Source organism: Stegodyphus dumicola, chromosome 5 (genome assembly GCF_044657685.1).
Source record: "Stegodyphus dumicola isolate Sdum_Otavi_A_Nest chromosome 5, ASM4465768v1".
Classification (NCBI taxonomy): Eukaryota; Metazoa; Arthropoda; class Arachnida; order Araneae; family Eresidae; genus Stegodyphus; species Stegodyphus dumicola.
The window spans coordinates 3775485-3919663 of record NC_140772.1 but is presented as its reverse complement, the minus strand read 5'-3'; positions in this window follow the sequence as shown (position 1 = coordinate 3919663).

Here is a 144179-nt window from a genome sequence, read left to right as displayed (position 1 = left end):
CTAATACCTTCAACGGAAAAGCCTCTGTGGTGTCCTCCCTGGAGCAGTTGGAACTACATTTCAGAACAGCAAAAACCTATTGCCTGTAACACTGGCGCCCGAACTAAAAGGTGTTTGTACAATAATTGGGTAGCTTCTTCGAAAGGTTTGTGATGTCCTCTGTAGAGCAGTTGGAAATACATTTCATATATCAAAACAGTAAAAACCTATTGACTCTAACACTGGCGCCCGAACTAAAAGGTTGTGGATACAATTGGGCTAATACCTTCAACGAAAAAGCCTCTGTGGTGTCCTCCCTGGAGCAGTTGGAACTACATTTCAGAACAGCAAAAACCTATTGCCTCTAAAACTGGCGCCCGAACTAAAAGGGTTTGTTTAATAATTGGGTAGCTTCTTCGAAAGTTTTGTGATGTCCTCTGTAGAGTAGTTGGAAATACATTTCATATATCAAAACAGTAAAAATCTTTTGACTCTAACACTGGCGCCCGAACTAAAAGGTTGTGTACAATTGGGCTAATACCTTCAACGGAAAAGTCTCTGTGGTGTCCTCACTGGAGCAATTGGAACTACATTTCAGAACAGCAAAAACCTACTGCCTCTAACACTGGCGCCCGAACTAAAAGGGTTTGTATAATAATTGGGTAGCTTCTTCGAAAGGTTTGTGATGTCCTCTGTGGAGCAGTTGGAAATACATTTCATATATCAAAACAGTAAAAACCTTTTGACTCTAACACTGGCGCCCGAACTAAAAGGTTGTGGATACAATTGGGCTAATACCTTCAACGGAAAAGCCTCTGTGGTGTTCTCCCTGGAGCAGTTGGAACTACATTTCAGAACAGCAAAACCTATTGCCTCTAACACCGGCGGCCGAACTAAAGGGGTTTGTATAATGATTGGGAAGCATCTTCGAAAGTTTTGTGATGTCCTCTGTGGAGCAGCGCCCGAACTAAAAGGTTGTGGATGCAATTGGGCTAATACCTTCAACGGAAAAGCTTCTGTGGTGTCCTCCCTGGAGCAGTTGGAACTACATTTCAGAACAGCAAAAACCTATTGCCTCTAACACTGGCGCCCGATCTAAAAGGGTTTGTATAATAATTGGGTAGATTCTTCGAAAGGTTTGTGATGTCCTCTGTGGAGCAGTTGGAAATACATTTCATATATCAAAACAATAAAAACCTAATGACTCTAACACTGGCGCCCGAACTAAAAGGTTGTGTGTACAATTGGGCTAATACCTTCAACGGAAAAGCCTCTGTGGTGTCCTCGCTGGAGCAGTTGGAACTACATTTCAGAACAGCAAAAACTCACTGCCTCTAAAACTGGCGCCCGAACTAAAAGGGTTTGTATAATAATTGGGTAGATTCTTCGAAAGGTTGGTGATGTCCTCTGTGGAGCAGTTGGAAATACATTTCATATATTAAAACAGTAAAAACCTATTGACTCTAACACTGGCGCTCGAACTAAAAGGTTGTGTGTACAATTGGGCTAATACCTTCAACGGAAAAGCCTCTGTGGTGTCCTCGCTGGAGCAGTTGGAACTACATTTCAGAACAGCAAAAACCTACTGCCTCTAACACTGGCGCCCGAACTAAAAGGGTTTGTATAATAATTGGGTAGCTTCTTCGAAAGGTTTGTGATGTCCTCTGTAGAGTAGTTGGAAATACATTTCATATATCAAAACAGTAAAAATCTTTTGACTCTAACACTGGCGCCCGAACTAAAAGGTTGTGTACAATTGGGCTAATACCTTCAACGGAAAAGCCTCTGTGGTGTCCTCATTGGAGCAATTGGAACTACATTTCAGAACAGCAAAAACCTACTGCCTCTAACACTGGCGCCCGAACTAAAAGGGTTTGTATAATAATTGGGTAGATTCTTCGAAAGGTTTGTGATGTCCTCTGTGGAGCAGTTGGAAATACATTTCATATATCAAAACAGTAAAAACCTATTGACTCTAACACTGGCGCCCGAAATAAAAGGTTGTGGATACAATTGGGCTAATACCTTCAACGGAAAAGCCTCTGTGGTGTCCTCCCTGGAGCAGTTGGAACTACATTTCAGAACAGCAAGAACCTATTGCCTGTAACACTGGCGCCCGAACTAAAAGGGTTTGTACAATAATTAGGTAGCTTCTTCGAAAGGTTTGTGATGTCTTCTGTAGAGCAGTTGGAAATACATTTCATATATCAAAACAGTAAAAACCTATTGACTCTAACACTGGCGCCCGAACTAAAAGGTTGTGGATACAATTGGGCTAATACCTTCAACGAAAAAGCCTCTGTGGTGTCCTCCCTGGAGCAGTTGGAACTACATTTCAGAACAGCAAAAACCTATTGCCTCTAAAACTGGCGCCCGAACTAAAAGGGTTTGTATAATAATTGGGTAGCTTCTTCGAAAGGTTTGTGATGTCCTCTGTAGAGTAGTTGGAAATACATTTCATATATCAAAACAGTAAAAACCTTTTGACTCTAACACTGGCGCCCGAACTAAAAGGTTGTGGATACAATTGGGCTAATACCTTCAACGGAAAAGCCTCTGTGGTGTCCTCCCTGGAGCAGTTGGAACTACATTTCTGAACAGCAAAACCTATTGCCTCTAACACCGGCGGCCGAACTAAAGGGGTTTGTATAATGATTGGGAAGCATCTTCGAAAGTTTTGTGATGTCCTCTGTGGAGCAGCGCCCGAACTAAAAGGTTGTGGATACAATTGGGCTAATACCTTCAACGGAAAAGCTTCTGTGGTGTCCACCCTGGAGCAGTTGGAACTACATTTCAGAACAGCAAAAACCTATTGCCTCTAACACTGGCGCCCGATCTAAAAGGGTTTGTATAATAATTGGGTAGATTCTTCGAAAGGTTTGTGATGTCATCTGTGGAGCAGTTGGAAATACATTTCATATATCAAAACAGTAAAAAACCTATTGAATCTAACACTGGCGCCCGAACTAAAAGGTTGTGGATACAATTGGGCTAATACCTTCAACGGAAAAGCCTCTGTGGTGTCCTCCCTGGAGCAGTTGGAACTACATTTCAGAACAGCAAAACCTATTGCCTCTAACACCGGCGGCCGAACTAAAGGGGTTTGTATAATGATTGGGAAGCATCTTCGAAAGTTTTGTGATGTCCTCTGTGGAGCAGCGCCCGAACTAAAAGGTTGTGGATGCAATTGGGCTAATACCTTCAACGGAAAAGCTTCTGTGGTGTCCTCCCTGGAGCAGTTGGAACTACATTTCAGAACAGCAAAAACCTATTGCCTCTAACACTGGCGCCCGATCTAAAAGGGTTTGTATAATAATTGGGTAGATTCTTCGAAAGGTTTGTGATGTCCTCTGTGGAGCAGTTGAAATACATTTCATATATCAAAACAATAAAAACCTATTGACTCTAACACTGGCGCCCGAACTAAAAGGTTGTGTGTACAATTGGGCTAATACCTTCAACGGAAAAGCCTCTGTGGTGTCCTCGCTGGAGCAGTTGGAAGTACATTTCAGAACAGCAAAAACCTACTGCCTCTAAAACTGGCGCCCGAACTAAAAGGGTTTGTATAATAATTGGGTAGATTCTTCGAAAGGTTGGTGATGTCCTCTGTGGAGCAGTTGGAAATACATTTCATATATTAAAACAGTAAAAACCTATTGACTCTAACACTGGCGCCCGAACTAAAAGGTTGTGTGTACAATTGGGCTAATACCTTCAACGGAAAAGCCTCTGTGGTGTCCTCGCTGGAGCAGTTGGAACTACATTTCAGAACAGCAAAAACCTACTGCCTCTAACACTGGCGCCCGAACTAAAAGGGTTTGTATAATAATTGGGTAGCTTCTTCGAAAGGTTTGTGATGTCCTCTGTAGAGTAGTTGGAAATACATTTCATATATCAAAACAGTAAAAATCTTTTGACTCTAACACTGGCGCCCGAACTAAAAGGTTGTGTACAATTGGGCTAATACCTTCAACGGAAAAGCCTCTGTGGTGTCCTCACTGGAGCAATTGGAACTACATTTCAGAACAGCAAAAACCTACTGCCTCTAACACTGGCGCCCGAACTAAAAGGGTTTGTATAATAATTGGGTAGCTTCTTCGAAAGGTTTGTGATGTCCTCTGTGGAGCAGTTGGAAATACATTTCATATATCAAAACAGTAAAAACCTATTGACTCTAACACTGGCGCCCGAACTAAAAGGTTGTGTGTACAATTGGGCTAATACCTTCAACGGAAAAGCCTCTGTGGTGTCCTCGGTGGAGCAGTTGGAACTACATTTCAGAACAGCAAAAACCTACTGCCTCTAACACAGGCGCCCGAACTAAAAGGGTTTGTATAATAATTGGGTAGGTTCTTCGAAAGGTTTGTTATGTCCTCTGTGGAGCAGTTGGAAATACATTTCATATATCAAAACAGTAAAAACCTATTGACTCTAACACTGGTGCCCGAACTAAAAGGTTGTGTGTACAATTGGGCTAATACTCTCAACGGAAAAGCCTCTGTGGTGTCCTCGCTGGAGCAGTTGGAACTACATTTCAGAACAGCAAAAACCTACTGCCTCTAACACTGGCGCCCGAACTAAAAGGGTTTGTATAATAATTGGGTAGCTTCTTCGAAAGGTTTGTGATGTCCTCTGTAGAGCAGTTGGAAATACATTTCATATATCAAAACAGTAAAAACCTTTTGACTCTAACATTGGCGCCCGAACTAAAAGGTTGTGTACAATTGGGCTAATACCTTCAACGGAAAAGCCTCTGTGGTGTCCTCACTGGAGCAATTGGAACTACATTTCAGAACAGCAAAAACCTACTGCCTCTAACACTGGCGCCCGAACTAAAAGGGTTTGTATAATAATTGGGTAGCTTCTTCGAAAGGTTTGTGATGTCCTCTGTGGAGCAGTTGGAAATACATTTCATATATCAAAACAGTAAATACCTATTGACTCTAACACTGGCGCCCGAACTAAAAGGTTGTGTGTACAATTGGGCTAATACCTTCAACGGAAAAGCCTCTGTGTTGTCCTCGCTGGAGCAGTTGGAACTACATTTCAGAACAGCAAAAACCTATTGCCTCTAACACTGGCGCCCGATCTAAAAGGGTTTGTATAATAATTGGGTAGATTCTTCGAAAGGTTTGTGATGTCCTCTGTGGAGCAGTTGAAATACATTTCATATATCAAAACAATAAAAACCTATTGACTCTAACACTGGCGCCCGAACTAAAAGGTTGTGTGTACAATTGGGCTAATACCTTCAACGGAAAAGCCTCTGTGGTGTCCTCGCTGGAGCAGTTGGAACTACATTTCAGAACAGCAAAAACCTACTGCCTCTAAAACTGGCGCCCGAACTAAAAGGGTTTGTATAATAATTGGGTAGATTCTTCGAAAGGTTGGTGATGTCCTCTGTGGAGCAGTTGGAAATACATTTCATATATTAAAACAGTAAAAACCTATTGACTCTAACACTGGCGCCCGAACTAAAAGGTTGTGTGTACAATTGGGCTAATACCTTCAACGGAAAAGCCTCTGTGGTGTCCTCGCTGGAGCAGTTGGAACTACATTTCAGAACAGCAAAAACCTACTGCCTCTAACACTGGCGCCCGAACTAAAAGGGTTTGTATAATAATTGGGTAGCTTCTTCGAAAGGTTTGTGATGTCCTCTGTAGAGTAGTTGGAAATACATTTCATATATCAAAACAGTAAAAATCTTTTGACTCTAACACTGGCGCCCGAACTAAAAGGTTGTGTACAATTGGGCTAATACCTTCAACGGAAAAGCCTCTGTGGTGTCCTCACTGGAGCAATTGGAACTACATTTCAGAACAGCAAAAACCTACTGCCTCTAACACTGGCGCCCGAACTAAAAGGGTTTGTATAATAATTGGGTAGCTTCTTCGAAAGGTTTGTGATGTCCTCTGTGGAGCAGTTGGAAATACATTTCATATATCAAAACAGTAAAAACCTATTGACTCTAACACTGGCGCCCGAACTAAAAGGTTGTGTGTACAATTGGGCTAATACCTTCAACGGAAATGCCTCTGTGGTGTCCTCGGTGGAGCAGTTGGAACTACATTTCAGAACAGCAAAAACCTACTGCCTCTAACACAGGCGCCCGAACTAAAAGGGTTTGTATAATAATTGGGTAGGTTCTTCGAAAGGTTTGTTATGTCCTCTGTGGAGCAGTTGGAAATACATTTCATATATCAAAACAGTAAAAACCTATTGACTCTAACACTGGTGCCCGAACTAAAAGGTTGTGTGTACAATTGGGCTAATACTCTCAACGGAAAAGCCTCTGTGGTGTCCTCGCTGGAGCAGTTGGAACTACATTTCAGAACAGCAAAAACCTACTGCCTCTAACACTGGCGCCCGAACTAAAAGGGTTTGTATAATAATTGGGTAGCTTCTTCGAAAGGTTTGTGATGTCCTCTGTAGAGCAGTTGGAAATACATTTCATATATCAAAACAGTAAAAACCTTTTGACTCTAACATTGGCGCCCGAACTAAAAGGTTGTGTACAATTGGGCTAATACCTTCAACGGAAAAGCCTCTGTGGTGTCCTCACTGGAGCAATTGGAACTACATTTCAGAACAGCAAAAACCTACTGCCTCTAACACTGGCGCCCGAACTAAAAGGGTTTGTATAATAATTGGGTAGCTTCTTCGAAAGGTTTGTGATGTCCTCTGTGGAGCAGTTGGAAATACATTTCATATATCAAAACAGTAAATACCTATTGACTCTAACACTGGCGCCCGAACTAAAAGGTTGTGTGTACAATTGGGCTAATACCTTCAACGGAAAAGCCTCTGTGTTGTCCTCGCTGGAGCAGTTGGAACTACATTTCAGAACAGCAAAAACCTACTGCCTCTAACACTGGCGCCCGAACTAAAAGCGTTTGTATAATAATTGGGTAGATTCTTCGAAAGGTTTGTTATGTCCTCTGTGGAGCAGTTGGAAATACATTTCATATATCAAAACAGTAAAAACCTTTTGACTCTAACACTGGCGCCCGAACTAAAAGGTTGTGTGTACAATTGGGCTAATACCTTCAACGGAAAAGCCTCTGTGGTGTCCTCACTGGAGCAGTTGGAACTACATTTCAGAACAGCAAAAACCTACTGCCTCTAACACTGGCGCCCGAACTAAAAGGGTTTGTATAATAATTGGGTAGCTTCTTCGAAAGATTTGTGATGTCCTCTGTGGAGCAGATGGAAATACATTTCATATATCGAAAGAGTAAAAACCTATTGACTCTAACACTGGCGCCCGAACTAAAAGGTTGTGGATACAATTGGGCTAATACCTTCAACGGAAAAGCCTCTGTGGTGTCCTCCCTGGAGCAGTTGGAACTACATTTCAGAACAGCAAAAACCTATTGCCTCTAAACCTGGCGCCCGAACTAAAGGGGTTTGTATAATAATTGGGTAGATTCTTCGAAAGGTTTGTGATGTCCTCTGTGGAGCAGTTGGAAATACATTTCATATATCAAAACAGTAAAAACCTATTGAATCTAACACTGGCGCCCGAACTAAAAGGTTGTGGATACAATTAGGCTAATACCTTCAACGGAAAAGCCTCTCTGGTGTCCTCCCTGGAGCAGTTGGAACTACATTTCAGAACAGGAAAAACCTATTACCTCTAACACTGGCGCCCGAACTAAAAGGGTTTGTAAAATAATTGGGTAGCTTCTTGGAAAGATTTGTGATGTCCTCTGTGGAGCAGTTGGAAATACATTTCATATATCAAAACAGTAAAAAACCTATTGACTCTAACACTGGCGCCCGAACTAAAAGGATTTGTATAATAATTGGGTAGCTTCTTCGAAAGGTTTGTGATGTCCTCTATGGAGCAGTTGGAAATACATTTCATATATCAAAACAGTAAAAAACCTATTGACTATAACACTGGCGCCCGAACTAAAAGGGTTTGTATAATAATTGGGTAGCTTCTTCGAAAGGTTTGTGATGTCCTCTGTGGAGCAGTTGGAAATACATTTCATATATCAAAACAGTAGAAAACCTATTGACTATAACACTGGCGCCCGAACTAAAAGGGTTTGTATAATAATTGGGTAGCTTCTTCGAAAGGTTTGTGATGTCCTCTGTGGAGCAGTTGGAAATACATTTCATATATCAAAACAGTAAAAACCTACTGCCTCTAACACTGGCGCCCGAACTAAAAGGGTTTGTATAATAATTGTGTAGATTCTTCGAAAGGTTTGTGATGTCCTCTGTGGAGCAGTTGGAAATACATTTCATATATCAAAACAGTAAAACCTATTGACTCTAACACTGGCGCCCGAACTAAAAGGTTGTGGATACAATTGGGCTAATACCTTCAACGGAAAAGCCTCTGTGGTGTCCTCCCTGGAGCAGTTGGAACTACATTTCAGAACAGCAAAAACCTATTGCCTGTAACACTGGCGCCCGAACTAAAAGGGTTTGTACAATAATTGGGTAGCTTCTTCGAAAGGTTTGTGATGTCTTCTGTAGAGCAGTTGGAAATACATTTCATATATCAAAACAGTAAAAACCTATTGACTCTAACACTGGCGCCCGAACTAAAAGGTTGTGGATACAATTGGGCTAATACCTTCAACGAAAAAGCCTCTGTGGTGTCCTCCCTGGAGCAGTTGGAACTACATTTCAGAACAGCAAAAACCTATTGCCTCTAAAACTGGCGCCCGATCTAAAAGGGTTTGTATAATAATTGGGTAGCTTCTTCGAAAGGTTTGTGATGTCCTCTGTAGAGTAGTTGGAAATACATTTCATATATCAAAACAGTAAAAACCTTTTGACTCTAACACTGGCGCCCGAACTAAAAGGTTGTGGATACAATTGGGCTAATACCTTCAACGGAAAAGCCTCTGTGGTGTCCTCCTTGGAGCAGTTGGAACTACATTTCTGAACAGCAAAACCTATTGCCTGTAACACCGGCGGCCGAACTAAAGGGGTTTGTATAATGATTGGGAAGCATCTTCGAAAGTTTTGTGATGTCCTCTGTGGAGCAGCGCCCGAACTAAAAGGTTGTGGATACAATTGGGCTAATACCTTCAACGGAAAAGCTTCTGTGGTGTCCACCCTGGAGCAGTTGGAACTACATTTCAGAACAGCAAAAACCTATTGCCTCTAACACTGGCGCCCGATCTAAAAGGGTTTGTATAATAATTTGGTAGATTCTTCGAAAGGTTTGTGATGTCATCTGTGGAGCAGTTGGAAATACATTTCATATATCAAAACAGTAAAAAACCTATTGAATCTAACACTGGCGCCCGAACTAAAAGGTTGTGGATACAATTGGGCTAATACCTTCAACGGAAAAGCTTCTGTGGTGTCCTCCCTGGAGCAGTTGAAACTACATTTCAGAACAGCAAAAACCTATTGCCTCTAACACTGGCGCCCGATCTAAAAGCGTTTGTATAATAATTGGGTAGATTCTTCGAAAGGTTTGTGATGTTCTCTGTGGAGCAGTTGGAAATACATTTCATATATCAAAACAGTAAAAACCTATTGACACTAACACTGGCGCCCGAACTAAAAGTTTGTGTGTACAATTGGGCTAATACCTTCAACGGAAAAGCCTCTGTGTGTCCTCGCTGGAGCAGTTGGAACTACATTTCAGAACAGCAAAAACCTACTGCCTCTAAAACTGGCGCCCGAACTAAAAGGGTTTGTATAATAATTGGGTAGATTCTTCGAAAGGTTTGTGATGTCCTCTGTGGAGCAGTTGGAAATACATTTCATATATTAAAACAGTAAAAACCTATTGACTCTAACACTGGCGCCCGAACTAAAAGGTTGTGTGTACAATTGGGCTAATACCTTCAACGGAAAAGCCTCTGTGGTGTCCTCCGTGGAGCAGTTGGAACTACATTTCAGAACAGCAAAAACCTATTGCCTGTAACACTGGCGCCCGAACTAAAAGGTGTTTGTACAATAATTGGGTAGCTTCTTCGAAAGGTTTGTGATGTCCTCTGTAGAGCAGTTGGAAATACATTTCATATATCAAAACAGTAAAAACCTATTGACTCTAACACTCGCGCCCGAACTAAAAGGTTGTGGATACAATTGGGCTAATACCTTCAACGAAAAAGCCTCTGTGGTGTCCTCCCTGGAGCAGTTGGAACTACATTTCAGAACAGCAAAAACCTATTGCCTCTAAAACTGGCGCCCGAACTAAAAGGGTTTGTATAATAATTGGGTAGCTTCTTCGAAAGGTTTGTGATGTCCTCTGTAGAGTAGTTGGAAATACATTTCATATATCAAAACAGTAAAAACCTTTTGACTCTAACACTGGCGCCCGAACTAAAAGGTTGTGAATACAATTGGGCTAATACCTTCAACGGAAAAGCCTCTGTGGTGTCCTCCCTGGAGCAGTTGGAACTACATTTCTGAACAGCAAAACCTATTGCCTCTAACACCGGCGGCCGAACTAAAGGGGTTTGTATAATGATTGGGAAGCATCTTCGAAAGTTTTGTGATGTCCTCTGTGGAGCAGCGCCCGAACTAAAAGGTTGTGGATACAATTGGGCTAATACCTTCAACGGAAAAGCTTCTGTGGTGTCCACCCTGGAGCAGTTGGAACTACATTTCAGAACAGCAAAAACCTATTGCCTCTAACACTGGCGCCCGATCTAAAAGGGTTTGTATAATAATTGGGTAGATTCTTCGAAAGGTTTGTGATGTCATCTGTGGAGCAGTTGGAAATACATTTCATATATCAAAACAGTAAAAAACCTATTGAATCTAACACTGGCGCCCGAACTAAAAGGTTGTGGATACAATTGGGCTAATACCTTCAACGGAAAAGCTTCTGTGGTGTCCTCCCTGGAGCAGTTGAAACTACATTTCAGAACAGCAAAAACCTATTGCCTCTAACACTGGCGCCCGATCTAAAAGGGTTTGTATAATAATTGGGTAGATTCTTCGAAAGGTTTGTGATGTCCTCTGTGGAGCAGTTGGAAATACATTTCATATATCAAAACAATAAAAACCTATTGACTCTAACACTGGCGCCCGAACTAAAAGGTTGTGTGTACAATTGGGCTAATACCTTCAACGGAAAAGCCTCTGTGGTGTCCTCGCTGGAGCAGTTGGAACTACATTTCAGAACAGCAAAAACCTACTGCCTCTAAAACTGGCGCCCGAACTAAAAGGGTTTGTATAATAATTGGGTAGATTCTTCGAAAGGTTTGTGATGTCCTCTGTGGAGCAGTTGGAAATACATTTCATATATTAAAACAGTAAAAACCTATTGACTCTAACACTGGCGCCCGAACTAAAAGGTTGTGTGTACAATTGGGCTAATACCTTCAACGGAAAAGCCTCTGTGGTGTCCTCGCTGGAGCAGTTGGAACTACATTTCAGAACAGCAAAAACCTACTGCCTCTAAAACTGGCGCCCGAACTAAAAGGGTTTGTATAATAATTGGGTAGATTCTTCGAAAGGTTTGTGATGTCCTCTGTGGAGCAGTTGGAAATACATTTCATATATTAAAACAGTAAAAACCTATTGACTCTAACACTGGCGCCCGAACTAAAAGGTTGTGTGTACAATTGGGCTAATACCTTCAACGGAAAAGCCTCTGTGGTGTCCTCGCTGGAGCAGTTGGAACTACATTTCAGAACAGCAAAAACCTACTGCCTCTAACACTGGCGCCCGAACTAAAAGGGTTTGTATAATAATTGGGTAGTTTCTTCGAAAGGTTTGTGATGTCCTCTGTAGAGTAGTTGGAAATAAATTTCATATATCAAAACAGTAAAAATCTTTTGACTCTAACACTGGCGCCCGAACTAAAAGGTTGTGTACAATTGGGCTAATACCTTCAACGGAAAAGCCTCTGTGGTGTCCTCACTGGAGCAATTGGAACTACATTTCAGAACAGCAAAAACCTACTGCCTCTAACACTGGCGCCCGAACTTAAAGGGTTTGTATAATAATTGGGTAGCTTCTTCGAAAGGTTTGTGATGTCCTCTGTGGAGCAGTTGGGAATACATTTCATATATCAAAACAGTAAAAACCTTTTGAATCTAACACTGGCGCCCGAACTAAAAGGTTGTGGATACAATTGGGCTAATACCTTCAACGGAAAAGCCTCTGTGGTGTCCTCCCTGGAGCAGTTGGAACTACATTTCAGAACAGCAAAACCTATTGCCTCTAACACCGGCGGCCGAACTAAAGGGGTTTGTATAATGATTGGGAAGCATCTTCGAAAGTTTTGTGATGTCCTCTGTGGAGCAGCGCCCGAACTAAAAGGTTGTGGATGCAATTGGGCTAATACCTTCAACGGAAAAGCTTCTGTGGTGTCCTCCCTGGAGCAGTTGGAACTACATTTCAGAACAGCAAAAACCTATTGCCTCTAACACTGGCGCCCGATCTAAAAGGGTTTGTATAATAATTGGGTAGATTCTTCGAAAGGTTTGTGATGTCCTCTGTGGAGCAGTTGAAATACATTTCATATATCAAAACAATAAAAACCTATTGACTCTAACACTGGCGCCCGAACTAAAAGGTTGTGTGTACAATTGGGCTAATACCTTCAACGGAAAAGCCTCTGTGGTGTCCTCGCTGGAGCAGTTGGAACTACATTTCAGAACAGCAAAAACCTACTGCCTCTAAAACTGGCGCCCGAACTAAAAGGGTTTGTATAATAATTGGGTAGATTCTTCGAAAGGTTGGTGATGTCCTCTGTGGAGCAGTTGGAAATACATTTCATATATTAAAACAGTAAAAACCTATTGACTCTAACACTGGCGCCCGAACTAAAAGGTTGTGTGTACAATTGGGCTAATACCTTCAACGGAAAAGCCTCTGTGGTGTCCTCGCTGGAGCAGTTGGAACTACATTTCAGAACAGCAAAAACCTACTGCCTCTAACACTGGCGCCCGAACTAAAAGGGTTTGTATAATAATTGGGTAGCTTCTTCGAAAGGTTTGTGATGTCCTCTGTAGAGTAGTTGGAAATACATTTCATATATCAAAACAGTAAAAATCTTTTGACTCTAACACTGGCGCCCGAACTAAAAGGTTGTGTACAATTGGGCTAATACCTTCAACGGAAAAGCCTCTGTGGTGTCCTCACTGGAGCAATTGGAACTACATTTCAGAACAGCAAAAACCTACTGCCTCTAACACTGGCGCCCGAACTAAAAGGGTTTGTATAATAATTGGGTAGCTTCTTCGAAAGGTTTGTGATGTCCTCTGTGGAGCAGTTGGAAATACATTTCATATATCAAAACAGTAAAAACCTATTGACTCTAACACTGGCGCCCGAACTAAAAGGTTGTGTGTACAATTGGGCTAATACCTTCAACGGAAAAGCCTCTGTGGTGTCCTCGGTGGAGCAGTTGGAACTACATTTCAGAACAGCAAAAACCTACTGCCTCTAACACAGGCGCCCGAACTAAAAGGGTTTGTATAATAATTGGGTAGGTTCTTCGAAAGGTTTGTTATGTCCTCTGTGGAGCAGTTGGAAATACATTTCATATATCAAAACAGTAAAAACCTATTGACTCTAACACTGGTGCCCAAACTAAAAGTTTGTGTGTACAATTGGGCTAATACTCTCAACGGAAAAGCCTCTGTGGTGTCCTCGCTGGAGCAGTTGGAACTACATTTCAGAACAGCAAAAACCTACTGCCTCTAACACTGGCGCCCGAACTAAAAGGGTTTGTATAATAATTGGGTAGCTTCTTCGAAAGGTTTGTGATGTCCTCTGTAGAGCAGTTGGAAATACATTTCATATATCAAAACAGTAAAAACCTTTTGACTCTAACATTGGCGCCCGAACTAAAAGGTTGTGTACAATTGGGCTAATACCTTCAACTGAAAAGCCTCTGTGGTGTCCTCACTGGAGCAATTGGAACTACATTTCAGAACAGCAAAAACCTACTGCCTCTAACACTGGCGCCCGAACTAAAAGGGTTTGTATAATGATTGGGTAGCTTCTTCGAAAGGTTTGTGATGTCCTCTGTGGAGCAGTTGGAAATACATTTCATATATCAAAACAGTAAATACCTATTGACTCTAACACTGGCGCCCGAACTAAAAGGTTGTGTGTACAATTGGGCTAATACCTTCAACGGAAAAGCCTCTGTGTTGTCCTCGCTGGAGCAGTTGGAACTACATTTCAGAACAGCAAAAACCTACTGCCTCTAACACTGGCGCCCGAACTAAAAGCGTTTGTATAATAATTGGGTAGATTCTTCGAAAGGTTTGTTATGTCCTCTGTGGAGCAGTTGGAAATACATTTCATATATCAAAACAGTAAAAACCTTTTGACTCTAACACTGGCGCCCGAACTAAAAGGTTGTGTGTACAATTGGGCTAATACCTTCAACGGAAAAGCCTCTGTGGTGTCCTCACTGGAGCAGTTGGAACTACATTTCAGAACAGCAAAAACCTACTGCCTCTAACACTGGCGCCCGAACTAAAAGGGTTTGTATAATAATTGGGTAGCTTCTTCGAAAGATTTGTGATGTCCTCTGTGGAGCAGATGGAAATACATTTCATATATCGAAAGAGTAAAAACCTATTGACTCTAACACTGGCGCCCGAACTAAAAGGTTGTGGATACAATTGGGCTAATACCTTCAACGGAAAAGCCTCTGTGGTGTCCTCCCTGGAGCAGTTGGAACTACATTTCAGAACAGCAAAAACCTATTGCCTCTAAACCTGGCGCCCGAACTAAAGGGGTTTGTATAATAATTGGGTAGATTCTTCGAAAGGTTTGTGATGTCCTCTGTGGAGCAGTTGGAAATACATTTCATATATCAAAACAGTAAAAACCTATTGAATCTAACACTGGCGCCCGAACTAAAAGGTTGTGGATACAATTAGGCTAATACCTTCAACGGAAAAGCCTCTCTGGTGTCCTCCCTGGAGCAGTTGGAACTACATTTCAGAACAGGAAAAACCTATTACCTCTAACACTGGCGCCCGAACTAAAAGGGTTTGTAAAATAATTGGGTAGCTTCTTGGAAAGATTTGTGATGTCCTCTGTGGAGCAGTTGGAAATACATTTCATATATCAAAACAGTAAAAAACCTATTGACTCTAACACTGGCGCCCGAACTAAAAGGATTTGTATAATAATTGGGTAGCTTCTTCGAAAGGTTTGTGATGTCCTCTATGGAGCAGTTGGAAATACATTTCATATATCAAAACAGTAAAAAACCTATTGACTATAACACTGGCGCCCGAACTAAAAGGGTTTGTATAATAATTGGGTAGCTTCTTCGAAAGGTTTGTGATGTCCTCTGTGGAGCAGTTGGAAATACATTTCATATATCAAAACAGTAGAAAACCTATTGACTATAACACTGGCGCCCGAACTAAAAGGGTTTGTATAATAATTGGGTAGCTTCTTCGAAAGGTTTGTGATGTCCTCTGTGGAGCAGTTGGAAATACATTTCATATATCAAAACAGTAAAAACCTACTGCCTCTAACACTGGCGCCCGAACTAAAAGGGTTTGTATAATAATTGTGTAGATTCTTCGAAAGGTTTGTGATGTCCTCTGTGGAGCAGTTGGAAATACATTTCATATATCAAAACAGTAAAACCTATTGACTCTAACACTGGCGCCCGAACTAAAAGGTTGTGGATACAATTGGGCTAATACCTTCAACGGAAAAGCCTCTGTGGTGTCCTCCCTGGAGCAGTTGGAACTACATTTCAGAACAGCAAAAACCTATTGCCTGTAACACTGGCGCCCGAACTAAAAGGGTTTGTACAATAATTGGGTAGCTTCTTCGAAAGGTTTGTGATGTCTTCTGTAGAGCAGTTGGAAATACATTTCATATATCAAAACAGTAAAAACCTATTGACTCTAACACTGGCGCCCGAACTAAAAGGTTGTGGATACAATTGGGCTAATACTTTCAACGAAAATGCCTCTGTGGTGTCCTCCCTGGAGCAGTTGGAACTACATTTCAGAACAGCAAAAACCTATTGCCTCTAAAACTGGCGCCCGATCTAAAAGGGTTTGTATAATAATTGGGTAGCTTCTTCGAAAGGTTTGTGATGTCCTCTGTAGAGTAGTTGGAAATACATTTCATATATCAAAACAGTAAAAACCTTTTGACTCTAACACTGGCGCCCGAACTAAAAGGTTGTGGATACAATTGGGCTAATACCTTCAACGGAAAAGCCTCTGTGGTGTCCTCCTTGGAGCAGTTGGAACTACATTTCTGAACAGCAAAACCTATTGCCTGTAACACCGGCGGCCGAACTAAAGGGGTTTGTATAATGATTGGGAAGCATCTTCGAAAGTTTTGTGATGTCCTCTGTGGAGCAGCGCCCGAACTAAAAGGTTGTGGATACAATTGGGCTAATACCTTCAACGGAAAAGCTTCTGTGGTGTCCACCCTGGAGCAGTTGGAACTACATTTCAGAACAGCAAAAACCTATTGCCTCTAACACTGGCGCCCGATCTAAAAGGGTTTGTATAATAATTTGGTAGATTCTTCGAAAGGTTTGTGATGTCATCTGTGGAGCAGTTGGAAATACATTTCATATATCAAAACAGTAAAAAACCTATTGAATCTAACACTGGCGCCCGAACTAAAAGGTTGTGGATACAATTGGGCTAATACCTTCAACGGAAAAGCTTCTGTGGTGTCCTCCCTGGAGCAGTTGAAACTACATTTCAGAACAGCAAAAACCTATTGCCTCTAACACTGGCGCCCGATCTAAAAGCGTTTGTATAATAATTGGGTAGATTCTTCGAAAGGTTTGTGATGTTCTCTGTGGAGCAGTTGGAAATACATTTCATATATCAAAACAGTAAAAACCTATTGACACTAACACTGGCGCCCGAACTAAAAGTTTGTGTGTACAATTGGGCTAATACCTTCAACGGAAAAGCCTCTGTGTGTCCTCGCTGGAGCAGTTGGAACTACATTTCAGAACAGCAAAAACCTACTGCCTCTAAAACTGGCGCCCGAACTAAAAGGGTTTGTATAATAATTGGGTAGATTCTTCGAAAGGTTTGTGATGTCCTCTGTGGAGCAGTTGGAAATACATTTCATATATTAAAACAGTAAAAACCTATTGACTCTAACACTGGCGCCCGAACTAAAAGGTTGTGTGTACAATTGGGCTAATACCTTCAACGGAAAAGCCTCTGTGGTGTCCTCGGTTGAGCAGTTGGAACTACATTTCAGAACAGCAAAAACCTACTGCCTCTAACACAGGCGCCCGAACTAAAAGGGTTTGTACAGTAATTGGGTAGCTTCTTCGAAAGGTTTGTGATGTCCTCTGTAGAGCAGTTGGAAATACATTTCATATATCAAAACAGTAAAAACCTATTGACTCTAACACTGGCGCCCGAACTAAAAGGTTGTGGATACAATTGGGCTAATACCTTCAACGAAAAAGCCTCTGTGGTGTCCTCCCTGGAGCAGTTGGAACTACATTTCAGAACAGCAAAAACCTATTGCCTCTAAAACTGGCGCCCGAACTAAAAGGGTTTGTATAATAATTGGGTAGCTTCTTCGAAAGGTTTGTGATGTCCTCTGTAGAGTAGTTGGAAATACATTTCATATATCAAAACAGTAAAAACCTTTTGACTCTAACACTGGCGCCCGAACTAAAAGGTTGTGGATACAATTGGGCTAATACCTTCAACGGAAAAGCCTCTGTGGTGTCCTCCCTGGAGCAGTTGGAACTACATTTCTGAACAGCAAAACCTATTGCCTCTAACACCGGCGGCCGAACTAAAGGGGTTTGTATAATGATTGGGAAGCATCTTCGAAAGTTTTGTGATGTCCTCTGTGGAGCAGCGCCCGAACTAAAAGGTTGTGGATACAATTGGGCTAATACCTTCAACGGAAAAGCTTCTGTGGTGTCCACCCTGGAGCAGTTGGAACTACATTTCAGAACAGCAAAAACCTATTGCCTCTAACACTGGCGCCCGATCTAAAAGGGTTTGTATAATAATTGGGTAGATTCTTCGAAAGGTTTGTGATGTCATCTGTGGAGCAGTTGGAAATACATTTCATATATCAAAACAGTAAAAAACCTATTGAATCTAACACTGGCGCCCGAACTAAAAGGTTGTGGATACAATTGGGCTAATACCTTCAACGGAAAAGCTTCTGTGGTGTCCTCCCTGGAGCAGTTGAAACTACATTTCAGAACAGCAAAAACCTATTGCCTCTAACACTGGCGCCCGATCTAAAAGGGTTTGTATAATAATTGGGTAGATTCTTCGAAAGGTTTGTGATGTCCTCTGTGGAGCAGTTGGAAATACATTTCATATATCAAAACAATAAAAACCTATTGACTCTAACACTGGCGCCCGAACTAAAAGGTTGTGTGTACAATTGGGCTAATACCTTCAACGGAAAAGCCTCTGTGGTGTCCTCGCTGGAGCAGTTGGAACTACATTTCAGAACAGCAAAAACCTACTGCCTCTAAAACTGGCGCCCGAACTAAAAGGGTTTGTATAATAATTGGGTAGATTCTTCGAAATGTTTGTGATGTCCTCTGTGGAGCAGTTGGAAATACATTTCATATATTAAAACAGTAAAAACCTATTGACTCTAACACTGGCGCGCGAACTAAAAGGTTGTGTGTACAATTGGGCTAATACCTTCAACGGAAAAGCCTCTGTGGTGTCCTCGCTGGAGCAGTTGGAACTACATTTCAGAACAGCAAAAACCTACTGCCTCTAACACTGGCGCCCGAACTAAAAGGGTTTGTATAATAATTGGGTAGTTTCTTCGAAAGGTTTGTGATGTCCTCTGTAGAGTAGTTGGAAATAAATTTCATATATCAAAACAGTAAAAATCTTTTGACTCTAACACTGGCGCCCGAACTAAAAGGTTGTGTACAATTGGGCTAATACCTTCAACGGAAAAGCCTCTGTGGTGTCCTCACTGGAGCAATTGGAACTACATTTCAGAACAGCAAAAACCTACTGCCTCTAACACTGGCGCCCGAACTTAAAGGGTTTGTATAATAATTGGGTAGCTTCTTCGAAAGGTTTGTGATGTCCTCTGTGGAGCAGTTGGAAATAAATTTCATATATCAAAACAGTAAAAACCTTTTGAATCTAACACTGGCGCCCGAACTAAAAGGTTGTGGATACAATTGGGCTAATACCTTCAACGGAAAAGCCTCTGTGGTGTCCTCCCTGGAGCAGTTGGAACTACATTTCTGAACAGCAAAACCTATTGCCTCTAACACCGGCGGCCGAACTAAAGGGGTTTGTATAATGATTGGGAAGCATCTTCGAAAGTTTTGTGATGTCCTCTGTGGAGCAGCGCCCGAACTAAAAGGTTGTGGATACAATTGGGCTAATACCTTCAACGGAAAAGCTTCTGTGGTGTCCACCCTGGAGCAGTTGGAACTACATTTCAGAACAGCAAAACCTATTGCCTCTAACACCGGCGGCCGAACTAAAGGGGTTTGTATAATGATTGGGAAGCATCTTCGAAAGTTTTGTGATGTCCTCTGTGGAGCAGCGCCCGAACTAAAAGGTTGTGGATGCAATTGGGCTAATACCTTCAACGGAAAAGCTTCTGTGGTGTCCTCCCTGGAGCAGTTGGAACTACATTTCAGAACAGCAAAAACCTATTGCCTCTAACACTGGCGCCCGATCTAAAAGGGTTTGTATAATAATTGGGTAGATTCTTCGAAAGGTTTGTGATGTCCTCTGTGGAGCAGTTGAAATACATTTCATATATCAAAACAATAAAAACCTATTGACTCTAACACTGGCGCCCGAACTAAAAGGTTGTGTGTACAATTGGGCTAATACCTTCAACGGAAAAGCCTCTGTGGTGTCCTCGCTGGAGCAGTTGGAACTACATTTCAGAACAGCAAAAACCTACTGCCTCTAAAACTGGCGCCCGAACTAAAAGGGTTTGTATAATAATTGGGTAGATTCTTCGAAAGGTTGGTGATGTCCTCTGTGGAGCAGTTGGAAATACATTTCATATATTAAAACAGTAAAAACCTATTGACTCTAACACTGGCGCCCGAACTAAAAGGTTGTGTGTACAATTGGGCTAATACCATCAACGGAAAAGCCTCTGTGGTGTCCTCGCTGGAGCAGTTGGAACTACATTTCAGAACAGCAAAAACCTACTGCCTCTAACACTGGCGCCCGAACTAAAAGGGTTTGTATAATAATTGGGTAGCTTCTTCGAAAGGTTTGTGATGTCCTCTGTAGAGTAGTTGGAAATACATTTCATATATCAAAACAGTAAAAATCTTTTGACTCTAACACTGGCGCCCGAACTAAAAGGTTGTGTACAATTGGGCTAATACCTTCAACGGAAAAGTCTCTGTGGTGTTCTCACTGGAGCAATTGGAACTACATTTCAGAACAGCAAAAACCTACTGCCTCTAACACTGGCGCCCGAACTAAAAGGGTTTGTATAATAATTGGGTAGCTTCTTCGAAAGGTTTGTGATGTCCTCTGTGGAGCAGTTGGAAATACATTTCATATATCAAAACAGTAAAAACCTATTGACTCTAACACTGGCGCCCGAACTAAAAGGTTGTGTGTACAATTGGGCTAATACCTTCAACGGAAAAGCCTCTGTGGTGTCCTCGGTTGAGCAGTTGGAACTACATTTCAGAACAGCAAAAACCTACTGCCTCTAACACAGGCGCCCGAACTAAAAGGGTTTGTATAATAATTGGGTAGGTTCTTCGAAAGGTTTGTTATGTCCTCTGTGGAGCAGTTGGAAATACATTTCATATATCAAAACAGTAAAAACCTATTGACTCTAACACTGGTGCCCGAACTAAAAGGTTGTGTGTACAATTGGGCTAATACTCTCAACGGAAAAGCCTCTGTGGTGTCCTCGCTGGAGCAGTTGGAACTACATTTCAGAACAGCAAAAACCTACTGCCTCTAACACTGGCGCCCGAACTAAAAGGGTTTGTATAATAATTGGGTAGCTTCTTCGAAAGGTTTGTGATGTCCTCTGTAGAGCAGTTGGAAATAAATTTCATATATCAAAACAGTAAAAACCTTTTGACTCTAACATTGGCGCCCGAACTAAAAGGTTGTGTACAATTGGGCTAATACCTTCAACGGAAAAGCCTCTGTGGTGTCCTCACTGGAGCAATTGGAACTACATTTCAGAACAGCAAAAACCTACTGCCTCTAACACTGGCGCCCGAACTAAAAGGGTTTGTATAATAATTGGGTAGCTTCTTCGAAAGGTTTGTGATGTCCTCTGTGGAGCAGTTGGAAATACATTTCATATATCAAAACAGTAAATACCTATTGACTCTAACACTGGCGCCCGAACTAAAAGGTTGTGTGTACAATTGGGCTAATACCTTCAACGGAAAAGCCTCTGTGTTGTCCTCGCTGGAGCAGTTGGAACTACATTTCAGAACAGCAAAAACCTACTGCCTCTAACACTGGCGCCCGAACTAAAAGCGTTTGTATAATAATTGGGTAGATTCTTCGAAAGGTTTGTTATGTCCTCTGTGGAGCAGTTGGAAATACATTTCATATATCAAAACAGTAAAAACCTTTTGACTCTAACACTGGCGCCCGAACTAAAAGGTTGTGTGTACAATTGGGCTAATACCTTCAACGGAAAAGCCTCTGTGGTGTCCTCACTGGAGCAGTTGGAACTACATTTCAGAACAGCAAAAACCTACTGCCTCTAACACTGGCGCCCGAACTAAAAGGGTTTGTATAATAATTGGGTAGCTTCTTCGAAAGATTTGTGATGTCCTCTGTGGAGCAGATGGAAATACATTTCATATATCGAAAGAGTAAAAACCTATTGACTCTAACACTGGCGCCCGAACTAAAAGGTTGTGGATACAATTGGGCTAATACCTTCAACGGAAAAGCCTCTGTGGTGTCCTCCCTGGAGCAGTTGGAACTACATTTCAGAACAGCAAAAACCTATTGCCTCTAAACCTGGCGCCCGAACTAAAGGGGTTTGTATAATAATTGGGTAGATTCTTCGAAAGGTTTGTGATGTCCTCTGTGGAGCAGTTGGAAATACATTTCATATATCAAAACAGTAAAAACCTATTGAATCTAACACTGGCGCCCGAACTAAAAGGTTGTGGATACAATTAGGCTAATACCTTCAACGGAAAAGCCTCTCTGGTGTCCTCCCTGGAGCAGTTGGAACTACATTTCAGAACAGGAAAAACCTATTACCTCTAACACTGGCGCCCGAACTAAAAGGGTTTGTAAAATAATTGGGTAGCTTCTTGGAAAGATTTGTGATGTCCTCTGTGGAGCAGTTGGAAATACATTTCATATATCAAAACAGTAAAAAACCTATTGACTCTAACACTGGCGCCCGAACTAAAAGGATTTGTATAATAATTGGGTAGCTTCTTCGAAAGGTTTGTGATGTCCTCTATGGAGCAGTTGGAAATACATTTCATATATCAAAACAGTAAAAAACCTATTGACTATAACACTGGCGCCCAAACTAAAAGGGTTTGTATAATAATTGGGTAGCTTCTTCGAAAGGTTTGTGATGTCCTCTGTGGAGCAGTTGGAAATACATTTCATATATCAAAACAGTAGAAAACCTATTGACTATAACACTGGCGCCCGAACTAAAAGGGTTTGTATAATAATTGGGTAGCTTCTTCGAAAGGTTTGTGATGTACTCTGTGGAGCAGTTGGAAATACATTTCATATATCAAAACAGTAAAAACCTACTGCCTCTAACACTGGCGCCCGAACTAAAAGGGTTTGTATAATAATTGTGTAGATTCTTCGAAAGGTTTGTGATGTCCTCTGTGGAGCAGTTGGAAATACATTTCATATATCAAAACAGTAAAACCTATTGACTCTAACACTGGCGCCCGAACTAAAAGGTTGTGGATACAATTGGGCTAATACCTTCAACGGAAAAGCCTCTGTGGTGTCCTCCCTGGAGCAGTTGGAACTACATTTCAGAACAGCAAAAACCTATTGCCTGTAACACTGGCGCCCGAACTAAAAGGGTTTGTACAATAATTGGGTAGCTTCTTCGAAAGGTTTGTGATGTCTTCTGTAGAGCAGTTGGAAATACATTTCATATATCAAAACAGTAAAAACCTATTGACTCTAACACTGGCGCCCGAACTAAAAGGTTGTGGATACAATTGGGCTAATACCTTCAACGAAAAAGCCTCTGTGGTGTCCTCCCTGGAGCAGTTGGAACTACATTTCAGAACAGCAAAAACCTATTGCCTCTAAAACTGGCGCCCGATCTAAAAGGGTTTGTATAATAATTGGGTAGCTTCTTCGAAAGGTTTGTGATGTCCTCTGTAGAGTAGTTGGAAATACATTTCATATATCAAAACAGTAAAAACCTTTTGACTCTAACACTGGCGCCCGAACTAAAAGGTTGTGGATACAATTGGGCTAATACCTTCAACGGAAAAGCCTCTGTGGTGTCCTCCTTGGAGCAGTTGGAACTACATTTCTGAACAGCAAAACCTATTGCCTGTAACACCGGCGGCCGAACTAAAGGGGTTTGTATAATGATTGGGAAGCATCTTCGAAAGTTTTGTGATGTCCTCTGTGGAGCAGTTGGAAATACATTTCATATATCAAAACAGTAAAAAACCTATTGAATCTAACACTGGCGCCCGAACTAAAAGGTTGTGGATACAATTGGGCTAATACCTTCAACGGAAAAGCTTCTGTGGTGTCCTCCCTGGAGCAGTTGAAACTACATTTCAGAACAGCAAAAACCTATTGCCTCTAACACTGGCGCCCGATCTAAAAGCGTTTGTATAATAATTGGGTAGATTCTTCGAAAGGTTTGTGATGTTCTCTGTGGAGCAGTTGGAAATACATTTCATATATCAAAACAGTAAAAACCTATTGACACTAACACTGGCGCCCGAACTAAAAGTTTGTGTGTACAATTGGGCTAATACCTTCAACGGAAAAGCCTCTGTGTGTCCTCGCTGGAGCAGTTGGAACTACATTTCAGAACAGCAAAAACCTACTGCCTCTAAAACTGGCGCCCGAACTAAAAGGGTTTGTATAATAATTGGGTAGATTCTTCGAAAGGTTTGTGATGTCCTCTGTGGAGCAGTTTAAAATACATTTCATATATTAAAACAGTAAAAACCTATTGACTCTAACACTGGCGCCCGAACTAAAAGGTTGTGTGTACAATTGGGCTAATACCTTCAACGGAAAAGCCTCTGTGGTGTCCTCCGTGGAGCAGTTGGAACTACATTTCAGAACAGCAAAAACCTATTGCCTGTAACACTGGCGCCCGAACTAAAAGGTGTTTGTACAATAATTGGGTAGCTTCTTCGAAAGGTTTGTGATGTCCTCTGTAGAGCAGTTGGAAATACATTTCATATATCAAAACAGTAAAAACCTATTGACTCTAACACTGGCGCCCGAACTAAAAGGTTGTGGATACAATTGGGCTAATACCTTCAACGAAAAAGCCTCTGTGGTGTCCTCCCTGGAGCAGTTGGAACTACATTTCAGAACAGCAAAAACCTATTGCCTCTAAAACTGGCGCCCGAACTAAAAGGGTTTGTATAATAATTGGGTAGCTTCTTCGAAAGGTTTGTGATGTCCTCTGTAGAGTAGTTGGAAATACATTTCATATATCAAAACAGTAAAAACCTTTTGACTCTAACACTGGCGCCCGAACTAAAAGGTTGTGGATACAATTGGGCTAATACCTTCAACGGAAAAGCCTCTGTGGTGTCCTCCCTGGAGCAGTTGGAACTACATTTCTGAACAGCAAAACCTATTGCCTCTAACACCGGCGGCCGAACTAAAGGGGTTTGTATAATGATTGGGAAGCATCTTCGAAAGTTTTGTGATGTCCTCTGTGGAGCAGCGCCCGAACTAAAAGGTTGTGGATACAATTGGGCTAATACCTTCAACGGAAAAGCTTCTGTGGTGTCCACCCTGGAGCAGTTGGAACTACATTTCAGAACAGCAAAAACCTATTGCCTCTAACACTGGCGCCCGATCTAAAAGGGTTTGTATAATAATTGGGTAGATTCTTCGAAAGGTTTGTGATGTCATCTGTGGAGCAGTTGGAAATACATTTCATATATCAAAACAGTAAAAAACCTATTGAATCTAACACTGGCGCCCGAACTAAAAGGTTGTGGATACAATTGGGCTAATACCTTCAACGGAAAAGCTTCTGTGGTGTCCTCCCTGGAGCAGTTGAAACTACATTTCAGAACAGCAAAAACCTATTGCCTCTAACACTGGCGCCCGATCTAAAAGGGTTTGTATAATAATTGGGTAGATTCTTCGAAAGGTTTGTGATGTCCTCTGTGGAGCAGTTGGAAATACATTTCATATATCAAAACAATAAAAACCTATTGACTCTAACACTGGCGCCCGAACTAAAAGGTTGTGTGTACAATTGGGCTAATACCTTCAACGGAAAAGCCTCTGTGGTGTCCTCGCTGGAGCAGTTGGAACTACATTTCAGAACAGCAAAAACCTACTGCCTCTAAAACTGGCGCCCGAACTAAAAGGGTTTGTATAATAATTGGGTAGATTCTTCGAAAGGTTTGTGATGTCCTCTGTGGAGCAGTTGGAAATACATTTCATATATTAAAACAGTAAAAACCTATTGACTCTAACACTGGCGCCCGAACTAAAAGGTTGTGTGTACAATTGGGCTAATACCTTCAACGGAAAAGCCTCTGTGGTGTCCTCGCTGGAGCAGTTGGAACTACATTTCAGAACAGCAAAAACCTACTGCCTCTAACACTGGCGCCCGAACTAAAAGGGTTTGTATAATAATTGGGTAGATTCTTCGAAAGGTTTGTGATGTCCTCTGTAGAGTAGTTGGAAATAAATTTCATATATCAAAACAGTAAAAATCTTTTGACTCTAACACTGGCGCCCGAACTAAAAGGTTGTGTACAATTGGGCTAATACCTTCAACGGAAAAGCCTCTGTGGTGTCCTCACTGGAGCAATTGGAACTACATTTCAGAACAGCAAAAACCTACTGCCTCTAACACTGGCGCCCGAACTTAAAGGGTTTGTATAATAATTGGGTAGCTTCTTCGAAAGGTTTGTGATGTCCTCTGTGGAGCAGTTGGAAATACATTTCATATATCAAAACAGTAAAAACCTTTTGAATCTAACACTGGCGCCCGAACTAAAAGGTTGTGGATACAATTGGGCTAATACCTTCAACGGAAAAGCCTCTGTGGTGTCCTCCCTGGAGCAGTTGGAACTACATTTCAGAACAGCAAAACCTATTGCCTCTAACACCGGCGGCCGAACTAAAGGGGTTTGTATAATGATTGGGAAGCATCTTCGAAAGTTTTGTGATGTCCTCTGTGGAGCAGCGCCCGAACTAAAAGGTTGTGGATGCAATTGGGCTAATACCTTCAACGGAAAAGCTTCTGTGGTGTCCTCCCTGGAGCAGTTGGAACTACATTTCAGAACAGCAAAAACCTATTGCCTCTAACACTGGCGCCCGATCTAAAAGGGTTTGTATAATAATTGGGTAGATTCTTCGAAAGGTTTGTGATGTCATCTGTGGAGCAGTTGAAATACATTTCATATATCAAAACAATAAAAACCTATTGACTCTAACACTGGCGCCCGAACTAAAAGGTTGTGTGTACAATTGGGCTAATACCTTCAACGGAAAAGCCTCTGTGGTGTCCTCGCTGGAGCAGGTGGAACTACATTTCAGAACAGCAAAAACCTACTGCCTCTAACACTGGCGCCCGAACTAAAAGGGTTTGTATAATAATTGGGTAGCTTCTTCGAAAGGTTTGTGATGTCCTCTGTAGAGTAGTTGGAAATACATTTCATATATCAAAACAGTAAAAATCTTTTGACTCTAACACTGGCGCCCGAACTAAAAGGTTGTGGATACAATTGGGCTAATACCTTCAACGGAAAAGCCTCTGTGGTGTCCTCCCTGGAGCAGTTGGAACTACATTTCTGAACAGCAAAACCTATTGCCTCTAACACCGGCGGCCGAACTAAAGGGGTTTGTATAATGATTGGGAAGCATCTTCGAAAGTTTTGTGATGTCCTCTGTGGAGCAGCGCCCGAACTAAAAGGTTGTGGATACAATTGGGCTAATACCTTCAACGGAAAAGCTTCTGTGGTGTCCACCCTGGAGCAGTTGGAACTACATTTCAGAACAGCAAAAACCTATTGCCTCTAACACTGGCGCCCGATCTAAAAGGGTTTGTATAATAATTGGGTAGATTCTTCGAAAGGTTTGTGATGTCATCTGTGGAGCAGTTGGAAATACATTTCATATATCAAAACAGTAAAAAACCTATTGAATCTAACACTGGCGCCCGAACTAAAAGGTTGTGGATACAATTGGGCTAATACCTTCAACGGAAAAGCTTCTGTGGTGTCCTCCCTGGAGCAGTTGAAACTACATTTCAGAACAGCAAAAACCTATTGCCTCTAACACTGGCGCCCGATCTAAAAGGGTTTGTATAATAATTGGGTAGATTCTTCGAAAGGTTTGTGATGTCCTCTGTGGAGCAGTTGGAAATACATTTCATATATCAAAACAATAAAAACCTATTGACTCTAACACTGGCGCCCGAACTAAAAGGTTGTGTGTACAATTGGGCTAATACCTTCAACGGAAAAGCCTCTGTGGTGTCCTCGCTGGAGCAGTTGGAACTACATTTCAGAACAGCAAAAACCTACTGCCTCTAAAACTGGCGCCCGAACTAAAAGGGTTTGTATAATAATTGGGTAGATTCTTCGAAAGGTTTGTGATGTCCTCTGTGGAGCAGTTGGAAATACATTTCATATATTAAAACAGTAAAAACCTATTGACTCTAACACTGGCGCCCGAACTAAAAGGTTGTGTGTACAATTGGGCTAATACCTTCAACGGAAAAGCCTCTGTGGTGTCCTCGCTGGAGCAGTTGGAACTACATTTCAGAACAGCAAAAACCTACTGCCTCTAACACTGGCGCCCGAACAAAAAGGGTTTGTAAAATAATTGGGTAGTTTCTTCGAAAGGTTTGTGATGTCCTCTGTAGAGTAGTTGGAAATAAATTTCATATATCAAAACAGTAAAAATCTTTTGACTCTAACACTGGCGCCCGAACTAAAAGGTTGTGTACAATTGGGCTAATACCTTCAACGGAAAAGCCTCTGTGGTGTCCTCACTGGAGCAATTGGAACTACATTTCAGAACAGCAAAAACCTACTGCCTCTAACACTGGCGCCCGAACTTAAAGGGTTTGTATAATAATTGGGTAGCTTCTTCGAAAGGTTTGTGATGTCCTCTGTGGAGCAGTTGGAAATACATTTCATATATCAAAACAGTAAAAACCTTTTGAATCTAACACTGGCGCCCGAACTAAAAGGTTGTGGATACAATTGGGCTAATACCTTCAACGGAAAAGCCTCTGTGGTGTCCTCCCTGGAGCAGTTGGAACTACATTTCAGAACAGCAAAACCTATTGCCTCTAACACCGGCGGCCGAACTAAAGGGGTTTGTATAATGATTGGGAAACATCTTCGAAAGTTTTGTGATGTCCTCTGTGGAGCAGCGCCCGAACTAAAAGGTTGTGGATGCAATTGGGCTAATACCTTCAACGGAAAAGCTTCTGTGGTGTCCTCCCTGGAGCAGTTGGAACTACATTTCAGAACAGCAAAAACCTATTGCCTCTAACACTGGCGCCCGATCTAAAAGGGTTTGTATAATAATTGGGTAGATTCTTCGAAAGGTTTGTGATGTCCTCTGTGGAGCAGTTGAAATACATTTCATATATCAAAACAATAAAAACCTATTGACTCTAACACTGGCGCCCGAACTAAAAGGTTGTGTGTACAATTGGGCTAATACCTTCAACGGAAAAGCATCTGTGGTGTCCTCGCTGGAGCAGTTGGAACTACATTTCAGAACAGCAAAAACCTACTGCCTCTAAAACTGGCGCCCGAACTAAAAGGGTTTGTATAATAATTGGGTAGATTCTTCGAAAGGTTGGTGATGTCCTCTGTGGAGCAGTTGGAAATACATTTCATATATTAAAACAGTAAAAACCTATTGACTCTAACACTGGCGCCCGAACTAAAAGGTTGTGTGTACAATTGGGCTAATACCTTCAACGGAAAAGCCTCTGTGGTGTCCTCGCTGGAGCAGTTGGAACTACATTTCAGAACAGCAAAAACCTACTGCCTCTAACACTGGCGCCCGAACTAAAAGGGTTTGTATAATAATTGGGTAGCTTCTTCGAAAGGTTTGTGATGTCCTCTGTAGAGTAGTTGGAAATACATTTCATATATCAAAACAGTAAAAATCTTTTGACTCTAACACTGGCGCCCGAACTAAAAGGTTGTGTACAATTGGGCTAATACCTTCAACGGAAAAGCCTCTGTGGTGTCCTCACTGGAGCAATTGGAACTACATTTCAGAACAGCAAAAACCTACTGCCTCTAACACTGGCGCCCGAACTAAAAGGGTTTGTATAATAATTGGGTAGCTTCTTCGAAAGGTTTGTGATGTCCTCTGTGGAGCAGTTGGAAATACATTTCATATATCAAAACAGTAAAAACCTATTGACTCTAACACTGGCGCCCGAACTAAAAGGTTGTGTGTACAATTGGGCTAATACCTTCAACGGAAAAGCCTCTGTGGTGTCCTCGGTGGAGCAGTTGGAACTACATTTCAGAACAGCAAAAACCTACTGCCTCTAACACAGGCGCCCGAACTAAAAGGGTTTGTATAATAATTGGGTAGGTTCTTCGAAAGGTTTGTTATGTCCTCTGTGGAGCAGTTGGAAATACATTTCATATATCAAAACAGTAAAAACCTATTGACTCTAACACTGGTGCCCGAACTAAAAGGTTGTGTGTACAATTGGGCTAATACTCTCAACGGAAAAGCCTCTGTGGTGTCCTCGCTGGAGCAGTTGGAACTACATTTCAGAACAGCAAAAACCTACTGCCTCTAACACTGGCGCCCGAACTAAAAGGGTTTGTATAATAATTGGGTAGCTTCTTCGAAAGGTTTGTGATGTCCTCTGTAGAGCAGTTGGAAATACATTTCATATATCAAAACAGTAAAAACCTTTTGACTCTAACATTGGCGCCCGAACTAAAAGGTTGTGTACAATTGGGCTAATACCTTCAACGGAAAAGCCTCTGTGGTGTCCTCACTGGAGCAATTGGAACTACATTTCAGAACAGCAAAAACCTACTGCCTCTAACACTGGCGCCCGAACTAAAAGGGTTTGTATAATAATTGGGTAGCTTCTTCGAAAGGTTTGTGATGTCCTCTGTGGAGCAGTTGGAAATACATTTCATATATCAAAACAGTAAATACCTATTGACTCTAACACTGGCGCCCGAACTAAAAGGTTGTGTGTACAATTGGGCTAATACCTTCAACGGAAAAGCCTCTGTGTTGTCCTCGCTGGAGCAGTTGGAACTACATTTCAGAACAGCAAAAACCTACTGCCTCTAACACTGGCGCCCGAACTAAAAGCGTTTGTATAATAATTGGGTAGATTCTTCGAAAGGTTTGTTATGTCCTCTGTGGAGCAGTTGGAAATACATTTCATATATCAAAACAATAAAAACCTATTGACTCTAACACTGGCGCCCGAACTAAGAGGTTGTGTGTACAATTGGGCTAATACCTTCAACGGAAAAGCCTCTGTGGTGTCCTCGCTGGAGCAGTTGGAACTACATTTCAGAACAGCAAAAACCTACTGCCTCTAAAACTGGCGCCCGAACTAAAAGGGTTTGTATAATAATTGGGTAGATTCTTCGAAAGGTTTGTGATGTCCTCTGTGGAGCAGTTGGAAATACATTTCATATATTAAAACAGTAAAAACCTATTGACTCTAACACTGGCGCCCGAACTAAAAGGTTGTGTGTACAATTGGGCTAATACCTTCAACGGAAAAGCCTCTGTGGTGTCCTCGCTGGAGCAGTTGGAACTACATTTCAGAACAGCAAAAACCTACTGCCTCTAACACTGGCGCCCGAACAAAAAGGGTTTGTATAATAATTGGGTAGTTTCTTCGAAAGGTTTGTGATGTCCTCTGTAGAGTAGTTGGAAATAAATTTCATATATCAAAACAGTAAAAATCTTTTGACTCTAACACTGGCGCCCGAACTAAAAGGTTGTGTACAATTGGGCTAATACCTTCAACGGAAAAGCCTCTGTGGTGTCCTCACTGGAGCAATTGGAACTACATTTCAGAACAGCAAAAACCTACTGCCTCTAACACTGGCGCCCGAACTTAAAGGGTTTGTATAATAACTGGGTAGCTTCTTCGAAAGGTTTGTGATGTCCTCTGTGGAGCAGTTGGAAATACATTTCATATATCAAAACAGTAAAAACCTTTTGAATCTAACACTGGCGCCCGAACTAAAAGGTTGTGGATACAATTGGGCTAATACCTTCAACGGAAAAGCCTCTGTGGTGTCCTCCCTGGAGCAGTTGGAACTACATTTCAGAACAGCAAAACCTATTGCCTCTAACACCGGCGGCCGAACTAAAGGGGTTTGTATAATGATTGGGAAGCATCTTCGAAAGTTTTGTGATGTCCTCTGTGGAGCAGCGCCCGAACTAAAAGGTTGTGGATGCAATTGGGCTAATACCTTCAACGGAAAAGCTTCTGTGGTGTCCTCCCTGGAGCAGTTGGAACTACATTTCAGAACAGCAAAAACCTATTGCCTCTAACACTGGCGCCCGATCTAAAAGGGTTTGTATAATAATTGGGTAGATTCTTCGAAAGGTTTGTGATGTCCTCTGTGGAGCAGTTGAAATACATTTCATATATCAAAACAATAAAAACCTATTGACTCTAACACTGGCGCCCGAACTAAAAGGTTGTGTGTACAATTGGGCTAATACCTTCAACGGAAAAGCCTCTGTGGTGTCCTCGCTGGAGCAGTTGGAACTACATTTCAGAACAGCAAAAACCTACTGCCTCTAAAACTGGCGCCCGAACTAAAAGGGTTTGTATAATAATTGGGTAGATTCTTCGAAAGGTTGGTGATGTCCTCTGTGGAGCAGTTGGAAATACATTTCATATATTAAAACAGTAAAAACCTATTGACTCTAACACTGGCGCCCGAACTAAAAGGTTGTGTGTACAATTGGGCTAATACCTTCAACGGAAAATCCTCTGTGGTGTCCTCGCTGGAGCAGTTGGAACTACATTTCAGAACAGCAAAAACCTACTGCCTCTAACACTGGCGCCCGAACTAAAAGGGTTTGTATAATAATTGGGTAGCTTCTTCGAAAGGTTTGTGATGTCCTCTGTAGAGTAGTTGGAAATACATTTCATATATCAAAACAGTAAAAATCTTTTGACTCTAACACTGGCGCCCGAACTAAAAGGTTGTGGATACAATTGGGCTAATACCTTCAACGGAAAAGCCTCTGTGGTGTCCTCAAAGGAGCAGTTGGAACTACATTTCTGAACAGCAAAACCTATTGCCTCTAACACCGGCGGCCGAACTAAAGGGGTTTGTATAATGATTGGGAAGCATCTTCGAAAGTTTTGTGATGTCCTCTGTGGAGCAGCGCCCGAACTAAAAGGTTGTGGATACAATTGGGCTAATACCTTCAACGGAAAAGCTTCTGTGGTGTCCACCCTGGAGCAGTTGGAACTACATTTCAGAACAGCAAAAACCTATTGCCTCTAACACTGGCGCCCGATCTAAAAGGGTTTGTATAATAATTGGGTAGATTCTTCGAAAGGTTTGTGATGTCATCTGTGGAGCAGTTGGAAATACATTTCATATATCAAAACAGTAAAAAACCTATTGAATCTAACACTGGCGCCCGAACTAAAAGGTTGTGGATACAATTGGGCTAATACCTTCAACGGAAAAGCTTCTGTGGTGTCCTCCCTGGAGCAGTTGAAACTACATTTCAGAACAGCAAAAACCTATTGCCTCTAACACTGGCGCCCGATCTAAAAGGGTTTGTATAATAATTGGGTAGATTCTTCGAAAGGTTTGTGATGTCCTCTGTGGAGCAGTTGGAAATACATTTCATATATCAAAACAATAAAAACCTATTGACTCTAACACTGGCGCCCGAACTAAAAGGTTGTGTGTACAATTGGGCTAATACCTTCAACGGAAAAGCCTCTGTGGTGTCCTCGCTGGAGCAGTTGGAACTACATTTCAGAACAGCAAAAACCTACTGCCTCTAAAACTGGCGCCCGAACTAAAAGGGTTTGTATAATAATTGGGTAGATTCTTCGAAAGGTTTGTGATGTCCTCTGTGGAGCAGTTGGAAATACATTTCATATATTAAAACAGTAAAAACCTATTGACTCTAACACTGGCGCCCGAACTAAAAGGTTGTGTGTACAATTGGGCTAATACCTTCAACGGAAAAGCCTCTGTGGTGTCCTCGCTGGAGCAGTTGGAACTACATTTCAGAACAGCAAAAACCTACTGCCTCTAACACTGGCGCCCGAACTAAAAGGGTTTGTATAATAATTGGGTAGTTTCTTCGAAAGTTTTGTGATGTCCTCTGTAGAGTAGTTGGAAATAAATTTCATATATCAAAACAGTAAAAATCTTTTGACTCTAACACTGGCGCCCGAACTAAAAGGTTGTGTACAATTGGGCTAATACCTTCAACGGAAAAGCCTCTGTGGTGTCCTCACTGGAGCAATTGGAACTACATTTCAGAACAGCAAAAACCTACTGCCTCTAACACTGGCGCCCGAACTTAAAGGGTTTGTATAATAATTGGGTAGCTTCTTCGAAAGGTTTGTGATGTCCTCTGTGGAGCAGTTGGAAATACATTTCATATATCAAAACAGTAAAAACCTTTTGAATCTAACACTGGCGCCCGAACTAAAAGGTTGTGGATACAATTGGGCTAATACCTTCAACGGAAAAGCCTCTGTGGTGTCCTCCCTGGAGCAGTTGGAACTACATATCAGAACAGCAAAACCTATTGCCTCTAACACCGGCGGCCGAACTAAAGGGGTTTGTATAATGATTGGGAAGCATCTTCGAAAGTTTTGTGATGTCCTCTGTGGAGCAGCGCCCGAACTAAAAGGTTGTGGATGCAATTGGGCTAATACCTTCAACGGAAAAGCTTCTGTGGTGTCCTCCCTGGAGCAGTTGGAACTACATTTCAGAACAGCAAAAACCTATTGCCTCTAACACTGGCGCCCGATCTAAAAGGGTTTGTATAATAATTGGGTAGATTCTTCGAAAGGTTTGTGATGTCCTCTGTGGAGCAGTTGAAATACATTTCATATATCAAAACAATAAAAACCTATTGACTCTAACACTGGCGCCCGAACTAAAAGGTTGTGTGTACAATTGGGCTAATACCTTCAACGGAAAAGCATCTGTGGTGTCCTCGCTGGAGCAGTTGGAACTACATTTCAGAACAGCAAAAACCTACTGCCTCTAAAACTGGCGCCCGAACTAAAAGGGTTTGTATAATAATTGGGTAGATTCTTCGAAAGGTTGGTGATGTCCTCTGTGGAGCAGTTGGAAATACATTTCATATATTAAAACAGTAAAAACCTATTGACTCTAACACTGGCGCCCGAACTAAAAGGTTGTGTGTACAATTGGGCTAATACCTTCAACGGAAAAGCCTCTGTGGTGTCCTCGCTGGAGCAGTTGGAACTACATTTCAGAACAGCAAAAACCTACTGCCTCTAACACTGGCGCCCGAACTAAAAGGGTTTGTATAATAATTGGGTAGCTTCTTCGAAAGGTTTGTGATGTCCTCTGTAGAGTAGTTGGAAATACATTTCATATATCAAAACAGTAAAAATCTTTTGACTCTAACACTGGCGCCCGAACTAAAAGGTTGTGTACAATTGGGCTAATACCTTCAACGGAAAAGCCTCTGTGGTGTCCTCACTGGAGCAATTGGAACTACATTTCAGAACAGCAAAAACCTACTGCCTCTAACACTGGCGCCCGAACTAAAAGGGTTTGTATAATAATTGGGTAGCTTCTTCGAAAGGTTTGTGATGTCCTCTGTGGAGCAGTTGGAAATACATTTCATATATCAAAACAGTAAAAACCTATTGACTCTAACACTGGCGCCCGAACTAAAAGGTTGTGTGTACAATTGGGCTAATACCTTCAACGGAAAAGCCTCTGTGGTGTCCTCGGTGGAGCAGTTGGAACTACATTTCAGAACAGCAAAAACCTACTGCCTCTAACACAGGCGCCCGAACTAAAAGGGTTTGTATAATAATTGGGTAGGTTCTTCGAAAGGTTTGTTATGTCCTCTGTGGAGCAGTTGGAAATACATTTCATATATCAAAACAGTAAAAACCTATTGACTCTAACACTGGTGCCCGAACTAAAAGGTTGTGTGTACAATTGGGCTAATACTCTCAACGGAAAAGCCTCTGTGGTGTCCTCGCTGGAGCAGTTGGAACTACATTTCAGAACAGCAAAAACCTACTGCCTCTAACACTGGCGCCCGAACTAAAAGGGTTTGTATAATAATTGGGTAGCTTCTTCGAAAGGTTTGTGATGTCCTCTGTAGAGCAGTTGGAAATACATTTCATATATCAAAACAGTAAAAACCTTTTGACTCTAACATTGGCGCCCGAACTAAAAGGTTGTGTACAATTGGGCTAATACCTTCAACGGAAAAGCCTCTGTGGTGTCCTCACTGGAGCAATTGGAACTACATTTCAGAACAGCAAAAACCTACTGCCTCTAACACTGGCGCCCGAACTAAAAGGGTTTGTATAATAATTGGGTAGCTTCTTCGAAAGGTTTGTGATGTCCTCTGTGGAGCAGTTGGAAATACATTTCATATATCAAAACAGTAAATACCTATTGACTCTAACACTGGCGCCCGAACTAAAAGGTTGTGTGTACAATTGGGCTAATACCTTCAACGGAAAAGCCTCTGTGTTGTCCTCGCTGGAGCAGTTGGAACTACATTTCAGAACAGCAAAAACCTACTGCCTCTAACACTGGCGCCCGAACTAAAAGCGTTTGTATAATAATTGGGTAGATTCTTCGAAAGGTTTGTTATGTCCTCTGTGGAGCAGTTGGAAATACATTTCATATATCAAAACAGTAAAAACCTTTTGACTCTAACACTGGCGCCCGAACTAAAAGGTTGTGTGTACAATTGGGCTAATACCTTCAACGGAAAAGCCTCTGTGGTGTCCTCACTGGAGCAGTTGGAACTACATTTCAGAACAGCAAAAACCTACTGCCTCTAACACTGGCGCCCGAACGAAAAGGGTTTGTATAATAATTGGGTAGCTTCTTCGAAAGATTTGTGATGTCCTCTGTGGAGCAGATGGAAATACATTTCATATATCGAAAGAGTAAAAACCTATTGACTCTAACACTGGCGCCCGAACTAAAAGGTTGTGGATACAATTGGGCTAATACCTTCAACGGAAAAGCCTCTGTGGTGTCCTCCCTGGAGCAGTTGGAACTACATTTCAGAACAGCAAAAACCTATTGCCTCTAAACCTGGCGCCCGAACTAAAGGGGTTTGTATAATAATTGGGTAGATTCTTCGAAAGGTTTGTGATGTCCTCTGTGGAGCAGTTGGAAATACATTTCATATATCAAAACAGTAAAAACCTATTGAATCTAACACTGGCGCCCGAACTAAAAGGTTGTGGATACAATTAGGCTAATACCTTCAACGGAAAAGCCTCTCTGGTGTCCTCCCTGGAGCAGTTGGAACTACATTTCAGAACAGGAAAAACCTATTACCTCTAACACTGGCGCCCGAACTAAAAGGGTTTGTAAAATAATTGGGTAGCTTCTTGGAAAGATTTGTGATGTCCTCTGTGGAGCAGTTGGAAATACATTTCATATATGAAAACAGTAAAAAACCTATTGACTCTAACACTGGCGCCCGAACTAAAAGGATTTGTATAATAATTGGGTAGCTTCTTCGAAAGGTTTGTGATGTCCTCTATGGAGCAGTTGGAAATACATTTCATATATCAAAACAGTAAAAAACCTATTGACTATAACACTGGCGCCCGAACTAAAAGGGTTTGTATAATAATTGGGTAGCTTCTTCGAAAGGTTTGTGATGTCCTCTGTGGAGCAGTTGGAAATACATTTCATATATCAAAACAGTAGAAAACCTATTGACTATAACACTGGCGCCCGAACTAAAAGGGTTTGTATAATAATTGGGTAGCTTCTTCGAAAGGTTTGTGATGTCCTCTGTGGAGCAGTTGGAAATACATTTCATATATCAAAACAGTAAAAACCTACTGCCTCTAACACTGGCGCCCGAACTAAAAGGGTTTGTATAATAATTGTGTAGATTCTTCGAAAGGTTTGTGATGTCCTCTGTGGAGCAGTTGGAAATACATTTCATATATCAAAACAGTAAAACCTATTGACTCTAACACTGGCGCCCGAACTAAAAGGTTGTGGATACAATTGGGCTAATACCTTCAACGGAAAAGCCTCTGTGGTGTCCTCCCTGGAGCAGTTGGAACTACATTTCAGAACAGCAAAAACCTATTGCCTGTAACACTGGCGCCCGAACTAAAAGGGTTTGTACAATAATTGGGTAGCTTCTTCGAAAGGTTTGTGATGTCTTCTGTAGAGCAGTTGGAAATACATTTCATATATCAAAACAGTAAAAACCTATTGACTCTAACACTGGCGCCCGAACTAAAAGTTTGTGGATACAATTGGGCTAATACCTTCAACGAAAAAGCCTCTGTGGTGTCCTCCCTGGAGCAGTTGGAACTACATTTCAGAACAGCAAAAACCTATTGCCTCTAAAACTGGCGCCCGATCTAAAAGGGTTTGTATAATAATTGGGTAGCTTCTTCGAAAGGTTTGTGATGTCCTCTGTAGAGTAGTTGGAAATACATTTCATATATCAAAACAGTAAAAACCTTTTGACTCTAACACTGGCGCCCGAACTAAAAGGTTGTGGATACAATTGGGCTAATACCTTCAACGGAAAAGCCTCTGTGGTGTCCTCCTTGGAGCAGTTGGAACTACATTTCTGAACAGCAAAACCTATTGCCTGTAACACCGGCGGCCGAACTAAAGGGGTTTGTATAATGATTGGGAATCATCTTCGAAAGTTTTGTGATGTCCTCTGTGGAGCAGCGCCCGAACTAAAAGGTTGTGGATACAATTGGGCTAATACCTTCAACGGAAAAGCTTCTGTGGTGTCCACCCTGGAGCAGTTGGAACTACATTTCAGAACAGCAAAAACCTATTGCCTCTAACACTGGCGCCCGATCTAAAAGGGTTTGTATAATAATTTGGTAGATTCTTCGAAAGGTTTGTGATGTCATCTGTGGAGCAGTTGGAAATACATTTCATATATCAAAACAGTAAAAAACCTATTGAATCTAACACTGGCGCCCGAACTAAAAGGTTGTGGATACAATTGGGCTAATACCTTCAACGGAAAAGCTTCTGTGGTGTCCTCCCTGGAGCAGTTGAAACTACATTTCAGAACAGCAAAAACCTATTGCCTCTAACACTGGCGCCCGATCTAAAAGCGTTTGTATAATAATTGGGTAGATTCTTCGAAAGGTTTGTGATGTTCTCTGTGGAGCAGTTGGAAATACATTTCATATATCAAAACAGTAAAAACCTATTGACACTAACACTGGCGCCCGAACTAAAAGTTTGTGTGTACAATTGGGCTAATACCTTCAACGGAAAAGCCTCTGTGTGTCCTCGCTGGAGCAGTTGGAACTACATTTCAGAACAGCAAAAACCTACTGCCTCTAAAACTTGCGCCCGAACTAAAAGGGTTTGTATAATAATTGGGTAGATTCTTCGAAAGGTTTGTGATGTCCTCTGTGGAGCAGTTGGAAATACATTTCATATATTAAAACAGTAAAAACCTATTGACTCTAACACTGGCGCCCGAACTAAAAGGTTGTGTGTACAATTGGGCTAATACCTTCAACGGAAAAGCCTCTGTGGTGTCCTCCGTGGAGCAGTTGGAACTACATTTCAGAACAGCAAAAACCTATTGCCTGTAACACTGGCGCCCGAACTAAAAGGTGTTTGTACAATAATTGGGTAGCTTCTTCGAAAGGTTTGTGATGTCCTCTGTAGAGCAGTTGGAAATACATTTCATATATCAAAACAGTAAAAACCTATTGACTCTAACACTGGCGCCCGAACTAAAAGGTTGTGGATACAATTGGGCTAATACCTTCAACGAAAAAGCCTCTGTGGTGTCCTCCCTGGAGCAGTTGGAACTACATTTCAGAACAGCAAAAACCTATTGCCTCTAAAACTGGCGCCCGAACTAAAAGGGTTTGTATAATAATTGGGTAGCTTCTTCGAAAGGTTTGTGATGTCCTCTGTAGAGTAGTTGGAAATACATTTCATATATCAAAACAGGAAAAACCTTTTGACTCTAACACTGGCGCCCGAACTAAAAGGTTGTGGATACAATTGGGCTAATACCTTCAACGGAAAAGCCTCTGTGGTGTCCTCCCTGGAGCAGTTGGAACTACATTTCAGAACAGCAAAACCTATTGCCTCTAACACCGGCGGCCGAACTAAAGGGGTTTGTATAATGATTGGGAAGCATCTTCGAAAGTTTTGTGATGTCCTCTGTGGAGCAGCGCCCGAACTAAAAGGTTGTGGATGCAATTGGGCTAATACCTTCAACGGAAAAGCTTCTGTGGTGTCCTCCCTGGAGCAGTTGGAACTACATTTCAGAACAGCAAAAACCTATTGCCTCTAACACTGGCGCCCGATCTAAAAGGGTTTGTATAATAATTGGGTAGATTCTTCGAAAGGTTTGTGATGTCCTCTGTGGAGCAGTTGAAATACATTTCATATATCAAAACAATAAAAACCTATTGACTCTAACACTGGCGCCCGAACTAAAAGGTTGTGTGTACAATTGGGCTAATACCTTCAACGGAAAAGCATCTGTGGTGTCCTCGCTGGAGCAGTTGGAACTACATTTCAGAACAGCAAAAACCTACTGCCTCTAAAACTGGCGCCCGAACTAAAAGGGTTTGTATAATAATTGGGTAGATTCTTCGAAAGGTTGGTGATGTCCTCTGTGGAGCAGTTGGAAATACATTTCATATATTAAAACAGTAAAAACCTATTGACTCTAACACTGGCGCCCGAACTAAAAGGTTGTGTGTACAATTGGGCTAATACCTTCAACGGAAAAGCCTCTGTGGTGTCCTCGCTGGAGCAGTTGGAACTACATTTCAGAACAGCAAAAACCTACTGCCTCTAACACTGGCGCCCGAACTAAAAGGGTTTGTATAATAATTGGGTAGCTTCTTCGAAAGGTTTGTGATGTCCTCTGTAGAGTAGTTGGAAATACATTTCATATATCAAAACAGTAAAAATCTTTTGACTCTAACACTGGCGCCCGAACTAAAAGGTTGTGTACAATTGGGCTAATACCTTCAACGGAAAAGCCTCTGTGGTGTCCTCACTGGAGCAATTGGAACTACATTTCAGAACAGCAAAAACCTACTGCCTCTAACACTGGCGCCCGAACTAAAAGGGTTTGTATAATAATTGGGTAGCTTCTTCGAAAGGTTTGTGATGTCCTCTGTGGAGCAGTTGGAAATACATTTCATATATCAAAACAGTAAAAACCTATTGACTCTAACACTGGCGCCCGAACTAAAAGGTTGTGTGTACAATTGGGCTAATACCTTCAACGGAAAAGCCTCTGTGGTGTCCTCGGTGGAGCAGTTGGAACTACATTTCAGAACAGCAAAAACCTACTGCCTCTAACACAGGCGCCCGAACTAAAAGGGTTTGTATAATAATTGGGTAGGTTCTTCGAAAGGTTTGTTATGTCCTCTGTGGAGCAGTTGGAAATACATTTCATATATCAAAACAGTAAAAACCTATTGACTCTAACACTGGTGCCCGAACTAAAAGGTTGTGTGTACAATTGGGCTAATACTCTCAACGGAAAAGCCTCTGTGGTGTCCTCGCTGGAGCAGTTGGAACTACATTTCAGAACAGCAAAAACCTACTGCCTCTAACACTGGCGCCCGAACTAAAAGGGTTTGTATAATAATTGGGTAGCTTCTTCGAAAGGTTTGTGATGTCCTCTGTAGAGCAGTTGGAAATACATTTCATATATCAAAACAGTAAAAACCTTTTGACTCTAACATTGGCGCCCGAACTAAAAGGTTGTGTACAATTGGGCTAATACCTTCAACGGAAAAGCCTCTGTGGTGTCCTCACTGGAGCAATTGGAACTACATTTCAGAACAGCAAAAACCTACTGCCTCTAACACTGGCGCCCGAACTAAAAGGGTTTGTATAATAATTGGGTAGCTTCTTCGAAAGGTTTGTGATGTCCTCTGTGGAGCAGTTGGAAATACATTTCATATATCAAAACAGTAAATACCTATTGACTCTAACACTGGCGCCCGAACTAAAAGGTTGTGTGTACAATTGGGCTAATACCTTCAACGGAAAAGCCTCTGTGTTGTCCTCGCTGGAGCAGTTGGAACTACATTTCAGAACAGCAAAAACCTACTGCCTCTAACACTGGCGCCCGAACTAAAAGCGTTTGTATAATAATTGGGTAGATTCTTCGAAAGGTTTGTTATGTCCTCTGTGGAGCAGTTGGAAATACATTTCATATATCAAAACAGTAAAAACCTTTTGACTCTAACACTGGCGCCCGAACTAAAAGGTTGTGTGTACAATTGGGCTAATACCTTCAACGGAAAAGCCTCTGTGGTGTCCTCACTGGAGCAGTTGGAACTACATTTCAGAACAGCAAAAACCTACTGCCTCTAACACTGGCGCCCGAACGAAAAGGGTTTGTATAATAATTGGGTAGCTTCTTCGAAAGATTTGTGATGTCCTCTGTGGAGCAGATGGAAATACATTTCATATATCGAAAGAGTAAAAACCTATTGACTCTAACACTGGCGCCCGAACTAAAAGGTTGTGGATACAATTGGGCTAATACCTTCAACGGAAAAGCCTCTGTGGTGTCCTCCCTGGAGCAGTTGGAACTACATTTCAGAACAGCAAAAACCTATTGCCTCTAAACCTGGCGCCCGAACTAAAGGGGTTTGTATAATAATTGGGTAGATTCTTCGAAAGGTTTGTGATGTCCTCTGTGGAGCAGTTGGAAATACATTTCATATATCAAAACAGTAAAAACCTATTGAATCTAACACTGGCGCCCGAACTAAAAGGTTGTGGATACAATTAGGCTAATACCTTCAACGGAAAAGCCTCTCTGGTGTCCTCCCTGGAGCAGTTGGAACTACATTTCAGAACAGGAAAAACCTATTACCTCTAACACTGGCGCCCGAACTAAAAGGGTTTGTAAAATAATTGGGTAGCTTCTTGGAAAGATTTGTGATGTCCTCTGTGGAGCAGTTGGAAATACATTTCATATATCAAAACAGTAAAAAACCTATTGACTCTAACACTGGCGCCCGAACTAAAAGGATTTGTATAATAATTGGGTAGCTTCTTCGAAAGGTTTGTGATGTCCTCTATGGAGCAGTTGGAAATACATTTCATATATCAAAACAGTAAAAAACCTATTGACTATAACACTGGCGCCCGAACTAAAAGGGTTTGTATAATAATTGGGTAGCTTCTTCGAAAGGTTTGTGATGTCCTCTGTGGAGCAGTTGGAAATACATTTCATATATCAAAACAGTAGAAAACCTATTGACTATAACACTGGCGCCCGAACTAAAAGGGTTTGTATAATAATTGGGTAGCTTCTTCGAAAGGTTTGTGATGTCCTCTGTGGAGCAGTTGGAAATACATTTCATATATCAAAACAGTAAAAACCTACTGCCTCTAACACTGGCGCCCGAACTAAAAGGGTTTGTAAAATAATTGTGTAGATTCTTCGAAAGGTTTGTGATGTCCTCTGTGGAGCAGTTGGAAATACATTTCATATATCAAAACAGTAAAACCTATTGACTCTAACACTGGCGCCCGAACTAAAAGGTTGTGGATACAATTGGGCTAATACCTTCAACGGAAAAGCCTCTGTGGTGTCCTCCCTGGAGCAGTTGGAACTACATTTCAGAACAGCAAAAACCTATTGCCTGTAACACTGGCGCCCGAACTAAAAGGGTTTGTACAATAATTGGGTAGCTTCTTCGAAAGGTTTGTGATGTCTTCTGTAGAGCAGTTGGAAATACATTTCATATATCAAAACAGTAAAAACCTATTGACTCTAACACTGGCGCCCGAACTAAAAGGTTGTGGATACAATTGGGCTAATACCTTCAACGAAAAAGCCTCTGTGGTGTCCTTCCTGGAGCAGTTGGAACTACATTTCAGAACAGCAAAAACCTATTGCCTCTAAAACTGGCGCCCGATCTAAAAGGGTTTGTATAATAATTGGGTAGCTTCTTCGAAAGGTTTGTGATGTCCTCTGTAGAGTAGTTGGAAATACATTTCATATATCAAAACAGTAAAAACCTTTTGACTCTAACACTGGCGCCCGAACTAAAAGGTTGTGGATACAATTGGGCTAATACCTTCAACGGAAAAGCCTCTGTGGTGTCCTCCTTGGAGCAGTTGGAACTACATTTCTGAACAGCAAAACCTATTGCCTGTAACACCGGCGGCCGAACTAAACGGGTTTGTATAATGATTGGGAAGCATCTTCGAAAGTTTTGTGATGTCCTCTGTGGAGCAGCGCCCGAACTAAAAGGTTGTGGATACAATTGGGCTAATACCTTCAACGGAAAAGCTTCTGTGGTGTCCACCCTGGAGCAGTTGGAACTACATTTCAGAACAGCAAAAACCTATTGCCTCTAACACTGGCGCCCGATCTAAAAGGGTTTGTATAATAATTTGGTAGATTCTTCGAAAGGTTTGTGATGTCATCTGTGGAGCAGTTGGAAATACATTTCATATATCAAAACAGTAAAAAACCTATTGAATCTAACACTGGCGCCCGAACTAAAAGGTTGTGGATACAATTGGGCTAATACCTTCAACGGAAAAGCTTCTGTGGTGTCCTCCCTGGAGCAGTTGAAACTACATTTCAGAACAGCAAAAACCTATTGCGTCTAACACTGGCGCCCGATCTAAAAGCGTTTGTATAATAATTGGGTAGATTCTTCGAAAGGTTTGTGATGTTCTCTGTGGAGCAGTTGGAAATACATTTCATATATCAAAACAGTAAAAACCTATTGACACTAACACTGGCGCCCGAACTAAAAGTTTGTGTGTACAATTGGGCTAATACCTTCAACGGAAAAGCCTCTGTGTGTCCTCGCTGGAGCAGTTGGAACTACATTTCAGAACAGCAAAAACCTACTGCCTCTAAAACTGGCGCCCGAACTAAAAGGGTTTGTATAATAATTGGGTAGATTCTTTGAAAGGTTTGTGATGTCCTCTGTGGAGCAGTTGGAAATACATTTCATATATTAAAACAGTAAAAACCTATTGACTCTAACACTGGCGCCCGAACTAAAAGGTTGTGTGTACAATTGGGCTAATACCTTCAACGGAAAAGCCTCTGTGGTGTCCTCCGTGGAGCAGTTGGAACTACATTTCAGAACAGCAAAAACCTATTGCCTGTAACACTGGCGCCCGAACTAAAAGGTGTTTGTACAATAATTGGGTAGCTTCTTCGAAAGGTTTGTGATGTCCTCTGTAGAGCAGTTGGAAATACATTTCATATATCAAAACAGTAAAAACCTATTGCCTCTAATACTGGCGCCCGAACTAAAAGGTTGTGGATACAATTGGGCTAATACCTTCAACGAAAAAGCCTCTGTGGTGTCCTCCCTGGAGCAGTTGGAACTACATTTCAGAACAGCAAAAACCTATTGCCTCTAAAACTGGCGCCCGAACTAAAAGGGTTTGTATAATAATTGGGTAGCTTCTTCGAAAGGTTTGTGATGTCCTCTGTAGAGTAGTTGGAAATACATTTCATATATCAAAACAGGAAAAACCTTTTGACTCTAACACTGGCGCCCGAACTAAAAGGTTGTGGATACAATTGGGCTAATACCTTCAACGGAAAAGCCTCTGTGGTGTCCTCCCTGGAGCAGTTGGAACTACATTTCAGAACAGCAAAACCTATTGCCTCTAACACCGGCGGCCGAACTAAAGGGGTTTGTATAATGATTGGGAAGCATCTTCGAAAGTTTTGTGATGTCCTCTGTGGAGCAGCGCCCGAACTAAAAGGTTGTGGATGCAATTGGGCTAATACCTTCAACGGAAAAGCTTCTGTGGTGTCCTCCCTGGAGCAGTTGGAACTACATTTCAGAACAGCAAAAACCTATTGCCTCTAACACTGGCGCCCGATCTAAAAGGGTTTGTATAATAATTGGGTAGATTCTTCGAAAGGTTTGTGATGTCCTCTGTGGAGCAGTTGGAAATACATTTCATATAATAAAACAGTAAAAACCTATTGACTCTAACACTGGCGCCCGAACTAAAAGGTTGTGTGTACAATTGGGCTAATACCTTCAACGGAAAAGCCTCTGTGGTGTCCTCGCTGGAGCAGTTGGAACTACATTTCAGAACAGCAAAAACCTACTGCCTCTAAAACTGGCGCCCGAACTAAAAGGGTTTGTGTAATAATTGGGTAGATTCTTCGAAAGGTTTGTGATGTCCTCTGTGGAGCAGTTGGAAATACATTTCATATAATAAAACAGTAAAAACCTATTGACTCTAACACTGGCGCCCGAACTAAAAGGTTGTGTGTACAATTGGGCTAATACCTTCAACGGAAAAGCCTCTGTGGTGTCCTCGCTGGAGCAGTTGGAACTACATTTCAGAACAGCAAAAACCTACTGCCTCTAACACTGGCGCCCGAACTAAAAGGGTTTGTATAATAATTGGGTAGCTTCTTCGAAAGGTTTGTGATGTGCTCTGTAGAGTAGTTGGAAATACATTTCATATATCAAAACAGTAAAAATCTTTTGACTCTAACACTGGCGCCCGAACTAAAAGGTTGTGTACAATTGGGCTAATACCTTCAACGGAAAAGCCTCTGTGGTGTCCTCACTGGAGCAATTGGAACTACATTTCAGAACAGCAAAAACCTACTGCCTCTAACACTGGCGCCCGAACTAAAAGGGTTTGTATAATAATTGGGTAGCTTCTTCGAAAGGTTTGTGATGTCCTCTGTGGAGCAGTTGGAAATACATTTCATATATCAAAACAGTAAAAACCTTTTGAATCTAACACTGGCGCCCGAACTAAAAGGTTGTGGATACAATTGGGCTAATACCTTCAACGGAAAAGCCTCTGTGGTGTCCTCCCTGGAGCAGTTGGAACTACATTTCAGAACAGCAAAACCTATTGCCTCTAACACCGGCGGCCGAACTAAAGGGGTTTGTATAATGATTGGGAAGCATCTTCGAAAGTTTTGTGATGTCCTCTGTGGAGCAGCGCCCGAACTAAAAGGTTGTGGATGCAATTGGGCTAATACCTTCAACGGAAAAGCCTCTGTGGTGTCCTCCCTGGAGCAGTTGGAACTACATTTCAGAACAGCAAAAACCTATTGCCTCTAACACTGGCGCCCGATCTAAAAGGGTTTGTATAATAATTGGGTAGATTCTTCGAAAGGTTTGTGATGTCCTCTGTGGAGCAGTTGGAAATACATTTCATATATCAAAACAATAAAAACCTATTGACTCTAACACTGGCGCCCGAACTAAAAGGTTGTGTGTACAATTGGGCTAATACCTTCAACGGAAAAGCCTCTGTGGTGTCCTCGCTGGAGCAGTTGGAACTACATTTCAGAACAGCAAAAACCTACTGCCTCTAAAACTGGCGCCCGAACTAAAAGGGTTTGTATAATAATTGGGTAGATTCTTCGAAAGTTTCGTGATTTCCTCTGTGGAGCAGTTGGAAATACATTTCATATATTAAAACAGTAAAAACCTATTGACTCTAACACTGGCGCCCGAACTAAAAGGTTGTGTGTACAATTGGGCTAATACCTTCAACGGAAAAGCCTCTGTGGTGTCCTCCCTGGAGCAGTTGGAACTACATTTCAGAACAGCAAAACCTATTGCCTCTAACACCGGCGGCCGAACTAAAGGGGTTTGTATAATGATTGGGAAGCATCTTCGAAAGTTTTGTGATGTCCTCTGTGGAGCAGCGCCCGAACTAAAAGGTTGTGGATGCAATTGGGCTAATACCTTCAACGGAAAAGCCTCTGTGGTGTCCTCCCTGGAGCAGTTGGAACTACATTTCAGAACAGCAAAAACCTATTGCCTCTAACACTGGCGCCCGATCTAAAAGGGTTTGTATAATAATTGGGTAGATTCTTCGAAAGGTTTGTGATGTCCTCTGTGGAGCAGTTGGAAATACATTTCATATATCAAAACAATAAAAACCTATTGACTCTAACACTGGCGCCCGAACTAAAAGGTTGTGTGTACAATTGGGCTAATACCTTCAACGGAAAAGCCTCTGTGGTGTCCTCGCTGGAGCAGTTGGAACTACATTTCAGAACAGCAAAAACCTACTGCCTCTAAAACTGGCGCCCGAACTAAAAGGGTTTGTATAATAATTGGGTAGCTTCTTCGAAAGGTTTGTGATGTCCTCTGTAGAGTAGTTGGAAATACATTTCATATATTAAAACAGTAAAAACCTATTGACTCTAACACTGGCGCCCGAACTAAAAGGTTGTGGATACAATTGGGCTAATACCTTCAACGGAAAAGCCTCTGTGGTGTCCTCCCTGGAGCAGTTGGAACTACATTTCAGAACAGCAAAACCTATTGCCTCTAACACCGGCGGCCGAACTAAAGGGGTTTGTATAATGATTGGGAAGCATCTTCGAAAGTTTTGTGATGTCCTCTGTGGAGCAGCGCCCGAACTAAAAGGTTGTGGATGCAATTGGGCTAATACCTTCAACGGAAAAGCTTCTGTGGTGTCCTCGCTGGAGCAGTTGGAACTACATTTCAGAACAGCAAAAACCTATTGCCTCTAAAACTGGCGCCCGGACTAAAAGGGTTTGTATAATAATTGGGTAGCTTCTTCGAAAGGTTTGTGATGTCCTCTGTAGAGTAGTTGGAAATACATTTCATATATCAAAACAATAAAAACCTATTGACTCTAACACTGGCGCCCGAACTAAAAGGTTGTGTGTACAATTGGGCTAATACCTTCAACGGAAAAGCCTCTGTGGTGTCCTCGCTGGAGCAGTTGGAACTACATTTCAGAACAGCAAAAACCTACTGCCTCTAAAACTGGCGCCCGAACTAAAAGGGTTTGTATAATAATTGGGTAGATTCTTCGAAAGGTTTGTGATGTCCTCTGTGGAGCAGTTGAAATACATTTCATATATTAAAACAGTAAAAACCTATTGACTCTAACACTGGCGCCCGAACTAAAAGGTTGTGTGTACAATTGGGCTAATACCTTCAACGGAAAAGCCTCTGTGGTGTCCTCGCTGGAGCAGTTGGAACTACATTTCAGAACAGCAAAAACCTACTGCCTCTAACACTGGCGCCCGAACTAAAAGGGTTTGTATAATAATTGGGTAGTTTCTTCGAAAGGTTTGTGATGTCCTCTGTAGAGTAGTTGGAAATAAATTTCATATATCAAAACAGTAAAAATCTTTTGACTCTAACACTGGCGCCCGAACTAAAAGGTTGTGTACAATTGGGCTAATACCTTCAACGGAAAAGCCTCTGTGGTGTCCTCACTGGAGCAATTGGAACTACATTTCAGAACAGCAAAAACCTACTGCCTCTAACACTGGCGCCCGAACTAAAAGGGTTTGTATAATAATTGGGTAGCTTTTTCGAAAGGTTTGTGATGTCCTCTGTAGAGTAGTTGGAAATACATTTCATATATCAAAACAGTAAAAATCTTTTGACTCTAACACTGGCGCCCGAACTAAAAGGTTGTGTACAATTGGGCTAATACCTTCAACGGAAAAGCCTCTGTGGTGTCCTCACTGGAGCAATTGGAACTACATTTCAGAACAGCAAAAACCTACTGCCTCTAACACTGGCGCCCGAACTAAAAGGGTTTGTATAATAATTGGGTAGCTTCTTCGAAAGGTTTGTGATGTCCTCTGTGGAGCAGTTGGAAATACATTTCATATATCAAAACAGTAAAAACCTATTGACTCTAACACTGGCGCCCGAACTAAAAGGTTGTGTGTACAATTGGGCTAATACCTTCAACGGAAAAGCCTCTGTGGTGTCCTCGCTGGAGCAGTTGGAACTACATTTCAGAACAGCAAAAACCTACTGCCTCTAACACAGGCGCCCGAACTAAAAGGGTTTGTATAATAATTGGGTAGGTTCTTCGAAAGGTTTGTTATGTCCTCTGTGGAGCAGTTGGAAATACATTTCATATATCAAAACAGTAAAAACCTATTGACTCTAACACTGGTGCCCGAACTAAAAGGTTGTGTGTACAATTGGGCTAATACTCTCAACGGAAAAGCCTCTGTGGTGTCCTCGCTGGAGCAGTTGGAACTACATTTCAGAACAGCAAAAACCTACTGCCTCTAACACTGGCGCCCGAACTAAAAGGGTTTGTATAATAATTGGGTAGCTTCTTCGAAAGGTTTGTGATGTCCTCTGTAGAGCAGTTGGAAATACATTTCATATATCAAAACAGTAAAAACCTTTTGACTCTAACACTGGCGCCCGAACTAAAAGGTTGTGTACAATTGGGCTAATACCTTCAACGGAAAAGCCTCTGTGGTGTCCTCACTGGAGCAATTGGAACTACATTTCAGAACAGCAAAAACCTACTGCCTCTAACACTGGCGCCCGAACTAAAAGGGTTTGTATAATAATTGGGTAGCTTCTTCGAAAGGTTTGTGATGTCCTCTGTGGAGCAGTTGGAAATACATTTCATATATCAAAACAGTAAATACCTATTGACTTTAACACTGGCGCCCGAACTAAAAGGTTGTGGATACAATTGGGCTAATACCTTCAACGGAAAAGCCTCTGTGGTGTCCTCGCTGGAGCAGTTGAAACTACATTTCAGAACAGCAAAAACCTACTGCCTCTAACACTGGCGCCCGAACTAAAAGCGTTTGTATAATAATTGGGTAGATTCTTCGAAAGGTTTGTTATGTCCTCTGTGGAGCGGTTGGAAATACATTTCATATATCAAAACAGTAAAAACCTTTTGACTCTAACACTGGCGCCCGAACTAAAAGGTTGTGTGTACAATTGGGCTAATACCTTCAACGGAAAAGCCTCTGTGGTGTCCTCACTGGAGCAGTTGGAACTACATTTCAGAACAGCAAAAACCTACTGCCTCTAACACTGGCGCCCGAACTAAAAGGGTTTGTATAATAATTGGGTAGCTTCTTCGAAAGATTTGTGATGTCCTCTGTGGAGCAGTTGGAAATACATTTCATATATCGAAAGAGTAAAAACCTATTGACTCTAACACTGGCGCCCGAACTAAAAGGTTGTGGATACAATTGGGCTAATACCTTCAACGGAAAAGCCTCTGTGGTGTCCTCCCTGGAGCAGTTGGAACTACATTTCAGAACAGCAAAAACCTATTGCCTCTAAACCTGGCGCCCGAACTAAAGGGGTTTGTATAATAATTGGGTAGATTCTTCGAAAGGTTTGTGATGTCCTCTGTGGAGCAGTTGGAAATACATTTCATATATCAAAACAGTAAAAACCTATTGAATCTAACACTGGCGCCCGAACTAAAAGGTTGTGGATACAATTAGGCTAATACCTTCAACGGAAAAGCCTCTCTGGTGTCCTCCCTGGAGCAGTTGGAACTACATTTCAGAACAGGAAAAACCTATTACCTCTAACACTGGCGCCCGAACTAAAAGGGTTTGTATAATAATTGGGTAGCATCTTCGAATGTTTGTGATGTCCTCTGTGGAGCAGTTGGAAATACATTTCATATATCAAAACAGTAAAAAACCTATTGACTCTAACACTGGCGCCCGAACTAAAAGGTTGTGGATACAATTGGCCTAATACCTTCAACGGAAAAGCCTCTGTGGTGTCCTCACTGGAGCAGTTGGAACTACATTTCAGAACAGCAAAAACCTACTGCCTCTAACACTGGCGCCCGAACTAAAAGGGTTTGTAAAATAATTGGGTAGCTTCTTGGAAAGATTTGTGATGTCCTCTGTGGAGCAGTTGGAAATACATTTCATATATCAAAACAGTAAAAAACCTATTGACTCTAACACTGGCGCCCGAACAAAAAGGATTTGTATAATAATTGGGTAGCTTCTTCGAAAGGTTTGTGATGTCCTCTATGGAGCAGTTGGAAATACATTTCATATATCAAAACAGTAAAAAACCTATTGACTATAACACTGGCGCCCGAAATAAAAGGGTTTGTATAATAATTGGGTAGCTTCTTCGAAAGGTTTGTGATGTCCTCTGTGGAGCAGTTGGAAATACATTTCATATATCAAAACAGTAAAAAACCTATTGACTATAACACTGGCGCCCGAACTAAAAGGGTTTGTATAATAATTGGGTAGCTTCTTCGAAAGGTTTGTGATGTCCTCTGTGGAGCAGTTGGAAATACATTTCATATATCAAAACAGTAAAAACCTATTGACTCTAACACTGGCGCCCGAACTAAAAGGTTGTGGATACAATTGGGCTAATACCTTCAACGGAAAAGCCTCTGTGGTGTCCTCCCTGGAGCAGTTGGAACTACATTTCAGAACAGCAAAAACCTATTGCCTCTAAACCTGGCGCCCGAACTAAAGGGGTTTGTATAATAATTGGGTAGATTCTTCGAAAGGTTTGTGATGTCCTCTGTGGAGCAGTTGGAAATACATTTCATATATCAAAACAGTAAAAACCTATTGAATCTAACACTGGCGCCCGAACTAAAAGGTTGTGGATACAATTAGGCTAATACCTTCAACGGAAAAGCCTCTCTGGTGTCCTCCCTGGAGCAGTTGGAACTACATTTCAGAACAGGAAAAACCTATTACCTCTAACACTGGCGCCCGAACTAAAAGGGTTTGTATAATAATTGGGTAGCATCTTCGAATGTTTGTGATGTCCTCTGTGGAGCAGTTGGAAATACATTTCATATATCAAAACAGTAAAAAACCTATTGACTCTAACACTGGCGCCCGAACTAAAAGGTTGTGGATACAATTGGCCTAATACCTTCAACGGAAAAGCCTCTGTGGTGTCCTCACTGGAGCAGTTGGAACTACATTTCAGAACAGCAAAAACCTACTGCCTCTAACACTGGCGCCCGAACTAAAAGGGTTTGTAAAATAATTGGGTAGCTTCTTGGAAAGATTTGTGATGTCCTCTGTGGAGCAGTTGGAAATACATTTCATATATCAAAACAGTAAAAAACCTATTGACTCTAACACTGGCACCCGAACAAAAAGGATTTGTATAATAATTGGGTAGCTTCTTCGAAAGGTTTGTGATGTCCTCTATGGAGCAGTTGGAAATACATTTCATATATCAAAACAGTAAAAAACCTATTGACTATAACACTGGCGCCCGAAATAAAAGGGTTTGTATAATAATTGGGTAGCTTCTTCGAAAGGTTTGTGATGTCCTCTGTGGAGCAGTTGGAAATACATTTCATATATCAAAACAGTAAAAAACCTATTGACTATAACACTGGCGCCCGAACTAAAAGGGTTTGTATAATAATTGGGTAGCTTCTTCGAAAGGTTTGTGATGTCCTCTGTGGAGCAGTTGGAAATACATTTCATATATCAAAACAGTAAAAACCTACTGCCTCTAACACTGGCGCCCGAACTAAAAGGGTTTGTATAATAATTGTGTAGATTCTTCGAAAGGTTTGTGATGTCCTCTGTGGAGCAGTTGGAAATACATTTCATATATCAAAACAGTAAAACCTATTGACTCTAACACTGGCGCCCGAACTAAAAGGTTGTGGATACAATTGGGCTAATACCTTCAACGGAAAAGCCTCTGTGGTGTCCTCCCTGGAGCAGTTGGAACTACATTTCAGAACAGCAAAAACCTATTGCCTGTAACACTGGCGCCCGAACTAAAAGGGTTTGTACAATAATTGGGTAGCTTCTTCGAAAGGTTTGTGATGTCTTCTGTAGAGCAGTTGGAAATACATTTCATATATCAAAACAGTAAAAACCTATTGACTCTAACACTGGCGCCCGAACTAAAAGGTTGTGGATACAATTGGGCTAATACCTTCAACGAAAAAGCCTCTGTGGTGTCCTCCCTGGAGCAGTTGGAACTACATTTCAGAACAGCAAAAACCTATTGCCTCTAAAACTGGCGCCCGAACTAAAAGGGTTTGTATAATAATTGGGTAGCTTCTTCGAAAGGTTTGTGATGTCCTCTGTAGAGTAGTTGGAAATACATTTCATATATCAAAACAGTAAAAACCTTTTGACTCTAACACTGGCGCCCGAACTAAAAGGTTGTGGATACAATTGGGCTAATACCTTCAACGGAAAAGCCTCTGTGGTGTCCTCCCTGGAGCAGTTGGAACTACATTTCTGAACAGCAAAACCTATTGCCTGTAACACCGGCGGCCGAACTAAAGGGGTTTGTATAATGATTGGGAAGCATCTTCGAAAGTTTTGTGATGTCCTCTGTGGAGCAGCGCCCGAACTAAAAGGTTGTGGATACAATTGGGCTAATACCTTCAACGGAAAAGCTTCTGTGGTGTCCACCCTGGAGCAGTTGGAACTACATTTCAGAACAGCAAAAACCTATTGCCTCTAACACTGGCGCCCGATCTAAAAGGGTTTGTATAATAATTGGGTAGATTCTTCGAAAGGTTTGTGATGTCATCTGTGGAGCAGTTGGAAATACATTTCATATATCAAAACAGTAAAAAACCTATTGAATCTAACACTGGCGCCCGAACTAAAAGGTTGTGGATACAATTGGGCTAATACCTTCAACGGAAAAGCTTCTGTGGTGTCCTCCCTGGAGCAGTTGAAACTACATTTCAGAACAGCAAAAACCTATTGCCTCTAACACTGGCGCCCGATCTAATAGGGTTTGTATAATAATTGGGTAGATTCTTCGAAAGGTTTGTGATGTTCTCTGTGGAGCAGTTGGAAATACATTTCATATATCAAAACAGTAAAAACCTATTGACACTAACACTGGCGCCCGAACTAAAAGGTTGTGTGTACAATTGGGCTAATACCTTCAACGGAAAAGCCTCTGTGTGTCCTCGCTGGAGCAGTTGGAACTACATTTCAGAACAGCAAAAACCTACTGCCTCTAAAACTGGCGCCCGAACTAAAAGGGTTTGTATAATAATTGGGTAGATTCTTCGAAAGGTTTGTGATGTCCTCTGTGGAGCAGTTGGAAATACATTTCATATATTAAAACAGTAAAAACCTATTGACTCTAACACTGGCGCCCGAACTATAAGGTTGTGTGTACAATTGGGCTAATACCTTCAACGGAAAAGCCTCTGTGGTGTCCTCCCTGGAGCAGTTGGAACTACATTTCAGAACAGCAAAAACCTATTGCCTGTAACACTGGCGCCCGAACTAAAAGGTGTTTGTACAATAATTGGGTAGCTTCTTCGAAAGGTTTCTGATGTCCTCTGTAGAGCAGTTGGAAATACATTTCATATATCAAAACAGTAAAAACCTATTGACTCTAACACTGGCGCCCGAACTAAAAGGTTGTGGATACAATTGGGCTAATACCTTCAACGAAAAAGCCTCTGTGGTGTCCTCCCTGGAGCAGTTGGAACTACATTTCAGAACAGCAAAAACCTATTGCCTCTAAAACTGGCGCCCGAACTAAAAGGGTTTGTATAATAATTGGGTAGCTTCTTCGAAAGGTTTGTGATGTCCTCTGTAGAGTAGTTGGAAATACATTTCATATATCAAAACAGGAAAAACCTTTTGACTCTAACACTGGCGCCCGAACTAAAAGGTTGTGGATACAATTGGGCTAATACCTTCAACGGAAAAGCCTCTGTGGTGTCCTCCCTGGAGCAGTTGGAACTACATTTCAGAACAGCAAAACCTATTGCCTCTAACACCGGCGGCCGAACTAAAGGGGTTTGTATAATGATTGGGAAGCATCTTCGAAAGTTTTGTGATGTCCTCTGTGGAGCAGCGCCCGAACTAAAAGGTTGTGGATGCAATTGGGCTAATACCTTCAACGGAAAAGCTTCTGTGGTGTCCTCCCTGGAGCAGTTGGAACTACATATCAGAACAGCAAAAACCTATTGCCTCTAACACTGGCGCCCGATCTAAAAGGGTTTGTATAATAATTGGGTAGATTCTTCGAAAGGTTTGTGATGTCCTCTGTGGAGCAGTTGGAAATACATTTCATATATCAAAACAATAAAAACCTATTGACTCTAACACTGGCGCCCGAACTAAAAGGTTGTGTGTACAATTGGGCTAATACCTTCAACGGAAAAGCCTCTGTGGTGTCCTCGCTGGAGCAGTTGGAACTACATTTCAGAACAGCAAAAACCTACTGCCTCTAAAACTGGCGCCCGAACTAAAAGGGTTTGTATAATAATTGGGTAGATTCTTCGAAAGGTTTGTGATGTCCTCTGTGGAGCAGTTGGAAATACATTTCATATATTAAAACAGTAAAAACCTATTGACTCTAACACTGGCGCCCGAACTAAAAGGTTGTGTGTACAATTGGGCTAATACCTTCAACGGAAAAGCCTCTGTGGTGTCCTCGCTGGAGCAGTTGGAACTACATTTCAGAACAGCAAAAACCTACTGCCTCTAACACTGGCGCCCGAACTAAAAGGGTTTGTATAATAATTGGGTAGCTTCTTCGAAAGGTTTGTGATGTGCTCTGTAGAGTAGTTGGAAATACATTTCATATATCAAAACAGTAAAAATCTTTTGACACTAACACTGGCGCCCGAACTAAAAGGTTGTGTACAATTGGGCTAATACCTTCAACGGAAAAGCCTCTGTGGTGTCCTCACTGGAGCAATTGGAACTACATTTCAGAACAGCAAAAACCTACTGCCTCTAACACTGGCGCCCGAACTAAAAGGGATTGTATAATAATTGGGTAGCTTCTTCGAAAGGTTTGTGATGTCCTCTGTGGAGCAGTTGGAAATACATTTCATATACCAAACAGTAAAAACCTTTTGAATCTAACACTGGCGCCCGAACTAAAAGGTTGTGGATACAATTGGGCTAATACCTTCAACGGAAAAGCCTCTGTGGTGTCCTCCCTGGAGCAGTTGGAACTACATTTCAGAACAGCAAAACCTATTGCCTCTAACACCGGCGGCCGAACTAAAGGGGTTTGTATAATGATTGGGAAGCATCTTCGAAAGTTTTGTGATGTCCTCTGTGGAGCAGCGCCCGAACTAAAAGGTTGTGGATGCAATTGGGCTAATACCTTCAACGGAAAAGCTTCTGTGGTGTCCTCCGTGGAGCAGTTGGAACTACATTTCAGAACAGCAAAAACCTATTGCCTCTAACACTGGCGCCCGATCTAAAAGGGTTTGTATAATAATTGGGTACATTCTTCGAAAGGTTTGTGATGTCCTCTGTGGAGCAGTTGGAAATACATTTCATATATCAAAACAATAAAAACCTATTGACTCTAACACTGGCGCCCGAACTAAAAGGTTGTGTGTACAATTGGGCTAATACCTTCAACGGAAAAGCCTCTGTGGTGTCCTCGCTGGAGCAGTTGGAACTACATTTCAGAACAGCAAAAACCTACTGCCTCTAAAACTGGCGCCCGAACTAAAAGGGTTTGTATAATAATTGGGTAAATTCTTCGAAAGGTTGGTGATGTCCTCTGTGGAGCAGTTGGAAATACATTTCATATATTAAAACAGTAAAAACCTATTGACTCTAACACTGGCGCCCGAACTAAAAGGTTGTGTGTACAATTGGGCTAATACCTTCAACGGAAAAGCCTCTGTGGTGTCCTCACTGGAGCAATTGGAACTACATTTCAGAACAGCAAAAACCTACTGCCTCTAACACTGGCGCCCGAACTAAAAGGGTTTGTATAATAATTGGGTAGCTTCTTCGAAAGGTTTGTGATGTCCTCTGTGGAGCAGTTGGAAATACATTTCATATATCAAAACAGTAAAAACCTATTGACTCTAACACTTGTGCCCGAACTAAAAGGTTGTGTGTACAATTGGGCTAATACTCTCAACGGAAAAGCCTCTGTGGTGTCCTCGCTGGAGCAGTTGGAACTACATTTCAGAACAGCAAAAAGCTACTGCCTCTAACACTGGCGCCCGAACTAAAAGGGTTTGTATAATAATTGGGTAGCTTCTTCGAAAGGTTTGTGATGTCCTCTGTAGAGCAGTTGGAAATACATTTCATATATCAAAACAGTAAAAACCTTTTGACTCTAACACTGGCGCCCGAACTAAAAGGTTGTGTACAATTGGGCTAATACCTTCAACGGAAAAGCCTCTGTGGTGTCCTCACTGGAGCAATTGGAACTACATTTCAGAACAGCAAAAACCTACTGCCTCTAACACTGGCGCCCGAACTAAAAGGGTTTGTATAATAATTGGGTAGCTTCTTCGAAAGGTTTGTGATGTCCTCTGTGGAGCAGTTGGAAATACATTTCATATATCAAAACAATAAAAACCTATTGACTCTAACACTGGCGCCCGAACTAAAAGGTTGTGTGTACAATTGGGCTAATACCTTCAACGGAAAAGCCTCTGTGGTGTCCTCACTGGAGCAGTTGGAACTACATTTCAGAACAGCAAAAACCTACTGCCTCTAACACTGGCGCCCGAACTAAAAGGGTTTGTATAATAATTGGGTAGCTTCTTCGAAAGATTTGTGATGTGCTCTGTGGAGCAGTTGGAAATACATTTCATATATCAAAACAGTAAAAAACCTATTGACTCTAACACTGGCGCCCGAACTAAAAGGATTTGTATAATAATTGGGTAGCTTCTTCGAAAGGTTTGTGATGTCCTCTATGGAGCAGTTGGAAATACATTTCATATAACAAAACAGTAAAAAACCTATTGACTATAACACTGGGGCCGAACTAAAAGGGTTTGTATAATAATTGGGTAAATTCTTCGAAAGGTTTGTGATGTGCTCTGTGGAGCAGTTGGAAATACATTTCATATATCAAAACAGTAAAAACCTATTGACTCTAACACTGGCGCCCGAACTAAAAGGATTTGTATAATAATTGGGTAGCATCTTCGAAAGGTTTGTGATGTCCTCTGTGGAGCAGTTGGAAATACATTTCATATATCAAAACAGTAAGAACCTATTGACTCTAACACTGGCGCCCGAACTAAAAGGTTGTGGATACAATTGGGCTAATACCTTCAACGGTAAAGCCTCTGTGGTGTCCTCCCTGGAGCAGTTGGAACTACATTTCAGAACAGCAAAAACCTATTGCCTCTAACACTGGCGCCCGAACTAAAAGGGTTTGTATAATAATTGTGTAGATTCTTCAAAAGGTTTGTGATGTCCTCTGTGGAGCAATTGGAAATACATTTCATATATCAAAACAGTAAAAACCTAATGACTCTAACACTGGCGCCCGAACTAAAAGGTTGTGGATACAATTGGGCTAATTCCTTCAACGGAAAAGCCTCTGTGGTGTCCTCCCTGGAGCAGTTGGAACTACATTTCAGAACAGCAAAAACCTATTGCCTCTAACACTGGCGCCCGAACTAAAAGGGTTTGTATAATAATTGGGTAGATTCTTCGAAAGGTTTGTGATGTCCTCTGTGGAGCAGTTGGAAATACATTTCATATATCAAAACAGTAAAAAACCTATTGACTCTAATACTGGCGCCCGAACTAAAAGGGTTTGTATAATAATTGGGTAGCTTCTTCGAAAGGTTTGTGATGTCATCTGTGGAGCAGTTGGAAATACATTTCATATAGCAAAACAGTAAAAAACCTATTGAATCTAACACTGGCGCCCGAACTAAAAGGTTGTGGATACAATTGGGCTAATACCTTCAACGGAAAAGTTTCTGTGGTGTCCTCCCTGGAGCAGTTGAAACTACATTTCAGAACAGCAAAAACCTATTGCCTCTAACACTGGCGCCAGAACTAAAAGGGTTTGTATAATAATTGGGTAGCTTCTTCGAAAGGTTTGTGATGTCCTCTGTGGAGCAGTTGGAAATATATTTCATATATCAAAACAGTAAAAACCTATTGACTCTAACACTGGCGCCCGAACTAAAAGGTTGTGGATACAATTGGGCTAATACCTTCAACGGAAAAGCCTCTGTGGTGTCCTCCCTGGAGCAGTTGGGACTACATTTCAGAAGAGCAAAAACTATTGCCTGTAACACTGGCGCCCGAACTAAAAGGGTTTGTACAATAATTGGGTAGCTTCTTCGAAAGGTTTGTGATGTCCTCTGTAGAGCAGTTGGAAATACATTTCATATATCAAAACAGTAAAAACTTATTGACTCTAACACTGGCGCCCGAACTAAAAGGTTGTGGATATAATTGGGCTAATACCTTCAACGAAAAAGCCTCTGTGGTGTCCTTCCTGGAGCAGTTGGAACTACATTTCAGAACAGCAAAAACCTATTGCCTCTAAAACTGGCGCCCGAACTAAAAGGGTTTGTATAATAATTGGGTAGCATCTTCGAAAGGTTTGTGATGTCCTCTGTGGAGCAGTTGGAAATACATTTCATATATCGAAAGAGTAAAAACCTATTGACTTTAACACTGGCGCCCGAACTAAAAGGTTGTGGATACAATTGGGCTAATACCTTCAACGGAAAAGCCTCTGTGGTGTCCTCCCTGGAGCAGTTGGAACTACATTTCAGAACAGCAAAATCTATTGCCTCTAAACCTGGCGCCCGAACTAAAGGGGTTTGTATAATAATTGGGTAGATTCTTCGAAAGGTTTGTGATGTCCTCTGTGGAGCAGTTGGAAATACATTTCATATATCAAAACAGTAAAAACCTATTGAATCTAACACTGGCGCCCGAACAAGAAGGGTTTGTATAATAATTGGGTAGCTTCTTCGAAAGGTTTGTGATGTCATCTGTGGAGCAGTTGGAAATACATTTCATATATCAAAACAGTAAAAAACCTATTGAATCTAACACTGGCGCCCGAACTAAAAGGTTGTGGATACAATTGGGCTAATACCTTCAACGGAAAAGCTTCTGTGGTGTCCTCCCTGGAGCAGTTGAAACTACATTTCAGAACAGCAAAAACCTATTGCCTCTAACACTGGCGCCCGAACTAAAAGATTTTTGTATAATAATTGGGTAGCTTCTTCGAAAGGTTTGTGATGTCCTCTGTGGAGCAGTTGGAAATACATTTCATATATCAAAACAGTAAAAACCTATTGACTCTAACACTGGCGCCCGAACTAAAAGGTTGTGGATACAATTGGGCTAATACCTTCAACGAAAAAGCCTCTCTGGTGTCCTCCCTGGAGCAGTTGGGACTACATTTCAGAACAGCAAAAACCTATTGCCTCTAAAACTGGCGCCCGAACTAAAAGGGTTTGTATAATAATTGGGTAGCATCTTCGAAAGGTTTGTGATGTCCTCTGTGGAGCAGTTGGAAATACATTTCATATATCGAAAGAGTAAAGACCTATTGACTTTAACACTGGCGCCCGAACTAAAAGGTTGTGGATACAATTGGGCTAATACTCTCAACGGAAAAGCCTCTGTGGTGTCCTCGCTGGAGCAGTTGGAACTACATTTCAGAACAGCAAAAACCTACTGCCTCTAACACTGGCGCCCGAACTAAAAGGGTTTGTATAATAATTGGGTAGCTTCTTCGAAAGGTTTGTGATGTCCTCTGTAGAGCAGTTGGAAATACATTTCATATATCAAAACAGTAAAAACCTTTTGACTCTAACACTGGCGCCCGAACTAAAAGGTTGTGTACAATTGGGCTAATACCTTCAACGGAAAAGCCTCTGTGGTGTCCTCACTGGAGCAATTGGAACTACATTTCAGAACAGCAAAAACCTACTGCCTCTAACACTGGCGCCCGAACTAAAAGGGTTTGTATAATAATTGGGTAGCTTCTTCGAAAGGTTTGTGATGTCCTCTGTGGAGCAGTTGGAAATACATTTCATATATCAAAACAGTAAATACCTATTGACTCTAACACTGGCGCCCGAACTAAAAGGTTGTGTGTACAATTGGGCTAATACCTTCAACGGAAAAGCCTCTGTGGTGTCCTCGCTGGAGCAGTTGGAACTACATTTCAGAACAGCAAAAACCTACTGCCTCTAACACTGGCGCCCGAACGAAAAGCGTTTGTATAATAATTGGGTAGATTCTTCGAAAGGTTTGTTATGTCCTCTGTGGAGCAGTTGGAAATACATTTCATATATCAAAACAGTAAAAACCTTTTGACTCTAACACTGGCGCCGGAACTAAAAGGTTGTGTGTACAATTGGGCTAATACCTTCAACGGAAAAGCCTCTGTGGTGTCCTCACTGGAGCAGTTGGAACTACATTTCAGAACAGCAAAAACCTACTGCCTCTAACATTGGCGCCCGAACTAAAAGGGTTTGTATAATAATTGGGTAGTTTCTTCGAAAGATTTGTGATGTCCTCTGTGGAGCAGTTGGAAATACATTTCATATATCAAAACAGTAAAAAACCTATTGACTCTAACATTGGCGCCCGAACTAAAAGGATTTGTATAATAATTGGGTAGCTTCTTCGAAAGGTTTGTGATGTCCTCTATGGAGCAGTTGGAAATACATTTCATATATCAAAACAGTAAAAAACCTATTGACTATAACACTGGGGCCGAACTAAAAGGGTTTGTATAATAATTGGGTAGCTTCTTCGAAAGGTTTGTGATGTGCTCTGTGGAGCAGTTGGAAATACATTTCATATATCAAAACAGTAAAAACCTATTGACTCTAACACTGGCGCCCGAACTAAAAGGATTTGTATAATAATTGGGTAGCATCTTCGAAAGGTTTGTGATGTCCTCTGTGGAGCAGTTGGAAATACATTTCATATATCAAAACAGTAAGAACCTATTGACTCTAACACTGGCGCCCGAACTAAAAGGTTGTGGATACAATTGGGCTAATACCTTCAACGGTAAAGCCTCTGTGGTGTCCTCCCTGGAGCAGTTGGAACTACATTTCAGAACAGCAAAAACCTATTTCCTCTAACACTGGCGCCCGAACTAAAAGGGTTTGTATAATAATTGTGTAGATTCTTCAAAAGGTTTGTGATGTCCTCTGTGGAGCAGTTGGAAATACATTCCATATATCAAAACAGTAAAAACCTAATGACTCTAACACTGGCGCCCGAACTAAAAGGTTGTGGATACAATTGGGCTAATTCCTTCAACGGAAAAGCCTCTGTGGTGTCCTCCCTGGAGCAGTTGGAACTACATTTCAGAACAGCAAAAACCTATTGCCTCTAACACTGGCGCCCGAACTAAAAGGGTTTGTATAATAATTGGGTAGATTCTTCGAAAGGTTTGTGATGTCCTCTGTGGAGCAGTTGGAAATACATTTCATATATCAAAACAGTAAAAAACCTATTGACTCTAAAACTGGCGCCCGAACTAAAAGGGTTTGTATAATAATTGGGTAGCTTCTTCGAAAGGTTTGTGATGTCATCTGTGGAGCAGTTGGAAATACATTTCATATATCAAAACAGTAAAAAACCTATTGAATCTAACACTGGCGCCCGAACTAAAAGGTTGTGGATACAATTGGGCTAATACCTTCAACGGAAAAGCTTCTGTGGTGTCCTCCCTGGAGCAGTTGAAACTACATTTCAGAACAGCAAAAACCTATTGCCTCTAACACTGGCGCCAGAACTAAAAGGGTTTGTATAATAATTGGGTAGCTTCTTCGAAAGGTTTGTGATGTCCTCTGTGGAGCAGTTGGAAATACATTTCATATATCAAAACAGTAAAAACCTATTGACTCTAACACTGGCGCCCGAACTAAAAGGTTGTGGATACAATTGGGCTAATACCTTCAACGGAAAAGCCTCTGTGGTGTCCTCCCTGGAGCAGTTGGGACTACATTTCAGAACAGCAAAAACCTATTGCCTGTAACACTGGCGCCCGAACTAAAAGGGTTTGTACAATAATTGGGTAGCTTCTTCGAAAGGTTTGTGATGTCCTCTGTAGAGCAGTTGGAAATACATTTCATATATCAAAACAGTAAAAACTTATTGACTCTAACACTGGCGCCCGAACTAAAAGGTTGTGGATATAATTGGGCTAATACCTTCAACGAAAAAGCCTCTGTGGTGTCCTTCCTGGAGCAGTTGGAACTACATTTCAGAACAGCAAAAACCTATTGCCTCTAAAACTGGCGCCCGAACTAAAAGGGTTTGTATAATAATTGGGTAGCATCTTCGAAAGGTTTGTGATGTCCTCTGTGGAGCAGTTGGAAATACATTTCATATATCGAAAGAGTAAAAACCTATTGACTTTAACACTGGCGCCCGAACTAAAAGGTTGTGGATACAATTGGGCTAATACCTTCAACGGAAAAGCCTCTGTGGTGTCCTCCCTGGAGCAGTTGGAACTACATTTCAGAACAGCAAAAACTTATTGCCTCTAAACCTGGCGCCCGAACTAAAGGGGTTTGTATAATAATTGGGTAGATTCTTCGAAAGGTTTGTTATGTCCTCTGTGGAGCAGTTGGAAATACATTTCATATATCAAAACAGTAAAAACCTAACACTGGTGCCCGAACTAAAAGGTTGTGTGTACAATTGGGCTAATACTCTCAACGGAAAAGCCTCTGTGGTGTCCTCGCTGGAGCAGTTGGAACTACATTTCAGAACAGCAAAAACCTACTGCCTCTAACACTGGCGCCCGAACTAAAAGGGTTTGTATAATAATTGGGTAGCTTCTTCGAAAGGTTTGTGATGTCCTCTGTAGAGCAGTTGGAAATACATTTCATATATCAAAACAGTAAAAACCTTTTGACTCTAACACTGGCGCCCGAACTAAAAGGTTGTGTACAATTGGGCTAATACCTTCAACGGAAAAGCCTCTGTGGTGTCCTCACTGGAGCAATTGGAACTACATTTCAGAACAGCAAAAACCTACTGCCTCTAACACTGGCGCCCGAACTAAAAGGGTTTGTATAATAATTGGGTAGCTTCTTCGAAAGGTTTGTGATGTCCTCTGTGGAGCAGTTGGAAATACATTTCATATATCAAAACAGTAAATACCTATTGACTCTAACACTGGCGCCCGAACTAAAAGGTTGTGTGTACAATTGGGCTAATACCTTCAACGGAAAAGCCTCTGTGGTGTCCTCGCTGGAGCAGTTGGAACTACATTTCAGAACAGCAAAAACCTACTGCCTCTAACACTGGCGCCCGAACGAAAAGCGTTTGTATAATAATTGGGTAGATTCTTCGAAAGGTTTGTTATGTCCTCTGTGGAGCAGTTGGAAATACATTTCATATATCATAACAGTAAAAACCTTTTGACTCTAACACTGGCGCCGGAACTAAAAGGTTGTGTGTACAATTGGGCTAATACCTTCAACGGAAAAGCCTCTGTGGTGTCCTCACTGGAGCAGTTGGAACTACATTTCAGAACAGCAAAAACCTACTGCCTCTAACATTGGCGCCCGAACTAAAAGGGTTTGTATAATAATTGGGTAGTTTCTTCGAAAGATTTGTGATGTCCTCTGTGGAGCAGTTGGAAATACATTTCATATATCAAAACAGTAAAAAACCTATTGACTCTAACATTGGCGCCCGAACTAAAAGGATTTGTATAATAATTGGGTAGCTTCTTCGAAAGGTTTGTGATGTCCTCTATGGAGCAGTTGGAAATACATTTCATATATCAAAACAGTAAAAAACCTATTGACTATAACACTGGGGCCGAACTAAAGGGTTTGTATAATAATTGGGTAGCTTCTTCGAAAGGTTTGTGATGTGCTCTGTGGAGCAGTTGGAAATACATTTCATATATCAAAACAGTAAAAACCTATTGACTCTAACACTGGCGCCCGAACTAAAAGGATTTGTATAATAATTGGGTAGCATCTTCGAAAGGTTTGTGATGTCCTCTGTGGAGCAGTTGGAAATACATTTCATATATCAAAACAGTAAGAACCTATTGACTCTAACACTGGCGCCCGAACTAAAAGGTTGTGGATACAATTGGGCTAATACCTTCAACGGTAAAGCCTCTGTGGTGTCCTCCCTGGAGCAGTTGGAACTACATTTCAGAACAGCAAAAACCTATTTCCTCTAACACTGGCGCCCGAACTAAAAGGGTTTGTATAATAATTGTGTAGATTCTTCAAAAGGTTTGTGATGTCCTCTGTGGAGCAGTTGGAAATACATTCCATATATCAAAACAGTAAAAACCTAATGACTCTAACACTGGCGCCCGAACTAAAAGGTTGTGGATACAATTGGGCTAATTCCTTCAACGGAAAAGCCTCTGTGGTGTCCTCCCTGGAGCAGTTGGAACTACATTTCAGAACAGCAAAAACCTATTGCCTCTAACACTGGCGCCCGAACTAAAAGGGTTTGTATAATAATTGGGTAGATTCTTCGAAAGGTTTGTGATGTCCTCTGTGGAGCAGTTGGAAATACATTTCATATATCAAAACAGTAAAAAACCTATTGACTCTAAAACTGGCGCCCGAACTAAAAGGGTTTGTATAATAATTGGGTAGCTTCTTCGAAAGGTTTGTGATGTCATCTGTGGAGCAGTTGGAAATACATTTCATATATCAAAACAGTAAAAAACCTATTGAATCTAACACTGGCGCCCGAACTAAAAGGTTGTGGATACAATTGGGCTAATACCTTCAACGGAAAAGCTTCTGTGGTGTCCTCCCTGGAGCAGTTGAAACTACATTTCAGAACAGCAAAAACCTATTGCCTCTAACACTGGCGCCAGAACTAAAAGGGTTTGTATAATAATTGGGTAGCTTCTTCGAAAGGTTTGTGATGTCCTCTGTGGAGCAGTTGGAAATACATTTCATATATCAAAACAGTAAAAACCTATTGACTCTAACACTGGCGCCCGAACTAAAAGGTTGTGGATACAATTGGGCTAATACCTTCAACGGAAAAGCCTCTGTGGTGTCCTCCCTGGAGCAGTTGGGACTACATTTCAGAACAGCAAAAACCTATTGCCTGTAACACTGGCGCCCGAACTAAAAGGGTTTGTACAATAATTGGGTAGCTTCTTCGAAAGGTTTGTGATGTCCTCTGTAGAGCAGTTGGAAATACATTTCATATATCAAAACAGTAAAAACTTATTGACTCTAACACTGGCGCCCGAACTAAAAGGTTGTGGATATAATTGGGCTAATACCTTCAACGAAAAAGCCTCTGTGGTGTCCTTCCTGGAGCAGTTGGAACTACATTTCAGAACAGCAAAAACCTATTGCCTCTAAAACTGGCGCCCGAACTAAAAGGGTTTGTATAATAATTGGGTAGCATCTTCGAAAGGTTTGTGATGTCCTCTGTGGAGCAGTTGGAAATACATTTCATATATCGAAAGAGTAAAAACCTATTGACTTTAACACTGGCGCCCGAACTAAAAGGTTGTGGATACAATTGGGCTAATACCTTCAACGGAAAAGCCTCTGTGGTGTCCTCCCTGGAGCAGTTGGAACTACATTTCAGAACAGCAAAAACCTATTGCCTCTAAACCTGGCGCCCGAACTAAAGGGGTTTGTATAATAATTGGGTAGATTCTTCGAAAGGTTTGTGATGTCCTCTGTGGAGCAGTTGGAAATACATTTCATATATCAAAACAGTAAAAACCTATTGAATCTAACACTGGCGCCCGAACAAGAAGGGTTTGTATAATAATTGGGTACCTTCTTCGAAAGGTTTGTGATGTCTTCTGTGGAGCAGTTGGAAATACATTTCATATATCAAAACAGTAAAAACCTATTGACTCTAACACTGGCGCCCGAACTAAAAGGTTGTGGATACAATTAGGCTAATACCTTCAACGGAAAAGCCTCTCTGGTGTCCTCCCTGGAGCAGTTGGAACTACATTTCAGAACAGCAAAAACCTATTACCTCTAACACTGGCGCCCGAACTAAAAGGGTTTGTGTAATAATTGGGTAGCATCTTCGAATGTTTGTGATGTCCTCTGTGGAGCATTTGGAAATACATTTCATATATCAAAACAGTTAAAACATATTGACTCTAACACTGGCGCCCGAACTAAAAGGTTGTGGATACAATTGGGCTAATACCTTCAACGGAAAAGCCTCTGTGGTGTCCTCCCTGGAGCAGTTGGAACTACATTTCAGAACAGCAAAAACCTATTGCCTCTAAAACTGGCGCCCGAACTAAAAGGGTTTGTATAATAATTGGGTAGCTTCTTCGAAAGGTTTGTGATGTCCTCTGTGGAGCTGTTGGAAATACATTTCATATATCAAAACAGTAAAAACCTATTGACTCTAACACTGGCGCCCGAACTAAAAGGTTGTGGATACAATTGGGCTAATACCTTCAACGAAAAAGCCTCTGTGGTGTCCTCCCTGGAGCAGTTGGAACTACATTTCAGAACAGCAAAAACCTATTGCCTCTAAAACTGGCGCCCGAACTAAAAGGGTTTGTATAATAATTGGGTAGCATCTTCGAAAGGTTTGTGATGTCCTCTGTGGAGCAGTTGGAAATACATTTCATATATCGAAAGAGTAAAAACCTATTGACTTTAACACTGGCGCCCGAACTAAAAGGTTGTGGATACAATCGGGCTAATACCTTCAACGGAAAAGCCTCTGTGGTGTCCTCCCTGGAGCAGTTGGAACTACATTTCAGAACAGCAAAAACCTATTGCCTCTAACACTGGCGCCCGAACTAAAAGGGTTTGTATAATAATTGGGTAGATTCTTCGAAAGGTTTGTGTTGTCCTCTGTGGAGCAGTTGGAAATACATTTCATATATCAAAACAGTAAAAAACCTATTGACTCTAAAACTGGCGCCCGAACTAAAAGCGTTTGTATAATAATTGGGTAGCTTCTTCGAAAGGTTTGTGATGTCATCTGTGGAGCAGTTGGAAATACTTTTCATATATCAAAACAGTAAAAAACCTATTGAATCTAACACTGGCGCCCGAACTAAAAGGTTGTGGATACAATTGGGCTAATACCTTCAACGGAAAAGCTTCTGTGGTGTCCTCCCTGGAGCAGTTGAAACTACATTTCAGAACAGCAAAAACCTATTGCCTCTAAAACTGGCACCCGAACTAAAAGGGTTTGTATAATAATTGGGTAGCTTCTTCGAAAGGTTTGTGATGTCATCTGTGGAGCAGTTGGAAATACATTTCATATATCAAAACAGTAAAAAACCTATTGAATCTAACACTGGCGCCCGAACTAAAAGGTTGTGGATACAATTGGGCTAATACCTTCAACGGAAAAGCTTCTGTGGTGTCCTCCCTGGAGCAGTTGAAACTACATTTCAGAACAGCAAAAACCTATTGCCTCTAACACTGGCGCCAGAACTAAAAGGGTTTGTATAATAATTGGGTAGCTTCTTCGAAAGGTTTGTGATGTCCTCTGTGGAGCAGTTGGAAATACATTTCATATATCAAAACAGTAAAAACCTATTGACTCTAACACTGGCGCCCGAACTAAAAGGTTGTGGATACAATTGGGCTAATACCTTCAACGGAAAAGCCTCTGTGGTGTCCTACCTGGAGCAGTTGGGACTACATTTCAGAACAGCAAAAACCTATTGCCTGTAACACTGGCGCCCGAACTAAAAGGGTTTGTACAATAATTGGGTAGCTTCTTCGAAAGGTTTGTGATGTCCTCTGTAGAGCAGTTGGAAATACATTTCATATATCAAAACATTAAAAACCTATTGAATCTAACACTGGCGCCCGAACAAGAAGGGTTTGTATAATAATTGGGTACCTTCTTCGAAAGGTTTGTGATGTCCTCTGTGGAGCAGTTGGAAATACATTTCATATATCAAAACAGTAAAAACCTATTGACTCTAACACTGGCGCCCGAACTAAAAGGTTGTGGATACAATTAGGCTAATACCTTCAACGGAAAAGCCTCTCTGGTGTCCTCCCTGGAGCAGTTGGAACTACATTTCAGAACAGCAAAAACCTATTACCTCTAACACTGGCGCCCGAACTAAAAGGGTTTGTATCATAATTGGGTAGCATCTTCGAATGTTTGTGATGTCCTCTGTGGAGCATTTGGAAATACATTTCATATATCAAAACAGTTAAAACATATTGACTCTAACACTGGCGCCCAAACTAAAAGGTTGTGGATACAATTGGGCTAATACCTTCAACGGAAAAGCCTCTGTGGTGTCCTCCCTGGAGCAGTTGGAACTACATTTCAGAACAGCAAAAACCTATTGCCTCTAAAACTGGCGCCCGAACTAAAAGGGTTTGTATAATAATTGGGTAGCTTCTTCGAAAGTTTTGTGATGTCCTCTGTGGAGCAGTTGGAAATACATTTCATATATCAAAACAGTAAAAACCTATTGACTCTAACACTGGCGCCCGAACTAAAAGGTTGTGGATACAATTGGGCTAATACCTTCAACGAAAAAGCCTCTGTGGTGTCCTCCCTGGAGCAGTTGGAACTACATTTCAGAACAGCAAAAATCTATTGCCTCTAACACTGGCGCCCGAACTAAAAGGGTTTGTATAATAATTGGGTAGATTCTTCGAAAGTTTTGTGATGTCCTCTGTGGAGCAGTTGGAAATACATTTCATATATCAAAACAGTAAAAAACCTATTGACTCTAAAACTGGCGCCCGAACTAAAAGGGTTTGTATAATAAATGGGTAGCTTCTTCGAAAGGTTTGTGATGTCATCTGTGGAGCAGTTGGAAATACATTTCATATATCAAAACAGTAAAAAACCTATTGAATCTAACACTGGCGCCCGAACTAAAAGGTTGTGGATACAATTGGGCTAATACCTTCAACGGAAAAGCTTCTGTGGTGTCCTCCCTGGAGCAGTTGAAACTACATTTCAGAACAGCAAAAACCTATTGCCTCTAACACTGGCGCCCGAACTAAAAGGGTTTGTATAATAATTGGGTAGCTTCTTCGAAAGGTTTGTGATGTCCTCTGTGGAGCAGTTGGAAATACATTTCATATATCAAAACAGTAAAAACCTATTGACTCTAAATCTGGCGCCCGAACTAAAAGGTTGTGGATACAATTGGGCTAATACCTTCAACGGAAAAGCCTCTGTGGTGTCCTCCCTGGAGCAGTTGGGACTACATTTCAGAACAGCAAAAACCTATTGCCTGTAACACTGGCGCCCGAACTAAAAGGGTTTGTACAATAATTGGGTAGCTTCTTCGAAAGGTTTGTGATGTCCTCTGTAGAGCAGTTGGAAATACATTTCATATATCAAAACAGTAAAAACCTATTGACTCTAACACTGGCGCCCGAACTAAAAGGTTGTGGATATAATTGGGCTAATACCTTCAACGAAAAAGCCTCTGTGGTGTCCTCCCTGGAGCAGTTGGAACTACATTTCAGAACAGCAAAAACCTATTGCCTCTAAAACTGGCGCCCGAACTAAAAGGGTTTGTATAATAATTGGGTAGCATCTTCGAAAGGTTTGTGATGTCCTCTGTGGAGCAGTTGGAAATACATTTCATATATCGAAAGAGTAAAAACCTATTGACTTTAACACTGGCGCCCGAACTAAAAGATTGTGGATACAATTGGGCTAATACCTTCAACGGAAAAGCCTCTGTGGTGTCCTCCCTGGAGCAGTTGGAACTACATTTCAGAACAGCAAAAACTTATTGCCTCTAAACCTGGCGCCCGAACTAAAGGGGTTTGTATAATAATTGGGTAGATTCTTCGGAAGGTTTGTGATGTCCTCTGTGGAGCAGTTGGAAATACATTTCATATATCAAAACAGTAAAAACCTATTGAATCTAACACTGGCGCCCGAACTAAAAGGTTGTGGATATAATTGGGCTAATACCTTCAACGAAAAAGCCACTGTGGTGTCCTTCCTGGAGCAGTTGGAACTACATTTCAGAACAGCAAAAACCTATTGCCTCTAAAACTGGCGCCCGAAGTAAAAGGGTTTGTATAATAATTGGGTAGCATCTTCGAAAGGTTTGTGATGTCCTCTGTGGAGCAGTTGGAAATACATTTCATATATCGAAAGAGTAAAAACCTATTGACTTTAACACTGGCGCCCGAACTAAAAGGTTGTGGATACAATTGGGCTAATACCTTCAACGGAAAAGCCTCTGTGGTGTCCTCCCTGGAGCAGTTGGAACTACATTTCAGAACAGCAAAAACCTATTGCCTCTAAACCTGGCGCCCGAACTAAAGGGGTTTGTATAATAATTGGGTAGATTCTTCGAAAGGTTTGTGATGTCCTCTGTGGAGCAGTTGGAAATACATTTCATATATCAAAACAGTAAAAACCTATTGAATCTAACACTGGCGCCCGAAAAAGAAGGGTTTGTATAATAATTGGGTACCTTCTTCGAAAGGTTTGTGATGTCCTCTGTGGAGCAGTTGGAAATACATTTCATATATCAAAACAGTAAAAACCTATTGACTCTAACACTGGCGCCCGAACTAAAAGGTTGTGGATACAATTAGGCTAATACCTTCAACGGAAAAGCCTCTCTGGTGTCCTCCCTGGAGCAGTTGGAACTACATTTCAGAACAGCAAAAACCTATTACCTCTAACACTGGCGCCCGAACTAAAAGGGTTTGTATAATAATTGGGTAGCATCTTCGAATGTTTGTGATGTCCTCTGTGGAGCATTTGGAAATACATTTCATATATCAAAACAGTTAAAACATATTGACTCTAACACTGGCGCCCGAACTAAAAGGTTGTGGATACAATTGGGCTAATACCTTCAACGAAAAAGCCTCTGTGGTGTCCTTCCTGGAGCAGTTGGAACTACATTTCAGAACAGCAAAAACCTATTGCCTCTAAAACTGGCGCCCGAACTAAAAGGGTTTGTATAATAATTGGGTAGCATCTTCGAAAGGTTTGTGATGTCCTCTGTGGAGCAGTTGGAAATACATTTCATATATCGAAAGAGTAAAAACCTATTGACTTTAACACTGGCGCCCGAACTAAAAGGTTGTGGATACAATTGGGCTAATACCTTCAACGGAAAAGCCTCTGTGGTGTCCTCCCTGGAGCAGTTGGAACTACATTTCAGAACAGCAAAAACCTATTGCCTCTAAACCTGGCGCCCGAACTAAAGGGGTTTGTATAATAATTGGGTAGATTCTTCGAAATTTTTGTGATGTCCTCTGTGGAGCAGTTGGAAATACATTTCATATATCAAAACAGTAAAAACCTATTGAATCTAACACTGGCGCCCGAACAAGAAGGGTTTGTATAATAATTGGGTACCTTCTTCGAAAGGTTTGTGATGTCCTCTGTGGAGCAGTTGGAAATACATTTCATATATCAAAACAGTAAAAACCTATTGACTCTAACACTGGCGCCCGAACTAAAAGGTTGTGGATACAATTAGGCTAATACCTTCAACGGAAAAGCCTCTCTGGTGTCCTCCCTGGAGCAGTTGGAACTACATTTCAGAACAGCAAAAACCTATTGCCTCTAAAACTGGCGCCCGAACTAAAAGGGTTTGTATAATAATTGGGTAGCATCTTCGAAAGGTTTGTGATGTCCTCTGTGGAGCAGTTGGAAATACATTTCATATATCGAAAGAGTAAAAACCTATTGACTTTAACACTGGCGCCCGAACTAAAAGGTTGTGGATACAATTGGGCTAATACCTTCAACGGAAAAGCCTCTGTGGTGTCCTCCCTGGAGCAGTTGGAACTACATTTCAGAACAGCAAAAACTTATTGCCTCTAAACCTGGCGCCCGAACTAAAGGGGTTTGTATAATAATTGGGTAGATTCTTCGAAAGGTTTGTGATGTCCTCTGTGGAGCAGTTGGAAATACATTTCATATATCAAAACAGTAAAAACCTATTGAATCTAACACTGGCGCCCGAACTAAAAGGTTGTGGATATAATTGGGCTAATACCTTCAACGAAAAAGCCTCTGTGGTGTCCTTCCTGGAGCAGTTGGAACTACATTTCAGAACAGCAAAAACCTATTGCCTCTAAAACTGGCGCCCGAACTAAAAGGGTTTGTATAATAATTGGGTAGCATCTTCGAAAGGTTTGTGATGTCCTCTGTGGAGCAGTTGGAAATACATTTCATATATCGAAAGAGTAAAAACCTATTGACTTTAACACTGGCGCCCGAAATAAAAGGTTGTGGATACAATTGGGCTAATACCTTCAACGGAAAAGCCTCTGTGGTGTCCTCCCTGGAGCAGTTGGAACTACATTTCAGAACAGCAAAAACCTATTGCCTCTAAACCTGGCGCCCGAACTAAAGGGGTTTGTATAATAATTGGGTAGATTCTTCGAAAGGTTTGTGATGTCCTCTGTGGAGCAGTTGGAAATACATTTCATATATCAAAACAGTAAAAACCTATTGAATCTAACACTGGCGCCCGAAAAAGAAGGGTTTGTATAATAATTGGGTACCTTCTTCGAAAGGTTTGTGATGTCCTCTGTGGAGCAGTTGGAAATACATTTCATATATCAAAACAGTAAAAACCTATTGACTCTAACACTGGCGCCCGAACTAAAAGGTTGTGGATACAATTAGGCTAATACCTTCAACGGAAAAGCCTCTCTGGTGTCCTCCCTGGAGCAGTTGGAACTACATTTCAGAACAGCAAAAACCTATTACCTCTAGCACTGGCGCCCGAACTAAAAGGGTTTGTATAATAATTGGGTAGCATCTTCGAATGTTTGTGATGTCCTCTGTGGAGGATTTGGAAATACATTTCATATATCAAAACAGTTAAAACATATTGACTCTAACACTGGCGCCCGAACTAAAAGGTTGTGGATACAATTGGGCTAATACCTTCAACGGAAAAGCCTCTGTGGTGTCCTCCCTGGAGCAGTTGGAACTACATTTCAGAACAGCAAAAACCTATTGCCTCTAAAACTGGCGCCCGAACTAAAAGGGTTTGTATAATAATTGGGTAGCATCTTCGAAAGGTTTGTGATGTCCTCTGTGGAGCAGTTGGAAATACATTTCATATATCGAAAGAGTAAAAACCTATTGACTTTAACACTGGCGCCCGAACTAAAAGGGTTTGTATAATAATTGGGTAGCTTCTTCGAAAGGTTTGTGATGTCATCTGTGCAGCAGTTGGAAATACATTTCATATATCAAAACAGTAAAAAACCTATTGACTCTAACACTGGCGCCCGAACTAAAAGGTTGTGGATACAATTGGGCTAATACCTTCAACGGAAAAGCTTCTGTGGTGTCCTCCCTGGAGCAGTTGAAACTACATTTCAGAACAGCAAAAACCTATTGCCTCTAACACTGGCGCCCGAACTAAAAGGGTTTGTATAATAATTGGGTAGCTTCTTCGAAAGGTTTGTGATGTCCTCTGTGGAGCAGTTGGAAATACATTTCATATATCAAAACAGTAAAAACCTATTGACTCTAACACTGGCGCCCGAACTAAAAGGTTGTGGATACAATTGGGCTAATACCTTCAACGGAAAAGCCTCTGTGGTGTCCTCCCTGGAGCAGTTGGGACTACATTTCAGAACAGCAAAAACCTATTGCCTGTAACACTGGCGCCCGAACTAAAAGGGTTTGTACAATAATTGGGTAGCTTCTTCGAAAGGTTTGTGATGTCCTCTGTAGAGCAGTTGGAAATACATTTCATATATCAAAACAGTAAAAACCTATTGACTCTAACACTGGCGCCCGAACTATAAGGTTGTGGATATAATTGGGCTAATACCTTCAACCAAAAAGCCTCTGTGGTGTCCTCCCTGGAGCAGTTGGAACTACATTTCAGAACAGCAAAAACCTATTGCCTCTAAAACTGGCGCCCGAACTAAAAGGGTTTGTATAATAATTGGGTAGCATCTTCGAAAGGTTTGTGATGTCCTCTGTGGAGCAGTTGGAAATACATTTCATATATCGAAAGAGTAAAAACCTATTGACTTTAACACTGGCGCCCGAACTAAAAGGTTGTGGATACAATTGGGCTAATACCTTCAACGGAAAAGCCTCTGTGGTGTCCTCCCTGGAGCAGTTGGAACTACATTTCAGAACAGCAAAAACTTATTGCCTCTAAACCTGGCGCCCGAACTAAAGGGGTTTGTATAATAATTGGGTAGATTCTTCGAAAGGTTTGTGATGTCCTCTGTGGAGCAGTTGGAAATACATTTCATATATCAAAACAGTAAAAACCTATTGACTCTAACACTGGCGCCCGAACTAAAAGGTTGTGGATACAATTAGGCTAATACCTTCAACGGAAGTGCCTCTCTGGTGTCCTCCCTGGAGCAGTTGGAACTACATTTCAGAACAGCAAAAACCTATTACCTCTAACACTGGCGCCCGAACTAAAAAGGTTTGTATAATAATTGGGTAGCATCTTCGAATGTTTGTGATGTCCTCTGTGGAGCATTTGGAAATACATTTCATATATCAAAACAGTTAAAACATATTGACTCTAACACTGGCGCCCGAACTAAAAGGTTGTGGATACAATTGGGCTAATACATTCAACGGAAAAGCCTCTGTGGTGTCCTCCCTGGAGCAGTTGGAACTACATTTCAGAACAGCAAAAACCTATTGCCTCTAAAACTGGCGCCCGAACTAAAAGGGTTTGTATAATAATTGGGTACATTCTTCGAAAGGTTTGTAATCTCCTCTGTGGAGCAGTTGGAAATACATTTCATATATCAAAACAGTAAAAATCCTATTGATTCTAACACTGGCGCCCGAACTAAAAGGGTTTGTATAATAATTGGGTAGCTTCTTCGAAACGTTTGTGATGTCCTCTGTGGAGCAGTTGGAAATACATTTCATATATCAAAACAGTAAAAACCTATTGAATCTAACCCTGGCGCCCGAACAAGAAGGGTTTGTATAATAATTGGGTATCTTCTTCGAAAGGTTTGTGATGTCCTCTGTGGAGCAGTTGGAAATACATTTCATATATCAAAACAGTAAAAACCTATTGACTCTAACACTGGCGCCCGAAGTAAAAGGTTGTGTGTACAATTGGGCTAATACCTTCAACGGAAAAGCCTCTGTGGTGTCCTCGCTGGAGCAGTTGGAACTACATTTCAGAACAGCAAAAACCTACTGCCTCTAACACTGGCGCCCGAACTAAAAGGGTTTGTATAATAATTGGGTAGCTTCTTCGAAAGGTTTGTGATGTCCTCTGTAGAGTAGTTGGAAATACATTTCATATATCAAAACAGTAAAAACCTTTTGACTCTAACACTGGCGCCCGAACTAAAAGGTTGTGTGTACAATTGGGCTAATACCTTCAACGGAAAAGCCTCTGTGGTGTCCTCACTGGAGCAGTTGGAACTACATTTCAGAACAGCAAAAACCTACTGCCTCTAACACTGGCGCCCGAACTAAAAGGGTTTGTATAATAATTGGGTAGCTTCTTCGAAAGATTTGTGATGTCCTCTGTGGAGCAGTTGGAAATACATTTCATATATCAAAACAGTAAAAAACCTATTGACTCTAACACTGGCGCCCGAACTAAAAGGATTTGTATAATAATTGGGTAGCATCTTCGAAAGGTTTGTGATGTCCTCTGTGGAGCAGTTGGAAATACATTTCATATATCAAAACAGTAAGAAACTATTGACTCTAACACTGGCGCCCGAACTAAAAGGTTGTGGATACAATTGGGCTAATACCTTCAACGGTAAAGCCTCTGTGGTGTCCTCCCTGGAGCAGTTGGAACTACATTTCAGAACAGCAAAAACCTATTGCCTCTAACACTGGCGCCCGAACTAAAAGGGTTTGTATAATAATTGTGTAGATTCTTCAAAAGGTTTGTGATGTCCTCTGTGGAGCAGTTGGAAATACATTTCATATATCAAAACAGTAAAAACCTATTGACTCTAACACTGGCGCCCGAACTAAAGGGGTTTGTATAATAATTGGGTAGCATCTTCGAAAGGTTTGTGATGTCCTCTGTGGAGCAGTTGGAAATACATTTCATATATCGAAACAGTAAAAACCTATTGACTCTAACACTGGCGCCCGAACTAAAAGGTTGTGGATACAATTGGGCTAATACCTTCAACGGAAAAGCTTCTGTGGTGTCCTCCCTGGAGCAGTTGGAACTACATTTCAGAACAGCTAAAACCTATTGCCTCTAACACTGGCGCCCGAACTAAAAGAGTTTGTATAATAATTGGGTAGATTCTTCGAAAGGTTTGTGATGTCCTCTGTGGAGCAGTTGGAAATACATTTCATATATCAAAACAGTAAAAACCTATTGACTCTAACACTGGCGCCCGAACTAAAAGGTTGTGTGTACAATTGGGCTAATACCTTCAACGGAAAAGCCTCTGTGGTGTCCTCACTGGAGCAATTGGAACTACATTTCAGAACAGCAAAAACCTAGTGCCTCTAACACTGCCGCCCGAACTAAAAGGGTTTGTATAATAATTGGGTAGCTTCTTCGACAAGTTTGTGATGTCCTCTGTGGAGCAGTTGGAAATACATTTCATATATCAAAACAGTAAAAAACCTATTGACTCTAACACTGGCGCCCGAACTAAAAGGGTTTGTATAATAATTGGGTAGCTTCTTCGAAAAGTTTGTGATGTCCTCTGGGGAGCAGTTGGAAATACATTTCATATATCAAAACAGTAAAAAACCTATTGATTCTAACACTGGCGCCCGAACTAAAAGGTTGTGTGTACAATTCGGCTAATACCTTCAACGGAAAAGCCTCTGTGGTGCCCTCCCTGGAGCAGTTGGAACTACATTTCAGAACAGCAAAAACCTATTGCCTCTAAAACTGGCGCCCGAACTAAAAGGATTTGTATAATAATTGGGTAGCATCTTCGAAAGGTTTGTGATGTCCTCTGTGGAGCAGTTGGAAATACATTTCATATATCAAAACATTAAGAACCTATTGGCTCTAAAACTGGCGCCCGAACTAAAAGGTTGTGGATACAATTGGGCTAATTCCTTCAACGGAAAAGCCTCTGTGGTGTCCTCCCTGGAGCAGTTGGAACTACATTTCAGAACCGCAAAAACCTATTGCCTCTAACACTGGCGCCCGAACTAAAAGGGTTTGTATAATAATTGGGTAGATTCTTCGAAAGTTTTGTGATGTCCTCTGTGGAGCAGTTGGAAATACATTTCATATATCAAAACAGTAAAAAACCTATTGACTCTAAAACTGGCGCCCGAACTAAAAGGGTTTGTATAATAATTGGGTAGCTTCTTCGAAAGGTTTGTGATGTCATCTGTGGAGCAGTTGGAAATACATTTCATATATCAAAACAGTAAAAACCTAATGACTCTAACACTGGAGCCCGAACTAAAAGGAATTGTATAATAATTGGGTAGCTTCTTCGAAAGGTTTGTGATGTCATCTGTGGAGCAGTTGGAAATATATTTCAGATATCAAAACAGTAAAAACCTAATGACTCTAACACTGGCGCCCGAACAAAAAGTTTGTGGATACAATTGGGCTAATACCTTCAACAGAAAAGCCTTCGTGGTGTCCTCCCTGGAGCAGTTGGAACTGCATTTCAGAACAGCAAAAACCTATTGCCTCTAAAACTGGCGCCCGAACTAAAAGGAATTGTATAATAATTGGGTAGCTTCTTCGAAAGGTTTGTGATGTCATCTGTGGAGCAGTTGGAAATACATTTCATATATCAAAACAGTAAAAACCTATTGACTCTAACACTGGCGCCCGAACTTAAAGGTTGTGGATACAATTGGGCTAATTCCTTCAACGGAAAAGCCTCTGTGGTGTCCTCCCTGGAGCAGTTGGAACTACATTTCAGAACAGCAAAAACATATTGCCTCTAACACTGGCGCCCGAACTAAAAGGGTTTGTATAATAATTGGGTAGATTCTTCGAAAGGTTTGTGATGTCCTCTGTGGAGCAGTTGGAAATACATTTCATATATCAAAACAGTAAAAAACCTATTGACTCTAAAACTGGCGCCCGAACTAAAAGGGTTTGTATAATAATTGGGTAGCTTCTTCGAAAGGTTTGTGATGTCATCTGTGGAGCAGTTGGAAATACATTTCATATATCAAAACAGTAAAAAACCTATTGAATCTAACACTGGCGCCCGAACTAAAAGGTTGTGGATACAATTGGGCTAATACCTTCAACGGAAAAGCTTCTGTGGTGTCCTCCCTGGAGCAGTTGAAACTACATTTCAGAACAGCAAAAACCTATTGCCTCTAACACTGGCGCCAGAACTAAAAGGGTTTGTATAATAATTGGGTAGCTTCTTCGAAAGGTTTGTGATGTCCTCTGTGGAGCAGTTGGAAATACATTTCATATATCAAAACAGTAAAAACCTATTGAATTTAACACTGGCGCCCGAACAAGAAGGGTTTGTATAATAATTGGGTATCTTCTTCGAAAGGTTTGTGATGTCCTCTGTGGAGCAGTTGGAAATACATTTCATATATCAAAACAGTAAAAACCTATTGACTCTAACACTGGCGCCCGAAGTAAAAGGTTGTGTGTACAATTGGGCTAATACCTTCAACGGAAAAGCCTCTGTGGTGTCCTCGCTGGAGCAGTTGGAACTACATTTCAGAACAGCAAAAACCTACTGCCTCTAACACTGGCGCCCGAACTAAAAGGGTTTGTATAATAATTGGGTAGCTTCTTCGAAAGGTTTGTGATGTCCTCTGTAGAGTAGTTGGAAATACATTTCATATATCAAAACAGTAAAAACCTTTTGACTCTAACACTGGCGCCCGAACTAAAAGGTTGTGTGTACAATTGGGCTAATACCTTCAACGGAAAAGCCTCTGTGGTGTCCTCACTGGAGCAGTTGGAACTACATTTCAGAACAGCAAAAACCTACTGCCTCTAACACTGGCGCCCGAACTAAAAGGGTTTGTATAATAATTGGGTAGCTTCTTCGAAAGATTTGTGATGTCCTCTGTGGAGCAGTTGGAAATACATTTCATATATCAAAACAGTAAAAAACCTATTGACTCTAACACTGGCGCCCGAACTAAAAGGATTTGTATAATAATTGGGTAGCATCTTCGAAAGGTTTGTGATGTCCTCTGTGGAGCAGTTGGAAATACATTTCATATATCAAAACAGTAAGAACCTATTGACTCTAACACTGGCGCCCGAACTAAAAGGTTGTGGATACAATTGGGCTAATACCTTCAACGGTAAAGCCTCTGTGGTGTCCTCCCTGGAGCAGTTGGAACTACATTTCAGAACAGCAAAAACCTATTGCCTCTAACACTGGCGCCCGAACTAAAAGGGTTTGTATAATAATTGGGTAGCATCTTCGAAAGGTTTGTGATGTCCTCTGTGGAGCAGTTGGAAATACATTTCATATATCGAAACAGTAAAAACCTATTGACTCTAACACTGGCGCCCGAACTAAAAGGTTGTGGATACAATTGGGCTAATACCTTCAACGGAAAAGCTTCTGTGGTGTCCTCCCTGGAGCAGTTGGAACTACATTTCAGAACAGCTAAAACCTATTGCCTCTAACACTGGCGCCCGAACTAAAAGAGTTTGTATAATAATTGGGTAGATTCTTCGAAAGGTTTGTGATGTCCTCTGTGGAGCAGTTGGAAATACATTTCATATATCAAAACAGTAAAAACCTATTGACTCTAACACTGGCGCCCGAACTAAAAGGTTGTGTGTACAATTGGGCTAATACCTTCAACGGAAAAGCCTCTGTGGTGTCCTCACTGGAGCAATTGGAACTACATTTCAGAACAGCAAAAACCTAGTGCCTCTAACACTGGCGCCCGAACTAAAAGGGTTTGTATAATAATTGGGTAGCTTCTTCGAAAGATTTGTGATGTCCTCTGTGGAGCAGTTGGAAATACATTTCATATATCAAAACAGTAAAAAACCTATTGACTCTAACACTGGCGCCCGAACTAAAAGGATTTGTATAATAATTGGGTAGCATCTTCGAAAAGTTTGTGATGTCCTCTGTGGAGCAGTTGGAAATACATTTCATATATCAAAACAGTAAGAACCTATTGACTCTAACACTGGCGCCCGAACTAAAAGGTTGTGGATACAATTGGGCTAATACCTTCAACGGTAAAGCCTCTGTGGTGTCCTCCCTGGAGCAGTTGGAACTACATTTCAGAACAGCAAAAACCTATTGCCTCTAACACTGGCGCCCGAACTAAAAGGGTTTGTATAATAATTGTGTAGATTCTTCAAAAGGTTTGCGATGTCCTCTGTGGAGCAGTTGGAAATACATTTCATATATCAAAACAGTAAAAACCTATTGACTCTAACACTGGCGCCCGAACTAAAGGGGTTTGTATAATAATTGGGTAGCATCTTCGAAAGGTTTGTGATGTCCTCTGTGGAGCAGTTGGAAATACATTTCATATATCGAAACAGTAAAAACCTATTGACTCTAACACTGGCGCCCGAACTAAAAGGTTGTGGATACAATTGGGCTAATACCTTCAACGGAAAAGCTTCTGTGGTGTCCTCCCTGGAGCAGTTGGAACTACATTTCAGAACAGCTAAAACCTATTGCCTCTAACACTGGCGCCCGAACTAAAAGAGTTTGTATAATAATTGGGTAGCTTCTTCGACAAGTTTGTGATGTCCTCTGTGGAGCAGTTGGAAATACATTTCATATATCAAAACAGTAAAAACCTATTGACTCTAACACTGGCGCCCGAACTAAAAGGTTGTGTGTACAATTGGGCTAATACCTTCAACGGAAAAGCCTCTGTGGTGTCCTCACTGGAGCAATTGGAACTACATTTCAGAACAGCAAAAACCTAGTGCCTCTAACACTGCCGCCCGAACTAAAAGGGTTTGTATAATAATTGGGTAGCTTCTTCGACAAGTTTGTGATGTCCTCTGTGGAGCAGTTGGAAATACATTTCATATATCAAAACAGTAAAAAACCTATTGACTCTAACACTGGCGCCCGAACTAAAAGGGTTTGTATAATAATTGGGTAGCTTCTTCGAAAAGTTTGTGATGTCCTCTGGGGAGCAGTTGGAAATACATTTCATATATCAAAACAGTAAAAAACCTATTGATTCTAACACTGGCGCCCGAACTAAAAGGTTGTGTGTACAATTCGGCTAATACCTTCAACGGAAAAGCCTCTGTGGTGCCCTCCCTGGAGCAGTTGGAACTACATTTCAGAACAGCAAAAACCTATTGCCTCTAAAACTGGCGCCCGAACTAAAAGGATTTGTATAATAATTGGGTAGCATCTTCGAAAGGTTTGTGATGTCCTCTGTGGAGCAGTTGGAAATACATTTCATATATCAAAACATTAAGAACCTATTGGCTCTAAAACTGGCGCCCGAACTAAAAGGTTGTGGATACAATTGGGCTAATTCCTTCAACGGAAAAGCCTCTGTGGTGTCCTCCCTGGAGCAGTTGGAACTACATTTCAGAACCGCAAAAACCTATTGCCTCTAACACTGGCGCCCGAACTAAAAGGGTTTGTATAATAATTGGGTAGATTCTTCGAAAGTTTTGTGATGTCCTCTGTGGAGCAGTTGGAAATACATTTCATATATCAAAACAGTAAAAAACCTATTGACTCTAAAACTGGCGCCCGAACTAAAAGGGTTTGTATAATAATTGGGTAGCTTCTTCGAAAGGTTTGTGATGTCATCTGTGGAGCAGTTGGAAATACATTTCATATATCAAAACAGTAAAAACCTAATGACTCTAACACTGGAGCCCGAACTAAAAGGAATTGTATAATAATTGGGTAGCTTCTTCGAAAGGTTTGTGATGTCATCTGTGGAGCAGTTGGAAATATATTTCAGATATCAAAACAGTAAAAACCTAATGACTCTAACACTGGCGCCCGAACTAAAAGTTTGTGGATACAATTGGGCTAATACCTTCAACAGAAAAGCCTTCGTGGTGTCCTCCCTGGAGCAGTTGGAACTGCATTTCAGAACAGCAAAAACCTATTGCCTCTAAAACTGGCGCCCGAACTAAAAGGAATTGTATAATAATTGGGTAGCTTCTTCGAAAGGTTTGTGATGTCATCTGTGGAGCAGTTGGAAATACATTTCATATATCAAAACAGTAAAAACCTATTGACTCTAACACTGGCGCCCGAATTTAAAGGTTGTGGATACAATTGGGCTAATTCCTTCAAGGGAAAAGCCTCTGTGGTGTCCTCCCTGGAGCAGTTGGAACTACATTTCAGAACAGCAAAAACATATTGCCTCTAACACTGGCGCCCGAACTAAAAGGGTTTGTATAATAATTGGGTAGATTCTTCGAAAGGTTTGTGATGTCCTCTGTGGAGCAGATGGAAATACATTTCATATATCAAAACAGTAAAAAACCTATTGACTCTAAAACTGGCGCCCGAACTAAAAGGGTTTGTATAATAATTGGGTAGCTTCTTCGAAAGGTTTGTGATGTCATCTGTGGAGCAGTTGGAAATACATTTCATATATCAAAACAATAAAAAACCTATTGAATCTAACACTGGCGCCCGAACTAAAAGGTTGTGGATACAATTGGGCTAATACCTTCAACGGAAAAGCTTCTGTGGTGTCCTCCCTGGAGCAGTTGAAACTACATTTCAGAACAGCAAAAACCTATTGCCTCTAACACTGGCGCCAGAACTAAAAGGGTTTGTATAATAATTGGGTAGCTTCTTCGAAAGGTTTGTGATGTCCTCTGTGGAGCAGTTGGAAATACATTTCATATATCAAAACAGTAAAAACCTATTGAATTTAACACTGGCGCCCGAACAAGAAGGGTTTGTATAATAATTGGGTATCTTCTTCGAAAGGTTTGTGATGTCCTCTGTGGAGCAGTTGGAAATACATTTCATATATCAAAACAGTAAAAACCTATTGACTCTAACACTGGCGCCCGAAGTAAAAGGTTGTGTGTACAATTGGGCTAATACCTTCAACGGAAAAGCCTCTGTGGTGTCCTCGCTGGAGCAGTTGGAACTACATTTCAGAACAGCAAAAACCTACTGCCTCTAACACTGGCGCCCGAACTAAAAGGGTTTGTATAATAATTGGGTAGCTTCTTCGAAAGGTTTGTGATGTCCTCTGTAGAGTAGTTGGAAATACATTTCATATATCAAAACAGTAAAAACCTTTTGACTCTAACACTGGCGCCCGAACTAAAAGGTTGTGTGTACAATTGGGCTAATACCTTCAACGGAAAAGCCTCTGTGGTGTCCTCACTGGAGCAGTTGGAACTACATTTCAGAACAGCAAAAACCTACTGCCTCTAACACTGGCGCCCGAACTAAAAGGGTTTGTATAATAATTGGGTAGCTTCTTCGAAAGATTTGTGATGTCCTCTGTGGAGCAGTTGGAAATACATTTCATATATCAAAACAGTAAAAAACCTATTGACTCTAACACTGGCGCCCGAACTAAAAGGATTTGTATAATAATTGGGTAGCATCTTCGAAAGGTTTGTGATGTCCTCTGTGGAGCAGTTGGAAATACATTTCATATATCATAACAGTAAGAACCTATTGACTCTAACACTGGCGCCCGAACTAAAAGGTTGTGGATACAATTGGGCTAATACCTTCAACGGTAAAGCCTCTGTGGTGTCCTCCCTGGAGCAGTTGGAACTACATTTCAGAACAGCAAAAACCTATTGCCTCTAACACTGGCGCCCGAACTAAAAGGGTTTGTATAATAATTGGGTAGCATCTTCGAAAGGTTTGTGATGTCCTCTGTGGAGCAGTTGGAAATACATTTCATATATCGAAACAGTAAAAACCTATTGACTCTAACACTGGCGCCCGAACTAAAAGGTTGTGGATACAATTGGGCTAATACCTTCAACGGAAAAGCTTCTGTGGTGTCCTCCCTGGAGCAGTTGGAACTACATTTCAGAACAGCTAAAACCTATTGCCTCTAACACTGGCGCCCGAACTAAAAGAGTTTGTATAATAATTGGGTAGATTCTTCGAAAGGTTTGTGATGTCCTCTGTGGAGCAGTTGGAAATACATTTCATATATCAAAACAGTAAAAACCTATTGACTCTAACACTGGCGCCCGAACTAAAAGGTTGTGTGTACAATTGGGCTAATACCTTCAACGGAAAAGCCTCTGTGGTGTCCTCACTGGAGCAATTGGAACTACATTTCAGAACAGCAAAAACCTAGTGCCTCTAACACTGGCGCCCGAACTAAAAGGGTTTGTATAATAATTGGGTAGCTTCTTCGAAAGATTTGTGATGTCCTCTGTGGAGCAGTTGGAAATACATTTCATATATCAAAACAGTAAAAAACCTATTGACTCTAACACTGGCGCCCGAACTAAAAGGATTTGTATAATAATTGGGTAGCATCTTCGAAAAGTTTGTGATGTCCTCTGTGGAGCAGTTGGAAATACATTTCATATATCAAAACAGTAAGAACCTATTGACTCTAACACTGGCGCCCGAACTAAAAGGTTGTGGATACAATTGGGCTAATACCTTCAACGGTAAAGCCTCTGTGGTGTCCTCCCTGGAGCAGTTGGAACTACATTTCAGAACAGCAAAAACCTATTGCCTCTAACACTGGCGCCCGAACTAAAAGGGTTTGTATAATAATTGTGTAGATTCTTCAAAAGGTTTGCGATGTCCTCTGTGGAGCAGTTGGAAATACATTTCATATATCAAAACAGTAAAAACCTATTGACTCTAACACTGGCGCCCGAACTAAAAGGGTTTGTATAATAATTGGGTAGCTTCTTCGAAAAGTTTGTGATGTCCTCTGGGGAGCAGTTGGAAATACATTTCATATATCAAAACAGTAAAAAACCTATTGATTCTAACAGTGGCGCCCGAACTAAAAGGTTGTGTGTACAATTCGGCTAATACCTTCAACGGAAAAGCCTCTGTGGTGCCCTCCCTGGAGCAGTTGGAACTACATTTCAGAACAGCAAAAACCTATTGCCTCTAAAACTGGCGCCCGAACTAAAAGGATTTGTATAATAATTGGGTAGCATCTTCGAAAGGTTTGTGATGTCCTCTGTGGAGCAGTTGGAAATACATTTCATATATCAAAACATTAAGAACCTATTGGCTCTAAAACTGGCGCCCGAACTAAAAGGTTGTGGATACAATTGGGCTAATTCCTTCAACGGAAAAGCCTCTGTGGTGTCCTCCCTGGAGCAGTTGGAACTACATTTCAGAACCGCAAAAACCTATTGCCTCTAACACTGGCGCCCGAACTAAAAGGGTTTGTATAATAATTGGGTAGATTCTTCGAAAGTTTTGTGATGTCCTCTGTGGAGCAGTTGGAAATACATTTCATATATCAAAACAGTAAAAAACCTATTGACTCTAAAACTGGCGCCCGAACTAAAAGGGTTTGTATAATAATTGGGTAGCTTCTTCGAAAGGTTTGTGATGTCATCTGTGGAGCAGTTGGAAATACATTTCATATATCAAAACAGTAAAAACCTAATGACTCTAACACTGGAGCCCGAACTAAAAGGAATTGTATAATAATTGGGTAGCTTCTTCGAAAGGTTTGTGATGTCATCTGTGGAGCAGTTGGAAATATATTTCAGATATCAAAACAGTAAAAACCTAATGACTCTAACACTGGCGCCCGAACTAAAAGTTTGTGGATACAATTGGGCTAATACCTTCAACAGAAAAGCCTTCGTGGTGTCCTCCCTGGAGCAGTTGGAACTGCATTTCAGAACAGCAAAAACCTATTGCCTCTAAAACTGGCGCCCGAACTAAAAGGAATTGTATAATAATTGGGTAGCTTCTTCGAAAGGTTTGTGATGTCATCTGTGGAGCAGTTGGAAATACATTTCATATATCAAAACAGTAAAAACCTATTGACTCTAACACTGGCGCCCGAATTTAAAGGTTGTGGATACAATTGGGCTAATTCCTTCAAGGGAAAAGCCTCTGTGGTGTCCTCCCTGGAGCAGTTGGAACTACATTTCAGAACAGCAAAAACATATTGCCTCTAACACTGGCGCCCGAACTAAAAGGGTTTGTATAATAATTGGGTAGATTCTTCGAAAGGTTTGTGATGTCCTCTGTGGAGCAGTTGGAAATACATTTCATATATCAAAACAGTAAAAAACCTATTGAATCTAACACTGGCGCCCGAACTAAAAGGTTGTGGATACAATTGGGCTAATACCTTCAACGGAAAAGCTTCTGTGGTGTCCTCCCTGGAGCAGTTGAAACTACATTTCAGAACAGCAAAAACCTATTGCCTCTAACACTGGCGCCAGAACTAAAAGGGTTTGTATAATAATTGGGTAGCTTCTTCGAAAGGTTTGTGATGTCCTCTGTGGAGCAGTTGGAAATACATTTCATATATCAAAACAGTAAAAACCTATTGAATTTAACACTGGCGCCCGAACAAGAAGGGTTTGTATAATAATTGGGTATCTTCTTCGAAAGGTTTGTGATGTCCTCTGTGGAGCAGTTGGAAATACATTTCATATATCAAAACAGTAAAAACCTATTGACTCTAACACTGGCGCCCGAAGTAAAAGGTTGTGTGTACAATTGGGCTAATACCTTCAACGGAAAAGCCTCTGTGGTGTCCTCGCTGGAGCAGTTGGAACTACATTTCAGAACAGCAAAAACCTACTGCCTCTAACACTGGCGCCCGAACTAAAAGGGTTTGTATAATAATTGGGTAGCTTCTTCGAAAGGTTTGTGATGTCCTCTGTAGAGTAGTTGGAAATACATTTCATATATCAAAACAGTAAAAACCTTTTGACTCTAACACTGGCGCCCGAACTAAAAGGTTGTGTGTACAATTGGGCTAATACCTTCAACGGAAAAGCCTCTGTGGTGTCCTCACTGGAGCAGTTGGAACTACATTTCAGAACAGCAAAAACCTACTGCCTCTAACACTGGCGCCCGAACTAAAAGGGTTTGTATAATAATTGGGTAGCTTCTTCGAAAGATTTGTGATGTCCTCTGTGGAGCAGTTGGAAATACATTTCATATATCAAAACAGTAAAAAACCTATTGACTCTAACACTGGCGCCCGAACTAAAAGGATTTGTATAATAATTGGGTAGCATCTTCGAAAGGTTTGTGATGTCCTCTGTGGAGCAGTTGGAAATACATTTCATATATCATAACAGTAAGAACCTATTGACTCTAACACTGGCGCCCGAACTAAAAGGTTGTGGATACAATTGGGCTAATACCTTCAACGGTAAAGCCTCTGTGGTGTCCTCCCTGGAGCAGTTGGAACTACATTTCAGAACAGCAAAAACCTATTGCCTCTAACACTGGCGCCCGAACTAAAAGGGTTTGTATAATAATTGGGTAGCATCTTCGAAAGGTTTGTGATGTCCTCTGTGGAGCAGTTGGAAATACATTTCATATATCGAAACAGTAAAAACCTATTGACTCTAACACTGGCGCCCGAACTAAAAGGTTGTGGATACAATTGGGCTAATACCTTCAACGGAAAAGCTTCTGTGGTGTCCTCCCTGGAGCAGTTGGAACTACATTTCAGAACAGCTAAAACCTATTGCCTCTAACACTGGCGCCCGAACTAAAAGAGTTTGTATAATAATTGGGTAGATTCTTCGAAAGGTTTGTGATGTCCTCTGTGGAGCAGTTGGAAATACATTTCATATATCAAAACAGTAAAAACCTATTGACTCTAACACTGGCGCCCGAACTAAAAGGTTGTGTGTACAATTGGGCTAATACCTTCAACGGAAAAGCCTCTGTGGTGTCCTCACTGGAGCAATTGGAACTACATTTCAGAACAGCAAAAACCTAGTGCCTCTAACACTGGCGCCCGAACTAAAAGGGTTTGTATAATAATTGGGTAGCTTCTTCGAAAGATTTGTGATGTCCTCTGTGGAGCAGTTGGAAATACATTTCATATATCAAAACAGTAAAAAACCTATTGACTCTAACACTGGCGCCCGAACTAAAAGGATTTGTATAATAATTGGGTAGCATCTTCGAAAAGTTTGTGATGTCCTCTGTGGAGCAGTTGGAAATACATTTCATATATCAAAACAGTAAGAACCTATTGACTCTAACACTGGCGCCCGAACTAAAAGGTTGTGGATACAATTGGGCTAATACCTTCAACGGTAAAGCCTCTGTGGTGTCCTCCCTGGAGCAGTTGGAACTACATTTCAGAACAGAAAAAACCTATTGCCTCTAACACTGGCGCCCGAACTAAAAGGGTTTGTATAATAATTGTGTAGATTCTTCAAAAGGTTTGCGATGTCCTCTGTGGAGCAGTTGGAAATACATTTCATATATCAAAACAGTAAAAACCTATTGACTCTAACACTGGAGCCCGAACTAAAAGGAATTGTATAATAATTGGGTAGCTTCTTCGAAAGGTTTGTGATGTCATCTGTGGAGCAGTTGGAAATATATTTCAGATATCAAAACAGTAAAAACCTAATGACTCTAACACTGGCGCCCGAACTAAAAGTTTGTGGATACAATTGGGCTAATACCTTCAACAGAAAAGCCTTCGTGGTGTCCTCCCTGGAGCAGTTGGAACTGCATTTCAGAACAGCAAAAACCTATTGCCTCTAAAACTGGCGCCCGAACTAAAAGGAATTGTATAATAATTGGGTAGCTTCTTCGAAAGGTTTGTGATGTCATCTGTGGAGCAGTTGGAAATACATTTCATATATCAAAACAGTAAAAACCTATTGACTCTAACACTGGCGCCCGAATTTAAAGGTTGTGGATACAATTGGGCTAATTCCTTCAAGGGAAAAGCCTCTGTGGTGTCCTCCCTGGAGCAGTTGGAACTACATTTCAGAACAGCAAAAACATATTGCCTCTAACACTGGCGCCCGAACTAAAAGGGTTTGTATAATAATTGGGTAGATTCTTCGAAAGGTTTGTGATGTCCTCTGTGGAGCAGTTGGAAATACATTTCATATATCAAAACAGTAAAAAACCTATTGACTCTAAAACTGGCGCCCGAACTAAAAGGGTTTGTATAATAATTGGGTAGCTTCTTCGAAAGGTTTGTGATGTCATCTGTGGAGCAGTTGGAAATACATTTCATATATCAAAACAGTAAAAAACCTATTGAATCTAACACTGGCGCCCGAACTAAAAGGTTGTGGATACAATTGGGCTAATACCTTCAACGGAAAAGCTTCTGTGGTGTCCTCCCTGGAGCAGTTGAAACTACATTTCAGAACAGCAAAAACCTATTGCCTCTAACACTGGCGCCAGAACTAAAAGGGTTTGTATAATAATTGGGTAGCTTCTTCGAAAGGTTTGTGATGTCCTCTGTGGAGCAGTTGGAAATACATTTCATATATCAAAACAGTAAAAACCTATTGAATTTAACACTGGCGCCCGAACAAGAAGGGTTTGTATAATAATTGGGTATCTTCTTCGAAAGGTTTGTGATGTCCTCTGTGGAGCAGTTGGAAATACATTTCATATATCAAAACAGTAAAAACCTATTGACTCTAACACTGGCGCCCGAAGTAAAAGGTTGTGTGTACAATTGGGCTAATACCTTCAACGGAAAAGCCTCTGTGGTGTCCTCGCTGGAGCAGTTGGAACTACATTTCAGAACAGCAAAAACCTACTGCCTCTAACACTGGCGCCCGAACTAAAAGGGTTTGTATAATAATTGGGTAGCTTCTTCGAAAGGTTTGTGATGTCCTCTGTAGAGTAGTTGGAAATACATTTCATATATCAAAACAGTAAAAACCTTTTGACTCTAACACTGGCGCCCGAACTAAAAGGTTGTGTGTACAATTGGGCTAATACCTTCAACGGAAAAGCCTCTGTGGTGTCCTCACTGGAGCAGTTGGAACTACATTTCAGAACAGCAAAAACCTACTGCCTCTAACACTGGCGCCCGAACTAAAAGGGTTTGTATAATAATTGGGTAGCTTCTTCGAAAGATTTGTGATGTCCTCTGTGGAGCAGTTGGAAATACATTTCATATATCAAAACAGTAAAAAACCTATTGACTCTAACACTGGCGCCCGAACTAAAAGGATTTGTATAATAATTGGGTAGCATCTTCGAAAGGTTTGTGATGTCCTCTGTGGAGCAGTTGGAAATACATTTCATATATCATAACAGTAAGAACCTATTGACTCTAACACTGGCGCCCGAACTAAAAGGTTGTGGATACAATTGGGCTAATACCTTCAACGGTAAAGCCTCTGTGGTGTCCTCCCTGGAGCAGTTGGAACTACATTTCAGAACAGCAAAAACCTATTGCCTCTAACACTGGCGCCCGAACTAAAAGGGTTTGTATAATAATTGGGTAGCATCTTCGAAAGGTTTGTGATGTCCTCTGTGGAGCAGTTGGAAATACATTTCATATATCGAAACAGTAAAAACCTATTGACTCTAACACTGGCGCCCGAACTAAAAGGTTGTGGATACAATTGGGCTAATACCTTCAACGGAAAAGCTTCTGTGGTGTCCTCCCTGGAGCAGTTGGAACTACATTTCAGAACAGCTAAAACCTATTGCCTCTAACACTGGCGCCCGAACTAAAAGAGTTTGTATAATAATTGGGTAGATTCTTCGAAAGGTTTGTGATGTCCTCTGTGGAGCAGTTGGAAATACATTTCATATATCAAAACAGTAAAAACCTATTGACTCTAACACTGGCGCCCGAACTAAAAGGTTGTGTGTACAATTGGGCTAATACCTTCAACGGAAAAGCCTCTGTGGTGTCCTCACTGGAGCAATTGGAACTACATTTCAGAACAGCAAAAACCTAGTGCCTCTAACACTGGCGCCCGAACTAAAAGGGTTTGTATAATAATTGGGTAGCTTCTTCGAAAGATTTGTGATGTCCTCTGTGGAGCAGTTGGAAATACATTTCATATATCAAAACAGTAAAAAACCTATTGACTCTAACACTGGCGCCCGAACTAAAAGGATTTGTATAATAATTGGGTAGCATCTTCGAAAAGTTTGTGATGTCCTCTGTGGAGCAGTTGGAAATACATTTCATATATCAAAACAGTAAGAACCTATTGACTCTAACACTGGCGCCCGAACTAAAAGGTTGTGGATACAATTGGGCTAATACCTTCAACGGTAAAGCCTCTGTGGTGTCCTCCCTGGAGCAGTTGGAACTACATTTCAGAACAGCAAAAACCTATTGCCTCTAACACTGGCGCCCGAACTAAAAGGGTTTGTATAATAATTGTGTAGATTCTTCAAAAGGTTTGCGATGTCCTCTGTGGAGCAGTTGGAAATACATTTCATATATCAAAACAGTAAAAACCTATTGACTCTAACACTGGCGCCCGAACTAAAAGGGTTTGTATAATAATTGGGTAGCTTCTTCGAAAAGTTTGTGATGTCCTCTGGGGAGCAGTTGGAAATACATTTCATATATCAAAACAGTAAAAAACCTATTGATTCTAACAGTGGCGCCCGAACTAAAAGGTTGTGTGTACAATTCGGCTAATACCTTCAACGGAAAAGCCTCTGTGGTGCCCTCCCTGGAGCAGTTGGAACTACATTTCAGAACAGCAAAAACCTATTGCCTCTAAAACTGGCGCCCGAACTAAAAGGATTTGTATAATAATTGGGTAGCATCTTCGAAAGGTTTGTGATGTCCTCTGTGGAGCAGTTGGAAATACATTTCATATATCAAAACATTAAGAACCTATTGGCTCTAAAACTGGCGCCGAACTAAAAGGTTGTGGATACAATTGGGCTAATTACTTCAACGGAAAAGCCTCTGTGGTGTCCTCCCTGGAGCAGTTGGAACTACATTTCAGAACCGCAAAAACCTATTGCCTCTAACACTGGCGCGCGAACTAAAAGGGTTTGTATAATAATTGGGTAGATTCTTCGAAAGTTTTGTGATGTCCTCTGTGGAGCAGTTGGAAATACATTTCATATATCAAAACAGTAAAAAACCTATTGACTCTAAAACTGGCGCCCGAACTAAAAGGGTTTGTATAATAATTGGGTAGCTTCTTCGAAAGGTTTGTGATGTCATCTGTGGAGCAGTTGGAAATACATTTCATATATCAAAACAGTAAAAACCTAATGACTCTAACACTGGAGCCCGAACTAAAAGGAATTGTATAATAATTGGGTAGCTTCTTCGAAAGGTTTGTGATGTCATCTGTGGAGCAGTTGGAAATATATTTCAGATATCAAAACAGTAAAAACCTAATGACTCTAACACTGGCGCCCGAACTAAAAGTTTGTGGATACAATTGGGCTAATACCTTCAACAGAAAAGCCTTCGTGGTGTCCTCCCTGGAGCAGTTGGAACTGCATTTCAGAACAGCAAAAACCTATTGCCTCTAAAACTGGCGCCCGAACTAAAAGGAATTGTATAATAATTGGGTAGCTTCTTCGAAAGGTTTGTGATGTCATCTGTGGAGCAGTTGGAAATACATTTCATATATCAAAACAGTAAAAACCTATTGACTCTAACACTGGCGCCCGAACTTAAAGGTTGTGGATACAATTGGGCTAATTCTTTCAACGGAAAAGCCTCTGTGGTGTCCTCCCTGGAGCAGTTGGAACTACATTTCAGAACAGCAAAAACCTATTGCCTCTAACACTGGCGCCCGAACTAAAAGGGTTTGTATAATAATTGGGTAGATTCTTCGAAAGGTTTGTGATGTCCTCTGTGGAGCAGTTGGAAATACATTTCATATATCAAAACAGTAAAAAACCTATTGACTCTAAAACTGGCGCCCGAACTAAAAGGGTTTGTATAATAATTGGGTAGCTTCTTCGAAAGGTTTGTGATGTCATCTGTGGAGCAGTTGGAAATACATTTCATATATCAAAACAGTAAAAAACCTATTGAATCTAACACTGGCGCCCGAACTAAAAGGTTGTGGATACAATTGGGCTAATACCTTCAACGGAAAAGCTTCTGTGGTGTCCTCCCTGGAGCAGTTGAAACTACATTTCAGAACAGCAAAAACCTATTGCCTCTAACACTGGCGCCAGAACTAAAAGGGTTTGTATAATAATTGGGTAGCTTCTTCGAAAGGTTTGTGATGTCCTCTGTGGAGCAGTTGGAAATACATTTCATATATCAAAACAGTAAAAACCTATTGACTCTAACACTGGCGCCCGAACTAAAAGGTTGTGGATACAATTGGGCTAATACCTTCAACGGAAAAGCCTCTGTGGTGTCCTCCCTGGAGCAGTTGGGACTACATTTCAGAACAGCAAAAACCTATTGCCTGTAACACTGGCGCCCGAACTAAAAGGGTTTGTACAATAATTGGGTAGCTTCTTAGAAAGGTTTGTGATGTCCTCTGTAGAGCAGTTGGAAATACATTTCATATATCAAAACAGTAAAAACTTATTGACTCTAACACTGGCGCCCGAACTAAAAGGTTGTGGATATAATTGGGCTAATACCTTCAACGAAAAAGCCTCTGTGGTGTCCTTCCTGGAGCAGTTGGAACTACATTTCAGAACAGCAAAAACCTATTGCCTCTAAAACTGGCGCCCGAACTAAAAGGGTTTGTATAATAATTGGGTAGCATCTTCGAAAGTTTTGTGATGTCCTCTGTGGAGCAGTTGGAAATACATTTCATATATCGAAAGAGTAAAAACCTATTGACTTTAACACTGGCGCCCGAACTAAAAGGTTGTGGATACAATTGGGCTAATACCTTCAACGGAAAAGCCTCTGTGGTGTCCTCCCTGGAGCAGTTGGAACTACATTTCAGAACAGCAAAAACCTATTGCCTCTAAACCTGGCGCCCGAACTAAAGGGGTTTGTATAATAATTGGGTAGATTCTTCGAAAGGTTTGTGATGTCCTCTGTGGAGCAGTTGGAAATACATTTCATATATCAAAACAGTAAAAACCTATTGAATCTAAAACTGGCGCCCGAACAAGAAGGGTTTGTATAATAATTGGGTACCTTCTTCGAAAGGTTTGTGATGTCCTCTGTGGAGCAGTTGGAAATACATTTCATATATCAAAACAGTAAAAACCTATTGACTCTAACACTGGCGCCCGAACTAAAAGGTTGTGGATACAATTAGGCTAATACCTTCAACGGAAAAGCCTCTCTGGTGTCCTCCCTGGAGCAGTTGGAACTACATTTCAGAACAGCAAAAACCTATTACCTCTAACACTGGCGCCCGAACTAAAAGGGTTTGTATAATAATTGGGTAGCATCTTCGAATGTTTGTGATGTCCTCTGTGGAGAATTTGGAAATACATTTCATATATCAAAACAGTTAAAACATATTGACTCTAACACTGGCGCCCGAACTAAAAGGTTGTGGATACAATTGGGCTAATACCTTCAACGGAAAAGCCTCTGTGGTGTCCTCCCTGGAGCAGTTGGAACTACATTTCAGAACAGCAAAAACCTATTGCCTCTAAAACTGGCGCCCGAACTAAAAGGGTTTGTATAATAATTGGGTAGCTTCTTCGAAAGGTTTGTGATGTCCTCTGTGGAGCAGTTGGAAATACATTTCATATATCAAAACAGTAAAAACCTATTGACTCTAACACTGGCGCCCGAACTAAAAGGTTGTGGATACAATTGGGCTAATACCTTCAACGAAAAAGCCTCTGTGGTGTCCTCCCTGGAGCAGTTGGAACTACATTTCAGAACAGCAAAAACCTATTGCCTCTAAAACTGGCGCCCGAACTAAAAGGGTTTGTATAATAATTGGGTAGCATCTTCGAAAGGTTTGTGATGTCCTCTGTGGAGCAGTTGGAAATACATTTCATATATCGAAAGAGTAAAAACCTATTGACTTTAACACTGGCGCCCGAACTAAAAGGTTGTGGATACAATTGGGCTAATACCTTCAACGGAAAAGCCTCTGTGGTGTCCTCCCTGGAGCAGTTGGAACTACATTTCAGAACAGCAAAAACCTATTGCCTCTAACACTGGCGCCCGAAATAAAAGGGTTTGTGTAATAATTGGGTAGCTTCTTCGAAAGGTTTGTGATGTCATCTGTGGAGCAGTTGGAAATACATTTCATATATCAAAACAGTAAAAAACCTATTGAATCTAACACTGGCGCCCGAACTAAAAGGTTGTGGATACAATTGGGCTAATACCTTCAACGGAAAAGCTTCTGTGGTGTCCTCCCTGGAGCAGTTGAAACTACATTTCAGAACAGCAAAAACTCTATTGCCTCTAACACTGGCGCCCGAACTAAAAGGGTTTGTATAATAATTGGGTAGCTTCTTCGAAAGGTTTGTGATGTCCTCTGTGGAGCAGTTGGAAATACATTTCATATATCAAAACAGTAAAAACCTATTGACTCTAACACTGGCGCCCGAACTAAAAGGTTGTGGATACAATTGGGCTAATACCTTCAACGGAAAAGCCTCTGTGGTGTCCTCCCTGGAGCAGTTGGGACTACATTTCAGAACAGCAAAAACTTATTGCCTGTAACACTGGCGCCCGAACTAAAAGGGTTTGTACAATAATTGGGTAGCTTCTTCGAAAGGTTTGTGATGTCCTCTGTAGAGCAGTTGGAAATACATTTCATATATCAAAACAGTAAAAACCTATTGACTCTAACACTGGCGCCCGAACTAAAAGGTTGTGGATATAATTGGGCTAATACCTTCAACGAAAAAGCCTCTGTGGTGTCCTCCCTGGAGCAGTTGGAACTACATTTCAGAACAGCAAAAACCTATTGCCTCTAAAACTGGCGCCCGAACTAAAAGGGTTTGTATAATAATTGGGTAGCATCTTCGAAAGGTTTGTGATGTCCTCTGTGGAGCAGTTGGAAATATATTTCATATATCGAAAGAGTAAAAACCTATTGACTTTAACACTGGCGCCCGAACTAAAAGGTTGTGGATACAATTGGGCTAATACCTTCAACGGAAAAGCCTCTGTGGTGTCCTCCCTGGAGCAGTTGGAACTACATTTCAGAACAGCAAAAACTTATTGCCTCTAAACCTGGCGCACGAACTAAAGGGGTTTGTATAATAATTGGGTAGATTCTTCGAAAGGTTTGTGATGTCCTCTGTGGAGCAGTTGGAAATACATTTCATATATCAAAACAGTAAAAACCTATTGAATCTAACACTGGCGCCCGAACAAGAAGGGTTTGTATAATAATTGGGTACCTTCTTCGAAAGGTTTGTGATGTCGTCTGTGTTGCAGTTGGAAATACATTTCATATATCAAAACAGTAAAAACCTATTGACTCTAACACTGGCGCCCGAACTAAAAGGTTGTGGATACAATTAGGCTAATACCTTCAACGGAAAAGCCTCTCTGGTGTCCTCGCTGGAGCAGTTGGAACTACATTTCAGAACAGCAAAAACCTATTGCCTATAACACTGGCGCCCGAACTAAAAGGGTTTGTATAATAATTGTGTAGATTCTTCAAAAGGTTTGTGATGTCCTCTGTGGAGCAGTTGGAAATACATTTCATATATCAAAACAGTAAAAACCTATTGACTCTAACACAGGCGCCCGAACTAAAAGGGTTTGTATAATAATTGGGTAGATTCTTCGAAAGGTTTGTGATGTCCTCTGTGGAGCAGTTGGAAATACATTTCATATATCAAAACAGTAAAAACCTATTGACTCTAACACTGGCGCCCGAACTAAAAGGTTGTGTGTACAATTGGGCTAATACCTTCAACGGAAAAGCCTCTGTGGTGTCCTCACTGGAGCAATTGGAACTACATTTCAGAACAGCAAAAACCTAGTGCCTCTAACACTGCCGCCCGAACTAAAAGGGTTTGTATAATAATTGGGTAGCTTCTTCGACAAGTTTGTGATGTCCTCTGTGGAGCAGTTGGAAATACATTTCATATATCAAAACAGTAAAAAACCTATTGACTCTAACACTGGCGCCCGAACTAAAAGGGTTTGTATAATAATTGGGTAGCTTCATCGAAAAGTTTGTGATGTCCTCTGGGGAGCAGTTGGAAATACATTTCATATATCAAAACAGTAAAAAACCTATTGATTCTAACTCTGGCGCCCGAACTAAAAGGTTGTGTGTACAATTCGGCTAATACCTTCAACGGAAAAGCCTCTGTGGTGCCCTCCCTGGAGCAGTTGGAACTACATTTCAGAACAGCAAAAACCTATTGCCTCTAAAACTGGCGCCCGAACTAAAAGGATTTGTATAATAATTGGGTAGCATCTTCGAAAGGTTTGTGATGTCCTCTGTGGAGCAGTTGGAAATACATTTCATATATCAAAACATTAAGAACCTATTGGCTCTAAAACTGGCGCCCGAACTAAAAGGTCGTGGATACAATTGGGCTAATTCCTTCAACGGAAAAGCCTCTGTGGTGTCCTCCCTGGAGCAGTTGGAACTACATTTCAGAACCGCAAAAACCTATTGCCTCTAACACTGGCGCCCGAACTAAAAGGGTTTGTATAATAATTGGGTAGATTCTTCGAAAGTTTTGTGATGTCCTCTGTGGAGCAGTTGGAAATACATTTCATATATCAAAACAGTAAAAAACCTATTGACTCTAAAACTGGCGCCCGAACTAAAAGGGTTTGTATAATAATTGGGTAGCTTCTTCGAAAGGTTTGTGATGTCATCTGTGGAGCAGTTGGAAATACATTTCATATATCAAACCAGTAAAAACCTAATGACTCTAACACTCGAGCCCGAACTAAAAGGAATTGTATAATAATTGGGTAGCTTCTTCGAAAGGTTTGTGATGTCATCTGTGGAGCAGTTGGAAATATATTTCAGATATCAAAACAGTAAAAACCTAATGACTCTAACACTGGCGCCCGAACTAAAAGTTTGTGGATACAATTGGGCTTATACCTTCAACAGAAAAGCCTTCGTGGTGTCCTCCCTGGAGCAGTTGGAACTGCATTTCAGAACAGCAAAAACCTATTGCCTCTAAAACTGGCGCCCGAACTAAAAGGAATTGTATAATAATTGGGTAGCTTCTTCGAAAGGTTTGTGATGTCATCTGTGGAGCAGTTGGAAATACATTTCATATATCAAAACAGTAAAAACCTATTGACTCTAACACTGGCGCCCGAACTAAAAGGTTGTGGATACAATTGGGCTAATTCCTTCAACGGAAAAGCCTCTGTGGTGTCCTCCCTGGAGCAGTTGGAACTACATTTCAGAACAGCAAAAACCTATTGCCTCTAACACTGGCGCCCGAACTAAAAGGGTTTGTATAATAATTGGGTAGATTCTTCGAAAGGTTTGTGATGTCCTCTGTGGAGCAGTTGGAAATACATTTCATATATCAAAACAGTAAAAAACCTATTGACTCTAAAACTGGCGCCCGAACTAAAAGGGTTTGTATAATAATTGGGTAGCTTCTTCGAAAGGTTTGTGATGTCATCTGTGGAGCAGTTGGAAATACATTTCATATATCAAAACAGTAAAAAACCTATTGAATCTAACACTGGCGCCCGAACTAAAAGGTTGTGGATACAATTGGGCTAATACCTTCAACGGAAAAGCTTCTGTGGTGTCCTCCCTGGAGCAGTTGAAACTATATTTCAGAACAGCAAAAACCTATTGCCTCTAACACTGGCGCCAGAACTAAAAGGGTTTGTATAATAATTGGGTAGCTTCTTCGAAAGGTTTGTGATGTCCTCTGTGGAGCAGTTGGAAATACATTTCATATATCAAAACAGTAAAAACCTATTGACTCTAACTCTGGCGCCCGAACTAAAAGGTTGTGGATACAATTGGGCTAATACCTTCAACGGAAAAGCCTCTGTGGTGTCCTCCCTGGAGCAGTTGGGACTACATTTCAGAACAGCAAAAACCTATTGCCTGTAACACTGGCGCCCGAACTAAAAGGGTTTGTACAATAATTGGGTAGCTTCTTCGAAAGGTTTGTGATGTCCTCTGCAGAGCAGTTGGAAATACATTTCATATATCAAAACAGTAAAAACCTATTGAATCTAACACTGGCGCCCGAACAAGAAGGGTTTGTATAATAATTGGGTACCTTCTTCGAAAGGTTTGTGATGTCCTCTGTGGAGCAGTTGGAAATACATTTCATATATCAAAACAGTAAAAACCTATTGACTCTAACACTGGCGCCCGAACTAATAGGTTGTGGATACAATTAGGCTAATACCTTCAACGGAAAAGCCTCTCTGGTGTCCTCCCTGGAGCAGTTGGAACTACATTTCAGAACAGCAAAAACCTATTACCTCTAACACTGGCGCCCGAACTAAAAGGGTTTGTATAATAATTGGGTAGCATCTGCGAATGTTTGTGATGTCCTCTGTGGAGCATTTGGAAATACATTTCATATATCAAAACAGTTAAAACATATTGACTCTAACACTGGCGCCCGAACTAAAAGGTTGTGGATACAATTGGGCTAATACCTTCAACGGAAAAGCCTCTGTGGTGTCCTCCCTGGAGGAGTTGGAACTACATTTCAGAACAGCAAAACCTATTGCCTCTAACACCGGCGGCCGAACTAAAGGGGTTTGTATAATGATTGGGAAGCATCTTCGAAAGTTTTGTGATGTCCTCTGTGGAGCAGCGCCCGAACTAAAAGGTTGTGGATGCAATTGGGCTAATACCTTCAACGGAAAAGCTTCTGTGGTGTCCTCCCTGGAGCAGTTGGAACTACATTTCAGAACAGCAAAAACCTATTGCCTCTAACACTGGCGCCCGATCTAAAAGGGTTTGTATAATAATTGGGTAGATTCTTCGAAAGGTTTGTGATGTCCTCTGTGGAGCAGTTGGAAATACATTTCATATATCAAAACAATAAAAACCTATTGACTCTAACACTGGCGCCCGAACTAAAAGGTTGTGTGTACAATTGGGCTAATACCTTCAACGGAAAAGCCTCTGTGGTGTCCTCGCTGGAGCAGTTGGAACTACATTTCAGAACAGCAAAAACCTACTGCCTCTAAAACTGGCGCCCGAACTAAAAGGGTTTGTATAATAATTGGGTAGCTTCTTCGAAAGGTTTGTGATGTCCTCTGTGGAGCAGTTGGAAATACATTTCATATATCAAAACAGTAAAAACCTATTGACTCTAACACTGGCGCCCGAACTAAAAGGTTGTGGATACAATTGGGCTAATACCTTCAACGAAAAAGCCTCTGTGGTGTCCTCCCTGGAGCAGTTGGAACTACATTTCAGAACAGCAAAAACCTATTGCCTCTAAAACTGGCGCCCGAACTAAAAGGGTTTGTATAATAATTGGGTAGCATCTTCGAAAGGTTTGTGATGTCCTCTGTGGAGCAGTTGGAAATACATTTCATATATCGAAAGAGTAAAAACCTATTGACTTTAACACTGGCGCCCGAACTAAAAGGTTGTGGATACAATTGGGCTAATACCTTCAACGGAAAAGCCTCTGTGGTGTCCTCCCTGGAGCAGTTGGAACTACATTTCAGAACAGCAAAAACCTATTGCCTCTAACACTGGTGCCCGAACTAAAAGGGTTTGTATAATAATTGGGTAGCTTCTTCGAAAGGTTTGTGATGTCCTCTGTGGAGCAGTTGGAAATACATTTCATATATCAAAACAGTAAAAACCTATTGACTCTAACACTGGCGCCCGAACTAAAAGGTTGTGGATACAATCGGGCTAATACCTTCAACGGAAAAGCTTCTGTGGTGTCCTCCCTGGAGCAGTTGGGACTACATTTCAGAACAGCAAAAACCTATTGCCTGTAACACTGGCGCCCAAACTAAAAGGGTTTGTACAATAATTGGGTAGCTTCTTCGAAAGGTTTGTGATGTCCTCTGTAGAGCAGTTGGAAATACATTTCATATATCAAAACAGTAAAAACCTATTGACTCTAACACTGGCGCCCGAACTAAAAGGTTGTGGATATAATTGGGCTAATACCTTCAACGAAAAAGCCTCTGTGGTGTCCTCCCTGGAGCAGTTGGAACTACATTTCAGAACAGCAAAAACCTATTACCTCTAACACTGGCGCCCGAACTAAAAGGGTTTGTATAATAATTGGGTAGCATCTTCGAATGTTTGTGATGTCCTCTGTGGAGCATTTGGAAATACATTTCATATATCAAAACAGTTAAAACATATTGACTCTAACACTGGCGCCCGAACTAAAAGGTTGTGGATACAATTGGGCTAATACCTTCAACGGAAAAGCCTCTGTGGTGTCCTCCCTGGAGCAGTTGGAACTACATTTCAGAACAGCAAAAACCTATCGCCTCTAAAACTGGCGCCCGATCTAAAAGGGTTTATATAATAATTGGGTACATTCTTCGAAAGGTTTGTAATCTCCTCTGTGGAGCAGTTGGAAATACATTTCATATATCAAAACAGTAAAAAACCTATTGATTCTAACACTGGCGCCCGAACTAAAAGGGTTTGTATAATAATTGGGTAGCTTCTTCGAAACGTTTGTGATGTCCTCTGTGGAGCAGTTGGAAATACATTTCATATATCAAAACAGTAAAAACCTATTGAATCTAACACTGGCGCCCGAACAAGAAGGGTTTGTATAATAATTGGGTATCTTCTTCGAAAGGTTTGTGATGTCCTCTGTGGAGCAGTTGGAAATACATTTCATATATCAAAACAGTAAAAACCTATTGACTCTAACACTGGCGCCCGAACTAAAAGGTTGTGTGTACAATTGGGCTAATACCTTCAACGGAAAAGCCTCTGTGGTGTCCTCGCTGGAGCAGTTGGAACTACATTTCAGAACAGCAAAAACCTACTGCCTCTAACACTGGCGCCCGAACTAAAAGGGTTTGTATAATAATTGGGTAGCTTCTTCGAAAGGTTTGTGATGTCCTCTGTAGAGTAGTTGGAAATACATTTCATATATCAAAACAGTAAAAACCTTTTGACTCTAACACTGGCGCCCGAACTAAAAGGTTGTGTGTACAATTGGGCTAATACCTTCAACGGAAAAGCCTCTGTGGTGTCCTCACTGGAGCAGTTGGAACTACATTTCAGAACAGCAAAAACCTACTGCCTCTAACACTGGCGCCCGAACTAAAAGGGTTTGTATAATAATTGGGTAGCTTCTTCGAAAGGTTTGTGATGTCCTCTATGGAGCAGTTGGAAATACATTTCATATATCAAAACAGTAAAAAACCTATTGACTATAACACTGGCGCCCGAACTAAAAGGGTTTGTATAATAATTGGGTAGCTTCTTCGAAAGATTTGTGATGTCCTCTGTGGAGCAGTTGGAAATACATTTCATATATCAAAACAGTAAAAAACCTATTGACTCTAACACTGGCGCCCGAACTAAAAGGATTTGTATAATAATTGGGTAGCTTCTTCGAAAGGTTTGTGATGTCCTCTATGGAGCAGTTGGAAATACATTTCATATATCAAAACAGGAAAAACCTATTGACTCTAACACTGGCGCCCGAACTAAAAGGTTGTGTGTACAATTGGGCTAATACCTTCAACGGAAAAGCCTCTGTGGTGTCCTCGCTGGAGCAGTTGGAACTACATTTCAGAACAGCAAAAACCTACTGCCTCTAACACTGGCGCCCAAACTAAAAGGGTTTGTATAATAATTGGGTAGATTCTTCGAAAGGTTTGTTATGTCCTCTGTGGAGCAGTTGGAAATACATATCATATATCAAAACAGTAAAAACCTTTTGACTCTAACACTGGCGCCCGAACTAAAAGGTTGTGTGTACAATTGGGCTAATACCTTCAACGGAAAAGCCTCAGTGGTGTCCTCACTGGAGCAGTTGGAACTACATTTCAGAACAGCAAAATCCTACTGCCTCTAACACTGGCGCCCGAACTAAAAGGGTTTGTATAATAATTGGGTAGCTTCTTCGAAAGATTTGTGATGTCCTCTGTGGAGCAGTTGGAAATACATTTCATATATCAAAACAGTAAAAAACCTATTGACTCTAACACTGGCGCCCGAACTAAAAGGATTTGTATAATAATTGGGTAGCTTCTTCGAAAGGATTGTGATGTCCTCGATGGAGCAGTTGGAAATACATTTCATATATCAAAACAGTAAAAAACCTATTGACTATAACACTGGCGCCCGAACTAAAAGGGTTTGTATAATAATTGGGTAGCTTCTTCGAAAGGTTTGTGATGTGCTCTGTGGAGCAGTTGGAAATACAGTTCATATATCAAAACAGTAAAAACCTATTGACTCTAACACTGGCGCCCGAACTAAAAGGATTTGTATAATAATTGGGTAGCATCTTCGAAAGGTTTGTGATGTCCTCTGTGGAGCAGTTGGAAATACATTTCATATATCAAAACAGTAAGAACCTATTGACTCTGACACTGGCGCCCGAACTAAAAGGTTGTGGATACAATTGGGCTAACACCTTCAACGGAAAAGCCTCTGTGGTATCCTCACTGGAGCAATTGGAACTACATTTCAGAACAGCAAAAACCTACTGCCTCTAACACTGGCGCCCGAACTAAAAGGGTTTGTATAATAATTGGGAAGCTTCTTCGGAAAGTTTGTGATGTCCTCTGTGGAGCAGTTGGAAATACATTTCATATATCAAAACAGTAAAAAACATATTGACTCTAACACTGGCGCCCGAACTAAAAGGGTTTGTATAATAATTGGGTAGCTTCTTCGAAAAGTTTGTTATGTCCTCTGGGGAGCAGTTGGAAATACATTTCATATATCAAAACAGTAAAAACCTATTGATTCTAACACTGGCGCCCGAACTAAAAGGTTGTGTGTACAATTGGGCTAATACCTTCAACGGAAAAGCCTCTGTGGTGCCCTCCCTGGAGCAGTTGGAACTACATTTCAGAACAGCAAAAACCTATTGCCTCTAAAACTGGCGCCCGAACTAAAAGGATTTGTATAATAATTGGGTAGCATTTACGAAAGGTTTGTGATGTCCTCTGTGGAGCAGTTGGAAATACATTTCATATATAAAAACATTAAGAACCTATTGGCTCTAAAACTGGCGCCCGAACTAAAAGGTTGTTGATACAATTGGGCTAATTCCTTCAACGGAAAAGCCTCTGTGGTGTCCTCCCTGGAGCAGTTGGAACTACATTACAGAACAGCAAAAACCTATTGCCTCTAACACTGGCGCCCGAACTAAAAGGGTTTGTATAATAATTGGGTAGATTCTTCGAAAGGTTTGTGATGTCCTCTGTGGAGCAGTTGGAAATACATTTCATATATCAAAACAGTAAAAAACCTATTGACTCTAACACTGGCGCCCGAACTAAAAGGGTTTGTATAATAATTGGTTAGCTTCTTCGAAAGATTTGTGATGTCCTCTGTGGAGCAGTTGGAAATACATTTCATATATCAAAACAGTAAAAAACCTATTGACTCTAACACTGGCGCCCGAACTAAAAGGATTTGTATAATAATTGGGTAGCTTCTTCGAAAGGTTTGTGATGTCCTCTATGGAGCAGTTGGAAATACATTTCATATATCAAAACAGGAAAAACCTATTGACTCTAACACTGGCGCCCGAACTAAAAGGTTGTGTGTACAATTGGGCTAATACCTTCAACGGAAAAGCCTCTGTGGTGTCCTCACTGGAGCAGTTGGAACTACATTTCAGAACAGCAAAAACCTACTGCCTCTAACACTGGCGCCCGAACTAAAAGGGTTTGTATAATAATTGGGTAGCTTCTTCGAAATATTTGTGATGTCCTCTGTGGAGCAGTTGGAAATACATTTCATATATCAAAACAGCAAAAAACCTATTGACTCTGACACTGGCGCCCGAACTAAAAGGATTTGTATAATAATTGGGTAGCTTCTTCGAAAGGTTTGTGATGTCCTCTATGGAGCAGTTGGAAATACATTTCATATATCAAAACAGTAAAAAACCTATTGACTATAACACTGGCGCCCGAACTAAAAGGGTTTGTATAATAATTGGGTAGCTTCTTCGAAAGATTTGTGATGTCCTCTGTGGAGCAGTTGGAAATACATTTCATATATCAAAACAGTAAAAAACCTATTGACTCTAACACTGGCGCCCGAACTAAAAGGATTTGTATAATAATTGGGTAGCTTCTTCGAAAGGTTTGTGATGTCCTCTATGGAGCAGTTGGAAATACATTTCATATATCAAAACAGGAAAAACCTATTGACTCTAACACTGGCGCCCGAACTAAAAGGTTGTGTGTACAATTGGGCTAATACCTTCAACGGAAAAGCCTCTGTGGTGTCCTCGCTGGAGCAGTTGGAACTACATTTCAGAACAGCAAAAACCTACTGCCTCTAACACTGGCGCCCAAACTAAAAGGGTTTGTATAATAATTGGGTAGATTCTTCGAAAGGTTTGTTATGTCCTCTGTGGAGCAGTTGGAAATACATATCATATATCAAAACAGTAAAAACCTTTTGACTCTAACACTGGCGCCCGAACTAAAAGGTTGTGTGTACAATTGGGCTAATACCTTCAACGGAAAAGCCTCAGTGGTGTCCTCACTGGAGCAGTTGGAACTACATTTCAGAACAGCAAAATCCTACTGCCTCTAACACTGGCGCCCGAACTAAAAGGGTTTGTATAATAATTGGGTAGCTTCTTCGAAAGATTTGTGATGTCCTCTGTGGAGCAGTTGGAAATACATTTCATATATCAAAACAGTAAAAAACCTATTGACTCTAACACTGGCGCCCGAACTAAAAGGATTTGTATAATAATTGGGTAGCTTCTTCGAAAGGATTGTGATGTCCTCGATGGAGCAGTTGGAAATACATTTCATATATCAAAACAGTAAAAAACCTATTGACTATAACACTGGCGCCCGAACTAAAAGGGTTTGTATAATAATTGGGTAGCTTCTTCGAAAGGTTTGTGATGTGCTCTGTGGAGCAGTTGGAAATACAGTTCATATATCAAAACAGTAAAAACCTATTGACTCTAACACTGGCGCCCGAACTAAAAGGATTTGTATAATAATTGGGTAGCATCTTCGAAAGGTTTGTGATGTCCTCTGTGGAGCAGTTGGAAATACATTTCATATATCAAAACAGTAAGAACCTATTGACTCTGACACTGGCGCCCGAACTAAAAGGTTGTGGATACAATTGGGCTAACACCTTCAACGGAAAAGCCTCTGTGGTATCCTCACTGGAGCAATTGGAACTACATTTCAGAACAGCAAAAACCTACTGCCTCTAACACTGGCGCCCGAACTAAAAGGGTTTGTATAATAATTGGGAAGCTTCTTCGGAAAGTTTGTGATGTCCTCTGTGGAGCAGTTGGAAATACATTTCATATATCAAAACAGTAAAAAACATATTGACTCTAACACTGGCGCCCGAACTAAAAGGGTTTGTATAATAATTGGGTAGCTTCTTCGAAAAGTTTGTTATGTCCTCTGGGGAGCAGTTGGAAATACATTTCATATATCAAAACAGTAAAAACCTATTGATTCTAACACTGGCGCCCGAACTAAAAGGTTGTGTGTACAATTGGGCTAATACCTTCAACGGAAAAGCCTCTGTGGTGCCCTCCCTGGAGCAGTTGGAACTACATTTCAGAACAGCAAAAACCTATTGCCTCTAAAACTGGCGCCCGAACTAAAAGGATTTGTATAATAATTGGGTAGCATTTACGAAAGGTTTGTGATGTCCTCTGTGGAGCAGTTGGAAATACATTTCATATATAAAAACATTAAGAACCTATTGGCTCTAAAACTGGCGCCCGAACTAAAAGGTTGTTGATACAATTGGGCTAATTCCTTCAACGGAAAAGCCTCTGTGGTGTCCTCCCTGGAGCAGTTGGAACTACATTACAGAACAGCAAAAACCTATTGCCTCTAACACTGGCGCCCGAACTAAAAGGGTTTGTATAATAATTGGGTAGATTCTTCGAAAGGTTTGTGATGTCCTCTGTGGAGCAGTTGGAAATACATTTCATATATCAAAACAGTAAAAAACCTATTGACTCTAACACTGGCGCCCGAACTAAAAGGGTTTGTATAATAATTGGGTAGCTTCTTCGAAAGATTTGTGATGTCCTCTGTGGAGCAGTTGGAAATACATTTCATATATCAAAACAGTAAAAAACCTATTGACTCTAACACTGGCGCCCGAACTAAAAGGATTTGTATAATAATTGGGTAGCTTCTTCGAAAGGTTTGTGATGTCCTCTATGGAGCAGTTGGAAATACATTTCATATATCAAAACAGGAAAAACCTATTGACTCTAACACTGGCGCCCGAACTAAAAGGTTGTGGATACAATTGGGCTAATACCTTCAGCGGAAAAGCCTCTGTGGTGTCCTCCCTGGAGCAGTTGGAACTACATTTCAGAACAGCAAAAACCTATTGCCTGTAACACTGGCGCCCGAACTAAAAGGGTTTGTACAATAATTGGGTAGCTTCTTCGAAAGGTTTGTGATGTCCTCTGTAGAGCAGTTGGAAATACATTTCATATATCAAAACAGTAAAAACCTACTGACTCTAACACTGGTGCCCGAACTAAAAGGTTGTGGATACAATTGGGCTAATACCTTCAACGGAAAAGCCTCAGTGGTGTCCTCACTGGAGCAGTTGGAACTACATTTCAGAACAGCAAAATCCTACTGCCTCTAACACTGGCGCCCGAACTAAAAGGGTTTGTATAATAATTGGGTAGCTTCTTCGAAAGATTTGTGATGTCCTCTGTGGAGCAGTTGGAAATACATTTCATATATCAAAACAGTAAAAAACCTATTGACTCTAACACTGGCGCCCGAACTAAAAGGATTTGTATAATAATTGGGTAGCTTCTTCGAAAGGTTTGTGATGTCCTCTATGGAGCAGTTGGAAATACATTTCATATATCAAAACAGTAAAAAACCTATTGACTATAACACTGGCGCCCGAACTAAAAGGGTTTGTATAATAATTGGGTAGCTTCTTCGAAAGGTTTGTGATGTGCTCTGTGGAGCAGTTGGAAATACAGTTCATATATCAAAACAGTAAAAACCTATTGACTCTAACACTGGCGCCCGAACTAAAAGGATTTGTATAATAATTGGGTAGCATCTTCGAAAGGTTTGTGATGTCCTCTGTGGAGCAGTTGGAAATACATTTCATATATCAAAACAGTAAGAACCTATTGACTCTGACACTGGCGCCCGAACTAAAAGGTTGTGGATACAATTGGGCTAACACCTTCAACGGAAAAGCCTCTGTGGTATCCTCACTGGAGCAATTGGAACTACATTTCAGAACAGCAAAAACCTACTGCCTCTAACACTGGCGCCCGAACTAAAAGGGTTTGTATAATAATTGGGAAGCTTCTTCGAAAAGTTTGTGATGTCCTCTGTGGAGCAGTTGGAAATACATTTCATATATCAAAACAGTAAAAAACATATTGACTCTAACACTGGCGCCCGAACTAAAAGGGTTTGTATAATAATTGGGTAGCTTCTTCGAAAAGTTTGTTATGTCCTCTGGGGAGCAGTTGGAAATACATTTCATATATCAAAACAGTAAAAACCTATTGATTCTAACACTGGCGCCCGAACTAAAAGGTTGTGTGTACAATTGGGCTAATACCTTCAACGGAAAAGCCTCTGTGGTGCCCTCCCTGGAGCAGTTGGAACTACATTTCAGAACAGCAAAAACCTATTGCCTCTAAAACTGGCGCCCGAACGAAAAGGATTTGTATAATAATTGGGTAGCATTTACGAAAGGTTTGTGATGTCCTCTGTGGAGCAGTTGGAAATACATTTCATATATAAAAACATTAAGAACCTATTGGCTCTAAAACTGGCGCCCGAACTAAAAGGTTGTGGATACAATTGGGCTAATTCCTTCAACGGAAAAGCCTCTGTGGTGTCCTCCCTGGAGCAGTTGGAACTACATTACAGAACAGCAAAAACCTATTGCCTCTAACACTGGCGCCCGAACTAAAAGGTTTTGTGTAATAATTGGGTAGCTTCTTCGAAAGGTTTGTGATGTCCTCTGTGGAGCAGTTGGTAATACATTTCATATATCAAAACAGTAAAAACCTATTGACTCTAACACTGGCGCCCGAACTAAAAGGTTGTGTGTACAATTGGGCTAATACCTTCAACGGAAAAGCCTCTGTGGTGTCCTCGCTGGAGCAGTTGGAACTACATTTCAGAACAGCAAAAACCTACTGCCTCTAACACTGGCGCCCAAACTAAAAGGGTTTGTATAATAATTGGGTAGATTCTTCGAAAGGTTTGTTATGTCCTCTGTGGAGCAGTTGGAAATACATATCATATATCAAAACAGTAAAAACCTTTTGACTCTAACACTGGCGCCCGAACTAAAAGGTTGTGTGTACAATTGGGCTAATACCTTCAACGGAAAAGCCTCAGTGGTGTCCTCACTGGAGCAGTTGGAACTACATTTCAGAACAGCAAAATCCTACTGCCTCTAACACTGACGCCCGAACTAAAAGGGTTTGTATAATAATTGGGTAGCTTCTTCGAAAGATTTGTGATGTCCTCTGTGGAGCAGTTGGAAATACATTTCATATATCAAAACAGTAAAAAACCTATTGACTCTAACACTGGCGCCCGAACTAAAAGGATTTGTATAATAATTGGGTAGCTTCTTCGAAAGGTTTGTGATGTCCTCTATGGAGCAGTTGGAAATACATTTCATATATCAAAACAGTAAAAAACGTATTGACTATAACACTGGCGCCCGAACTAAAAGGGTTTGTATAATAATTGGGTAGCTTCTTCGAAAGGTTTGTGATGTGCTCTGTGGAGCAGTTGGAAATACAGTTCATATATCAAAACAGTAAAAACCTATTGACTCTAACACTGGCGCCCGAACTAAAAGGATTTGTATAATAATTGGGTAGCATCTTCGAAAGGTTTGTGATGTCCTCTGTGGAGCAGTTGGAAATACATTTCATATATCAAAACAGTAAAAACCTAATGACTCTAACACTGGCGCCCGAACTAAAAGTTTGTGGATACAATTGGGCTAATACCTTCAACGGAAAAGCCTTCGTGGTGTCCTCCCTGGAGCAGTTGGAACTGCATTTCAGAACAGCAAAAACCTATTGCCTCTAACACTGGCGCCCGAACTAAAAGGGTTTGTATAATAATTGGGTAGATTCTTCGAAAGGTTTGTGATGTCCTCTGTGGAGCAGTTGGAAATACATTTCATATATCAAAACAGTAAAAAACCTATTGACTCTAAAACTGGCGCCCGAACTAAAAGGGTTTGTATAATAATTGGGTAGCTTCTTCCAAAGGTTTGTGATGTCATCTGTGGAGCAGTTGGAAATTCATTTCATATATCAAAACAGTAAAAACCTAATGACTCTAACACTGGCGCCCGAACTAAAAGGAATTGTATAATAATTGGGTAGCTTCTTCGAAAGTTTTGTGATGTCCTCTGGGGAGCAGTTGGAAATACATTTCATATATCAAAACAGTAAAAACCTATTGATTCTAACACTGGCGCCCGAACTAAAAGGTTGTGTGTACAATTGGGCTAATACCTTCAACGGAAAAGCCTCTGTGGTGCCCTCCCTGGAGCAGTTGGAACTACATTTCAGAACAGCAAAAACCTATTGACTCTAAAACTGGCGCCCGAACTAAAAGGATTTGTATAATAATTGGGTAGCATTTACGAAAGGTTTGTGATGTCCTCTGTGGAGCAGTTGGAAATACATTTCATATATAAAAACATTAAGAACCTATTGGCTCTAAAACTGGCGCCCGAACTAAAAGGTTGTGGATACAATTGGGCTAATTCCTTCAACGGAAAAGCCTCTGTGGTGTCCTCCCTGGAGCAGTTGGAACTACATTACAGAACAGCAAAAACCTATTGCCTCTAACACTGGCGCCCGAACTAAAAGGGTTTGTATAATAATTGGGTAGATTCTTCGAAAGGTTTGTGATGTCCTCTGTGGAGCAGTTGGAAATACATTTCATATATCAAAACAGTAAAAAACCTATTGACTCTAAAACTGGCGCCCGAACTAAAAGGGTTTGTATAATAATTGGGTAGCTTCTTCCAAAGGTTTGTGATGTCATCTGTGGAGCAGTTGGAAATTCATTTCATATATCAAAACAGTAAAAACCTAATGACTCTAACACTGGCGCCCGAACTAAAAGGAATTGTATAATAATTGGGTAGCTTCTTCGAAAGTTTTGTGATGTCATCTGTGGAGCAGTTGGAAATATATTTCATATATCAAAACAGTAAAAACCTAATGACTCTAACACTGGCGCCCGAACTAAAAGTTTGTGGATACAATTGGGCTAATACCTTCAACGGAAAAGCCTTCGTGGTGTCCTCCCTGGAGCAGTTGGAACTGCATTTCAGAACAGCAAAAACCTATTGCCTCTAACACTGGCGCCCGAACGAAAAGGGTTTGTATAATAATTGGGTAGCTTCTTCGAAAGTTTTGTGATGTCCTCTGTAGAGCAGTTGGAAATACATTTCATATATCAAAACATTAAGAACCTATTGGCTCTAAAACTGGCGCCCGAACTAAAAGGTTGTGGATACAATTGGGCTAATTCCTTCAACGGAAAAGCCTCTGTGGTGTCCTCCCTGGAGCAGTTGGAACTACATTTCAGAACAGCAAAAACCTATTGCCTCTAACACTGGCGCCCGAACTAAAAGGGTTTGTATAATAATTGGGTAGATTCTTCGAAAGGTTTGTGATGTCCTCTGTGGAGCAGTTGGAAATACATTTCATATATCAAAACAGTAAAAAACCTATTGATTCTAAAACTGGCGCCCGAACTAAAAGGGTTTGTATAATAATTGGGTAGTTTCTTCGAAAGGTTTGTGATGTCATCTGTGGAGCAGTTGGAAATACATTTCATATATCAAAACAGTAAAAACCTATTGACTCTAACACTGGCGCCCGAACTAAAAGGTTGTGGATACAATTGGGCTAATTTCTTCAACAGAAAAGCCTCTGTGGTGTCCTCCCTGGAGCAGTTGGAACTACATTTCAGAACAGCAAAAACCTATTGCCTCTAACACTGGCGCCCGAACTAAAAGGGTTTGTATAATAATTGGGTAGATTCTTCGAAAGGTTTGTGATGTCCTCTGTGGAGCAGTTGGAAATACATTTCATATATCAAAAGAGTAAAAACCTATTGACTCTAACACTGGCGCCCGAACTAAAAGGTTGTGGATACAATTGGGCTAATTTCTTCAACAGAAAAGCCTCTGTGGTGTCCTCCCTGGAGCAGTTGGAACTACATTTCAGAACAGCAAAAACCTATTGCCTCTAACACTGGCGCCCGAACTAAAAGGGTTTGTATAATAATTGGGTAGATTCTTCGAAAGGTTTGTGATGTCCTCTGTGGAGCAGTTGGAAATACATTTCATATATCAAAACAGTAAAAAACCTATTGACTCTAAAACTGGCGCCCGAACTAAAAGGGTTTGTATAATAATTGGGTAGCTTCTTCGAAAGGTTTGTGATGTCATCTGTGGAGCAGTTGGAAATACATTTCATATATCAAAACAGTAAAAAACCTATTGAATCTAACACTGGCGCCCGAACTAAAAGGTTGTGGATACAATTGGGCTAATACCTTCAACGGAAAAGCTTCTGTGGTGTCCTCCCTGGAGCAGTTGAAACTACATTTCAGAACAGCAAAAACCTATTGCCTCTAACACTGGCGCCCGAACTAAAAGGGTTTGTATAATAATTGGGTAGCTTCTTCGAAAGGTTTGTGATGTCCTCTGTGGAGCAGTTGGAAATACATTTCATATATCAAAACAGTAAAAACCTATTGACTCTAACACTGGCGCCCGAACTAAAAGGTTGTGGATACAATTGGGCTAATACCTTCAACGGAAAAGCCTCTGTGGTGTCCTCCCTGGAGCAGTTGGGACTACATTTCAGAACAGCAAAAACCTATTGCCTGTAACACTGGCGCCCGAACTAAAAGGGTTTGTACAATAATTGGGTAGCTTCTTCGAAAGGTTTGTGATGTCCTCTGTAGAGCAGTTGGAAATACATTTCATATATCAAAACAGTAAAAACCTATTGACTCTAACACTGGCGCCCGAACTAAAAGGTTGTGGATATAATTGGGCTAATACCTTCAACGAAAAAGCCTCTGTGGTGTCCTTCCTGGAGCAGTTGGAACTACATTTCAGAACAGCAAAAACCTATTGCCTCTAAAACTGGCGCCCGAACTAAAAGGGTTTGTATAATAATTGGGTAGCCTCTTCGAAAGGTTTGTGATGTCCTCTGTGGAGCAGTTGGAAATACATTTCATATATCGAAAGAGTAAAAACCTATTGACTTTAACACTGGCGCCCGAACGAAAAGGTTGTGGATACAATTGGGCTAATACCTTCAACGGAAAAGCCTCTGTGGTGTCCTCCCTGGAGCAGTTGGAACTACATTTCAGAACAGCAAAAACCTATTGCCTCTAAACCTGGCTCCCGAACTAAAGGGGTTTGTATAATAATTGGGTAGATTCTTCGAAAGGTTTGTGATGTCCTCTGTGGAGCAGTTGGAAATACATTTCATATATCAAAACAGTAAAAACCTATTGAATCTAACACTGGCGCCCGAACAAGAAGGGTTTGTATAATAATTGGGTACCTTCTTCGAAAGGTTTGTGATGTCCTCTGTGGAGCAGTTGGAAATACATTTCATATATCAAAACAGTAAAAACCTATTGACTCTAACACTGGCGCCCGAACTAAAAGGTTGTGGATACAATTAGGCTAATACCTTCAACGGAAAAGCCTCTCTGGTGTCCTCCCTGGAGCAGTTGGAACTACATTTCAGAACAGCAAAAACCTATTGCCTGTAACACTGGCGCCCGAACTAAAAGGGTTTGTACAATAATTGGGTAGCTTCTTCGAAAGGTTTGTGATGTCCTCTGTAGAGCAGTTGGAAATACATTTCATATATCAAAACAGTAAAAACCTACTGACTCTAACACTGGTGCCCGAACTAAAAGGTTGTGGATACAATTGGGCTAATACCTTCAACGAAAAAGCCTCTGTGGTGTCCTCACTGGAGCAGTTGGAACTACATTTCAGAACAGCAAAAACCTACTGCCTCTAACACTGGCGCCCGAAGTAAAAGGGTTTGTATAATAATTGGGTAGCTTCTTCGAAAGGTTTGTGATGTCCTCTGTAGAGTAGTTGGAAATACATTTCATATATCAAAACAGTAAAAACCTATTGACTCTAACACTGGCGCCCGAACTAAAAGGTTGTGTGTACAATTGGGCTAATACCTTCAACGGAAAAGCCTCTATGGTGTCCTCGCTGGAGCAGTTGGAAGTACATTTCAGAACAGCAAAAACCTACTGCCTCTAACACTGGCGCCCGAAATAAAAGGGTTTGTATAATAATTGGGTAGATTCTTCGAAAGGTTTGTTATGTCCTCTGTGGAGCAGTTGGAAATACATTTCATATATCAAAACAGTAAAAACCTATTGACTCTAACACTGGTGCCCGAACTAAAAGGTTGTGTGTAGAACTAAAAGGTTGTGGTAGATTCTTCGAAAGGTTTGTTATGTCCTCTGTGGAGCAGTTGGAAATACATTTCATATATCAAAACAGTAAAAACCTCAGTGGAGCAGTTGCAGTCCTCTGTGGAGCAGTTGGAAATACATTTCATATATCAAAACAGTAAAAACCTATTGACTCTAACACTGGCGCCCGAACTAAAAGGTTGTGTACAATTGGGCTAATACCTTCAACGGAAAAGCCTCTGTGGTGTCCTCACTGGAGCAATTGGAACTACATTTCAGACCAGCAAAAACCTACTGCCTCTAACACTGGCGCCCGAACTAAAAGGTTTTGTGTAATAATTGGGTAGCTTCTTCGAAAGGTTTGTGATGTCCTCTGTGGAGCAGTTGGTAATACATTTCATATATCAAAACAGTAAAAACCTATTGACTCTAACACTGGCGCCCGAACTAAAAGGTTGTGTGTACAATTGGGCTAATACCTTCAACGGAAAAGCCTCTGTGGTGTCCTCGCTGGAGCAGTTGGAACTACATTTCAGAACAGCAAAAACCTACTGCCTCTAACACTGGCGCCCAAACTAAAAGGGTTTGTATAATAATTGGGTAGATTCTTCGAAAGGTTTGTTATGTCCTCTGTGGAGCAGTTGGAAATACATATCATATATCAAAACAGTAAAAACCTTTTGACTCTAACACTGGCGCCCGAACTAAAAGGTTGTGTGTACAATTGGGCTAATACCTTCAACGGAAAAGCCTCAGTGGTGTCCTCACTGGAGCAGTTGGAACTACATTTCAGAACAGCAAAATCCTACTGCCTCTAACACTGGCGCCCGAACTAAAAGGGTTTGTATAATAATTGGGTAGCTTCTTCGAAAGATTTGTGATGTCCTCTGTGGAGCAGTTGGAAATACATTTCATATATCAAAACAGTAAAAAACCTATTGACTCTAACACTGGCGCCCGAACTAAAAGGATTTGTATAATAATTGGGTAGCTTCTTCGAAAGGTTTGTGATGTCGTCTATGGAGCAGTTGGAAATACATTTCATATATCAAAACAGTAAAAAACCTATTGACTATAACACTGGCGCCCGAACTAAAAGGGTTTGTATAATAATTGGGTAGCTTCTTCGAAAGGTTTGTGATGTGCTCTGTGGAGCAGTTGGAAATACAGTTCATATATCAAAACAGTAAAAACCTATTGACTCTAACACTGGCGCCCGAACTAAAAGGATTTGTATAATAATTGGGTAGCATCTTCGAAAGGTTTGTGATGTCCTCTGTGGAGCAGTTGGAAATACATTTCATATATCAAAACAGTAAGAACCTATTGACTCTGACACTGGCGCCCGAACTAAAAGGTTGTGGATACAATTGGGCTAATACCTTCAACGGAAAAGCCTCTGTGGTATCCTCACTGGAGCAATTGGAACTACATTTCAGAACAGCAAAAACCTGCTGCCTCTAACACTGGCGCCCGAACTAAAAGGGTTTGTATAATAATTGGGAAGCTTCTTCGAAAAGTTTGTGATGTCCTCTGTGGAGCAGTTGGAAATACATTTCATATATCAAAACAGTAAAAAACATATTGACTCTAACACTGGCGCCCGAACTAAAAGGGTTTGTATAATAATTGGGTAGCTTCTTCGAAAAGTTTGTTATGTCCTCTGGGGAGCAGTTGGAAATACATTTCATATATCAAAACAGTAAAAACCTATTGATTCTAACACTGGCGCCCGAACTAAAAGGTTGTGTGTACAATTGGGCTAATACCTTCAACGGAAAAGCCTCTGTGGTGCCCTCCCTGGAGCAGTTGGAACTACATTTCAAAACAGCAAAAACCTATTGACTCTAAAACTGGCGCCCGAACTAAAAGGGTTTGTATAATAATTGGGTAGCTTCTTCCAAAGGTTTGTGATGTCATCTGTGGAGCAGTTGGAAATACATTTCATATATCAAAACAGTAAAAACCTAATGACTCTAACACTGGCGCCCGAACTAAAAGGAATTGTATAATAATTGGGTAGCTTCTTCGAAAGTTTTGTGATGTCATCTGTGGAGCAGTTGGAAATATATTTCATATATCAAAACAGTAAAAATCTAATGACTCTAACACTGGCGCCCGAACTAAAAGTTTGTGGATACAATTGGGCTAATACCTTCAACGGAAAAGCCTTCGTGGTGTCCTCCCTGGAGCAGTTGGAACTGCATTTCAGAACAGCAAAAACCTATTGCCTCTAACACTGGCGCCCGAACGAAAAGGGTTTGTATAATAATTGGGTAGCTTCTTCGAAAGTTTTGTGATGTCCTCTGTAGAGCAGTTGGAAATACATTTCATATATCAAAACATTAAGAACCTATTGGCTCTAAAACTGGCGCCCGAACTAAAAGGTTGTGGTAACAATTGGGCTAATTCCTTCAACGGAAAAGCCTCTGTGGTGTCCTCCCTGGAGCAGTTGGAACTACATTTCAGAACAGCAAAAACCTATTGCCTCTAACACTGGCGCCCGAACTAAAAGGGTTTGTATAATAATTGGGTAGATTCTTCGAAAGGTTTGTGATGTCCTCTGTGGAGCAGTTGGAAATACATTTCATATATCAAAACAGTAAAAACCTATTGACTCTAACACTGGCGCCCGAACTAAAAGGTTGTGGATACAATTGGGCTAATACCTTCAACGAAAAAGCCTCTGTGGTGTCCTCCCTGGAGCTGTTGGAACTACATTTCAGAACAGCAAAAACCTATTGCCTCTAAAACTGGCGCCCGAACTAAAAGGGTTTGTATAATAATTGGGTAGATTCTTCGAAAGGTTTGTGATGTCCTCTGTGGAGCAGTTGGAAATACATTTCATATATCAAAACAGTAAAAAACCTATTGATTCTAAAACTGGCGCCCGAACTAAAAGGGTTTGTATAATAATTGGGTAGTTTCTTCGAAAGGTTTGTGATGTCATCTGTGGAGCAGTTGGAAATACATTTCATATATCAAAACAGTAAAAACCTATTGACTCTAACACTGGCGCCCGAACTAAAAGGTTGTGGATACAATTGGGCTAATTTCTTCAACGGAAAAGCCTCTGTGGTGTCCTCCCTGGAGCAGTTGGAACTACATTTCAGAACAGCAAAAACCTATTGCCTCTAACACTGGCGCCCGAACTAAAAGGGTTTGTATAATAATTGGGTAGATTCTTCGAAAGGTTTGTGATGTCCTCTGTGGAGCAGTTGGAAATACATTTCATATATCAAAACAGTAAAAACCTATTGACTCTAACACTGGCGCCCGAACTAAAAGGTTGTGGATACAATTGGGCTAATACCTTCAACGAAAAAGCCTCTGTGGTGTCCTCCCTGGAGCAGTTGGAACTACATTTCAGAACAGCAAAAACCTATTGCCTCTAAAACTGGCGCCCGAACTAAAAGGGTTTGTATAATAATTGGGTAGCATCTTCGAAGGTTTGTGATGTCCTCTGTGGAGCAGTTGGAAATACATTTCATATATCGAAAGAGTAAAAACCTATTGACTTTAACACTGGCGCCCGAACTAAAAGGTTGTGGATACAATTGGGCTAATACCTTCAACGGAAAAGCCTCTGTGGTGTCCTCCCTGGAGCAGTTGGAACTACATTTCAGAACAGCAAAAACCTATTGCCTCTAACACTGGCGCCCGAACTAAAAGGGTTTGTATAATAATTGGGTAGATTCTTCGAAAGGTTTGTGATGTCCTCTGTGGAGCAGTTGGAAATACATTTCATATATCAAAACAGTAAAAAACCTATTGACTCTAAAACTGGCGCCCGAACTAAAAGGGTTTGTATAATAATTGGGTAGCTTCTTCGAAAGGTTTGTGATGTCATCTGCGGAGCAGTTGGAAATACATTTCATATATCAATACAGTAAAAAACCTATTGAATCTAACACTGGCGCCCGAACTAAAAGGTTGTGGATACAATTGGGCTAATACCTTCAACGGAAAAGCTTCTGTGGTGTCCTCCCTGGAGCAGTTGAAACTACATTTCAGAACAGCAAAAACCTATTGCCTCTAACACTGGCGCCCGAACTAAAAGGGTTTGTATAATAATTGGGTAGCTTCTTCGAAAGGTTTGTGATGTCCTCTGTGGAGCAGTTGGAAATACATTTCATATATCAAAACAGTAAAAACCTATTGACTCTAACACTGGCGCCCGAACTAAAAGGTTGTGGATACAATTGGGCTAATACCTTCAACGGAAAAGCCTCTGTGGTGTCCTCCCTGGAGCAGTTGGGACTACATTTCAGAACAGCAAAAACCTATTGCCTGTAACACTGGCGCCCGAACTAAAAGGGTTTGTACAATAATTGGGTAGCTTCTTCGAAAGGTTTGTGATGTCCTCTGTAGAGCAGTTGGAAATACATTTCATATATCAAAACAGTAAAAACCTATTGACTCTAACACTGGCGCCCGAACTAAAAGGTTGTGGATATAATTGGGCTAATACCTTCAACGAAAAAGCCTCTGTGGTGTCCTTCCTGGAGCAGTTGGAACTACATTTCAGAACAGCAAAAACCTATTGCCTCTAAAACTGGCGCCCGAACTAAAAGGGTTTGTATAATAATTGGGTAGCCTCTTCGAAAGGTTTGTGATGTCCTCTGTGGAGCAGTTGGAAATACATTTCATATATCGAAAGAGTAAAAACCTATTGACTTTAACACTGGCGCCCGAACTAAAAGGTTGTGGATACAATTGGGCTAATACCTTCAACGGAAAAGCCTCTGTGGTGTCCTCCCTGGAGCAGTTGGAACTACATTTCAGAACAGCAAAAACCTATTGCCTCTAAACCTGGCTCCCGAACTAAAGGGGTTTGTATAATAATTGGGTAGATACTTCGAAAGGTTTGTGATGTCCTCTGTGGAGCAGTTGGAAATACATTTCATATATCAAAACAGTAAAAACCTATTGAATCTAACACTGGCGCCCGAACAAGAAGGGTTTGTATAATAATTGGGTACCTTCTTCGAAAGGTTTGTGATGTCCTCTGTGGAGCAGTTGGAAATACATTTCATATATCAAAACAGTAAAACCTATTGACTCTAACACTGGCGCCCGAACTAAAAGGTTGTGGATATAATTGGGCTAATACCTTCAACGAAAAAGCCTCTGTGGTGTCCTTCCTGGAGCAGTTGGAACTACATTTCAGAACAGCAAAAACCTATTGCCTCTAAAACTGGCGCCCGAACTAAAAGGGTTTGTATAATAATTGGGTAGCCTCTTCGAAAGGTTTGTGATGTCCTCTGTGGAGCAGTTGGAAATACATTTCATATATCGAAAGAGTAAAAACCTATTGACTTTAACACTGGCGCCCGAACTAAAAGGTTGTGGATACAATTAGGCTAATACCTTCAACGGAAAAGCCTCTCTGGTGTCCTCCCTGGAGCAGTTGGAACTACATTTCAGAACAGCAAAAACCTATTACCTCTAACACTGGCGCCCGAACTAAAAGGGTTTGTATAATAATTGGGTAGCATCTTCGAATGTTTGTGATGTCCTCTGTGGAGCATTTGGAAATACATTTCATATAACAAAACAGTTAAAACATATTGACTCTAACACTGGCGCCCGAACTAAAAGGTTGTGGATACAATTGGGCTAATACCTTCAACGGAAAAGCCTCTGTGGTGTCCTCCCTGGAGCAGTTGGAACTACATTTCAGAACAGCAAAAACCTATTGCCTCTAAAACTGGCGCCCGAACTAAAAGGGTTTGTATAATAATTGGGTAGCTTCTTCGAAAGGTTTGTGATGTCCTCTGTGGAGCAGTTGGAAATATATTTCATATATCAAAACAGTAAAAACCTATTGACTCTAACACTGGCGCCCGAACTAAAAGTTTGTGGATACAATTGGGCTAATACCTTCAACGAAAAAGCCTCTGTGGTGTCCTCCCTGGAGCAGTTGGAACTACATTTCAGAACAGCAAAAACCTATTGCCTCTAAAACTGGCGCCCGAACTAAAAGGGTTTGTATAATAATTGGGTAGCTTCTTCGAAAGGTTTGTGATGTCATCTGTGGAGCAGTTGGAAATACATTTCATATATCAAAACAGTAAAAAACCTATTGAATCTAACACTGGCGCCCGAACTAAAAGGTTGTGGATACAATTGGGCTAATACCTTCAACGGAAAAGCTTCTGTGGTGTCCTCCCTGGAGCAGTTGAAACTACATTTCAGAACAGCAAAAACCTATTGCCTCTAACACTGGCGCCCGAACTAAAAGGGTTTGTATAATAATTGGGTAGCTTCTTCGAAAGGTTTGTGATGTCCTCTGTGGAGCAGTTGGAAATACATTTCATATATCAAAACAGTAAAAACCTATTGACTCTAACACTGGCGCCCGAACTGAAAGGTTGTGGATACAATTGGGCTAATACCTTCAACGGAAAAGCCTCTGTGGTGTCCTCCCTGGAGCAGTTGGGACTACATTTCAGAACAGCAAAAACCTATTGCCTGTAACACTGGCGCCCGAACTAAAAGGGTTTGTACAATAATTGGGTAGCTTCTTCGAAAGGTTTGTGATGTCCTCTGTAGAGCAGTTGGAAATACATTTCATATATCAAAACAGTAAAAACCTATTGACACTAACACTGGCGCCCGAACTAAAAGGTTGTGGATATAATTGGGCTAATACCTTCAACGAAAAAGCCTCTGTGGTGTCCTCCCTGGAGCAGTTGGAACTACATTTCAGAACAGCAAAAACCTATTGCCTCTAAAACTGGCGCCCGAACTAAAAGGGTTTGTATAATAATTGGGTAGCATCTTCGAAAGGTTTGTGATGTCCTCTGTGGAGCAGTTGGAAATACATTTCATATATCGAAAGAGTAAAAACCTATTGACTTTAACACTGGCGCCCGAAATAAAAGGTTGTGGATACAATTGGGCTAATACCTTCAACGGAAAAGCCTCTGTGGTGTCCTCCCTGGAGCAGTTGGAACTACATTTCAGAACAGCAAAAAGTTATTGCCTCTAAACCTGGCGCCCGAACTAAAGGGGTTTGTATAATAATTGGGTAGATTCTTCGAAAGGTTTGTGATGTCCTCTGTGGAGCAGTTGGAAATACATTTCATATATCAAAACAGTAAAAACCTATTGAATCTAACACTGGCGCCCGAACAAGAAGGGTTTGTATAATAATTGGGTACCTTCTTCGAAAGGTTTGTCATGTCCTCTGTGGAGCAGTTGGAAATACATTTCATATATCAAAACAGTAAAAACCTATTGACTCTAACACTGGCGCCCGAACTAAAAGGTTGTGGATACAATTAGGCTAATACCTTCAACGGAAAAGCCTCTCTGGTGTCCTCCCTGGAGCAGTTGGAACTACATTTCAGAACAGCAAAAACCTATTACCTCTAACACTGGCGCCCGAACTAAAAGGGTTTGTACAATAATTGGGTAGCTTCTTCGAAAGGTTTGTGATGTCCTCTGTAGAGCAGTTGGAAATACATTTCATATATCAAAACAGTAAAAACCTATTGACTCTAACACTGGCGCCCGAACTAAAAGGTTGTGGATATAATTGGGCTAATACCTTCAACGAAAAAGCCTCTGTGGTGTCCTTCCTGGAGCAGTTGGAACTACATTTCAGAACAGCAAAAACCTATTGCCTCTAAAACTGGCGCCCGAACTAAAAGGGTTTGTATAATAATTGGGTAGCCTCTTCGAAAGGTTTGTGATGTCCTCTGTGGAGCAGTTGGAAATACATTTCATATATCGAAAGAGTAAAAACCTATTGACTTTAACACTGGCGCCCGAACTAAAAGGTTGTCGATACAATTGGGCTAATACCTTCAACGGAAAAGCCTCTGTGGTGTCCTCCCTGGAGCAGTTGGAACTACATTTCAGAACAGCAAAAACCTATTGCCTCTAAACCTGGCTCCCGAACTAAAGGGGTTTGTATAATAATTGGGTAGATTCTTCGAAAGGTTTGTGATGTCCTCTGTGGAGCAGTTGGAAATACATTTCATATATCAAAACAGTAAAAACCTATTGAATCTAACACTGGCGCCCGAACAAGAAGGGTTTGTATAATAATTGGGTACCTTCTTCGAAAGGTTTGTGATGTCCTCTGTGGAGCAGTTGGAAATACATTTCATATATCAAAACAGTAAAACCTATTGACTCTAACACTGGCGCCCGAACTAAAAGGTTGTGGATACAATTAGGCTAATACCTTCAACGGAAAAGCCTCTCTGGTGTCCTCCCTGGAGCAGTTGGAACTACATTTCAGAACAGCAAAAACCTATTACCTCTAACACTGGCGCCCGAACTAAAAGGGTTTGTATAATAATTGGGTAGCATCTTCGAATGTTTGTGATGTCCTCTGTGGAGCATTTGGAAATACATTTCATATAACAAAACAGTTAAAACATATTGACTCTAACACTGGCGCCCGAACTAAAAGGTTGTGGATACAATTGGGCTAATACCTTCAACGGAAAAGCCTCTGTGGTGTCCTCCCTGGAGCAGTTGGAACTACATTTCAGAACAGCAAAAACCTATTGCCTCTAAAACTGGCGCCCGAACTAAAAGGGTTTGTATAATAATTGGGTAGCTTCTTCGAAAGGTTTGTGATGTCCTCTGTGGAGCAGTTGGAAATATATTTCATATATCAAAACAGTAAAAACCTATTGACTCTAACACTGGCGCCCGAACTAAAAGTTTGTGGATACAATTGGGCTAATACCTTCAACGAAAAAGCCTCTGTGGTGTCCTCCCTGGAGCAGTTGGAACTACATTTCAGAACAGCAAAAACCTATTGCCTCTAAAACTGGCGCCCGAACTAAAAGGGTTTGTATAATAATTGGGTAGCTTCTTCGAAAGGTTTGTGATGTCATCTGTGGAGCAGTTGGAAATACATTTCATATATCAAAACAGTAAAAAACCTATTGAATCTAACACTGGCGCCCGAACTAAAAGGTTGTGGATACAATTGGGCTAATACCTTCAACGGAAAAGCTTCTGTGGTGTCCTCCCTGGAGCAGTTGAAACTACATTTCAGAACAGCAAAAACCTATTGCCTCTAACACTGGCGCCCGAACTAAAAGGGTTTGTATAATAATTGGGTAGCTTCTTCGAAAGGTTTGTGATGTCCTCTGTGGAGCAGTTGGAAATACATTTCATATATCAAAACAGTAAAAACCTATTGACTCTAACACTGGCGCCCGAACTGAAAGGTTGTGGATACAATTGGGCTAATACCTTCAACGGAAAAGCCTCTGTGGTGTCCTCCCTGGAGCAGTTGGGACTACATTTCAGAACAGCAAAAACCTATTGCCTGTAACACTGGCGCCCGAACTAAAAGGGTTTGTACAATAATTGGGTAGCTTCTTCGAAAGGTTTGTGATGTCCTCTGTAGAGCAGTTGGAAATACATTTCATATATCAAAACAGTAAAAACCTATTGACACTAACACTGGCGCCCGAACTAAAAGGTTGTGGATATAATTGGGCTAATACCTTCAACGAAAAAGCCTCTGTGGTGTCCTCCCTGGAGCAGTTGGAACTACATTTCAGAACAGCAAAAACCTATTGCCTCTAAAACTGGCGCCCGAACTAAAAGGGTTTGTATAATAATTGGGTAGCATCTTCGAAAGGTTTGTGATGTCCTCTGTGGAGCAGTTGGAAATACATTTCATATATCGAAAGAGTAAAAACCTATTGACTTTAACACTGGCGCCCGAAATAAAAGGTTGTGGATACAATTGGGCTAATACCTTCAACGGAAAAGCCTCTGTGGTGTCCTCCCTGGAGCAGTTGGAACTACATTTCAGAACAGCAAAAAGTTATTGCCTCTAAACCTGGCGCCCGAACTAAAGGGGTTTGTATAATAATTGGGTAGATTCTTCGAAAGGTTTGTGATGTCCTCTGTGGAGCAGTTGGAAATACATTTCATATATCAAAACAGTAAAAACCTATTGAATCTAACACTGGCGCCCGAACAAGAAGGGTTTGTATAATAATTGGGTACCTTCTTCGAAAGGTTTGTCATGTCCTCTGTGGAGCAGTTGGAAATACATTTCATATATCAAAACAGTAAAAACCTATTGACTCTAACACTGGCGCCCGAACTAAAAGGTTGTGGATACAATTAGGCTAATACCTTCAACGGAAAAGCCTCTCTGGTGTCCTCCCTGGAGCAGTTGGAACTACATTTCAGAACAGCAAAAACCTATTACCTCTAACACTGGCGCCCGAACTAAAAGGGTTTGTATAATAATTGGGTAGCATCTTCGAATGTTTGTGATGTCCTCTGTGGAGCATTTGGAAATACATTTTATATATCAAAACAGTTAAAACATATTGACTCTAACACTGGCGCCCGAACTAAAAGGTTGTGGATACAATTGGGCTAATACCTTCAACGGAAAAGCCTCTGTGGTGTCCTCCCTGGAGCATTTGGAACTACATTTCAGAACAGCAAAAACCTATTGCCTCTAAAACTGGCGCCCGAACTAAAAGGGTTTGTATAATAATTGGGTACATTCTTCGAAAGGTTTGTAATCTCCTCTGTGGAGCAGTTGGAAATACATTTCATATATCAAAACAGTAAAAATCCTATTGATTCTAACACTGGCGCCCGAACTAAAAGGGTTTGTATAATAATTGGGTAGCTTCTTCGAAACGTTTGTGATGTCCTCTGTGGAGCAGTTGGAAATACATTTCATATACCAAAACAGTAAAAACCTATTGAATCTAACACTGGCGCCCGAACAAGAAGGGTTTGTATAATAATTGGGTATCTTCTTCGAAAGGTTTGTGATGTCCTCTGTGGAGCAGTTGGAAATACATTTCATATATCAAAACAGTAAAAACCTATTGACTCTAACACTGGCGCCCGAACTAAAAGGTTGTGTGTACAATTGGGCTAATACCTTCAACGGAAAAGCCTCTGTGGTGTCCTCGCTGGAGCAGTTGGAACTACATTTCAGAACAGCAAAAACCTACTGCCTCTAACACTGGCGCCCGAACTAAAAGGGTTTGTATAATAATTGGGTAGCTTCTTCGAAAGGTTTGTGATGTCCTCTGTAGAGCAGTTGGAAATACATTTCATATATCAAAACAGTAAAAACCTATTGACACTAACACTGGCGCCCGAACTAAAAGGTTGTGGATATAATTGGGCTAATACCTTCAACGAAAAAGCCTCTGTGGTGTCCTCCCTGGAGCAGTTGGAACTACATTTCAGAACAGCAAAAACCTATTGCCTCTAAAACTGGCGCCCGAACTAAAAGGGTTTGTATAATAATTGGGTAGCATCTTCGAAAGGTTTGTGATGTCCTCTGTGGAGCAGTTGGAAATACATTTCATATATCGAAAGAGTAAAAACCTATTGACTTTAACACTGGCGCCCGAAATAAAAGGTTGTGGATACAATTGGGCTAATACCTTCAACGGAAAAGCCTCTGTGGTGTCCTCCCTGGAGCAGTTGGAACTACATTTCAGAACAGCAAAAAGTTATTGCCTCTAAACCTGGCGCCCGAACTAAAGGGGTTTGTATAATAATTGGGTAGATTCTTCGAAAGGTTTGTGATGTCCTCTGTGGAGCAGTTGGAAATACATTTCATATATCAAAACAGTAAAAACCTATTGAATCTAACACTGGCGCCCGAACAAGAAGGGTTTGTATAATAATTAGGTACCTTCTTCGAAAGGTTTGTGATGTCCTCTGTGGAGCAGTTGGAAATACATTTCATATATCAAAACAGTAAAAACCTATTGACTCTAACACTGGCGCCCGAACTAAAAGGTTGTGGATACAATTAGGCTAATACCTTCAACGGAAAAGCCTCTCTGGTGTCCTCCCTGGAGCAGTTGGAACTACATTTCAGAACAGCAAAAACCTATTACCTCTAACACTGGCGCCCGAACTAAAAGGGTTTGTATAATAATTGGGTAGCATCTTCGAATGTTTGTGATGTCCTCTGTGGAGCATTTGGAAATACATTTTATATATCAAAACAGTTAAAACATATTGACTCTAACACTGGCGCCCGAACTAAAAGGTTGTGGATACAATTGGGCTAATACCTTCAACGGAAAAGCCTCTGTGGTGTCCTCCCTGGAGCAGTTGGAACTACATTTCAGAACAGCAAAAACCTATTGCCTCTAAAACTGGCGCCCGAACTAAAAGGGTTTGTATAATAATTGGGTACATTCTTCGAAAGGTTTGTAATCTCCTCTGTGGAGCAGTTGGAAATACATTTCATATATCAAAACAGTAAAAATCCTATTGATTCTAACACTGGCGCCCGAACTAAAAGGGTTTGTATAATAATTGGGTAGCTTCTTCGAAACGTTTGTGATGTCCTCTGTGGAGCAGTTGGAAATACATTTCATATATCAAAACAGTAAAAACCTATTGAATCTAACACTGGCGCCCGAACAAGAAGGGTTTGTATAATAATTGGGTATCTTCTTCGAAAGGTTTGTGATGTCCTCTGTGGAGCAGTTGGAAATACATTTCATATATCAAAACAGTAAAAACCTATTGACTCTAACACTGGCGCCCGAACTAAAAGGTTGTGTGTACAATTGGGCTAATACCTTCAACGGAAAAGCCTCTGTGGTGTCCTCGCTGGAGCAGTTGGAACTACATTTCAGAACAGCAAAAACCTACTGCCTCTAACACTGGCGCCCGAACTAAAAGGGTTTGTATAATAATTGGGTAGCTTCTTCGAAAGGTTTGTGATGTCCTCTGTAGAGTAGTTGGAAATACATTTCATATATCAAAACAGTAAAAACCTTTTGACTCTAACACTGGCGCCCGAACTAAAAGGTTGTGTGTACAATTGGGCTAATACCTTCAACGGAAAAGCCTCTGTGGTGTCCTCACTGGAGCAGTTGGAACTACATTTCAGAACAGCAAAAACCTACTGCCTCTAACACTGGCGCCCGAACTAAAAGGGTTTGTATAATAATTGGGTAGCTTCTTCGAAAGATTTGTGATGTCCTCTGTGGAGCAGTTGGAAATACATTTCATATATCAAAACAGTAAAAAACCTATTGACTCTAACACTGGCGCCCGAACTAAAAGGATTTGTATAATAATTGGGTAGCATCTTCGAAAGGTTTGTGATGTCCTCTGTGGAGCAGTTGGAAATACATTTCATATATCAAAACAGTAAGAACCTATTGACTCTAACACTGGCGCCCGAACTAAAAGGTTGTGGATACAATTGGGCTAATACCTTCGACGGTAAAGCCTCTGTGGTGTCCTCCCTGGAGCAGTTGGAACTACATTTCAGAACAGCAAAAACCTATTGCCTCTAACACTGGCGCCCGAACTAAAAGGGTTTGTATAATAATTGTGTAGATTCTTCAAAAGGTTTGTGATGTCCTCTGTGGAGCAGTTGGAAATACATTTCATATATCAAAACAGTAAAAACCTATTGACTCTAACACTGGCGCCCGAACTAAAGGGGTTTGTATAATAATTGGGTAGCATCTTCGAAAGGTTTGTGATGTCCTCTGTGGAGCAGTTGGAAATACATTTCATATATCAAAACAGTAAAAATCCTATTGATTCTAACACTGGCGCCCGAACTAAAAGGGTTTGTATAATAATTGGGTAGCTTCTTCGAAACGTTTGTGATGTCCTCTGTGGAGCAGTTGGAAATACATTTCATATATCAAAACAGTAAAAACCTATTGAATCTAACACTGGCGCCCGAACAAGAAGGGTTTGTATAATAATTGGGTATCTTCTTCGAAAGGTTTGTGATGTCCTCTGTGGAGCAGTTGGAAATACATTTCATATATCAAAACAGTAAAAACCTATTGACTCTAACACTGGCGCCCGAACTAAAAGGTTGTGTGTACAATTGGGCTAATACCTTCAACGGAAAAGCCTCTGTGGTGTCCTCGCTGGAGCAGTTGGAACTACATTTCAGAACAGCAAAAACCTACTGCCTCTAACACTGGCGCCCGAACTAAAAGGGTTTGTATAATAATTGGGTAGCTTCTTCGAAAGGTTTGTGATGTCCTCTGTAGAGTAGTTGGAAATACATTTCATATATCAAAACAGTAAAAACCTTTTGACTCTAACACTGGCGCCCGAACTAAAAGGTTGTGTGTACAATTGGGCTAATACCTTCAACGGAAAAGCCTCTGTGGTGTCCTCACTGGAGCAGTTGGAACTACATTTCAGAACAGCAAAAACCTACTGCCTCTAACACTGGCGCCCGAACTAAAAGGGTTTGTATAATAATTGGGTAGCTTCTTCGAAAGATTTGTGATGTCCTCTGTGGAGCAGTTGGAAATACATTTCATATATCAAAACAGTAAAAAACCTATTGACTCTAACACTGGCGCCCGAACTAAAAGGATTTGTATAATAATTGGGTAGCTTCTTCGAAAGGTTTGTGATGTCCTCTATGGAGGAGTTGGAAATACATTTCATATATAAAAACAGTAAAAAACCTATTGACTATAACACTGGGGCCGAACTAAAAGGGTTTGTATAATAATTGGGTAGCTTCTTCGAAAGGTTTGTGATGTGCTCTGTGGAGCAGTTGGAAATACATTTCATATATCAAAACAGTAAAAACCTATTGACTCTAACACTGGCGCCCGAACTAAAAGGATTTGTATAATAATTGGGTAGCATCTTCGAAAGGTTTGTGATGTCCTCTGTGGAGCAGTTGGAAATACATTTCATATATCAAAACAGTAAGAACCTATTGACTCTAACACTGGCGCCCGAACTAAAAGGTTGTGGATACAATTGGGCTAATACCTTCGACGGTAAAGCCTCTGTGGTGTCCTCCCTGGAGCAGTTGGAACTACATTTCAGAACAGCAAAAACCTATTGCCTCTAACACTGGCGCCCGAACTAAAAGGGTTTGTATAATAATTGTGTAGATTCTTCAAAAGGTTTGTGATGTCCTCTGTGGAGCAGTTGGAAATACATTTCATATATCAAAACAGTAAAAACCTATTGACTCTAACACTGGCGCCCGAACTAAAGGGGTTTGTATAATAATTGGGTAGCATCTTCGAAAGGTTTGTGATGTCCTCTGTGGAGCAGTTGGAAATACATTTCATATATCAAAACAGTAAAAACCTATTGACTCTAACACTGGCGCCCGAACTAAAAGGTTGTGTGTACAATTGGGCTAATACCTTCAACGGAAAAGCCTCTGTGGTGTCCTCGCTGGAGCAGTTGGAACTACATTTCAGAACAGCAAAAACCTACTGCCTCTAACACTGGCGCCCGAACTAAAAGGGTTTGTATAATAATTGGGTAGCTTCTTCGAAAGGTTTGTGATGTCCTCTGTAGAGTAGTTGGAAATACATTTCATATATCAAAACAGTAAAAACCTTTTGACTCTAACACTGGCGCCCGAACTAAAAGGTTGTGTGTACAATTGGGCTAATACCTTCAACGGAAAAGCCTCTGTGGTGTCCTCACTGGAGCAGTTGGAACTACATTTCAGAACAGCAAAAACCTACTGCCTCTAACACTGGCGCCCGAACTAAAAGGGTTTGTATAATAATTGGGTAGCTTCTTCGAAAGATTTGTGATGTCCTCTGTGGAGCAGTTGGAAATACATTTCATATATCAAAACAGTAAAAAACCTATTGACTCTAACACTGGCGCCCGAACTAAAAGGATTTGTATAATAATTGGGTAGCTTCTTCGAAAGGTTTGTGATGTCCTCTATGGAGGAGTTGGAAATACATTTCATATATAAAAACAGTAAAAAACCTATTGACTATAACACTGGGGCCGAACTAAAAGGGTTTGTATAATAATTGGGTAGCTTCTTCGAAAGGTTTGTGATGTGCTCTGTGGAGCAGTTGGAAATACATTTCATATATCAAAACAGTAAAAACCTATTGACTCTAACACTGGCGCCCGAACTAAAAGGATTTGTATAATAATTGGGTAGCATCTTCGAAAGGTTTGTGATGTCCTCTGTGGAGCAGTTGGAAATACATTTCATATATCAAAACAGTAAGAACCTATTGACTCTAACACTGGCGCCCGAACTAAAAGGTTGTGGATACAATTGGGCTAATACCTTCGACGGTAAAGCCTCTGTGGTGTCCTCCCTGGAGCAGTTGGAACTACATTTCAGAACAGCAAAAACCTATTGCCTCTAACACTGGCGCCCGAACTAAAAGGGTTTGTATAATAATTGTGTAGATTCTTCAAAAGGTTTGTGATGTCCTCTGTGGAGCAGTTGGAAATACATTTCATATATCAAAACAGTAAAAACCTATTGACTCTAACACTGGCGCCCGAACTAAAGGGGTTTGTATAATAATTGGGTAGCATCTTCGAAAGGTTTGTGATGTCCTCTGTGGAGCAGTTGGAAATACATTTCATATATCGAAACAGTAAAAACCTATTGACTCTAACACTGGCGCCCGAACTAAAAGGTTGTGGATACAATTGGGCTAATACCTTCAACGGAAAAGCTTCGGTGGTGTCCTCCCTGGAGCAGTTGGAACTACATTTCAGAACAGCTAAAACCTATTGCCTCTAACACTGGCGCCCGAACTAAAAGGGTTTGTATAATAATTGGGTAGATTCTTCGAAAGGTTTGTGATGTCCTCTGTGGAGCAGTTGGAAATACATTTCATATATCAAAACAGTAAAAACCTATTGACTCTAACACTGGCGCCCGAACTAAAAGGTTGTGTGTACAATTGGGCTAATACCTTCAACGGAAAAGCCTCTGTGGTGTCCTCACTGGAGCAATTGGAACTACATTTCAGAACAGCAAAAACCTAGTGCCTCTAACATTGGCGCCCGAACTAAAAGGGTTTGTATAATAATTGGGTAGCTTCTTCGACAAGTTTGTGATGTCCTCTGTGGAGCAGTTGGAAATACATTTCATATATCAAAACAGTAAAAAACCTATTGACTCTAACACTGGCGCCCGAACTAAAAGGGTTTGTATAATAATTGGGTAGCTTCTTCGAAAAGTTTGTGATGTCCTCTGGGGAGCAGTTGGAAATACATTTCATATATCAAAACAGTAAAAAACTTATTGATTCTAACACTGGCGCCCGAACTAAAAGGTTGTGTGTACAATTCGGCTAATACCTTCAACGGAAAAGCCTCTGTGGTGCCCTCCCTGGAGCAGTTGGAACTACATTTCAGAACAGCAAAAACCTATTGCCTCTAAAACTGGCGCCCGAACTAAAAGGATTTGTATAATAATTGGGTAGCATCTTCGAAAGGTTTGTGATGTCCTCTGTGGAGCAGTTGGAAATACATTTCATATATCAAAACATTAAGAACCTATTGGCTCTAAAACTGGCGCCCGAACTAAAAGGTTGTGGATACAATTGGGCTAATTCCTTCAACGGAAAAGCCTCTGTGGTGTCCTCCCTGGAGCAGTTGGAACTACATTTCAGAACCGCAAAAACCTATTGCCTCTAACACTGGCGCCCGAACTAAAAGGGTTTGTATAATAATTGGGTAGATTCTTCGAAAGTTTTGTGATGTCCTCTGTGGAGCAGTTGGAAATACATTTCATATATCAAAACATTAAGAACCTATTGGCTCTAAAACTGGCGCCCGAACTAAAAGGTTGTGGATACAATTGGGCTAATTCCTTCAACGGAAAAGCCTCTGTGGTGTCCTCCCTGGAGCAGTTGGAACTACATTTCAGAACAGCAAAAACCTATTGCCTCTAACACTGGCGCCCGAACTAAAAGGGTTTGTATAATAATTGGGTAGATTCTTCGAAAGTTTTGTGATGTCCTCTGTGGAGCAGTTGGAAATACATTTCATATATCAAAACAGTAAAAACCTATTGATTCTAAAACTGGCGCCCGAACTAAAAGGGTTTGTATAATAATTGGGTAGTTTCTTCGAAAGGTTTGTGATGTCATCTGTGGAGCAGTTGGAAATACATTTCATATATCAAAACAGGAAAAACCTATTGACTCTAACACTGGCGCCCGAACTAAAAGGTTGTGGATACAATTGGGCTAATTTCTTCAACGGAAAAGCCTCTGTGGTGTCCTCCCTGGAGCAGTTGGAACTACATTTCAGAACAGCAAAAACCTATTGCCTCTAACACTGGCGCCCGAACTAAAAGGGTTTGTATAATAATTGGGTAGATTCTTCGAAAGGTTTGTGATGTCCTCTGTGGAGCAGTTGGAAATACATTTCATATATCAAAACAGTAAAAACCTATTGACTCTAACACTGGCGCCCGAACTAAAAGATTGTGGATACAATTGGGCTAATACCTTCAACGAAAAAGCCTCTGTGGTGTCCTCCCTGGAGCAGTTGGAACTACATTTCAGAACAGCAAAAACCTATTGCCTCTAAAACTGGCGCCCGAACTAAAGGGGTTTGTATAATAATTGGGTAGCATCTTCGAAAGGTTTGTGATGTCCTCTGTGGAGCAGTTGGAAATACATTTCATATATCGAAAGAGTAAAAACCTATTGACTTTAACACTGGCGCCCGAACTAAAAGGTTGTGGATACAATTGGGCTAATACCTTCAACGGAAAAGCCTCTGTGGTGTCCTCCCTGGAGCAGTTGGAACTACATTTCAGAACAGCAAAAACCTATTGCCTCTAACACTGGCGCCCGAACTAAAAGGGTTTGTATAATAATTGGGTAGATTCTTCGAAAGGTTTGTGATGTCCTCTGTGGAGCAGTTGGAAATACATTTCATATATCAAAACAGTAAAAAACCTATTGACTCTAAAACTGGCGCCCGAACTAAAAGGGTTTGTATAATAATTGGGTAGCTTCTTCGAAAGGTTTGTGATGTCATCTGTGGAGCAGTTGGAAATACATTTCATATATCAAAACAGTAAAAAACCTATTGAATCTAACACTGGCGCCCGAACTAAAAGGTTGTGGATACAATTGGGCTAATACCTTCAACGGAAAAGCTTCTGTGGTGTCCTCCCTGGAGCAGTTGAAACTACATTTCAGAACAGCAAATCCTATTGCCTCTAACACTGGCGCCCGAACTAAAAGGGTTTGTATAATAATTGGGTAGATTCTTCGAAAGGTTTGTGATGTCCTCTGTGGAGCAGTTGGAAATACATTTCATATATCAAAACAGTAAAAATCTATTGACTCTAACACTGGCGCCCGAACAAAAAGGTTGTGGATATAATTGGGCTAATACCTTCAACGAAAAAGCCTCTGTGGTGTCCTCCCTGGAGCAGTTGGAACTACATTTCAGAACAGCAAAAACCTATTGCCTCTAAAACTGGCGCCCGAACTAAAAGGGTTTGTATAATAATTGGGTAGCATCTTCGAAAGGTTTGTGATGTCCTCTGTGGAGCAGTTGGAAATACATTTCATATATCGAAAGAGTAAAAACCTATTGACTTTAACACTGGCGCCCGAACTAAAAGGTTGTGGATACAATTGGGCTAATACCTTCAACGGAAAAGCCTCTGTGGTGTCCTCCCTGGAGCAGTTGGAACTACATTTCAGAACAGCAAAAACTTATTGCCTCTAAACCTGGCGCCCGAACTAAAGGGGTTTGTATAATAATTGGGTAGATTCTTCGAAAGGTTTGTGATGTCCTCTGTGGAGCAGTTGGAAATACATTTCATATATCAAAACAGTAAAAACCTATTGAATCTAACACTGGCGCCCGAACTAAAAGGTTGTGGATATAATTGGGCTAATACCTTCAACGAAAAAGCCTCTGTGGTGTCCTTCCTGGAACAGTTGGAACTACATTTCAGAACAGCAAAAACCTATTGCCTCTAAAACTGGCGCCCGAACTAAAAGGGTTTGTATAATAATTGGGTAGCATCTTCGAAAGGTTTGTGATGTCCTCTGTGGAGCAGTTGGAAATACATTTCATATATCGAAAGAGTAAAAACCTATTGACTTTAACACTGGCGCCCGAACTAAAAGGGTTTGTATAATAATTGGGTAGCTTCTTCGAAAGATTTGTGATGTCATCTGTGGAGCAGTTGGAAATACATTTCATATATCAAAACAGTAAAAAACCTATTGAATCTAACACTGGCGCCCGAACTAAAAGGTTGTGGATACAATTGGGCTAATACCTTCAACGGAAAAGCTTCTGTGGTGTCCTCCCTGGAGCAGTTGAAACTACATTTCAGAACAGCAAAAACCTATTGCCTCTAACACTGGCGCCCGAACTAAAAGGGTTTGTATAATAATTGGGTAGCTTCTTCGAAAGGTTTGTGATGTCCTCTGTGGAGCAGTTGGAAATACATTTCATATATCAAAACAGTAAAAACCTATTGACTCTAACACTGGCGCCCGAACTGAAAGGTTGTGGATACGATTGGGCTAATACCTTCAACGGAAAAGCCTCTGTGGTGTCCTCCCTGGAGCAGTTGGGACTACATTTCAGAACAGCAAAAACCTATTGCCTGTAACACTGGCGCCCGAACTAAAAGGGTTTGTACAATAATTGGGTAGCTTCTTCGAAAGATTTGTGATGTCCTCTGTAGAGCAGTTGGAAATACATTTCATATATCAAAACAGTAAAAACCTATTGACTCTAACACTGGCGCCCGAACTAAAAGGTTGTGGATATAATTGGGCTAATACCTTCAACGAAAAAGCCTCTGTGGTGTCCTCCCTGGAGCAGTTGGAACTACATTTCAGAACAGCAAAAACCTATTGCCTCTAAAACTGGCGCCCGAACTAAAAGGGTTTGTATAATAATTGGGTAGCATCTTCGAAAGGTTTGTGATGTCCTCTGTGGAGCAGTTGGAAATACATTTCATATATCGAAAGAGTAAAAACCTATTGACTTTAACACTGGCGCCCGAACTAAAAGGTTGTGGATACAATTGGGCTAATACCTTCAACGGAAAAGCCTCTGTGGTGTCCTCCCTGGAGCAGTTGGAACTACATTTCAGAACAGCAAAAACTTATTGCCTCTAAACCTGGCGCCCGAACTAAAGGGGTTTGTATAATAATTGGGTAGATTCTTCGAAAGGTTTGTGATGTCCTCTGTGGAGCAGTTGGAAATACATTTCATATATCAAAACAATAAAAACCTATTGAATCTAACACTGGCGCCCGAACAAGAAGGGTTTGTATAATAATTGGGTACCTTCTTCGAAAGGTTTGTGATGTCCTCTGTGGAGCAGTTGGAAATACATTTCATATATCAAAACAGTAAAAACCTATTGACTCTAACACTGGCGCCCGAACTAGAAGGTTGTGGATACAATTAGGCTAATACCTTCAACGGAAAAGCCTCTCTGGTGTCCTCCCTGGAGCAGTTGGAACTACATTTCAGAACAGCAAAACCTATTACCTCTAACACTGGCGCCCGAACTAAAAGGGTTTGTATAATAATTGGGTAGCATCTTCGAATGTTTGTGATGTCCTCTGTGGAGCATTTGGAAATACATTTCATATATCAAAACAGTTAAAACATATTGACTCTAACACTGGCGCCCGAACTAAAAGGTTGTGGATACAATTGGGCTAATACCTTCAACGGAAAAGCCTCTGTGGTGTCCTCCCTGGAGCAGTTGGAACTACATTTCAGAACAGCAAAAACCTATTGCCTCTAAAACTGGCGCCCGAACTAAAAGGGTTTGTATAATAATTGGGTACATTCTTCGAAAGGTTTGTAATCTCCTCTGTGGAGCAGTTGGAAATACATTTCATATATCAAAACAGTAAAAATCCTATTGATTCTAACACTGGCGCCCGAACTAAAAGGGTTTGTATAATAATTGGGTAGCTTCTTCGAAACGTTTGTGATGTCCTCTGTGGAGCAGTTGGAAATACATTTCATATATCAAAACAGTAAAAACCTATTGAATCTAACACTGGCGCCCGAACAAGAAGGGTTTGTATATTAATTGGGTATCTTCTTCGAAAGGTTTGTGATGTCCTCTGTGGAGCAGTTGGAAATACATTTCATATATCAAAACAGTAAAAACCTATTGACTCTAACACTGGCGCCCGAACTAAAAGGTTGTGTGTACAATTGGGCTAATACCTTCAACGGAAAAGCCTCTGTGGTGTCCTCGCTGGAGCAGTTGGAACTACATTTCAGAACAGCAAAAACCTACTGCCTCTAACACTGGCGCCCGAACTAAAAGGGTTTGTATAATAATTGGGTAGCTTCTTCGAAAGGTTTGTGATGTCCTCTGTAGAGTAGTTGGAAATACATTTCATATATCAAAACAGTAAAAATCTTTTGACTCTAACACTGGCGCCCGAACTAAAAGGTTGTGTGTACAATTGGGCTAATACCTTCAACGGAAAAGCCTCTGTGGTGTCCTCACTGGAGCAGTTGGAACTACATTTCAGAACAGCAAAAACCTACTGCCTCTAACACTGGCGCCCGAACTAAAAGGGTTTGTATAATAATTGGGTAGCTTCTTCGAAAGATTTGTGATGTCCTCTGTGGAGCAGTTGGAAATACATTTCATATATCAAAACAGTAAAAAACCTATTGACTCTAACACTGGCGCCCGAACTAAAAGGATTTGTATAATAATTGGGTAGCTTCTTCGAAAGGTTTGTGATGTCCTCTATGGAGGAGTTGGAAATACATTTCATATATAAAAACAGTAAAAAACCTATTGACTATAACACTGGGGCCGAACTAAAAGGGTTTGTATAATAATTGGGTAGCTTCTTCGAAAGGTTTGTGATGTGCTCTGTGGAGCAGTTGGAAATACATTTCATATATCAAAACAGTAAAAACCTATTGACTCTAACACTGGCGCCCGAACTAAAAGGATTTGTATAATAATTGGGTAGCATCTTCGAAAGGTTTGTGATGTCCTCTGTGGAGCAGTTGGAAATACATTTCATATATCAAAACAGTAAGAACCTATTGACTCTAACACTGGCGCCCGAACTAAAAGGTTGTGGATACAATTGGGCTAATACCTTCAACGGTAAAGCCTCTGTGGTGTCCTCCCTGGAGCAGTTGGAACTACATTTCAGAACAGCAAAAACCTATTGCCTCTAACACTGGCGCCCGAACTAAAAGGGTTTGTATAATAATTGTGTAGATTCTTCAAAAGGTTTGTGATGTCCTCTGTGGAGCAGTTGGAAATACATTTCATATATCAAAACAGTTAAAACCTATTGACTCTAACACTGGCGCCCGAACTAAAGGGGTTTGTATAATAATTGGGTAGATTCTTCGAAAGTTTTGTGATGTCCTCTGTGGAGCAGTTGGAAATACATTTCATATATCGAAACAGTAAAAACCTATTGACTCTAACACTGGCGCCCGAACTAAAAGGTTGTGGATACAATTGGGCTAATACCTTCAACGGAAAAGCTTCTGTGGTGTCCTCCCTGGAGCAGTTGGAACTACATTTCAGAACAGCTAAAACCTATTGCCTCTAACACTGGCGCCCGAACTAAAAGGGTTTGTATAATAATTGGGTAGATTCTTCGAAAGGTTTGTGATGTCCTCTGTGGAGCAGTTAGAAATACATTTCATATATCAAAACAGTAAAAACCTATTGACTCTAACACTGGCGCCCGAACTAAAAGGTTGTGTGTACAATTGGGCTAATACCTTCAACGGAAAAGCCTCTGTGGTGTCCTCACTGGAGCAATTGCAACTACATTTCAGAACAGCAAAAACCTAGTGCCTCTAACACTGGCGCCCGAACTAAAAGGGTTTGTATAATAATTGGGTAGCTTCTTCGACAAGTTTGTGATGTCCTCTGTGGAGCAGTTGGAAATACATTTCATATATCAAAACAGTAAAAAACCTATTTACTCTAACACTGGCGCCCGAACTAAAAGGGTTTGTATAATAATTGGGTAGCTTCTTCGAAAAGTTTGTGATGTCCTCTGGGGAGCAGTTGGAAATACATTTCATATATCAAAACAGTAAAAACCTATTGATTCTAACACTGGCGCCCGAACTAAAAGGTTGTGTATACAATTCGGCTAATACCTTCAACGGAAAAGCCTCTGTGGTGCCCTCCCTGGAGCAGTTGGAACTACATTTCAGAACAGCAAAAACCTATTGCCTCTAAAACTGGCGCCCGAACTAAAAGGATTTGTATAATAATTGGGTAGCATCTTCGAAAGGTTTGTGATGTCCTCTGTGGAGCAGTTGGAAATACATTTCATATATCAAAACATTAAGAACCTATTGGCTCTAAAACTGGCGCCCGAACTATAAGGTTGTGGATACAATTGGGCTAATTCCTTCAACGGAAAAGCCTCTGTGGTGTCCTCCCTGGAGCAGTTGGAACTACATTTCAGAACCGCAAAAACCTATTGCCTCTAACACTGGCGCCCGAACTAAAAGGGTTTGTATAATAATTGGGTAGATTCTTCGAAAGTTTTGTGATGTCCTCTGTGGAGCAGTTGGAAATACATTTCATATATCAAAACAGTAAAAAACCTATTGACTCTAAAACTGGCGCCCGAACTAAAAGGGTTTGTATAATAATTGGGTAGCTTCTTCGAAAGGTTTGTAATGTCATCTGTGGAGCAGTTGTAAATACATTTCATATATCAAAACAGTAAAAACCTAATGACTCTAACACTGGAGCCCGAACTAAAAGGAATTGTATAATAATTGGGTAGCTTCTTCGAAAGGTTTGTGATGTCATCTGTGGAGCAGTTGGAAATATATTTCATATATCAAAACAGTAAAAACCTAATGACTCTAACACTGGCGCCCGAACTAAAAGTTTGTGGATACAATTGGGCTAATACCTTCAACAGAAAAGCCTTCGTGGTGTCCTCCCTGGAGCAGTTGGAACTGCATTTCAGAACAGCAAAAACCTATTGCCTCTAAAACTGGCGACCGAACTAAAAGGAATTGTATAATAATTGGGTAGCTTCTTCGAAAGGTTTGTGATGTCATCTGTGGAGCAGTTGGAAATACATTTCATATATCAAAACAGTAAAAACCTATTGACTCTAACACTGGCGCCCGAACTAAAAGGTTGTGGATACAATTGGGCTAGTTCCTTCAACGGAAAAGCCTCTGTGGTGTCCTCCCTGGAGCAGTTGGAACTACATTTCAGAACAGCAAAAACCTATTGCCTCTAACACTGGCGCCCGAACTAAAAGGGTTTGTATAATAATTGGGTAGATTCTTCGAAAGGTTTGTGATGTCCTCTGTGGAGCAGTTGGAAATACATTTCATATATCAAAACAGTAAAAAACCTATTGACTCTAAAACTGGCGCCCGAATTAAAAGGGTTTGTATAATAATTGGGTAGCTTCTTCGAAAGGTTTGTGATGTCATCTGTGGAGCAGTTGGAAATACATTTCATATATCAAAACAGTAAAAAACCTATTGAATCTAACACTGGCGCCCGAACTAAAAGGTTGTGGATACAATTGGGCTAATACCTTCAACGGAAAAGCTTCTGTGGTGTCCTCCCTGGAGCAGTTGAAACTACATTTCAGAACAGCAAAAACCTATTGCCTCTAACACTGGCGCCAGAACTAAAAGGGTTTGTATAATAATTGGGTAGCTTCTTCGAAAGGTTTGTGATGTCCTCTGTGGAGCAGTTGGAAATACATTTCATATATCAAAACAGTAAAAACCTATTGACTCTAACACTGGCGCCCGAACTAAAAGGTTGTGGATACAATTGGGCTAATACCTTCAACGGAAAAGCCTCTGTGGTGTCCTCCCTGGAGCAGTTGGGACTACATTTCAGAACAGCAAAAACCTATTGCCTGTAACACTGGCGCCCGAACTAAAAGGGTTTGTACAATAATTGGGTAGCTTCTTCGAAAGGTTTGTGATGTCCTCTGTAGAGCAGTTGGAAATACATTTCATATATCAAAACTGTAAAAACCTATTGACTCTAACACTGGCGCCCGAACTAAAAGGTTGTGGATATAATTGGGCTAATACCTTCAACGAAAAAGCCTCTGTGGTGTCCTTCCTGGAGCAGTTGGAACTACATTTCAGAACAGCAAAAACCTATTGCCTCTAAAACTGGCGCCCGAACTAAAAGGGTTTGTATAATAATTGGGTAGCATCTTCGAAAGTTTTGTGATGTCCTCTGTGGAGCAGTTGGAAATACATTTCATATATCGAAAGAGTAAAAACCTATTGTCTTTAACACTGGCGCCCGAACTAAAAGGTTGTGGATACAATTGGGCTAATACCTTCAACGGAAAAGCCTCTGTGGTGTTCTCCCTGGAGCAGTTGGAACTACATTTCAGAACAGCAAAAACCTATTTTCTCTAAACCTGGCGCCCGAACTAAAGGGGTTTGTATAATAATTGGGTAGATTCTTCGAAAGGTTTGTGATGTCCTCTGTGGAGCAGTTGGAAATACATTTCATATATCAAAACAGTAAAAACCTATTGAATCTAACACTGGCGCCCGAACAAGAAGGGTTTGTATAATAATTGGGTACCTTCTTCGAAAGGTTTGTGATGTCCTCTGTGGAGCAGTTGGAAATACATTTCATATATCAAAACAGTAAAAACCTATTGACTCTAACACTGGCGCCCGAACTAAAAGGTTGTGGATACAATTAGGCTAATACCTTCAACGGAAAAGCCTCTCTGGTGTCCTCCCTGGAGCAGTTGGAACTACATTTCAGAACAGCAAAAACCTATTACCTCTAACACTGGCGCCCGAACTAAAAGGGTTTGTATAATAATTGGGTAGCATCTTCGAATGTTTGTGATGTCCTCTGTGGAGCATTTGGAAATACATTTCATATATCAAAACAGTTAAAACATATTGACTCTAACACTGGCGCCCGAAATAAAAGGTTGTGGATACAATTGGGCTAATACCTTCAACGGAAAAGCCTCTGTGGTGTCCTCCCTGGAGCAGTTGGAACTACATTTCAGAACAGCAAAAACCTATTGAATCTAAAACTGGCGCCCGAACTAAAAGGGTTTGTATAATAATTGGGTAGCTTCTTCGAAAGGTTTGTGATGTCATCTGTGGAGCAGTTGGAAATACATTTCATATATCAAAACAGTAAAAACCTAATGACTCTAACACTGGAGCCCGAACTAAAAGGAATTGTATAATAATTGGGTAGCTTCTTCGAAAGGTTTGTGATGTCATCTGTGGAGCAGTTGGAAATATATTTCATATATCAAAACAGTAAAAACCTAATGACTCTAACACTGGCGCCCGAACTAAAAGTTTGTGGATACAATTGGGCTAATACCTTCAACAGAAAAGCCTTCGTGGTGTCCTCCCTGGAGCAGTTGGAACTGCATTTCAGAACAGCAAAAACCTATTGCCTCTAAAACTGGCGCCCGAACTAAAAGGAATTGTATAATAATTGGGTAGCTTCTTCGAAAGGTTTGTGATGTCATCTGTGGAGCAGTTGGAAATACATTTCATATATCAAAACAGTAAAAACCTATTGACTCTAACACTGGCGCCCGAACTAAAAGGTTGTGGATACAATTGGGCTAATTCCTTCAACGGAAAATCCTCTGTGGTGTCCTCCCTGGAGCAGATGGAACTACATTTCAGAACAGCAAAAACCTATTGCCTCTAACACTGGCGCCCGAACTAAAAGGGTTTGTATAATAATTGGGTAGATTCTTCGAAAGGTTTGTGATGTCCTCTGTGTAGCAGTTGGAAATACATTTCATATATCAAAACAGTAAAAAACCTATTGACTCTAAAACTGGCGCCCGAACTAAAAGGGTTTGTATAATAATTGGGTAGCTTCTTCGAAAGGTTTGTGATGTCATCTGTGGAGCAGTTGGAAATACATTTCATATATCAAAACAGTAAAAACCTATTGACTCTAAAACTGGCGCCCGAACTAAAAGGTTGTGGATACAATTGGGCTAATACCTTCAACGGAAAAGCCTCTGTGGTGTCCTCCCTGGAGCAGTTGGGACTACATTTCAGAACAGCAAAAACCTATTGCCTGTAACACTGGCGCCCGAACTAAAAGGGTTTGTACAATAATTGGGTAGCTTCTTCGAAAGGTTTGTGATATCCTCTGTAGAGCAGTTGGAAATACATTTCATATATCAAAACAGTAAAAACCTATTGACTCTAACACTGGCGCCCGAACTAAAAGGTTGTGGATATAATTGGGCTAATACCTTCAACGAAAAAGCCTCTGTGGTGTCCTTCCTGGAGCAGTTGGAACTACATTTCAGAACAGCAAAAACCTATTGCCTCTAAAACTGGCGCCCGAACTAAAAGGGTTTGTATAATAATTGGGTAGTATCTTCGAAAGTTTTGTGATGTCCTCTGTGGAGCAGTTGGAAATACATTTCATATATCGAAAGAGTAAAAACCTATTGACTTTAACACTGGCGCCCGAACTAAAAGGTTGTGGATACAATTGGGCTAATACCTTCAACGGAAAAGCCTCTGTGGTGTCCTCCCTGGAGCAGTTGGAACTACATTTCAGAACAGCAAAAACCTATTGCCTCTAAACCTGGCGCCCGAACTAAAGGGGTTTGTATAATAATTGGGTAGATTCTTCGAAAGGTTTGTGATGTCCTCTGTGGAGCAGTTGGAAATACATTTCATATATCAAAACAGTAAAAACCTATTGAATCTAACACTGGCGCCCGAACAAGAAGGGTTTGTATAATAATTGGGTACCTTCTTCGAAAGGTTTGTGATGTCCTCTGTGGAGCAGTTGGAAATACATTTCATATATCAAAACAGTAAAAACCTATTGACTCTAACACTGGCGCCCGAACTAAAAGGTTGTGGATACAATTAGGCTAATACCTTCAACGGAAAAGCCTCTCTGGTGTCCTCCCTGGAGCAGTTGGAACTACATTTCAGAACAGCAAAAACCTATTACCTCTAACACTGGCGCCCGAACTAAAAGGGTTTGTATAATAATTGGGTAGCATCTTCGAATGTTTGTGATGTCCTCTGTGGAGCATTTGGAAATACATTTCATATATCAAAACAGTAAAAACCTATTGACTCTAACACTGGCGCCCGAACTAAAAGGTTGTGGATATAATTGGGCTAATACCTTCAACGAAAAAGCCTCTGTGGTGTCCTCCCTGGAGCAGTTGGAACTACATTTCAGAACAGCAAAAACCTATTGCCTCTAAAACTGGCGCCCGAACTAAAAGGGTTTGTATAATAATTGGGTAGCATCTTCGAAAGGTTTGTGATGTCCTCTGTGGAGCAGTTGGAAATATATTTCATATATCGAAAGAGTAAAAACCTATTGACTTTAACACTGGC